Source organism: Ursus americanus, chromosome 29 (assembly GCF_024610735.1).
Source record: "Ursus americanus isolate L20-20 chromosome 29, mUrsAme1.1.p, whole genome shotgun sequence".
NCBI classification, from domain to species: Eukaryota; Metazoa; Chordata; class Mammalia; order Carnivora; family Ursidae; genus Ursus; species Ursus americanus.
In genome coordinates, this window is record NC_142155.1 from 26,796,025 (window position 1) to 26,933,285 (window position 137,261).

Genomic DNA, 137,261 nt, shown 5'->3' on the forward strand with positions numbered 1-137,261 from the left:
ACAGTTGGACAGAGCACAATAACGTATCTAAACTCTGATTTTCTTTAAAAAAAAAAAAGAAACTGATGAATGGAAAGAGAAAGTAACTTGTTCAGGTCCACTTGCCTGTTGACAGTCAAGCAGAGAGAAGAAACTAATCTCTTGTTCTTTCTTTTAGCCCATGGCACACAACAGTCTCCGTTTCCTTATGTGAACATGTGTAATATGGTCTGTGGAGTTTTGTATCTTCTCCAGAATGAAAATTCCATGCACCAATATTTCTTAACATTGTTCTCACATATTTGATTTTATGTGATTATATACATAGACCATTAGTTTCTTCTAGTTGCATCATTTATATTTTTTATGCTCTGTTTTACAGGGCTAATATTATTTCATTGGCTTTATCGTTAATTTGTTTCAAATATTAAGTATTGCCTATGTTACATGTTGGTCTTGGTATATAAAAAGAAATGCATCTTATAAATAGTGTGCTTTTCATAGAAAACATTGTGTTAAGGATACATCTTTTGAAATTAAAAAATAAGTAAATATTTTTGTCAGCAAATGTGGCAGATTAGGGAATTGGGAAATTCTCCTGTAGGCCACAAATAAACAAGTAGAAATGTGTTGTAAAATCTCTCTCCCACTTCACTTCTTCCCTATTGTCTTTGGCTCAAATTCCTTTTTGATTTTCTGTGCCTCCATGACTTGGCCTCAGCAATTCCCATTCCCGTTTGCATCCTAAACTGCACAGACTGACAGAAAGCCCCGGTGTCCCTGCTGTTGTGACTGACATCACCTTGAATCTCTGTCGATGTACCTGACAGTTTGGCGGCATGAGGGTCATTGGTGGGGGGTTTTTGTCTAAATCGAACAACCACATTTTAAGTTGCGTGGTGTGTGAGCTCCAATTAAATGTACGTATCGGATGGTTGTGCGTTGTAGCAGAAAAACAAGTGTGTTGTTGTATAAGCATCTGTTTCTCTTACTGTTTCCATGCTACAAAATACATTTGTTTCTCCAAAGTGGATTAGCTAGTCTAGACATCCTATAAAATGTCAATGCAAGTATGGCTCTTTCGCACAGTGGTCTCAGAAGATGAGAGCTTGTCTGCAGTGTTGGTCTTTCACAGCCAGATCAATACAGTCACACTTTTTTTTTTTTTTGCACTTTGCCAACAGAAAATATCAGAACACAGAATTTCTTTTTGTTTCCTAAGCAGGAAGTAACATATGAACAGAACTCGAGAGGGAAAAAGTTAGCTGATAAATAAATACCCAAGAACTTGGGAAGAAAGTTATTTTTTTTATTACCCACTAAGCCACGATAAGGGTTATTATCATGAGATAATCATTCCTCTGGAGCAATACAAGACAGGGGACACAGCTGACTGCTATCATGCCCATGGGATGTGATTAGCTCATGATAACAGCATCCCCTGGACTCATTGCTATTATGAAATGTCTATTTCCCCCCCATTTTCTATATATAAATAAATGATTTTGGCGGACAGATTCAATTCCCACAAACTGCAAGTTTGCATTAAAATGCTTCAGCTGTGAGATTCACAGATATTAATCTACCCTTTTGGAATGTTGAACAGTCAATCAGAATCCTTCTTCGTCTCAAGCTGTTTTATGATATTATTACAATGTATTTTGCGACGGAATGGCGGGTAAAGCAAGTTTCAGAGAAATAGGCTTGTTTGGGCTCGATTTAGTTGCTTGAGGGAAACCTCTACATAAAATGACTCTGCCTGCTCGCTAAGGCATCCTAACTTTCTCATTATTTTTTTTTCCTGCCTGACTCAATTTCTTTGCTGCGTTTTAGAAGTCTGAAGTTCATTCCTCTAACTAGATTAATAAAAGCAGATTTCTCATTTCATATTTCAGAATTGACAGGGGAAAATACTGCCCTGGTAGTCAGAGTGAAGTCAGAAAATACTAGTTCAGAATTTGGAATTTTAAAATTAATACGATATAGGATTGATTTTGGATTTAGGAATAAATAGGAAGCCTTTGATATAATAATAGACCGATGGGTATGTTTTGTCATGAATTTAAGTGAAGTTTGTAAAAATTATGTAGTATACTTATAAAAATTAAAAAGTCAGTGTCATTCCATTAAGCTAAAGAATTTTGGATAATAATATTACTGGGGTGGAACCATTTGCATGGTTCATTTGTCTGAAAAATAGAAACATAGGGCGCCTGGGTGGCTCAGTCAGCTAAGCGTCTGCCTTCGGCTCAGGTCATGATCCCAGGGGCCTGGGATTGAGCCCCATGTTCCTGTAGGGCTCTCTGCTCAGTGGGGAGTCTGCTTCTCCCTCTGCCTCTGTCCGCCTCTCTGCCTACTTGTGCTCTCTCTCTACCAAAAAAATAAATAAAATCTTGAGAAAAAAGGTAGAAACATAAATTATCATAGAATCCTAAAACAAAATATTCTCGCTATATTAAAAAAAAAGGTCTGCAACACATTTATCAACAATATTACACTGAATTATTTGGTATAGATGACATAAGTATATAACCTAAAAAAGAGAGAGAAAAAGTAACACCTTCCTTTTCTCTAAATGTATTTTATTCTTTGGGGCAGGCAGTGTCTTTTGCATTCAATGTCTTCGCTGTTCTGAATTGTGGAGACTGTGCAGGGAGTCATCATTTAATTAGTAGTATCTTTAATTAAGAAATGCAAAGTCTGCTGCTTATCCCCCTTTTCCTCCCTACCAATGTTGATTTTGCGGTGTTAATGGCCTGAGAAGCTTGCTTCACACATTTGTAGGCCAGAAGAAGGAGGAAGTCATGCACTAACTTATACAGGGTATCTGAGGATGAATAAAATCAGTGAAGGTATTTCTAAGAACACTTAAAAAAAAAAAGAGCATCTGATGAAAAGGCAAATTTTCTTAAAACTCTGGAATTATAAGGTAGCGTTATTAGTGTTATTCTGTGAATTTAAACTGTAAGTGTTATTGATGTTTAATGAGTTATTATACTTGGATTTCTCCTTTTTTTTTTTTAAGAAGTCCTAGGATGAAATTCTGGTACGGCATTCTGAAAAAGGGATTTCCCATTGCCACAGTCAGTTTTATGTGTGAGCTTGAGTCCGCTATAGTTTCCAGTTACTTAGTTAAATAGTGTTTCAGTAACGGTGTTCTGTAAATGTGATTAACATTTATAATCAGTTGACTTTATGAAGAGATTATCCTTGATAATCTGAGTGGCCTGACCCAATCAGTAGAAGGACTCTAAGACCAGAACTGAGATTTCCCTGAGGAAGAAGAAATTCTGCCTGTGGGCTGCAGTGTCAGCTCATACACAAGAGGTTCCAACCCACCCTGCTTGACAGCCTGCCCTATGAATTTTGGACTTGTGTAACTTGTCCTACAAGAATATAGGTCAATTCCTTGCAAAAAAGAAAAAAAGAGAGAGAGAGAGAAAGAAAGAAAGAAAGAAAGAAAGAAAGAAAGAAAGAAAGATCCCTGTACATATATGGATATATATAATATCAGTTCTGTTTGCCTGGTGGAACCCTGACTGATAGATACACCTATAAAAATAGAGCTGATGGATCTCATCTAGTCCAACATATTCTTTCTATTTTGACTGATGTCATAAAACAGCATAGGGAAAGAATGAACCTGATTTGAGGTTAGAAACAAAAGGTATAAGTTAACCCAAATTTCAGTAAAGTAAGCTGAAATTCTAAATAAGTACCATACAAAAATGACTTTATAGGGAATCCAATACTAGAATTCATTTTTACTAGAAGAAACAAGAAGGAGAAAAAATCCTCGACACATACAGATAGAACTATCTAGAACAAAACTTTTTTAACTAAACACATTTTATTTTCATACTCCATCTACATGGCATTGTGTTTCCTTTCTGTGTATTAGGTATTGAACTAGTCTCTGTGGACATATCTCTTATCAAGGAATTCAGAAAAAAACAGACATAAAATGTATCATTTTTAAATGATGTGATAACCACTATCATAAATGTATTAATGAAGCTTAGTTTTGCACAAGGGACAGATTAATTAACTTTCTGTGAGTAATAAGAGAGAGTACAAGATTGAAGATGTCACTGATGTTTTGGTAAAAAAGAGAAAATTAAGCTGGGACATGAAATATAAAAAATGACCGGGGGGTATTGAAGGTATTCTTTAACAAAAAGAAAATTATAATGTTTAATGAATGAATAGTACAGCATGTTGCAGAAATTATACAGAGTTGGCATTGCTGGAATATGGTGGCAAAGAAAATTTGTAGCTAGAGTTGGATCATCAAAAGCCTTGCTTGATGGGCTGGAGTTTGTTTTTATTTTGTAGTCAACAAGGATCCATGAAAAGCTTGGAGCTGGGGATCAGTTAAGAGTTCCAACATATGACTGAAACAACAGATTGTCCTGGAGGGAGTTGAGACAGAAGGTTGGGAAAATAATGTGAGTACCATTAAGAAATCCTAGAGGAAATCATGAGGGTCTGCAGTAGCAATAGAAGTGGGGAGGAGAGGCAGTAGTTTAGTGACGTGGAAGCTATGGGTTGGACCAGGCATGCTGACAGATTGTAATAGCTGATGAAGAAGAAAAAGAATCAAATCTTCGATCTCTGGGTAGAGTAATTGGTTACATCATGTAGGTATTTACCAGAATAAGGAACTTAAGGGAAGGAGCAGGTTCCAAGGGGAAAATGTATAAATTGAGCAGTAAGGGAATGTCATGCACAATCATCTGAATGCTTTCCATGAACATTCACATTTAATACTTCCAAGTAATCTATGAAACAAGGAGCATTGTCTCTCCCATTTTACAGATACAGAAACTGAGCTTTCAAGGGATAAGTTACTTTATAAGAGATCACACAGCAGGTAAGCAGGAGCTAGGATGTGAATTTGAGGTGACTGAGTTGGATATATGAGTCTAGAAGAAGAGTTCTTCAGTAGGGACATAATTATAGCCTCCTGTAGTTGAATCTATCCTAGTTAAGATGAAGGATCCAACTATTACCAGTGGCCAAGGTACTTCTTAGTTGGTGAGCCCTTTTAAAAACTGAAAACATTAGATCCCGAGATTGTTTAGGTCTTTGATGGTACCTCAAAGATACAATGCTATTATTTAAGGAGCACATTAAATCCCAGGTTTGCATAGTTTTATATATCAATTTTTTTACAATGCTATTTGGGTTCTGAGTACTCAATTTCACCTCGAGAGGGAGCTCTATCCCCCCGCACCAGCAAGCAGTGTTCAGGAATGTCCTACAATTCAACTCAATTCTGACACTGTCTACCCAGGGATAGCATCGGATTCCACAGGTAAATGCTCAGTTCCTCAAGACCACTCTCCACTTTGGGGGCCAAATGCAAGCTCAGACTGTGCTTCTGACAGTTGGTTATAAATCAGAGGTTCCAACAATCCCCTCCTTGGGTTTGATTAGGTTGCTAGAGTGGCTCACAGAACTCAGGAAACCTGTTTACTCACTGGATTACTGGTTTATTTAAAAGCATATAACTAAGGAATAGCCAGATGGAAGAGATGCACAGGGCAAGGGATGGGATGGGCGTGGAGCTTCTCCAGCTCCCCCAGCACTTCCACATGTTCCCCACCAAGAAACTTTCCAAAACCCATCCTTTTTGGGTTTTTGTGAGGGCTTCGTTACATAGGCATGATTGATTAAATCACTGGCTAGTGGCAACTGAATTCAATCTTCACCCTCCACCTTCTCCCCAGGGATCCAGTGGGGTTGAAAGCCCCAAACCTCCAATAACATACTGGCTCCACTGGCAACCAACTCCCATCATTAGGTGCTTTACAAATGTCACCTCATTGACCCAACAAAAGATACCTTATCTCTCTCGTCACTCAGGAAATTCCAGAGAGCTCTGTGCCAGAAATGGGGACAAACACCAAATATATATATCTTATTATAAATTACAATATCACAAGGGCCTTGCCTCAGTGTGGTTGTGTAGTGTCGAGTGGGGTGTTACAAAGGATGTCAGAACAATTTGGTTTCATTTTTCAATGATATATTTGTTAAATTGATAGATATACTCAAGGATAATTTTGGTTATTCAATTTTCTTTTCTACCTTTCATTCTCATCTTTGAAGCTCTTTTGGGAGTTGTGCAAAATAATTTTTGTGCCTTATGATCAAAGATCATAGAGACCACATCAAAACAGTGAGGTAGAAAAGGCTGGTTAAAATAGTTGGGCAATAGAAGAAATGTTAAATGCCATCTCCTTACCCTATAAAATAGGAACTGGCTGCTTTTTTTTTTTTTTTCTTTTGAAGACTTGGATTTGAGGACCTTTCAGAGCATGTGAGGGTTTGTGAAAGCAGAGGAATATATGGAAAGCTTGGTTAAATAATGTAAAGTATTTGATTATATACAACAGGTGCCAAAAGCAGCCTCTAATTATAGTTCCAGAATAAATTCTAGAGGTCCTCTAGTCCCACTGCCTGACTTGAAGAATGTGAAATACTAATAACTGAGGAGTTAATGGGCACAGAATCGGTTTTTAAAAATCTGTAAGGGAAATTATTGAACAATGTTTTCACGTTGTCCGGCATGGCTTTATCTGTAAGGTTTTACAGCTTGCCTAAAATATTCCGATGGTGTGTATGCCAAGGGTGGAACCAAATGTGAACATCAATATTTATGTCTAGATGGACAAATGTAACATGTGGTAATTAGAGCAAAACAGTCCGAGAGTAGGTGTAGGCTTTGAAGGTCAATAATGTGTAAACAAAGCTGATAAATAGAAAACATGCATCCACGATGTGGCCACATAGCAGACAGCTGAGAACTAGAAAAGGTAACACTTCATCCTCTACCTTCTCTTATTTGTAATTAAATTTTCTGTGTCGTTAAATTAGTCCATCCCCTCCCAGATCTGCTGGTGGATAATTGAACTAGATGGATCAAATGTTATATCTAACAGTATGTGGAAACTGACTTACAATGAAAAGAGCAAGCACTTACATTCATAATTCAACATAAAAATATTCCTACTTGCCATCCTTACTCTGCCCTCAAATTCTGATCATCAGTATTAGAAAGTGGAGATTAGAAAATGATCCTGGAATATCTGAATGAGTCTGAATTCCTGTGTAGGTACAGCTGTCATCTTGAAAACGTGTTAACCTCATTAGCCTGAAAAAAGAATAGGGTGAATATAATAAGAATTTATTACTATGCTGAAAATAAATTTATCATGCCCTCCCTTTACTTTTGATGTCTTTTCCTCCTTATTTCAAAGAATGTGCCTCAGCAAATTTTCACTAGACACCATCTCTATAAAACAAAACATCCACATCAGTAAGATTGAGCAACAATGCATTTTGTTGCATAGTGTTCTCACTTTGGGAGATTCAGAATGCATATTAGTATATTAAAAAAACTAAGACATGCTATAATAACACAAATGGGTTAATTTCATTTAATTTGGGGCTTCCTAAACTTAGTTGAATACAGAATGCCATACCCATCCTCATTTCCTTCCAACACCAACCTCATCATCACAATTAATACCAGCAAATTGGTATTTCTAAGAATCTCTTCGGAAAAATCTAGTGTTAGCCTAGATTGCTGATGCAATTAGAGTGCGGGGTCAGCTTTCTTTTTCTGTAAAAGGCCAGATAGTAAATATTTTAGGATTTGTTGACCACACATGGTCAGTGTGGCATATTCTTTATTTTTTTTTAGAACACTTTAAAAAAGTAAAAACTATTTTTGGCTTGAAGACTGTACAAAGGCAGGAAACCAGTCATGTTTGGCCCTTGAGCCATTGCTTGTTCATCCTTGAATTAGAGAATACAATTTTTAAAAAAAAAAAAAAAGATGACTAAGAAGAGGAATGTAGCATCCATTAGTAAAGAATCAAAACACATGTGGGCAGGTGACAAATGGAATCTTAACCTAATAGTCATAAATATTGACACACGGAATAGTAGACATAAGCAACAAATGCTTTTAGTTCATCATTATGAGATTAGGAACTAGGTGTAGATACATATTGAACTAAAAATTATGAAAAGTGTGTTGATTAGAGATATCCAAATATCAAACTTTTTTAAAGATTTTTTTTATTATTATTTGAGAGATAGTGAGAGAGAAAGAGAGAGAGAACAAGCAGAAGAAGGATAGAGGGAGAGCAGACTTCCTGCTGAGCAGGGAGACCGATGTGGAACTCAATTCCAAGACCCTGGGATCATGACCTAAGCCAAAGGCAGACGCCTAACTGACTGAGCCACTCAGGCGCCTTCAAACATCAATTTTTAAGAAGACTTAATTAGAGTGTCCTATGATTCTTAGATTTTTTTAAAAGATTTCCTCACCTCTTGGAGTGAAGTCAAGGGTGTATACCAGTTCTTCCCACTCTTACAGTTCATATATAAGAAAATTAGGGTTAGTATGCAATTTGGTCTAACTCCTTAGAGCAAATTAGGAGCAACGGAAGTTTTTCTTTCTAAGTCTAAAGTCATAATTTCTAATTTTGAGTGGGTTATCATTCAGGGAAAAATATACTAAGTATATCTGAAGGATAAAATGAGCACCGAGAAAAATGAGTGTGCGCTAATGGATGTCCATTTTTCATGCATTTGCTAATTCAGAAAGCAAATATTTAAATCCTCTGCATTTAAATTTGTTTCCAATAGGTTTACAATAGTAAGGTTTGTAGAAAAATCTAAACTTTCAATTATTGAGAATCTTTCACCACTAAAATGAAGTGGTAAATTAGAGGGAATGTATTTACGATAAAAGATAAGCAGAAAAAGGAAATTATAAAACAGGATATATATACCCTGTATTTGTAGATATGTATTCATACATGTATGTGTATGTGTGAAGATCCCTGTGTATACATATCTATATGTAAATATAGATATCTACATCTATATGTTGATATATTCCTATGCCAATCATGTGAAAAGATTTGGAAGCAAATATAAAAGTGGTTAACTGTAGCTTATGGCATCATTGTAAATTTTCTATTTTTCACATATTTTTTGCAACATATCTATTGATTTCTTTTATAAAAGCAATACCTGCTGGTGCTTTTAGATTGCTTGTTTTTAAGATCTATTCCCTCAAGGAGGTTACATTCATTATATTTTGGGGCTTTTATCTAGACGGTCCCCAAATAGACTGGATGTAAAGTAGAAATTGCAGTCCATTATTTGAAAAACGTACTGCAAAATATCCGGGTGAAAATGAAGCACTTCCAGCAACACCGAAGAGCGAGTTGCTCTTTCGTTCTTCAGATGATGGTGTGGCCCTGTGCCTTTCACGTGTGTCGAGATCATGAAGTTGGCGGAGTGAGGTGTTACACACGCCCTCGTTTTATGACTATGGTAATTCACACCTCCCTGGGCTTGGCCAGATGGGGATGCCTTTGTTAATTTAACCAAAGATCTCTATTACATTCATTTTTCCTCCTTTTGTGGCTCAAGCAGATAGCTTCACTGAGCTACCCGGGATGCTGCCTGGATCCCACTCCTCCAGCACACTGAGAGATGTCAGCCAGTTAGGCACAGATCAGCCTGTGGAAGATGCTCTACCATTCTTTCTGATGTCCTTGCTTTAGGACTGGCAGTGCCTAGCCTGAATTTCACCTGCCATCTGACTGCCTGATTACCTTCAGCTTCTTCCTTCTAGGTACAGCTTACTTGTCAATGAAGATGTGTCCACATTGCTGTTGAGGAGAAAAAGAGTTTAAAGAAAACACACACACACACACACACACACACACACACACACATACACACACACACAGAGTTTATTTGTCTTCTAAGGATTTAAAACTCAGCAATCCCATAGAGCAGAATGTGGCCCTCTGTGGATAGCTCGGGTTTTTGTGCCTGAAGGACTCCCCCTCCTTACACCTGTCTTGACAGATTGGGGCCCTGGAACAATAGCGCTTAGTCACACACTAACCAGCAGGGGGAAAGTCTGTGCCTTTTATTAGAGCCTACCTACTGGCTTAGTGTTTGGAATTCACTTCTACCTATAAATCAACATCAGAGCATACAACCCAGCGTGTTCAAGAGCTTTGTTTAAACATCAAAGGAAGAACACAGACAAGCACTATGATAGAAATATAACTAATCACTTGCAAATACATCTTTCCTGTCAGTAGGAGCTTAACCTTTCTGTTTAATGTGACTGGGGAAAAGTGCACTTATTTTCATTCTATCTGTTTTATTTAAAGAGATATAGAATTTTGCTACATATAAAAAGATGATATTTGTTCTTAGTGTAGCAGAGTGTAAGCATTCTAGAAGTGTTCGGTGGAAGGGAGCAAGAAACTAAATTCTGTGGAAACGTAAAAGCTTGTTTTTCACCTAATGAAGGACAAACGACTCCCATGAATCTATAGACCTGCTAAGAAACACTAACTTGTGATCAAGTAGCACTAAGGAAAAAAAAATAAAGGCTGATGAAAACAAGATTCGTTTTTAAAATGGGGAGGAACAGATCTTTGTTTGTTTGTTGCCTGGCCATGAATGCAATTTGATGCTTTGTGGTACATTGATTGGGATCAATTTAACTTCATCCTCTGCTCCTGGCTTTATCTGTTCATGAGGGGCCTAGGAAGGATTTATGTGAGGTGCTCAGAAAATCCTAGAATCTATAAACCATTCCTTTAATTTGAATGCTACAGATTACGGATGAAAGTTTGGTCACCTGCGTGGATCAGCAGGATTATAGACATCAAAGCAAGTAAAAATAAAAAAAGACAAGCAAAGAAACAACAAACAAAAGAACTCCATCGTTGAAACTGAAGCCAGTGTCCAGGGGGTTGGAAGGTTTGGCTGGCAATACAGCATTCCAGAATGGAGGAGTTTTGCTCGGGTGCTGTCCCTGTTTCTAAATCTGGGATAAATCAGGGAGGCACGAGGTCTCAGAGTCAGTGTCTCTGAAAAGGGAATCTTGTATTCCTTGGCATTTGATATATCTGTATGGTATTGGGAATCTTGATCTTCAAATGTTTCTGGGGAATACAAATGTTCTTAGGGAGGTCGAAGCAATGAGAGCCTTTTTGTCCGTAAAGTTCTTATATATGTCTGTAAATATGTGTGGCTCTGTTTGTGTAGCTGAGAGACTGCTTACTCTAGTGATGTTCGGACTGATGTTAGCCTTACAGTGCAGTGAAAGGAGCAGAAATGTTGAGTTTGGCACAAAGCGAAGCAAGAATCCGGGACTCGCAGCTATCCGTTGTAAAATCTTGGGCAACAATAACACTTTTAGGGTTGCTAGGAAAATGAAATGGACTTTCATATAGACAGTTCCACCTGCACATATAACAGTCCTATGAATCATAGCCCTTATTAGCAGCACTAGCATTATTCTTTTTGAAGATTTTATTTATTTATTTGAGAGAGAGAGATAGCGAGAGAGAGCACAAGTGGGGAGGAGAGGGAGAAGCGGGATCCTGCCGAGCAGGGGACCCTGAGATCGTGACTGGTGCCCGAAAGCAGACACTTAACCGACTGAGCCACCCCGGCGCCCCCAGCACTGGCATTATTATCATTATCGAAAAACAACATGAGATTAGTACTTCTATTGCCAAAAATCTGGATGACGAAAAAGAAAATTTCCAGAACAGGACCGTTTTCTTTTTTCTGATACCGAAGGGAGAGTTTTAAGAAGAGTAGTCCCTGGTCAAACAAGTTTGAGGTTCCACGTATGCCCGAGGTCCGGACCCACCTTGCACTGTCCTGTCATTCCAAACAGACCAACTGTTGTAAATAGAGCCTGGAGATGGCCTCTCCTCACGTACTCCCTCCACCCTCCTGTTTTTATACCTTAGAAAATGTACTCTGTGGAGACTTGGCCACTATATGTGGGTGTATTCACATACATCAACGTTAATAGCCACTTTCCACTGTCAAATGCTAATCCATAGCGCCAATGAATCTTCATTAGAAGAAAATGTAGCTGTTGTGCCCATTTAAGTAAGGCATTTCCAACAGCATCACAGAATTATCGCACTATTAAAATGCTAATGCACAGTGTTTTGAGAGATTGTAAGATCCTTGAGGGCAAGAATTTGTTCTGTCCTTAGGTTACGTACTGCACAGAGGAGACTGGAACACTTAATGATTTTGTTCTTAACAACAAGCTAATTCTTTTTGTTCTAAGAAAAATTTAAGGGTTGAAAATAACTTCCCGAGGCATCCTTCTCAGAAGGAGAAAATGGATTGGCAATTTTCAGAAATCAGGTCTGCAGGATCTTAAGACCATTACAAAGTTCGGTGACATTTAGTTCAGAGTTTCTCAAGAAAATGGAAAATGGACAAGTCTCAGAGAATGCCCTTTGTACCAGTGCTCTGGAGAGGAGGGGAGGCAAGCCCCTTGCTACATTCTTGTGCCCTGAGCAAACTTCCTCTCGCTTAGTCTCCTGAGAACTCCTTCTCTTTCCGGGTCTTCTTTCTTTATATTTGGGTCCACGGCTTTAGGATCCAGGCGGGTTTCACTTGTAGGTATAGCATAGATAGATGAAAGTCACCGCTCTGGAGCTCACAAACTGGTGACAAGAGTTAACGGGAGGGGTGTTACTTGGAATGGGCAGTGGTGGGTGGACGATAATCAAATGTCTGTTAATAATAGCTATTCTAACGTTCTAGGTATTGGAGACTGCAGGTAGGGGCCAGGGTAGGGGAGGTGAATGGAGGTTCAGAATAGAGTTTGAGAAGAACAGGTGAGGATTATCAATATACTAAAGCAATAATTACTAAAGATTCCTTTATTTCCACTCAACCTATAACAAGATGCAAAAAGCACCAAATGAGATATTCTGATTCAGACTCTAAGAAGAAACTGGACATTTCCCTGGGTATTTTTCTTCTGCTCAGATTCTGGTTGTTAAACGCTTGTATATTTTAAAATGTATGTTAAAGCATTTTGTAAAAAAGATGTCCTAGTAAATTTATTAATGGCCTTTGACTATGCACCAAAAATACCTTTAAAAAAATCAGTTTCCTCAATTGTATTTATTTCACCCCTGGTTTCGTGTGCAGTTATACTAAGCTCCTGTGGTTATTAAATTGCTTCATATAAAATAGAGACCACATGTTAACTACCAGAGCAACAGCTCCTATTGGGTATCTCTGTGTCCTAGGAAGAAGTTGAAGCAATGTGGGAGTGAACCAAAATGCTCAAATCACACTTAACACATAGAATCTAATCTTCTCCCTCTTGGAAACATTGTTACTTTTGAGTAATAGATGTTGGGAAACCTTTTTCTGCTGCCTCTTTCTTAAGTTCCATACAGGTGCTCATCCAGACATGTGCGAAGTTGCTGTTCCAGGCCTACGTTACCTTGGCAAAAGCCAAATGACTCAAAAGAAACAGGGGAAAGGCTGCCCTGAGGTCTGCTTTGCCCAGGCAGAAGAATCTACAAATAAATTCACTCATGTGTGATCATGGATCCTATAGCATATTCTTAAGCCAGTGTCCATTGCTGTCTTGGGAGGGAGAACAATTATGGGAAATTATCTTTACGAATCTTGCACTGGAGGGGTTTGCCTGGTTGTGGTCTCTTCACCGAGTGGTTCATCGTGAGGTTGTCCACACCTCCTCAGTCTGGCCATCAGGAAGGGGGAAGCTCTATGAGGTATTTCTCAACCTCTCAAAAACGCACACTGAGCTCAGTCGGAGGTTGTGGCAGTTCTTCTGTAAGTGGATGCTACCTGATTTCCACTTTTCTCCTTTTCTTCATTTTCCACATTCTAAGTCCTTTAGGCTGTCTTAAAGTTTCCAATGTCTGGTGCCTTCAATCCTCTCCCTTGTGGAACTCCAGACATCCCAATATGAGAAAGCAATCCTGACCTTTGGCCTGTCCTTCATGCCTTGGAAAACTAATGGTAGTTCTCCTTTTCTCATGGTTTACTGGCCTTGAAATGTGGGTAGGGGATTCTTGTCCTAACAGTGGCAGCAAGAATTAAACTTTATTCTAGTTCAACTCACCCAATGGTTATAGGCAGTTTCTTCTTAAGTTACCCATAAGCCAGCACAGCTCAACAGAGTGGATATTATTTTCTACTGGGACGATATAGTCCAATGCTATTTAAAGGACATTATTTTGTTTCTATATTTTACAAATAATTAATTCTGAATTTATTGTACTAAGGAGATCTGACTTGTTCTAAAGCCTATTTTTATAATGATATGCATCATGTTACCAACGACTAGCTCTGCCTGACTCATCTGAGGCAGATGATTCTGAGCCTAAGTATATTCTTTGTATTTTCCAAATCTGTCCTGTAGTGTAAGCAGGGAGGTGATGTGTTTCCTGAACATACAAACTCCTCTTCAAATTGGCTTATGAGAAAGTGCAGCAGAAGCCATTTGAGAGGGTGTCTGAGTGGTTCAGTCAGTTAAGCGTCTGCCTTTGGCTCAGGGATCCTGGGATTCCAGGGTCCTGGGATCGAGTCCCATGTCAGGCTCCCTGTTCAGTGGGGAGTCTGCTTCTCCCTCTGCCTGCCACACCCTCTTATGCTCTCAAATTAAGAAATAAAATCTTAAAAAAAAAAAGAAAGCATTTGAGAGGCATGAGAAAGACCCTCAGTAATCATGTCTACAATTCCTGCCATATAACCTCTTTCCTGTGCAATGCGGCTGGACTATGGGGAGATGTGTGACTTGAGTCACCATCAGCTAAAAGCACTCAGGAACTATGTCTCAGTCAGCTAGACCAACAGAGAGAGAAAAAAAAAAAAAAGGTTTGATAGTCACATATGGGGCCTTGAAACACCAGTGCAAACTTTTCCTCCCAACCTCATAATCTGGACCGAACTATCCAAAATTATTAAGACTTCCCTTTAGCATCTGTTCTTGCTCTGCTTCTTGAATTGAATATTTAAGACTGTTTTCTCTAAGACATTGTTGCCTTGCCTAGATTCCCCTTCTTAGGTCCCAGCAACTATAAGGTTCTTGGTCTCTTACTCTGGCAAGTTTATGTGTTACTCATGGGAATTCGAAGGAACTAGGGTACAGGCCAATTATTTCTATTGGACAGTAATAGATCAGATATGTGAGGTTATAAAATCAATGAACTAGTCACTACTTCAACTACTTTAAAATTTCATTGTTTCTGGGGCCCTGGGTGGCTCAGTCAGTTAAGTGTTGAACTCTTGGTTTCAGCTCAGGTCATGATCTCAGGGTTGTGAGATTGAGCCCCACCTTGGGCTGCATGCTTACGATTCTCTCTCCCTCTGTCCCTTCCACCTCCCTCTCTAAAAAATAGAAATAAAAAAATATATAAAATTTCATCATTTCTTACCTATTTCTTATAGTAATTGTCATTTGGGGGTCCCCACAAAATGTTGACATCCATAAAGAACTATTTGAATTTAGTCATCTGTTTATAGCTCACAGGGCTTCAGTCTACTAATGGTTTAAGCCAGGGTCAGCTACTCTGGATCTCATTGATACACAACTCACAGAAATCAGCAAGAATCTCTAATTTTTTCTCTTTAATGATTTAGGATTTTATCCCATTTTGTCAGGAGGACAAATTAATAAAATTAAAGAAAGGAAGCAGAAAAAAGGGGTCATATTGTGCAAATATAGGGTGCATCCCTTCTTTACCTACTAGGGTCATGAGCCAATGGAAAGTAAAGTTGTAATGTCAATGTATGTTCGTTGTAATTCTACCACTTACTTAGTTCTGTGCCTCTAGCGAAACCACCCTATATCATGGTGACTGTTTTTCTCCTTTGGAGTGAGGATAGCAAAAATCTACATTTTAGAGGCAAGCTGACAATTGTGAAGTTTTTTAAAAAGTGGCATATGCTTTCGAACTAGATCTCTGTTTCCTGAAGTTTGAGTTTCTCACCAAGATGAAAAAATAAATCCAACCTTTTGGAGAAGGAGAGTATCTGTTTTATAGAATATTAAACTTCAAAGGGGAAGTACATGAGCTATGATAGCAGCAGGTGGCACATGTCTATTTTCGTAGGTCTGAAAATGGCTCATTAGGCAGAGTACTTGGTGGAGGTGAGTATATTGAGGAGCTGAAGTTGAACACATGTGGGTAACAGACCTCCTCCAATCCTTCTTCATTCAGGTAACTTACATAAGTTTTTTAGGTTATTGCTTATATAACTAGTTCACCCCTTGCTTCCCCAACAGATATTTTGATGGATAAAGCTAATTTGGTAATATATTAATCTTTCATATATAAGAGCGTATTACTAAACAATATGTATTTGATACCAATATTTGACGATATAATCCTCACAATATTCAAATTGTTTCACGAGCCTCTGTCATGAGACCAAGTGGAAACCCTTTTTGTCACCACAGATGAGAATTTTCATCTTCTGGCATTTGACAGATCCATCCCGAAAAATACGTCTCTCAAGATGTTGTTTTATGTAGAAGATATAATAGGATCTGTGAATTTTTCAGGGGCTAATGAACGTATAAAGGACATAGCAAAATAGCTTACACAACTCCAAAATATAAACAGAAATTGCAAAATTATAATTAATTTATGTTTAGCTAAATGTTTTCTAAATGTACTATTATACCAACTAGTCAACTGTAACTTAACTCATACCATTATACACGCATGTACTTGGTTTCTCGAATGTGGAACGTAAGTACATTTTAATATCTGATGTGGGCCTGTATTAGTGAGAGGGTTTAGGGCAAAGGAAGATCTTAAAGTGGTCCTATCTATAAAATCCCATTTATTGAGGGGGGCAGTTTTTATTTAAGGAGAGAAAGTCACATCAGTTTAGCTTTCCTACCTTCTAAAGCTGTTTGATAAAGAACTATTTTAAGTTCTTAAGTTTTCTTTATTATTTTGACTTTACCTTTTCATCACCAGAGCAAGCCCGCCTGGCACAGAGTCCAATCCCATTAGCATTAGGTACCACTGCTGTCTAATTACACTACGGACTTTCAAGTTTGCAGACTGTCACTTCTCTAAGCATATTCCTTTTCTTCTTCCACTTCTGTTTTGGAAAGTATTAAACAAAATGCATCTCCTCCTAGTGGCAGCACAAGGGAAATCACACATTCATGGTATTATACTACTGTGACAGAATGTCATTTCAATTGCCTTATTAACCATATGAAAAAATATATCACAACAGTGAGAAAACTTCTCAGTTATCTATATCTTCCCCCTTAGGCTATTGTCATGAGCCACTGGCATACTAAGGAGAGTGTACTAATTCAGTTGTCAGCTGCCTCACCTATTAAAAAGGGGGAAAATATCAGCAACAAAATTGAAACCCATAATAAGGGTGCTGAAGAGGTCTGCATAGCTCTGTCCACTTGTAGTCCTGAATTAAACACTCTCTCAGAAATGTGCTATTTGAACTGTCAAAGAGCAACGCTGCTGTCACCCACATCTGGCTCCGTAATGAAGCATTAAACCGTGTTGTGAAAGCAGCTTCCCCTGGCTGCATTTGGGGAACATGAGACTGGACGCTCATGCTTGAAGTTTTCAAGTGGAGTGTAATATCATTTACCTCATGTTCTTTTTATAAGAACAGGGACCTCATAAGAAAAGTGTGAAAGTATACAGGTCTGGAAGTCAGATCAGGGGTCTTAGGGAAGCCAAAAAACCCCCACAAAAACAAAAACCCAACAGATTTGATGAGACCTGAATCAGATGACAAGTAGAAAATTCAAATTTGTTAGCTTTTGATCAGATTTCTGGAGATGTACTGAATTTGTGAGAACTTATTTCTGAAAGCCCTTGCTTTATCACTCTAGGAAAATTCTAAGAGTTTATTAAGTGATGTCCTAAGTATACATTGGCTTTATAAATCACCGAATATGGGAGGAAGAGGTGTGACAACTGATGTCCTAAATATGTGTCAGACCTACTTTCTTCACAAACTATTAAAGCCACACTCTGTATAGAATACATATGACTTTTAAGCCTTAGTGATATATATATAATATATAATATATATAACAATATCTTGTTATATATATAACAATATTTTATATGATAAAACATATAAGCCTTAGTGATATGTATATATACTTTATATATTGTATATAACATATATTATAAATATAACAATATTTTGTTATATATATATAACAATATAACAATATTTTATATGATAAAACATGAAGCTACTAAAAGAAGGACATTATACTATTCACAGTAATGCTTTAACTCACACAATGACAATGAGGTCAAGTATGAATTAATATAGCTTACCTTTTACAGAAGAGTAAAATAGGGCCCAGAGTGAATATTCCTCATCTGCAGTCATATACTTAATAAGTATCAGCAGACAATTTGGATCCAGGACTGACTTTGGAATCCTTGGGTTTTCCTCTGTACTACACTGGAGAGGAAATCAGTGTAAGGAGTTTTGCCCTTGAATCCATGTAAAGAATCAGAGATTGGCAAATCAAGTGCATTTGCACGTGTAACTTAAAATCTCTTAATAATATTAAATTACTCATATTTATTATGGGATATTGGAAACAAAAAGTCTTCCCTTTCCTTTCTTTTAAGAATTTTCAATCACTTAGCTGTAAATATTAACTCTATGTATTTGTTACCATTTTTTTTAATTTCACAGAGATTCTTTTTTTTTTTTTTTAAGATTTTATTTATTTATTTAACACAGATAGAGACAGCCAGCAAGAGAGGGAACACAAGCAGGGGGAGTGGGAGAGGAAGAAGCAGGCTCATAGCGGAGGAGCCTGATGTGGGGCTCGATCCCAGAAGGCCGGGATCATGCCCTGAGCCGAAGGCAGACGCTTAACCGCTGTGCCACCCAGGCGCCCCTAATTTCACAGAGATTCTTAAATGATGCTAGTTGAGAAAACATGCCAAAGCTGCTTAACAACTTCTATAGAGCCTTCAAAACTTATTTTCTTAATCAATATGGGGAAAATATCATTGAATGCTCTGAAAGTATGCAGTAGAGAACATAAAATGTGCAGTATTTCATACCTGCAACGTTTTTTCATGTATTTCCTGTGGGGAGTTTTACCCTAGAATGTATCTCGAGGGCCTTGGCATTCGCCACATGCCATGCCACTACTTCATAAGGCATTCTTTGTCTCCTGCTGTTTTACACCTTCCCTCTGTTCTTAAGTTTAAGGAAAAAAAAAAAAAGAAATGTGATTGGCTCAGCTTGTCAGAACCCACGGTAGGGGACCATGGGAAGCCTATGGATTGGCTGCCCTTGAGTCAGATACACATCCCTTATCCAATCAATTGTACCAAGGGGCGGGGCTTGTGGGTGGGCCTATTCGTTCAAAATGGGGTGTGAGTAAACTGGAGCGTGAGAAGCTGTGAATGGTTTGATAAGCCGTGAAAAGAATCTTCATATTAATTCTTTGGTGGCAATGAGACACTGAACCCTTTATTATGTCAGCATATCAAAATTATGTTTTAGGAGTACTCCCTACAGTGCAAATCCTGGCACATGGTCCTAATAGAGTAAATGATTTTTGCTGGATCCTTATCTCTAGGAATATCAATAGATAAAAAAACGTCTATGAGAAGTTGAAGAATGGAATAGAGAAAACCTTGGTCTCTGGAGTCCTGTAGGTCTAGATTTGGATACTTTGCCTGCCACTTACATGGATGAGTTTCCTAAGTGTTTAATGTCTCAGTTTCCTCACCCTTAAAATTATAAAACACAGCCCTTCATGAAGTTTCTGTGAAGATATATAAAAATATGCAAAGTAATGCTTGTGAAGTACTTATTACTATTGAGAAGGACATTAGAAAATAGAGTTTCTGGGGCATTCTGATTCTTCTACCTTCAGAAAAATACAAATTGCAGTAATTATAAATTTTAATTACATAATTGATTTCAACTTTAAATATTCGTGATAATTCTGTAAGGAAACAAGATTAGATACTGTTTAATTCCCGTTTTGCTATTATTTGCTGATCTAGAGCAAGTCTCCTCTGAGTCCTAGTTTCCTTGTCTAAAAAATAGTGATGAAAGAGATTATCTTTAACGAATATTGTGAAAGTAAAAATAAAGTATGAAAAACATCTAATATTCTAAGCTCAAAACACTTAAAAAGTCCCTTGCAGCACATAGGCTAACTAATCTAGGGTCTCCCTGAAAAGTTTCTTAATTCCATCTCCCAGATACATTACCAATCCTTTATTCTGCATTCTCTTCTTGCTTTCCCAGAAAGTTCATAATGACTCTCCTGGAGCCCTGAATAAAGGGAGACGGTGTGAGTGTGGGAGTGTGTGTATGCGTGCGTGTGTGTTTGTATGTGTGTGTAAGAGGTGGTCAGTCCTCACAGATCATTCAGTCTCCTGAGTGGATATCCTCAGTATCACTGCTTGCCACCTTGGAGAGCATAACAAGAATCATCCCCTGGCTTCCCTTTCAAGCAGAGTGGGTGACATGCCCTCGTCAAGAACTTGCACTCTCTTGTGTCTGATCTAGAGTTTAATGTGCTGAGGTTTGAACAGGTTAATAATTAAGGTATTCGGGAGGTGATTAAAAAAAAAAAACGTAGTAGAGTTCATATGTAAAGTACAAACTTGGAGCTTGATGGTGATGTAGGGGTTACTAGGTCAAGAAAGCAAGAAAGGAGATAGTGATTCTACATATGGGGCTTTAGACAAAGTGGCTTCTGTTGCAGTGGGATTTTGTGTCCCCACCCTGTGGGCATGTTGCCGTTTCACATTCTGTGGTTTAATAGCTCAGGTTATAGCATCGTGTCCCATTGGTACTTCTGTTTGCTGAGTTTTGTATGCTTTACCCAGTGCGGGAACAACTGTTTTGTTTTCCACTCCTTGGGTACATCTTCATTTCTGATCTGCTCTTCTCTGACATGATGCTTTGCTCCTGTATTCCATTCGATTTAGGAAATTTTATAGTTTCCACGGTCACCAGCCACCTTCCTACTATGGTAGTCTTAGTAGGAAGCATCCTGGTCCTACTTTCTCATATTGTGTCTGTGATACACAGTTGCCTAAGAGAGCAATGCTAATATTATCTAACCCATCACGTTATCATTTGAATTGGTGGCCAGTCTGAGTCAAAGTTTCTCAAAGTGTGACCCACTGGCTGACCAGAAGCCTTGGTGTCACCTGAAGATGTTGAATCAGAAACTTGGGGTGGGACACGGTGATCTATATTTTAATAGGCTCTCCAGGTGATTCTGATACACATTACAGTTGGACTTTAACTGGTTTAGGCTATGGATTAAGAGGCAGTCACTCTGTAGCATGAGTTGAAAGATCTATCCACTGGCTTTGATGCCTTCCTTTCCAGAACCCACTCGTTATAGTTCTCTTCTTTTTGCTAAAGGCTTCTGCCTGGAAAAATTAAGTTATCTTGGGAAAGAATAATAGATTAAGCTGACAGTAATTTATAATTCTGTATGAATTTGTTTATATTATCTTTTTCTCACAACAGCTTTGGTAGTAGCTAATTTGAAAAACATCAGTTGAAGGAGGAGATAATTTAAAACAGCCATGCTTTTCTTTCCCTCAACAGTTCTATACATTTCTCAGTGCTCATCAACGTAAGTGAACTCTTTCGCCACATGTCTTTTATGTCAATGAAATTTGTCATATCATTGACTTTTTAACTTCAATAGCTTAAAATTTAGAAACCTAACTCATAGAATCTTATATTACAGTAACTTTAAATTTATTTGAATTTACGTATATGGATTTTTATGTGAAGACACTATGTAATTGTACTTACTAAAGTCTCCAGTCCAGAGAAGCACTAGTTACAGTTTAGGAAAGCAGAAACCACTGGTATTATTTCTGAGAGATTTTATCAGATAGAAATAACCAATGGGTACAACTAACTATCACTAAAGTTTTATTATATTAGAGATCCTCAGTTTAGGTTGACTGACAGTCCATATTTTGGAAATGTTTTGGAGGAAATCATATAGGAAAATCAAGTATTAGGTAGGTTTTAACACAAATGTATTCAGAAATTGAACCAAGAGTTCTACTTCCTAAGGTAAGAGAAGACAGAGTGTTAGGGTTGAAAGCTCAGTGTAGGTGATCAGCTCTGCTGATAATGCTGTGATGACCTTGGTGACATCGGTTAGATCTCTGGACCTTAGACATATCGCCTGAAATGAAGAATTGGACTAAATGATCTCAAAATGCTCTTCTATGTCAATAATTCTATTAATGACTACCATTTAGTCTTAGAAGAGGTTGAAAACAACTTATATAGAGGAAAGCTAAGTAGAAAACCGCAGAACTGGGATTCAGTCTAGGTGTTTGATCACAAAGACAGCCCATTTAGCCCATCTGTGACTTAGGCTTGTGTTTTTCTTCTCATACTTGAATGAAAGTATTGTTGACTGTGCAAAATTGTGTAACACTTATACCTCTCAATACAGTCACATTTCATGGACCTAGCTTGAGAAGCTGAGGGGATTCTATAACCTATCAATTTATTTTAATATTTGCTTATCAAGGACACTTGAATAAATATTCAGGATGCATTTCAACTTAACAGAAATAATTTTCAGTTAATGTTCCTTGTATTTTACGTTGCTTATTAAAAAATTTTTAAAGTATATATATATTTTAAAGTATATGTATATATATTTTAAAGTATATATGGGTGTGTGTGTATATTATATGTATATATATACATATACATTTCTTTTAAAGTAATCTCTATACCCAACGTGAGACTTGAACTCACAACCCTGGGATCAAGAGTCACATGCTCTTCCATCTGAGCCAGCCAGGCACTCCTTATATTTTACTTTGCTTTTTACATGTATATATAATCAAGGATTTATTGTTTTAGTGGTTTGTTAAATATTTGAAATATATACATATTTCTATTGGTATCTTTAAAAATGGCTTGTTGACTAACTCTTCAGATAATTTGAACTCACTAATATTGGAGAATGATTCATTTAGCTAACTCTCTGCAAAACCAAATTGGGTTTTCCTTCCAAAGCTTAAAGGGATTATATATTGGCCATTGAATTTTGTGTTAGAAATCTGGATTTTAACTAAAGCAACCAGACTTTTAACTTAAGTCTACAGGTGGCTGTTTTTTGGGGGATAAATATTAGAAAATGATTTTTTTCTTATCTAATTACTCTTAATAGTTTCATTTCCTCATTTTTCCGTATGACTTTCTGACATGGGCTGTTTGAAAAATGACATCCCTTTTTTAGACCGTAAACTGGCCTCATTGACCCGATGGTTTTGCATGACTGGTAAATTTTTGCATAAGTAACCTGTGTCAGTTCCTTGGTCCCTACTGATGATCTAGAAGGAGAAGGAAGCTGCTTTGGGACACGCACATTTGTACACACACGTTTGCGCGCGCACACACACATCTCCATTTGCCTCCTTTTCTCTAGTAAAGTGGATTATGGCTTCTTACAGAACATTACAAAGCACTAAAACTTAAAGGCAACATTTCCTTTTGATTGAATCACTGCTTTAAGCCTAGCCTGCATGGAATGCAAGAACTCGTTTTTCTTATATGCATAAACAAGGCATAAGACTTCTTGCCACATTAATGAAAGTGGATTGAACTCAAGAAATGGATGGTAGCCTCCTAATTGGAAAATTTGGCCTAAGAATAAAAGTCATTTATATTTCCTATCTTCTAATGTCCCTGTTGTGTAGGTCCACTTTTAGAGGGAAGAACTTTCACTCTCTGTTTTGTTCCCAACACGCAACTTAAAATAATGAGGCAAGTCCATCAAAAACAATTAAAAACATCACTGTTACTCTTCAGAAACGAGAGTAAGCTTGAGGGTGACAGAAAGAAATTTCCCTGGTTTTCAACACTATGCTAAGTTTTACAAATTTATAAATATTATATACTTATCATTATATTAAAAGGAAATTATGTTGATATGTCTTGTGTATATCATAGTTGGTTTTGTCCCTGAGCTGGGCTGGGTGAAATTAAGACAGAGCTGACATTGGTGGCTAAGTATGATGTTGAGAAGAATAATATGACATGTACCAGTTCATCAATATCATTAGCCCTTTTTTTATTTCTGAGAGTGAGGAAATTTTAGGAGAAGAATCAGTTGCCTATTGTCTCCTGCAATACAAGTCTAGGGACATTTTCCATAACTCTTTATTCAGTGTGTCATGGCAGGGAGGCCCAGGTGAACAAGTGCTTCTTTATTAGAACCAGTTCCCTTTGCTCTGCTCTGTGTTACTGACTGTGCACTGCCTGGGGACTCTGCTCTGGGGACCTATGCTCACACAGCCAGTAAGTGCTACAGCCAAGTTTTAAATCTGGAATCAGAGCTCACATACTTTATCACTGGTTAATTCCTATCAGGGTTAAGCGATTCACTGAGATTAGACAGCTAAGGGCATAGAAATATAAAGATTACCAATAGGGTGACCATATCTTACAGTTTGGGGAAAAATTTTCAATTTAAATTATTATCCTTGAATAATTGTTAATACTATCCCTTTATAGTCTCAAAGTGGAGCCAGTTTCAACATAATTATACTGTCAATTTAGTGTTACAATTTAAATTACAAGTCTACTTTGCCCATACTTTTTTTTTAACCCAAATTTGTTTGATCCAAGCAAATTTATTTAGTTAGCTAGTTATGTTTTTTCTATACTCAGCCCATGTCCAAAAGATTTTGAGCTACAGATTAGTTAACCTCCTTCTATGGCACTGCACTCAACTCAAATAAAAAGCTATTTCCCATATGAAAAATAAGGAACAGGCTCTAGCATAGAAGATAGTAATGCACTCTTTGAAAGTGCATGGTCCAATTATAAAGAAAAATAGTTTGGGGCTAGATAAAACAGGGGAGAGGCAGACACATTTTTAGACATGTCACAACATTTACAGTGATTTTAGGTGAAAAGAGCAGTAAATTCCAATAGACTGAGAAAATTTGCAGCACAGCCTGCCTAGGGAGAAAAAAAAAAAATCTGTCTTCCACCGAGATCTTGAAAACTTCTGTTGTAAAAGGCATCTCGAAATGTGAAGATGCTGTATACTTTCTTCAGAATCCTGTATTTGGCCTGTTGTTACTTTAGGATTTTCAAGGAAGAATTGAATCCTCTGGTGGATCCGTAATAGTAGTGTAGTTTTTTAAAAATGCCTTCCGTTGCACCCTTGCACCCTTACCGATGAATACTGAAACTGACTTCTGCCCTGGATAAGTGTCCTGTTTGCTTAATGAAGGTCCAGGCAGTGGTGAGGGACACCGAAGGAAGGAGCCCCTCCACCCCTAACTACTGTCAGTGCTGTCTCTCTTCACGCCCTTCATTATAAGTTTCTACATCTAGAAACCTAGGAAGTCTTCTATTTCATTTAACTTTTCATAAAATGCTCTATGCTGTACTCCTCTGCTTCTTAACTCTGCTTGGATTCAGCCTCGGGTATGACTCTCATGTCTTCATATGATGCTGGAGAACCTTCAGTGTAGCCACGCTAAGGCAAGCACAGAAAACAGGACCGGCCAAAGACACAGAGAACCAAAGGATTCATTCACTGGGGTTCTTCTCCCCCATGTCATAGCTCCAGTGCACACATACACACAAACACATATACACACGCTCACACACACCTGAGATCTTCATAGATGTATACACCCATACCCACCAAACACATACATACAGAGACTTTTTAAGCTATCATATCCACTCGGGATGCCTGTACCAGCACCGTCTAAAGTGATTTTCATCTCTCATCAAGAGTTTTATGTTTTCCAGCTCACTCTTCTTTAATCTTAGGGCCTAATGTGGCAACAGAGCTCTGATGGTGGAAAGAAAGATTTTGTTCTCTATAGTCTGTATTTACTCTATTGGCTGACAGTAAGGTGTTCCTAGTGGGTTGCAAGTTGGATGAACACTTGTCTGTATCTTTGGAGGAGCCTGGAGTGGCCAGAGTTCCTGGAGCAGTTGTCAACACCTCGAGCTGCCTTGTTCTTAAAACCCTGTTCACAAAACAGTATTGTTTTCTCTGTGTATTATCACTGAAGGAAAGTTGGCAAGCCTTTCTTGGAATAAGCCCTTAGTCACCCTTATGATGGTGATTTCAAAGGCGCAGGGTTTGGTGAAGAAATCTGGACTCTTGGAATCTTAAACTCATTCAAAACTGGCTCTGTATAGCACTGGTCTTCTTTAGGCATCATGGAATATTCTTTCCACTTCCAGGTACTTGTGCACAGAGTTGATCCTCTACACTTAAAACAATACCCACAATTGGCAAACATTTTATAATTTTAGATTTTTACTTATTAATAAAATAATAGTGATTATTATTTCGTATTTTATTTACTTGTTGATCTATTTTACCACAGTTTATAATAAAAAATATTCATGTCTATTTACTCATTTAAGTACTTCCAAGGAGATTTTCCTAAAATCCTCTCAGCAAATTGGTCATGCACTGTATTTTCTAATAAAATAGGGACCTGCATGTAAAGCACAGCCAGGGAAGACAGCTTCGATGGCTTGGAAGAATGTGCTGTTTTCCAAGACTGTGGAATCAAATGACACCAATCACGTTTGGACCTTTTCCCAATGCAAAGCGATATGACCGATCAACCTATGCAGTCATGGAGTCGGTCCTCGAAAAATAAATATTAATTGAAAAAGTTCTTTTTGGGTGCTTTAATAAGAGAAGAAAGCCAAATCGCGACCTTTCTTCTCAGCACCTTTCTCATTCATGGAATAAAGACGATTTGCTCAGCAGACTTTGTGCAAGATGTTCTCTCCTGCCTGGTGCAAACTGGAGCAGAGAGAGAATTCAGGAGGAAAATAATAGGGTCTTGACTTGGATTTAATTTTCTTTCACCTCCTCCCAGAGAGAACATCATCCCAGGAGAAAAAAGGAATAATCAGACGGAGTGCTTTGAACATACCAACAGCTTAATGAATGTGCAACTAATAGATTCTCAGCTATGGGAGAGAGCATGAGAGGTCATCTGTTTTTATCCCTGCTTCCCTGCAGGACTGGACTAAAACCTACTCCTAAAAGCTGGGGTGTATGCTGAATTCTAAGCCAAAAATGTGGAATGAGCAGTACAGAATTGCTGAACCCATATTCCCATTAAACTCATTATTTTTGTTCTTTTGCTAAAACCCCAAATTAATAACAACGACAGAAAAAGATAAGTCCACTTGACTACATTTAAACATGGAGATTTTATTTTCTTCAACATGAACAAAATAGGAATATGCTTTCTAAAACAGGGCTGAGTTGTTCCAGTATTTATTTGTTTCAAGAAGAATTATCATCTTTGAGATAAAAGAATTTCATAGCCTCCGACAGTAATATTGACTAGGGTTTCATACGCACAATAAAAATTCTGTGCATTTAAACCCCTGATCCATTTTGAACACACTTTTAAAATTTTGTATGGAGTGATCATTTTCTGTCATTTATTCTTTTCCATGAGAGTATCTTATCCTCTTTTATGTTATAAAAATATTTCTTACAATTTATTTTTTTTCTGTCAAGTCACAGAATTATTGTAAATTGCATTTGTAATTGGTAACAATCAAAGTTTAAAATTAAAACTTTTTTTTTTTTTTTTGTATATGGAAGAAGAGTATCAGGTGGGTCTGTAATTCAAAATAGAGCTTCCTTTGATACTAGTGCCATAACCACAGGTCCCCCAATTAATCCTTGTCCTGTTGGAGATGAAGAAACTGAGGTTTATGGAGGTAAAGGTCATGCATGACATTAGCCACGGAGACAGAAACGGAAGATTTATTTCTGGACTTCCACCACTGTCTCATGAAGTAGGCTGCCTGTAAATTCTCCATGCATTGTTGTGCCTTTTGAATTTTAACAATGTGTTTTTATTATCTCATCAAAATTAAATTAAACAAAAGCTCAATATTTAGTTGTAAGATGCCAAAATCAAAACAAGTTTCAAAAGTCTAGAAAAAGCACACAACAATAAAACAACAGTGCACTTGGCTCTCTTCACGTTATAAGCATTGTCATTCTGAATATTTCTTTCCTCTCAGTCACATAGGACATTTATATAATTTCTGCAGCATTACAATAGAATTACTCCTCCGAGAAATCCCATACTGTGAGAATGTACTGGAGTAATTGAGCTGGCAGATGGCCTTAATATACGAAATATATTGATACAACAACCACTTACTTTCCTGACCGATGAAGCTGATAAAAGAAGGAGCAGAGCAGAGAATATATGAGGGGAAAACATTCAGCCTGCTTGGACACATGCTGTGAGAGTTGGTGTCAAAATAATATAACCTACTTCATTCACCTTGATTAATTTTTTCCTCTGGTGGCATTATTTTATTCTCATCGCATTGTTCAAGACTTTATTCCACTAGGTTTCATTATTTCCCGTTCTTGTTGATGTGAAAGTACCAAGACACACATGTTCATTCTCACCGTGAGCAAAGCATCTGCAAGCCTGGTTTTCACAAGTTTATAGGTGCATGGTTTCTCACCCATCTGCAAGCTCCATCCCGCTGGAATGGGTCTCACTTGGCTTGCTTCCTACAGGTCCCTCACGCAGTGCCTGATACATGTAGATGTTTAATGAACATATGCTAAGTGAACGAATGCCGCTTACTAGACTGGCTCCCATGTATGACCTTTGTCAATATTTGTCTCACTTAAGAAGGTCAGCTGAATATCTTATTTTCTTCCAGAAATTGTCCTTTATTTACTAAATTAGGTAGGCCTTCCGAAGTTTGCATTCTGTCTCTCTCTCTCTCTCTCTATATATATATATATATAAAACCTAGTTACTTTAATAAACTGATCTCTTATGGAGAAATTGTTACTTTCAGCAAATACTTCTAGTAGTAAGTGAAATGAGCACAAAGAATAGGTTTCAAAGTCATAACTATTTGAATTCAAATTCTGGCTCCCAGATTACTTAGCTGTGCGACCGCAGAGAAGTTATTTAACCTCTCGAAAACTCGGTTCTCTCATTTGTAGTAGGAACTGGCTTTCAGGATGTATTAAGCATTGCATAAGTATCAGGAGGCCAGCATTGTGCCTGAAGCATGGGAGGCTTCATTCAAAGGCAACTATTATTGTTTCTAAAATTCACATTGCACGCAGTACTGCAAACCTGCCTATCTGGGGGAAAGTATTAAAACTTTTATAATAACTATCATTTATTTACATTGAAAGTGTATGAAAATAAATCCCTGCTAGGCTGAAATACAGGATGAAACATTCAGTTTAAGTACATAAATCAGAACAGCAGAAGTTAACAGGAAGTGTTGCAATATAAATTACAGAGTTGAAGTCTCCTTAACGCTTCTTCTAATTCTTTTGGAGGCAATGTAGTATTCTTTAGCAAGTCCTGAAGGTCAGTAGATTAAGAAGTTTTGGAACTTTGGGGGAATGGGGTAAGCAGCCCACATAGATACGAATCTGTCTGGCCTCTCCTTGGCCCCTTCACACAGTCTTGGGGGACCAGCTGTTGAAGGTCACAAGGTAGACCAGAGCCAGACAAGACTTATAGAGATGTGATTTCTGTTGCAAATGCTGGAAAGAAATTTTAAAACAGTTGTTCCATTATGATTTGAGTGACAGATAGTTGGTTTTTGTTGTTTTTGTTTTTATCTCAATTATTTGCTCATCCTTAACGAAGATTACTTGGCGCATAACACATGAAGATGTTGAAATCAATGCTGGGAGTAAAAAACCGGTTTTACCACCATGAGGTTTACAGTATAATGAGGGGAGGGGAGATTTACCATCAGGAATGTTTGAATAAGATACAATAGGTGCATTAGGTTAACAGATACATGTTACATTCTCTTTACCTTGGCACACATGTTTTAAAAGGAGAGGATTTTTATGTGGTCAAAATATAGCCTTTGCTCTTTGCATAGGGGGGTCAGCCGATTAGAGGGACGTATTGTGACTTCGGTTTGCAGTTCACAAAATACCTACCTTTAAAAGTTCTACTGTTTTATGGTTTTGCTGAGATTGCTTTGATTTTTCTACATTCTGTGGATATTGATAAATTATTTTCTCCCAGGATCAGTGGAGAGAGGTCTACATAGAAGCTCATTTTTTGGAGACTAAATGATTTTCCAAATAGAAGAAATGAAAGGTGGAAAAGCTTTCACACACTGAAAAATCAGAAGTGGATCATCTTTTGGTGGTGGTGGTGGTAGTTGTAATAACTAGTATTTAACAAACTCTATTACACTGATCACAGCAATATGTGTATATGGATGTCCTCTTAATACCCTGATAAGGTCAGCCTTACTAATTTCATGTCTACTTAGCTAGTGGAGGGATTGAGGTTCCGAGAAATCAGGTAATTTTTTCACAGCCTTGCAGCTGGAGGGGGTGGCTGGCCATCAGACTATAGACGGAAAGCTCTGAACCCCTGGGTCAGCCTCATAGTGAGGAGACACAGGGCCTCTCCCTTGGCATGATGCAGCCCCTTATGTCCCCAGTGTGGACCAGACCATGGATGTCAGCAGGAAAGTGGGACCACCTCTGCAGCACCAGGACTGTATTAATAACAACAAGATCATAGGACCCCCACCAGTGCTGCTCCCCCAAGTACGATTTAAGAACGTGACAGGCTTTATGCATCACATGAATTTTCTAATTTGATTTTCAAATCAATTCAAAAGAATATCACTACCTCAGTTTACAGAAAAGAAAAATCTTGGTTTAGAGGTTTAATAATGTGCCCGTGTGCCAGGGTTCATATATCAGCACATTTGCTCAGGACCTGTATTCTTACGCACTGAACTCCATTGTAGCCTTCAGCAAATGGTTGAAAATTATTGTCTTCAAATCGCACCTCCGAAATCTAAACTCATTAAACAGAGAGGAGCTCATCTTCACTTTGATATTTGATAAACCTGCTGTAGTGCCCTGCTGGTCTGGAAGAACTATGTTCTGTCTCCGTTTCCCTTTTTTGTAACTTTACCTAAAAATTTTGAATCTTTAGAATTATTCCTTCCGCTGATAGCTTTTCTCCTTTTCCATCTATCTCCGTGTTCCTGGATACACACAAAGATCACAAACATATGAGCTGATGTTTTTGGTATCCAGTTTCTTAGTCCTTTTTATTTCCACTGCATATTAAAAAATATTCTCTAGAACGTTCTCTTCTATCATGAAAAACAAAATAAATTGATCTGTCATTTTAGGCATCCAGGAAAACTTTAGGCAATATTTTCTGGAAAGAAATTTTAAAACTATTTTGATATTTCTACATTAAAGCAATAGGGATTTTTGAACAAAGAAAATATAGTATTTGTTCATAATCGCTATTTCTTCTTTATGCAAATATCTTTTAAATTCTAGAATTCAGAGAACACTTCCTTAAAAAGTTATCATGGTTCACACCTCTTAGTGAACAGCAGATGTTGACAATGAATTTTAATCTTTTTTATGTTTATTATGGATATATTTTAATCACAGTGGAGAAGTGAAAATAATCCATGGTGGGGACTTAAATGAGAATTTTAAAAGAAGATTCTTCTCGATAGGGAAGTGAGTGGATGCAGTTTTTCATTGTGACAATAGTGCCACCTAATGTTTGATCTAGGGTTCTAAAATAAACTAAAAACCAAATTTAAGTTTTGGCCCTGATTCCTAAACCTCTATTTATGCACAGATAAAAATTTGACAATTTAAATGTCAGTAAAACTGAATAAATTAAATTTTTGTTTAAATATCAAAAGTATGTAATTCCAGCTCTTCTAATCATTGCAGTATAGAAAAATATTAATTTTCTACTTAACATAACAAAGAACAACAGGTTTATTTATTCCAAATAGAAGCTCAAAACTGCATCTCGGTTACCATTAGTTATTAAAGGTAAGACTCAGGTCAAATTATCTATTGTAGTAAAACCATATCATTAGTAATTGCAGCTTAAGGGGATGCTATCTCTGGGAAGTAGTGAAACATATGAGTGTAATTTTTCATTTTATTTTAAAACACTTTTTTGTATGGCTATCAAGATGCATTTTTCACAGAAGAGATCCAATAATGATAGGTAATTATTTACAGTAACTTTTCGGATGCCTGTCCAGGCATTTAAGGTGACTAAGAATTATATTTTCCTTACGTGGGTTAAACTCATCAAAGTTTTTATTCTTACTAATATGTCAAAGTGGCACAAAATATAACCATTAGTCTAGCCTTTATTCAAATTGTCAAAAGCCTAAAGTAACAGGATCGCAATAGATTCTGTTCTTTAATTTAGATAAACCCATGAATCTATCCTATGCTCTTTTGATATTTCTAGAATAATTTTAAAATAGATTGTTTTAAAGACAGATTTAACCAGTACTCATGCAAACACATGAAGTTTGTTAATACAGTTATTACATGGGCGTGGCCACTCCACTTTGGTAGGGATCTGTAACTCACATTCAAGTGATTTAGGATTTTGTTCTCTGACCACTTCTAAAGGTTCACTAATGTAACCAACTTCTCCCTTCCCCATTTTTTATGGAGCCAGCTCCATACCTTCCCATGAGCAAGAGCAGGGCGTTACTTGTCTGCTCTCCTTGGATAGTTCCCTATTTCCTTGAGCATGAATTTCCCTGATACGGAAGAAAAGAGGGTAGTGACAAATTCTAGGCTCCTTTTCCTTCTCTTTGCAAATAGTCTGTGCTCAACAATGTTTGCTTGCATCCCATTCCTTGCTTAACTAAATGAAACCTTCTGTTTCATTTAGCAGAGATTTCATTCCCCAGGTTTTCTTAGTAAGGTTGAATAGGAAGGATGTATTTTATCTTGACCCCAAACACTTCACAACCTCAATCTCTTTTGAGGTAATTTGTTGTCAGTTTTATGCCTGGCTTATGACCAGAGAAACTGAGGTATATAGAGCATATCCAGGAGGGAGTTTATGACAGATTCGGTTAATTAATTAACCCAATATATTAGCAACCTCATTGTCTTTACCACAATCTTCCAGGGGCCAATGGGAAGTGTGCAGAAACATGCCAGGTGTCAAAAGTGCCTCTTTAAAAGAGTGCCTCTTTAAAAAGGACTGAATTACTGACTTCACACTTCCCTTTTTGTCTTTCTTCTTCCCTTGAACACGAAGCTGATGCCCATAGCTTTAACAGCTATTTTATATCTGCTACAGAAAGACCATATTTTTTTAATGCTGGCCTTGTTATCATTGAGTTAGTGAATCAAATCCAGCATCTGCCATTTTCAGACTTCTTATATGAGGGAAAAATATTTAAATCATTATTCTCTGGGTTTTCCAATACTCGTAGCCAAAAGCCATCCTGAATGGTCTAGAAGTAGAAGTGCAGATTATAGTAATTGAGCCTATAAGCACGGACCCTGCATAAATGCTAGAAATAAAATCATCAGCTGGCCCATGTTACAAATAACTGATGTCAAGAAAGACAAAAGATCACCAAGAATTGGTCAGTTAATCAATAAAGTCTTGAGTGACTATTTCATAGTGGACCATGATCAATACTCTAGGCCACAACTGATATAGGATACAAACCTTGCATAAAAGAACCCAAAATCACATGAAAAAATAAATGGCTAACATAAAATATCTGCAATATGTCAAATAGATAGACAGACAATTACTTAAAGTCATGCTTTTGAATATGGACATTGGTAGTTGTGTAGAAACTAGATAGAATGAAAAATAGCATTCCAGTAGGGAAGAAAGTATGTGAGAAAATCCCGAAGCTGACCCTACAAGGTGTGGTTTGTACTGGTTGTCAAGGAGTTATTAAGGAACTAGGCTCATACAAGAGCCTCAGATTCTTTCTCAGTCTTACACTCACTTGGTTCTATAGGCAGGTGATTTGATTCTTTTTATCAAGGGATGTGATGAGCAATAGAAAGAGTGAAATGAATCATTAGAGGAAAAGATGACATTGGTAAATTGAACAAAGGTCATCTAAACTCATAGGGCAAAACACAAGAAATTCTTCAGGACTGAAGACTTCAGAAAATACAACCAAGCTCATAGATACGGAGAATAAAACAATGGTTGCCAGAGGCGGAGGGTGAGGGGAAGGAGAAATGGGTAAAGGGGGTCAAAAAGTACAAACTTCCAGTTATAAAATAAATAAGTCCCGGGGATGTAATATACAGCATGGTGACTAACAATACTGTATTATATATTTGAAAGCTGCCAAGAGAATTGACCTTGAAAGTTCTCCTCACAAGAAAAAAAGTTGTTCCTAGACATGGTGACTAGACTTATCATGGGGATCATTTCACAAAATATATACAGATATCAAATTGTTACATTGTATACCTGAAACAAATAGAATGTGCCATGTCATTTATACCTGCACAAAGGAGTTCAAAAAAATACAGTCGATACTATTTTGAAAGCAGATATGAAATTATGTAACTGATTCCATAAGCTGTGACGGAAATCCTGCCTATGACGCAAGAGCCGCCATTAGGCGTAGAGGACTAGGAGACTCAGGTGCTGGTGGGCAAAGCACTGACTGTGGAGGGCGGGATGTTGCCCAGGGCCATCTGTGAGTGCTTTCTTTGTCCTTCACGGAATAGAGTAACATGTTATTCAGAATCAGCAGCATGTGGATTAACCCTGATACTTGGAGATTTTTGTCTGAACTGCCAAATATTTGGATTTCTGTATTCATTCAACCTTTTATTTTTTTCAACTGATACTTATCGAGTGATTATTCTGTGCTGGGAACAGTGGAGGCCATGGGGATGCCAGAAGCTTCTCTTCCTCTTCACCTTTACTATTTGACCACCAACATACATAGAACAATTGGATGTAAATAAAACTTAGATACACTAATGTTTACAAGGCAATGCATAAGCAGAAGTGTATCAGTGTATTAGCTGAGGAGGTTATTTTAGTTCTTGAAAAAGGCAAAGAGAAAAACTTACTGGAATTTGTAGTCAATAACTTAAGTTCTGGGGGCACCTGGGTGGCTCAGTCGGTTAAGTGTCTGTATTCTGCTCAGGTCATGATCCCGAGGTCCTGGGACCGAGCCCTACATCAGGCTCCCACTCAGCGAGGAGCCTGCTTCTCCCTCTCCCTCTGCCTGCTGCTGCCCTACTTGTACTCTCTCTCTCTGACAAATAAATAAATCTTTTAAAAAAATAACTTAAGTTCCTTCATCTTCCCCAGAAAAAGGGTAAAAAAGAATCATTTTCCCTCATCTTTTCTTATGTACATAGATGTCCCATTAATTATAATTCTTATCCACATGCAATTTTATCTTAAAATGTTTCACTTGTGTAACCCTCAAATATCACTCATTTGTCTTTTTTCCACTTACTTTTCCCAGTTTCATTGCCTCTGTACCTCAACATCTTTTTTTTTCTATTCAATATTAATCTGATTCTTATTTTAAATTATATTTTCCTCTAGGTTTATTTAAAATTTTTCGTTATGATTTCCTGCATTCTAAAAACTTATATATGCATATATATGCACTGGGATAGACCTCGTTGTTTTCTATTCAGGAGGATGGAAGGAAAAAAGTAGGGTATCAGTTATGTGAGACATAAATAATGGTTAAGTGGGGTTGAGGAGTTTGGGGCTGTTACTGGACTATCTTAAATCCCATTCCCTTCCTTTTATATAAATCTGCTCTCATTTAGATAAATCTTTGAAAGCCTATGTCAAAGAAAAGAGGTGATATAATGAAGTAGAAGTATGGAAAAGAATTAAATTATGGAACATTTTTTATTGGGTTTAATTCTCCTGCCTTCATTATTAAGTAAGTATTTTTACAGTATCAGTGTGATTCAATGATGATTCCCATAACCATTATTTCATACCTTTTAAGTGATTATAAAACAAGGGGAGGTTGCAACATGTGTGTCTTTAATTCATTGATGAATATTTTGGGGCACCTTCTGTGCACCAGACATGGTTGGAACTACTGGGGATGTAAGAGCAAACAAAACGGACAAAACCTAGTGCCTTAATGGAGTTCATCTCTTTGGAGTAAGAGAGATGATGAACAAAATAAATGACTAAAATAGGTGGTATTTTATATAATGGTAAATGCTAGGGAGAAAAATAAATTCTGAAAGTGGATAGGGAGTGGATGAGGGTTTGCAGTTTTCGGGAGTAGTCAGGGTAAGCCTCGCTGTGCAGGTGTATTTGAGGAAGCACCTGGAAAACACATGGGAAGCAGACACCCAAGAACAGAGATCATTTGATGTCAAAATCATGTCAAGGGCAATGGAAGGGTTTGGGGCGGAGGAGAAATCTGAGAAAACTGATATTCTGGATGCTGATTTGAAAACAGAATGAAGAGAGGCAAGAGTAGAGGCAGGGAGACCAGTAAGAAGGTTCTTGCAATATTCATGGTGAAAGAGGATGGTGTCCTGGAGCATGGTCACAGGAGTAGAGGTGGTGATAAGTGGTAGGCTCTTAGATACATTGAGAACATAGAGCCAGTGGGATGTACTGATGGATTCGATGACGTAAGGTGTGAGAGAAATGATTCTAAGTATTTGTTCTAATGCCACTGCCATTAACTGGGATGTAGAAGACTTTGCCTAGAACAAGTTTAGGGACGGGGATCTGGAGTTCATGGTGGGCATATTAAGTTTAAGATGCCTGTTATCAATCTCAGTGGAGATGTCGATTAGCAGCTGTACATAGGAGTCAGAGTGCAGGGAGAGTTTAAAGGTGTTTATATGAATTTTAGAGTATATAAATAGTATCTAAAGTCACTGGACAGTAAGAAATCACCAAGGCTAGTAAGTGAGGATAGAGAAAAGGGCCAAGGACTGTGCTCTGCCACACCCCACAGTTAAGAGATGAGGGGGACAGGGAAGAACTCACAAAACATACGTGTCTCTGAGAGGCTAAGCCTGCTCCATACTACGAGTCTGGGTGGGGGAGAAGGACAACTATGTCACTTATTTGACAAAAAAAAAAAAATCACAATCACAATTTATGACAAATGAAATTGTGTCCCATAGTGTATTTCCAGCCTCATAATGTTTCTGTTTTGCTCAGTGAAAGAAACAGGAGAACATCTGTTGTAACTTGACCAAAAAATTAATTTTAAATTGTGATGACCTAAAATTCTTAAAAACTTCAATTGACAGGATATTGATTTTCAGATCATGGGAATTAAATCTGATATGCCTTGAAAGTGTTCTCTTGAAACATTTGGATTATATTAAGAGAGGCAAATCAATCAGGGTTTGACTATTACTAAGTTTGTTTTTTTCATAAGTATTTGGCAATATAACAACTATACATATAGCATCTTACTGATTAGGCATATGGAAAATGAACACAGCATACTATTGTATGACGATTTCCCCAGAACATGAGCTATATACTATAGCTTGCCCCCTTGCCATATAAACACTTCGAAAAATAGCTATTTTCACTCATGGGTTTTGTTGCTTATGAGCGAGTAAAATATTGTTTTGTGCTCTGGCTGTCATTAAATGGTTGACAGATTTGGGAATGGGATATAACAAGATGTCCATAGTTATCCAAGGCAAGTTCTTCCTGTCGTACAAAATACAAGCCGGTCACCTGTGGATACTTATCAAACCGTGTGCCTGGTAAAACAAACTGGTGAGTAAATGGCATGAGCCCCCTACTTGTATAATTGGACCAGATTTGCCACACACATTTTAAAAAGTCGAGTCACTTTATAAAACATGGCACCAATTTTTTTCCACACACAGGAGAAAAAGAAAAAAAAAATGCTCGAAAATGGTTTCTTCTAAGCTCTGGAAAGCTTACCCCGATGCAAGGAGGTAACCTACCAAAGTATTAAGACCAACTTATTACTTCCTCTGTCAGATGTCATTTTAAGTAGGAGCTGAAAATGACAAAATGAGATTCCATTTGGAGCCAAAGCAAACTTGCACATTTGGCATGTAGACAGTTGAGAAGAAGAATAAAATGCAGAAAGCGGTATTGTCAAAGAACTTTGTAACAGGACCGTGGACAGTTTATGAGATGACACTGCAGCCAGTTAGACATGTGATATTGAGTCTGAAAAGGCCAGGGTTATTGGAGATGCAGATATAGAGCCATCAGGCTGTGGAGCAGGAAGATGGTAGCTTCCCCCTCTAACGATGGAGAAATTCCTCTTTCAGAATCCCGTTTGCACAGAGACATCTCATTTTGAAAACAATGTAGACAAATTGGGAAGCAGTCCGAAGAAATGTGATACCGTGATTAAGAGACTGAGGAACAGGGATCCTGGAATCGTCAAGCAATTAAGCCTGAATGTAACAATCTGACTAAGCAACAGCACGGTGTGCATGTAACGACTGTTGGAGCATAAGAAGCTGAAGAATGTTATTGAAAATGGAACAATATTAGAAGATGAGTTTGTTTTTCTTCTAAGTGGCAATGCGATTATGCAATTGTCTTTCCAGAGAAGTGGCACAACATGTAGCATTTGATTCAACGGAAGATCGCCCTGACCAGGAAACCCACTCTTGCTCCAATGCCAGTAGGAAAGACCATTAATAGTTCTGAGATCTGTCAACATTTTTGGGAGATGGATGGTAGTGTTCAGCACGATCTGGCAACTGAGAGAATAAATAAATAAATAAATAAATAAATAAATAAATAAATAAATAAAATAATAAATAAATATAATAATAAAGCCCTATGTATGCCTCAAATACAGTTTTAAGCACTTTATATATATTAACTTATTTAATCCTTACAAAGTTTTATGTGCTACATATTAATATCATCCTTTTCTTGTAGATGAGGAAACTGAGGCACAGTGAACTATGGCTGTTGCACTTGGGATTTAGGCCCATGTGCTGCTTCTGCAGCCAGAGTAGTTCGCCTCTAAGCTATGAAACTGCTCCATAAACCCACATTCTTCTCATTTGAAGGACTTTATCCCCTCTTCCTTTGCTCCACATGAATAGTTGAGCTCTTGTCCTGAAATTCTTGGAGGATATTCCTTCTCCATAGTGTTAATCCCACATAAAACAGAACTGGCAGGTGCAACATCAGGACATGACTCGGATTCACAGGGAGTCTCCCCAGGGGGGCTGCAGCTAACGCAAGTCAGCAAGGTATGCATTGGTTTTAATTTTTTATTTTATTTTATTTTTTTAGATTTTAATTTGACAGAGAGACAGCCAGTGAGAGAGGGAACACAAGCAGGGGGAGTGGGAGAGGAAGAAGCAGGCTTCCCAGCGGAGCAGGGAGCCCGAGGCAGGGCTCAATCTCTGGACCCTGGGATCACGCCCTGAGCCGAAGGCAGACGCTTAACAACTGAGCCACCCAGGCGCCCCTATGCATTGGTTTTAAATCATTAAGAGTAAACCTTATAGCTCCAGTTGTATATAAACTGTGCAGAAAGTCAGGTTAATGTGGTTAAAACTTTAATGACGGAACTAATTGTGAATCTTTACTGTTCTGTATTTTCGGCAAATTACTCTTTTTCCTATAGCCCCAGCTTTCCTATCTATAATTTGAGGGTGGTGCTGTTTATCTGGCCAGATGACTGTAAAGGTTTCAGTATACATTAAAATAACTTATTATTGTGTCCTACACATAGTAGGTTCCACAGCAACATGATCTATTAGTATTCAATGGGGTAAGCTTAACTTATGCAAGCATAAGGGAACCAGAGCTCAACCAAAGAATCCTCAACATAGAAGTTAGGGAGCTGGATTTAGTAATCAGAGACGAGACCTGTAGAGAGGCCGGGGTGGGAAGAATGCTTAATAATAATAAAGCCTTATTCCCCCGATCCCTTAAATGTAAGTGAAATCAAGCCATTCTTTTTATTTTTTTATGATCTATTAGTCACCATACCGTACATCATTAAGTTTTGAGGTAGTGTTCCATGATTCGTTGTTTGTGTGTAACACCCAGTGCGCCATACAATACGTGCCCTCCTTAATACCCTTCACCGGGCTAGCCCATCCCCCTCCCCCGAAACCCTCAGTTTGTTTCCCAGAGTCCATAGTCTCTTGTGGTTCATTCTCCCTTCTGTTTCCCCCTCCTTCATTCTTCCCTTCCTTCTCCTAATGATCTCCCTGCTATTCCTTATGTTCCACAAATAAGTGAAACCATATGATAATTGTCTTTCTCTGCTTGACTTATTTCACTCAGCATAATCTCCTCCAGTCCCGTCCATGTTGATGCAAATGTTGGATAATCATTCTTTCTGATGGCTGAGTAATATTCCATTGTGTATATGGAATATTACTCAAGCCATTCTTCTATCAACATTCTCTACTGGCTCCCTGTTTCACTCTGTAAAAACAAAAGTTCACATTAGCCTTCAAAGCCCTATCTCTTATCATTTACTCTCCCTCTCTTTTTCTGTTCTATCTCCAATGATCTTCTTGAAATGCCAGCCATCCTTCCATCTCAGTGCTTTGGCTGATGCTGCTGTTCCCACTACCTGGAAAATTCTTCCTTCAGATAGCTACACTATACACTTTTTTAGGTCTTTTCAAAAGTGTTACCTTTCTATCCAGGCTTTACTAGAATACTCTTCTTAAAATTGTTCCTAAAACTCTTCTCTTCCTCCCTCCCTTCCTTCTTCCCTCCCTTCCTTCCTTCCTCCTTCCTTCCTTCCTTCCTTCCTTCCTTCCTTCCTTCCTTCCTTCCTTCCTCCCTCCCTTCCTCCCTCTCTTTTCCTTCCTTCCTTCCTTCCTTCCTTCCTTCCTTCCTTCCTTCCTTCCTTCCTTCCTTCCTTCCTTCCTTCCTCCCTTGTCTTAATATGGAAGTTATTCTATCATGTCTTATGTCAGTAGAAGGGTACTGTTGGTTGGCAAAATTGGACTGTGAGTGAATCTTGAAGAGGTTCACGGGCATAGGACCCAAAGCACAGGTAGTGAGCTGAGAGGTAGAGAGGACGGTTATCCATCACACAAGGAAAAACGGATAGGAGGCATAGGAGCAGGCATAGGAGACTAACAGCTTCTGTCTATCTCTGAAATGGTAGGATTTCTCCAGTTACCCTAATCTGTACAAAAACTTTCCTCATATTCAGAGTTGCTATTGCAATTTTTGAGGCTCAAACATGTTAAAGAGAAATATAGAGAAGGGCTGGAGAAGAAGTGGGGGTAGGGGTGGGTCTGGGGGTGGAGCTGGGGGAAGGTGGATAGAACTGTTCGGTTCAGAAATTGGACCATGGAATTTAAACTGTTAAATTGAAAATCAGATCGCCTCCTTCCTTCCTTATCATCGAGTTCTTCTATACACTGCTGATCATTTGACAAAGTTTCTATCATGCCTAGGCAGGGTATAAATATTTTAAATCCATAAAGAGGAAAAAGTACTCCATTGCAGTAGATATAAAACTCTTGAGACTAACCCAGGGTAGAAAGGGATGTTCTCTTAATGTAACTGTGTGTATGTTTGGGTTTCCCTGGGCTTTTCTTACCATGTGAAGCTTTGAAGTAATGCCCACAGCTTGCTTGGTGCTTTACAAATTGGTTTTCTCTCAGATCCATCTCACTGGTTCCCACAGGAATAATATTCCAGACCACATTCATCCACCATAGAACAAAACTAACAATCCTTCATATGCTGGCTACTCTGCCTTTATCTGATAATGCACAATGGATGATAATTGCAACAGTTATCCTTTGTATCTGTGTGTGTTCCATACTGTGCCAAGCATTCACAGATTTTAACTGTTTCTTAACCTTTGAACAACCTTGTGAGATGCCTGTTATGGTTCTCACTTTACAGAAAAATTAATTAAGGCGTAACAGATTATTGAAGAAAGAGGAAGAGGAGAAAGAGGAAGAAGAAGAGCAGAAGAGGAAGAAGACAGGAAGAAGTAACTTCCTGGAGACCATCCAACTGGGATTCCAACTCAGGTTTTGGCAGCTTTAACTCCGGAGCCTGTGCTCCTTGTCAGGGCACATGCATAATGAAAACAGAAAGAATCCGCCAGCCTGGGACTACTGGACAATGCTGTGACTTTCTCACTCACAGTAGGGAGCTAAAGGGAAGAAACTTCTGAAAAGGACATTGAAGGAGCAGTCTTGTATAGAAGAGGCTCTTTTACAGCGACTCACACTGGATCTCCTGCTTCCTATAAAGAAGTCACTGACATCAACATGGTTTTCAAAACAAGCTACTGACTTCATGTCATGTTGTCCAAAACCACCGCCTTGACTTCTGTCATCAGAGTCCACACAAAGGATATTTCTTAGTTCAAGCTTGGAATCAGAGCTCCTTTAAGATTGTTTAGATTTGAATCACTCAGTATCTGAAAGACTTGTCTCCCAAAGCCTTTCCTCAAACATAATATGGTCACAGACATCTGCTTTTGTTTTGTTGATATTCTCTCCCTCCATAAAAACTAAAGAAAGCATTTTTCATTAGATCCCAGGAGTAGCTGTCCTTTTAGAGAAAAAGACATAGAAATTTCATGCTTTGTGGGTTAAGGTTGGAAATACTGTAAAATAGCTTAAAAATAGCTCTCATTTTTCTCTGAGAAACACCTACATGTCAATAGAAATCTTCCTTTGGTTTTTGTGTGTGGTGAAGTTCTGAGCTACACCCATTCAAAAATACTGAAAATAATTTTAACAAAATTTCAAAGATCACTCACCAACTAGTGAATAAAAGATAACTCTAACCTCTGCCCAGACATACCCTCCTTCTATTTATTATATTAATTAATTCAACAAATATTTACTTAACACCTGCTAAGAGCCATACGTAGATGGCATATGTACACAGACACATGGACGTAGAAATAAGTAAGTACTACCTCAGTGTACAGAATTTCACAGTCTAGTGGAGAAGGCCAATAACTAACACAGTCATATCAGGCTGTGGGGTGGGGGCACAGAGGATTGACACCTATTCTTGTGAAGAATGTTGAGGTGATGAGGGTAAGAGAGGATTAAGAACAACCTCTTTAGGTAGTAAAGGTCAGAGCTATGGGGTTGGAATATGGAGGATTTAGCCAGGCATTAAAGGGTTAAAGGATCTTCCAAATTAAGAAACCATCAAATTTAAAAGCATAATTCAAGGTAAAGAGGATGGCCTCTGGAATTAGGCTTCCTAGTTTGAATTTGTTACTAATTAGTTGCATGACTTGGGGTAAGTTATATACCACCCTGTGCCCCATTTTTCTTACCCATAAAACAGAGGAAATAAGAGTATCTGTGGCAATTGGTTATGGTGAGAACAAAGTGCTATGTGTAAAGCCCTTAGAGCTGTCCTTGCATGTCCGAAGCACAATAGAATTATTTGCTTGCGTTATGTGAATGTAAGGGATCCATTAGGTGCATTCTGGTTATTGCGAAAAGCTGTGTGTGTGGCCTGGGGAACTGACCACTATGAGGTGCTCCGGAGTTAATCCAATCAAGAAAGAAAGTCAGAGATTCCCATTCGTTTACTCTTTTAGAGTTTTATCTCTTTTATTCTAATGTCTTTCTAAAACTGCTCAAATGGAAAAAGGTATCACAGGCTAAAATAGGCAACTGTTCCCCTTAGTGAGCTCCATGACTTCTTTCCTAAGAGAGACGCCATTATTTGGAGCGAACTCTGGTTCACTGACATCTTGTGTTGTCACACTGTATTTCAAGGGCTACACACACAATTTAGGAGATAAAGGGAAATCTCTCTAGTTGAAAATGGTTTCTACCCAGGAATGCAAGGCTCAGGTGGTGCATTTGCTGTTTCCATAGAGCATAGTAATTCTGCCTCAAGTGTTGCTTCCTGAAGTGAGCTGAGAACCTGGATAATCCATGAGAAACGTGTGTTTGAGGAATTATCGCTGTTTTTTCTTATTCCTTTCTAGCTCAATCTAAAATGACAGGCATGCTTTCCAACCCTCTCACATTAGACCAATTTTGTTAAAATTAGTGTTCCCAAATGGCATGTTGATTGTCATTGCTTCGTTCACTGTCCTGTCAGTCCATCCTGGTATTCCTTCCAGCCAAGTGCTTTTCTAAAGTAGAGGGTGCAACTGGGGCAGGCGAGGATTCTGCTATGCAGTAGAACTAGCAGCACTACGCTAGCATTTTTAATATGCCTTTTTCTCCCGTTATGACTGAGGACGCAAGTTCAAGTCTTGCCTTGGGAATGAAAACCAGGATAATGAATGGAAAATATTTTACTGAACTTAAAATTGAACACATCCCCAAATAGACTACTTAGGTTCCTATAATGTTAAGTAGACAAAAACTTCCCTTCTTACCATCAGAAAAACAAAACAAAAGGGGCGCCTGGGTGGCACAGCGGTTAAGCGTCTGCCTTCAGCTCAGGGCGTGATCCCGGCGTTATGGGATCGAGCCCCACATCAGGCTCCTCGGCTATGAGCCTGCTTCTTCCTCTCCCACTCCCCCTGCTTGTGTTCCCTCTCTCGCTGGCTGTCTCTATCTCTGTTGAATAAATAAATAAAATCTTTAAAAAAAAAAAAACCTTAAGATTTTATAACATTTCTAGGTAAAAATGTTTTCTGAGGCTCATTCATATCTTTGAGAGCCTAATATATGGCTCATTTATACTAGAATCCATATGTGGCATGATGTACATAGAATCCAGCAGGTTTGAATCCAAAATTTGGCTCCATACTTATTAGCTGTGATACTGGATAAATTATGTAATTCCTCTAAGAATTGCTTCTTTTTTCTGTGAAATTGAGCTAAAAGCACATGCCTTTTAAGGTTGTTAGAATTATGTGTAAAGCCATGTGAAAGCAACTAGCATATAATCTGATACCTATCACATATTCAAGTGCTGTTAGTCTGCAACTAAATATTATATCGATGACAATGAGGTACATAATAAAAACTACATTTAGTGCCCATCTTTCTCTCACTTAGGAATATCTCACTCTAATAAATGGATCGTCGGTATCTCAAAAAGTTAATTCGATATGCTGCTATTACTACTATTACTAATGTTATAATAAAATAATGATAGGTATTCACATAGTTCACCAGTTACAGTTCTTTCTCCTTCTAGATGTATAAAAAGTTTGCGTTTCTTGCAACCCTTGTCGTTTAACGGGACCAAGTGTCTTGTTTCTGGCCAATGAGCTGTGAACAAAGGTAATGTGAATTTTTCTGGGGTAGGGTTTATAACTGTTGACTCAAGACCCTCCAAAGTTCTCTTCCCTCTGGTGCATCAACCATCAATTTTCTAGATGGTTTCTGCTCCATTCAAAATGTTAGCCAGGGTCCATGAACAATTCTGAGGAGCAGGGCTTCTCTGCCGATGGAAGTATATAGTATGAGTGAGAAATAAACTTTTTGTATTTTAATGGTTAAAATTTGGGTGATGGTTGTTACGTAGTTCAATATAACCTATCCCAACTGATACAATGATAACAATAATAACATTTATGGAATGTTTCTTAGGCATCAGACACTTTTTATTGGTAATTCTAATCCCCTCAATAATCCTGTGATGCCTGCAGATAGATGAGGGAACAAATACAGACAGAAGCTAAGTAGCTTGATGAAAACTTATGAGTGGCAGAGCTAGGATTTGAACACCTCATCTTTGGTATCTGTGCTCTTAACCACTGAGCTTTATATCCTCTTGGGCAGCTTCCAGAGATGATTTACTTAGAATTATGGAGTGGTGTGGCAAAGAGTTTAATAAATGTCTCTATTCCCATCTCTGGTAAGAGTTGACTCCAAGGCCTGTGTACTTCGTACTTTAGTAATAGGAAAAGAGCCAAGAGCTTCCAAGGAAATTAGTTGCTTTTCAGAGTCAAGAATTAAAGATGTAAATTTTTAAGTTCTATAGTTTTGTAAATTCCGTAGGTAAAAAAATTCCCATTTTCTACTTGAAGATTTTACTGGTTCGGCTCTATGTGGGATTCTGCATCACTTTTGAAAATGTCGTTACCCTATTTGATACTATCTTTTCTCACCGATTGTGTAACTCCTGAGTTTCATTATAGTCACTTATAAACCAGTTTAGGCTGAAATGCTGCCCTGCTATTTTTACCCCCTCTCTGCATTTTGCTATTGGTGGTGGATTCCTCTTTGTTTGTTTTCTGTTGTTGAGGGAGGGGAGGGGCCTTTCCCCGGTGCCGGTGCCGACGTCCTTAGGAGGCCACCCTGAGCTTCCCTTCACCACAGCCTCAGGCTTGCTCTCGCATAATAATAGACGGTGCTGGTAGCCGCCACAGGATCTGGGGAAAAACATTCCAGTTCTCCTGTCAACTGTGTCTGAATTTCTTTTTTAAAACACAAATCTCTGACAGATCTCACCATGGACCTCTGATTAGCCAGATGACATGTAGATAAGATTTCAGGACCTACTACAGGGAATGAAATCCTGGGGTCTGTCACCAATCTTCTTTTCGTGCTGCAACTTCTTCATTTGGGTGTGTCAAGAGGGCAAATCTCTAACAAAGGAACTGCAGCGAGAGCAATTGCAGAGCCCACCACAAGGCAGAAGAGCCGGTCAGAAATAGATGTGATAATGACAACAGCAGAGGTAAAGCTGCAGCCCGAAAGCCCGCCAAGGCCCACCAAGACAGCACAGAAATCAGAGCTCCCGACGGGGGAAACCCCTCCTCCCAACCCCGCCCCCTTCCCCAACCGCACCCCCCCCATTCCCCCTCTCCGCCCGCTTCCCGCTCTTCTCTGGTCCAGATCCTCATTTCCAGATTGGCAAAAACATTTTCTGATTTTTTGCATATAGTCAGGGAAGGAAATCCACCTTCCCTTCCCACACACCTTTTAAATGTACCAGTCACGAATTCATTGCTTATATATGACTTAAATCTCTCTAGATGTCATTTAGACATTCATGCTTCTTATTACACCTGAGAGGTGAGAAAAATAAAGCTTCTTCTATTGCTTGCTGAGGTCGAGACTCACATTTAAATATTTCAGATGAGATGAAGCCTCAGTATGTCCAGGTTTCTTACTAGACATTCCTTTCAAGAGTTTCCTTCATCCCTCCCGGCCTGGTTTTGCTTCTGTCATCATAACAGAAAGTTATTGTGCAAGATTGTAACAAACTGGGCTGTTTTATACCTTTGCAAAGGACAGATGGAGAGGAGATGGATTTTAATTATTATCAAATTTAGATGAGGTGGAAAGAAATCGAGATGAATTTCCTGCTTATATGAAATAAGAATGAGCTAGCGAGGAAGATTACAAAGTTCGCTTGACTTGATTTCATTGAATTGAAGACTTTGGGGATTGCAAGTTCTTCTAGTCCAATATCATATTTATCCAGATAAGGAAACTGAGGCCAGACAGTTTAAATGGTTGGGTAATTAGTTATCAAAGAATGGAATAACACACGAACTTTGGAGTCAGGATGGCCTGGTTCAAATATGGACTTTGCTACTAATTTAAGCTAGCATGGAGAGGTGCTTTTTTCATGTAAAGAGTATTTACAGTAGTATTTACCTTCCAGGGCCTTCTGAGAATTGAAGAGCACTGGGCATGAAAGACCTCTAAAAATAGTGACTTCACTGGGTACTTAATAAAATTGGGTGCCTCTACCAACTTCCGATTATGTTTATATGGTGCAACATTGCCTCTTTTTCTTAGAGAACGGAAATTCCTGCCTGTCCTCTGGGCAATGGCCTCTTTTGACTCAAAGATGGCATTCTTTTAATCAAGGGATCAATTTTTCATTGCAAAAATTAGCCCAAACTGTCCTGAGTATGAAATACTCTTCATGTAGAATGCTGGTGAGATATAAGAAATCCATTCATATAGTTCATTCCAAATTAAGGCTTCTTTTTATCCTTTTAAGTTCAGCCTATTAACAATGGAGGAAGTAAAAACAAGAAATTAATACCTTCCATTTCTCCACGGATTTCTAGTGAGAAGAGGGGCAGATGCAAGTTTCGTAGGAGCTGAATCTTTAACAATTTTGAAGCCTGTTTTAAGAGGAAGAATATAAAATTAGGAATACAATTTTAAATATAAAAACAATCATTTATTTAGAATGAGAAAAGAAATTGCAACAAATTATAAATATCAATCACTCCTCATAATCAAAGTGCAGCTCTTTCTGCCCATGGGTCCTGTCTCCGTGCTTTAATAAAAACACCTTTTGCACCAGGGGAAAAAAAAAAAAAGCTGACTAATACAACAAATATAAATACAAAAATACTGACAAATTCAGTTTGTATGATTTTCATTGAAAAAGGAAAATTTGGGTTTATAATTGCATATTTTGCATTACTGAGAATATTCCTTTTGTTTTGACCGGACTCCAGTTAGAACCAAAGTCTGGAATATGTACCTCCTTCAATACCTTCTAGTACTCATTGCTATAAGACATCTTCACATAGTGATCTGACCTTGGGCCTTGCCCCTTCATATCACCATGATGAATCAGGACAGTGGACTATTTTTGGAGCCATTCCTCCACTAGGACAGCAAGCAATAACTTGTCTAGATACTGAAGAGAAACTAAGTAAATATCCCCTTTAGCTCAACCTACTATATTCTCAACTGAGTTTCACCGTAGCTGAATCCCAAAAATGACTATACTCAATGGCACCAGATATGAGAGGACATTTGATCAACAGGAAAGAGAGAGATGTGGATTGCTTGTGGTCAAAATCTCTTCATTTTGCAAACTTTACAAAAACATGCTCTTGTAGATACATAGGTAGGGACCCTAAGGGACTTATGCAAGTGGGTCCCCTGAAGCTTAAAACTGAGTTAGCTTCCAGATATTTAGCAGGAGGAGAAACGAAGAAGAGATGAGTGAGAGAAAAGTAAGAAGAAGGAAGTGAAGAAAGAGGAAGAAAAAAATATTTTTTTGAGATAATTTCCATACAGTTCTGACCTATAAAAAGGAGATAAGTGATAATTCATAATCCCCCTCCAGTTCCATATTCCCACGTGATATAAATAAATATATTTAGAATTTAAGTACAATGGTTTTTTAAATGTACTGGAAATTATTCATTTAAATAAGATGCTTTCCTATAAAAATAATTACGAAGGCATATTATATTTTTACTTGAACAATGATACCTAAACAATGGTATCATTCAAACATTTGCAAAACACTTTTGAAATTATTTCTAATTATATATTGAACTATACAAATAATCAGGGTCATTACTGTATTACACCTTATTTTTTAACCTCAAAATGTTTAACATATCTTTATTTAAACCCTCTTGAATATATAACACTTTTTAAGTCTTATTTATTTTTTTAAATTTTAAATTTTTAAAAAAGGTTTTATTTATTTATTTGACAGAAGGACAAAGAGAGAGAGAGAGCACAAGCAGGCAGAATGGCAGGCCGAGGGAGAGGAAGAAGCAGGAGGAGAGCTGAGAGCCTGATGTGGGGCTTGATCCCAGGACCCTGAGATCATGACCTGAGCCTGAGGCAGATGCTTAACCAACTGAGCCACCCAGGGACCCCTGAGTCCTTTTATATAAAATAAATATAGATACATAAAATCACAACAAATAAGTTTATAGCTAAGAATTATATATAATATAATATGTATTATATTATAAAAATAACATGTAATATATATATATATATATCGTCTGTTTAAGGATGAACACTCTTATAATCAGCACTGGGATTGAGAAATAATAGTTTTCTAGTCACCCCATAATAACCTCTTGCTCTGCCCCAATCATAATTGTAATCTATGACTTCCTCCCCAAATTCAACTACTTTTTGACTTTTATAAATTCATTCCTTTGTCTCCTTATATATTTATTATTCAAAATATGCATACTTTGATACTTTCTCTAGACACTATGATTTATTCATGCCCATTTTTGAAATGTGATATATCTTTTAGTCGTCTGGAAGCTAAAGGCTATCCTTCCATCCCTTTATTTTGTTTACAATCTATCTGTTGTAGAACCCAGGACATTTGATCTGTAGAGTTTCCCATAATTTGCATTTTGCCAGTTGCTTATGCTTAAGGGGCAAACAGCATATCCTTCTGTCCTCTGTATTTTCTGCAGATTAGATTCCAGAGTTTTTTTTTTTTTTTTAAAGATTTTATTTATTTATTAGACAGAGAGACAGACAGCCAGCGAGAGAGGGAACACAAGCAGGGGGAGTGGGAGAGGAAGAAGCAGGCTCATAGCGGAGGAGCCTGACGTGGGGCTTGATCCCAGAACGCCGGGATCACGCCCTGAGCCGAAGGCAGACGCTTAACCGCTGTGCCACCCAGGCGCCCCAAGATTCCAGAATTTTGATCAGATTCAAGCTCAATCTCTTTGGCAAGACCATTTATGTAGTGTGTTCTTTTGTCAGAAAGGATATATTATCTGACTTTATCTTTTTGTGATTTTTGCAGATATTGATTCATGGCCTCCATCATTAGTCACTGATATTTGATTGTGTCATTTCTTTTCTTTTTGTTTTCATTTATAGTTTAACCTCTTTAATAAAGAAATATTTACCTTGATTTATTACTTGGTTACTCAGTGGTATAATTCCTGTTGGAAAGACAGGATAAAAGCTTGATTCCTTAACTAGATTTACCAGTTCTCAAGAAAATGAATTTGTTTCCATATTAACTCCTGAAAACGACCATTTTTAAAAATAATGTCTTTATGTATTTATGAACTTAAACATATCATATGGGTTGCAATCCATTGCAATGATTTTTCTCACTGAAGTTCAAATTTTACCTATATTTGGCCAGTGGAGGCCTCTTCAAATTGGATCTTGAGTTCTTTTGATGTGACCTTATAGTCTTTGAAGATTCTTTGCTATCTAGTGTGACAGTTTTTCCAGGTGCATCTCATACATTTCTCATATCAAATCTGAAATCGGCCATTTTAACTATGGAACCCATGTTTCTTTTCGTGGGAAATGGTACTTTGATACTCAATGCCCCCTGCAATTGGGTTGACTATTATTTCTAGGTCTTTTCAATAGAAAGAATGAGGGTGTGTTTAAAGATAGGATATATCATATATTCGTATTAATACTTTCCATTCAAATTCAAAATCTAGGGGCGCCTGGGTGGCTGAGTCAGTTAAGTGTCTGCCTTCTGCTCAGGTCATGATCCCAGGACTCTGGGATCAAGCACGGCATCGCGCTCCCCAATCAGCTGGGAGCCTGCTTCTCCCTTTGCCGCCCCCCCCCCCCGCAGCTTGTGCTTTCTCTCTCAAATAGATAAATAAAATCTTTAAGAAAATTTTTTTAATCTGTGATAAATTTTCTTATTTCATACCAAGAATCCTGGTTGTCAGGGATACAGGATGATAAGAATATCCCATAATTATCCATTTCCTTTATTGCACATGATGCGTGCTACAACATAAGAATGACAATAGTAGGGGTGCCTGGGTGGCACAGCGGTTAAGCGTCTGCCTTCGGCTCAGGGCGTGATCCCGGCGTTCTGGGATCGAGCCCCACATCAGGCTCCTCTGCTATGAGCCTGCTTCTTCCTCTCCCACTCCCCCTGCTTGTGTTCCCTCTCTCGCTGGCTGTCTCTATCTCTGTCAAATAAATAAATAAAATCTTAAAAAAAAAAAAAAGAGAATGACAATAGTAATACTGCCATCCCAGTACAACTACTGAAATAATTATATGTGTGTGTTATTGCTTATGCCCTTCTCATTCTCCCATGTTTATGGTGGCACCGTTTTTTTTATTAGCAGAGAATATGGCCATTACATAATATTTTACCTCATTTTTAAATCCTCAGTGGGTCTCAGTTTTATAAGAGACATATTGAATGTTCACCCCTCGTTCTTATATCAATATCTATTTCTGTTGGTTGGCTAAAGCTTGTTCTCTAATACAGCCTTAGGAACATGGATACATTGTCTGAGTCTTTACATACTAATAGTTTGTGCCTTCTATGCTTCACAGTCAGATTGGTTGGATATAAAATTCTTTGTGCATTTTCTTTTCTTTAGTAGCTCACATGTATTACTCCATTTTCTTCTGACATAAAGTGCTGGTGTCCAAAAATCTGATAATCTAAGTTTTCTTTCTTTATTTGTTGTTTGTTTTGTTTTGTTTTGTCTTTTATCAAGATAGCCAAAGAATTTTGTCTCTTTCTTTAACATTCAGTAATTTATCAGAATAGGTATTGAAACTGATCATCCTGGAATGCCATTTTGGGGAATGTCGTGTTCTCTTTCAATATCTTCCTTCCTTCCTTCCTTCCTTCCTTCCTTCCTTCCTTCCTTCCTTCCTTCCTTCTTCCTTCCTTCCTTCCTTCCTTCCTTCCTTCCTTCCTTCCTTCCTTCTTCCTTCCTTCCTTCCTTCCTTCCTTCCTTCCTTCCTTCCTTCCTTCCTTCCATCTCTTTCGGTAAACATTTCCTTGATTGTATGTTCTAATATTGGCTCTGTTATGTTCTTTATTCAGTTTTCTTCTTAAGACATTCTCATTACCCATATGTTGGATGTTATTTGTCTATGTTCAATATAATCCCTTTTTTTTCAAAAACATTTTCTTTATTCATTTCTTTATGATTTAAGAAAATTTTCTCCTTTTTATCTTATATTCTTTTCAGGCATTATTTTTTTATATTTAGTCATTCCTGTTATTCTTCTAAGTTAGTCTTTTTAAATGATTTTTCTTTTATTTCTAGTTTTTCCTAAATTCAGTCATCTGATTATTGAAAGTTTCTAGCTCTGATTTATTTTGTCCTTCTGTGTGTTTATGGGCATGCACTTTCATGTGCTCTTATTGTTTACAGAAAGCTATCTTGCTCTTTATCATTATTTTTTATATCTTGAAACAGCTAAGTAAGAAATTTAATCACAATACTTTTTTGTTGCTCACCTTCCTCCCCCCCCCCTTTTTTTTAACTAGAAGAAGTTGGGTTTCAGGAAAACTTTTCTAACCTCACAGAGCTCTCTTTTCTGTTGTTTTAATGCAATGTTAAAAATATATATATATATATGGCCAAAGGCTTTTTGAGACTTCGTAGCACTGTCTTCCCCCCCGCCCCCCAGTCTGGACCTTCTCATTTCTTAAGCTCTATTGATCCAGTCAGTGTTGATGACACTCAGCATTTGCTCTTCCATGCAGGGCCTTGATGTGGATGTTTCGTTTCGAGAACTCACAGGGGCCACTCTGCTCCGGCCACCTGTAGATCTTCCTTCCATAGGCTCTATGCATTTGCCCACCATCGGAGAAGGCAAAACCTCTACCACTTTCAGATACTATTCTTATAGAATCCACCATACTATCCAGCAAAGATCTGTTGTCCATTTTAAGGTTCTCCTTGCTTAGCATTGTCAGGAACCTATTGCTTCCCTCTGCTTCTTTCAGTGCAGATAATGATTTAGACCCTGTGACTGTTGGTGCTTTCTCTCTATGTACTTGTAATTTGGGGTTTCTGAAGATAACATTGCCATTTTTGTTTCATTGTAAATATTGTCTTGTGTTTTTGAGTGTGCTAACTACTTTCTCTGTTTTGTTGTGATTGGTAGAGTTAAAAAAATTATATCCCTGCTACAAATTTTCGAATCTCCAACACTTAAAAGTTTTATTGTAAATAATTTTCACTGGTTATCAAACTTAAACTATTCTCTTTGAAGAACGTTGGCAGTCTGGGGGTCAGCAAAAGTAAATGGCACATCAGTAACATTTTTATTATAAATTGCTTAAATAAGACCTCTGAAGGAGATAAACATCATTTCAATCCACAAGTGTTGATAGATATATTTTAAATAATGAGGTAACTTATTTCATTTTTCATAGTCCTATATGTAGACCAACTTGGGAGTACCTATTGAACAAATCCTGAAATGGAGCCATTGTTTATATTGTGGTTTCTGTGAATGGAGCCCTTGGAGACAATTTGAAGAACAGTGACTTTTACTTAGATTATGATATGTGTGTTTCCCCCTGCACTCGTCAACAACTTCATCTCTGCTTAAATGAAGAATTAACGATAAAAAAACTGTAACAGTTTTTTAAGCAGAGAACTAATATTTTACCCATGTGATCAAACGTGGTTCTTAGTGACGCTATTTTGAGTATATATTTTATATACATAGATTCCATATCATCAAGAAGCTCTTGTGTGCATGTGTATATGTGTGCACTCTTCTAGGCTTTAAAAAAATTGCTTTATTCATATCTAGTACGTGAGAGAGTAAGTATAAACACCTATCCTTGGATTTCTATAAATGCATCTAACTATGAGAGACTGACTCTCGGGGGTTCTGTCCCTTCGCAGACACCCTGGGAATTTGAGAGGAAATAATCTCTTACTTTGAAGTATACCCTGAAACAATGCTGTGATCATCAGCCCTGTGGTAATTGTGTGAGTGAATTACTTTGGCCTCCTGAAAGATGACGCTTTTATTGGGTTATGCTTCTAAAAACAAGCCCCAATAACTACTACCACAAATACACAGACAAAATTATCGCTCTTTCTTCTGGCTCTGTCCATGAGTTCATATTTAACTTAAGATTTGCCTATGAAACTGTTTTCCTGACAAGGAGTCACTGCAGTGGCACCTTTTCACTTGATTATTAAGATTCCTTCTCGCCGTTCTCCCTCGAGCTTTAATTACAGCATTGCAGCATGCTCAAAACACGCTGCCAGATTTCTTCCTTGTACGGGAGACAGAACACATATTTCACATCCCCTGTACGTCCTTTATCCCTCTTATTGATTTCCTAGGCAATTCTGTATTGATTTTATCTTCATATTTCAATGCCTTCTTGGTCTTTTTCTTTTTTATTTTTCTGAGCTCTTAGAACTCTGGATTTCTCCTTGTTCAGTCAGGTCATCCAATTAGGATTTGTGTATGATCTTCTTTTGCCACTCTGAGGACTCTCTGTGATCCAGGCTGTAACCCAAATATTCTTATCAGGGTGACTTTTATCTCAAACCCAAACTGTCTAACTAAGCTCGGGTACCCTCACTACCGTTTGTCTCAAAGTGTGAAAAGAACTTGTAGCAAGAACCTTCCTGCCCAAGTATCACTCTCGGGACCCCTGCCTTCAAACCCTCTCCTGCCATCTGTGTTACTTCTTTGCTTGTTATTGGCGCCATGGCTTTGTCCTCAGAGCTTTGCGGCCTCAGAGCACCTGCAGCAGTGCTAGCAACAGGAGAGGCTACAGGGCCTCATCTCACTCTCGGTTCTCTTCTTATAACACGTTACTCTGGCTTGGGAGCTATGATGAGCCTGACTCCTCATGGTGGAACGAAGAACACAGGCTGTCCTTGGGGCAGTAGATACCATGACGGTTTTTACAAGGGAAGACCAGTGCCTAATTTGCATGCCTGAGTGGATAAAGCACTTTGAAACAAAGGAGAACAGCAAATGCCACCTGTTTGCAGGTGTAAGCCTGGGTATGACCTTCTTTGGAGTGAATTTTACAACAGGTCTTGCTCAAGAAAGTCGATCACCAAATGCTGTAATTCAAGGTTCATAGAAACTTGAAATTGGGAGAGAAAAATAAAATACGCCCTAGCCTTTCATGCCAAAATATATGGGGCCATACTCTGAAAAAAAAAATATTTCTTTCATCGTTGACAGTTTTTTTATTACACTCTGAAAACCAGAAAGGCAAATAAGTGAACCTTAGATTAATCCTTCCTTTAATTACGATTTTTTTTTCAGGCTTTGTTTAAATTTGCATGTTTGTGCTCTACCAGTCTGCCTACAGATCTTTAGTTCTGTGTGAGCCCTATTTGCAGAGATATCAAGTTCATTACTGTGACTGCAGAGCAATGAGATTGACAATAGCAAGTGATTTTAATCAATGAAATGCTGTGCTCCTCTATTTACTTGTTGCAGTTTACCAACATCAATAGAATGTTGTCTGTTTTTGTTTTCCCCTACTCCTAACTGCTAAAGATAGGAAGATCATTATGTAACTCCCCAATTTTATTCTAGGTAATGTTCTTTGGTTTTAAAGAATAGGAAACGAAGCCATTAGGTCTATTAGTCCAATTAAGTAGGAAGAGTTTCTACAACTGAAATGGTTATTGCATAAATGGAACTCATTGGATGCAATTAGAATACAGCTTTAGCTTTCCTCCTATTCAAATCCATTCTTGTGAGCTGAATTGTTCCGTTTCCCTCTCGCTGTGTAATATGTTCTATCAGTGCCCCAGCCTGATTTCCTAACCTGGCAGGCCACAGCCAGGAGTGAAGGTAAGACTAGCCCTGTGAGGCAGTTTCCAGAGCTTCCCTGTAGGACCAGATCTAATATTGAAATTAATCTCCAGCTGAGATCACTCTCTTGTTTAACTTTCTTCTTCTCCCCTCCCCTCCCCTGCTGCCCCCATCACTTTCTCCTGAGAGCTGTTAGCCCAAAATACCACTTACACAAGGATCCCATCTTAGGCTCTGCTGCTAGGGAACCCGACCAAAGACATCCCAGATAAAATCTTGCACAGAACCCATGGCTCATTTGTTTACTTGTAGAAAAAGAAATTCTCTTAGCTATTCTTCCTAGGAATAGTTTTATTTCAGTAACTAAAAAGTTTCGTCCTGACTAATAGCCAAAGCTTTGAACTTCTTTCATCCAACTTGGGCCTGGAGGTGAGGGGTGATGAGTTTTCTGCTTTCCCTCTTTTACTCTGTGCTTGTGCTTCCTGGCCCCTCCCTGGCAGCTGCTGGCCATAGTGAGGTCTTCTCATTCGTCCAAGCTTGAAGCCTAGTAGAGAGAAGAGAGAGGGGCAGGAAAAATCTTAGCTGGATAAGATTTCATTTCTCATTGTCTCTTTTTGACTATCGTGGATGTTTAGAGTTGATTTTAGTATTTATCTCTTGGATGCTTTTGTTAACTCTTCAGCAATACATCCATTAAGAACTTATTGACAACCAGTAAGGACTCTCTCAGCTACCTGCGTTGATCCGTGCTTTAGGCTCTGGGCATTAACTCCACTCAGCCTCTTGCTTTTGGGACTTCAGCACCATGTCAGGCAGATGCTTGGGCTGGGTCTCTCTTTAAATGACCCTACAGCTATACCTGAGTATTACACCTCAGCACAGTGTGCACAGGGCCCTGGCAGACCCATCTCTGAAACCAGCCTTGGGTAGGAGAACGACTGTCTGCCATTTGAGGCCTCTTGATTGACCAGCTAGAAGGCAGCTCTGCTTACTGCCTTTCATCTGTTGTAATTTTTAAATGTAACTCTGACAGCAGTTGGCTGTGTTCATCAGACTCCAGTAGAACACAGATGGAGCTTTTCCGGTAAGGTCCTTAAGAGCTCATTTCTCGGGTGCCTGGGTGGCTCAGTCAGTTAAGTGTCCGCCTTCGGCTCAAGTAATGATCTCAGTGTCCTAGGATCCAGGCTCTGTGTCAAGATCCCTGCTCAGCAGGGAGTCTGCTTTTTCCTCTCTGTCTCCTTCTGCCCCCCCCCCCCCGCCTTGCATGCTCTCTCTCTCTCTGCTCTCTCTCTCTCTCTCAAATCAATAAATAAAATCTTTTTTTTTTTTTTTAAAGCTCATTTCACTAGACTTGATGTAAGGAGGAGGCACATTCTATCCCTGCTCCATGGAGAGAGAAAACTTCCATTATACTGATAATTACCTCAAAATACGTTCTCTTCACCTTCAATACCTCCAAGATGTGTGAGGTGCTAAGGGCTAAAAAAATAGTTTTTGAATCCCTCTCTAAAAGTCCAGTGTCTCCCTTAGCTTTGGATTGTGGAACTGGTTTGCATGTACTGTGTTTAGGTCCCATAAAAACTGTGCCAGAAGAAATGCCATTTATATATAATTTGCAAAGAATAACTTATAGTCTAACTAATATCCACGATGAAAAAGTAAACTTCAGCTAGAACTAAAGAGACTGGATGTGAGAAATTGGAAATTGGAAACTGATATCTCTCTCTCCCTTTTTCTCTCTCTGTATTGTCTCAAATTTTTCTTGTCTCCTTATGACTACTTCCTGTTCCCATATTTGATTCTTAATTTATGCCCTCCATAATTTCAGCTTGTATGTGGCATTGGCTTACCATCACCTCTGCTCAAACCCTTCCATTGAATCACTTGTCACCTCTCTCCAGGTCTTGCAGTTTGAACCACTGAGAATGAGAATCTGATTGGTCAATGTGAATTCAATGGAATGGTTCCATAGTGTCATTTGTCCCCTGATTCAGTCACCTGTTTCTAGCTAATTCTGAGGAGATGAAGGCAGGATGGTTATTTAAAAATGACTCCTGAAGAATGCCTCTTCTGTAAGGGCTGTAGATTTGGACAGTCATCACAGATGGGGAACATATCCAGAAATGTATCTTAAAATTTATCTACAAGTGTCATTTCCCAACTTTTCCTACCCTCCAAGTTTGGACTTTACCACTCTATATGGTTTCCTCAGGCTGTGTCCCAAATCCATTTCATCATTTGTGATATTTACTCTGACTATAAACTCTAGCTTACTTTAGTCCTTTGTCTAAATCTGAGCCATTTTTTATGAGACCAAACATCATTTCTCTCAGAAAAGCCGTTCCAAACCTTCAATAAGGGCTCTGGCTCTGAGTTCTTGAAGTGCCTTAAAGATGCCCCTATCTTATCAACGGTCAGCACTGGCCTTATTCTGACTTTTCACATTTATGAAGCTGTTTTTCACAATAGAGTCTTAGTGGATGTCATCCTTGTAGCTTCAAACTCTTCTAGAGTGAACGAAGAGAACAGAAAATAGAGGTAGTGTTATTTTACACAGTGAGTTCAGGGAAGGCATGTCTGGGAGTGGGTAAGTAAAGAAAACAACACTGCAGGAGGTGAGCTAGTAGCATATTTGGAGGAAAAGCATTCCAGGCCAAAAGAAGAGCTAGTACAAAGACCTTGAAGCAAGAATAGCAAGGAGGCCTGTATGGTCATGCTGGAGACATGGTACACCCAGCAAAGCATCATGAGCTCACATTAGCCCTTTTATCAACTGCATCACAGCATTAATTCAAAGCAAGCTCCCCTTATGCTAAAGAGGGCTGTACTCTGGTGCTCATAGATGAACTCACATTTTTCATGTGAACTCATATTTCTTCTGGGCATTCTGAATGTTTGTATTTACCAATAAATGCCTCTTTTGTTATTGAGTGCAATGTCTGTCAGAGAGTGTAACAATTTAGTATATAAAATATTTTGCTTAATTATTCAGAGGTCCTTGACTTTTCATTAAAGCTAATTCCAGAGGCTTCTGGGTGGCTCAGTTAAACATCCGACTCTTGGTTTTGGCTCAGGGCATGATCTTGCAGTCGTGAGATTGAACCCCACGTCAGACTTCATGCTTAGTGGGGAGTCTGCTTGAAGGTTCTCTCCTTCTGCCCCTCCCCCACTCCCTCTCCCTCTCTCTCTCTCAAATAAATAAATAAATCTTTAAAGCTAATTTCAAAACAGAGTCCACACTGTCTGTAGCAGAATTACAAAGATCTAAGGAAAATCATGGGTTTTAGCATTAAGAATTTTGATTCCTAAGTTAAAATTTTGGTTAAGTTTCTGGTTTTGTATTTTATTATTTACCAACTTACTATCTTACCTTATAAGTGTTTTGAAGAAAAATATGAATATTAAAATGATTATATAACTACCGTCCTACTACCAGCCCACTCAATCTACTTCAATATTTCTCAAATAAGAGAAAACATCATAGCTCTGAGGTTCAATGGATGTGTCTTAGGATTTTAAGTAGTTTATATAAATTGGCATATTTTGTGGATTTCTCTGAATGATAATCTCAAAAATGTTTGTACAAGCATATTTTGGACATTTCAATGGCCCTTTCATAATTCGCTATTGTAATTTCAACATCTATGTGTGCATTTATGCTTATGATCATAAAAAAGAATACTTTTTCAATGACCTTGGGCTAATGAGAAAAGGACAGGGATGGAATGTGCTTAATAAGCAAACACTACATTTGCGACAAGTTGAAGGTAAGATGATGTCAAGGTACAAAATAAGGACCGTTCTTGGTAAGTAATTGAAATAGAAAAAGTGGTGACAGAATGGGACCATCACACGGAGTTCAGGGTATAATCTTGTGCCGAAGCGGTATTATATTCAGCAGCAGTTTATTTACAGGAAAATGACTTCTTCAGTCCTGTGAAATAAATTACCTTATTTATATTTTTTATTTCTAAATTCATTTGTATGTAACATATAAATTTGTTTGTCTTTTAGAGTCGTACCATAAAGAATGCATTCCACTTTTAGGTTTATAGCATATAATTAATAAAGCGGTTTGTATTAAAATTGGACAGCTCTGAGAATTTGCTATTTTTTAAAATGGGTGAAGATTTTATTCAAGTTTGATAAGTACTGCAATATTGTAATATACTCACTTTGTGGAAAATGAAGTGATTAGTAAGAGAAAAAAAGAGAAAGATATATAAGGGTATTTTAACCTTTCTGAACAAAAGCAACTCTGCACATATCATGAAAGTAAGTTCAAGGTCTCCTGTGTTACTATAGAAGTTAACATTGCAGAGTCACCTGAAAGTAATTTCAAACAACAGTAAAAAAGATGAGTGAATTAATCACTCGGAGATATACATTTGGGGCAAATGCTCATACTTTCAAATTAAAGCATTGTGGAAAGTAAGTGAACTATACTGTGCTCCTTTTGTAGTCTATGCTTTTTATATGAGGTTTACTCACGTAGAAAAGTTAATCATATTTAATAATTTCACGTTTTTTAAAGGTACAACATTGTATTTTGCTTCTTCGCAGTGAAAAAGAAAGATACAAAACATTTCGATAGACTTCGATCAATGTAAACATTCCTAAGGTTCCTGTCTTTAGACTCAAATGTGAAGGCAGATGACAAAAAGAGAGGGATAAAAAAGAAGAGAGCTGGGACAGAGCAGTGTCTTTGTGATGCTAATAGTACTCCCCAGCTTTCTCTTTTCCTGAAGTTGAGGTGTTTGTGTGATGGTGTAACTTGCCCTATAATCTCTGGAAAACGCTAGACTCTTATGAGAAGATCAGAGTGAGCCAATGGTTGTTAAGCCCAAACAATGGCTACCATGCTGTTCTGCATAAGGTGGTTTAGAGGTTCTGTCCAGAAGCACAGCAGCATTTCTCTGCTCTGACTCGGAGGGCTGGAAGTGAGAAGGAGCTAAAGCAATGTGTGAGGATGCATGTATCTGGGGAGGGAATGTCAAGGTCCTTTAAAAAGAATTCTCCAAGGTTAATTTGAATTTCCATGGTATGTTACCCTTTCCAGTAATTGCTGATAGTAAGTTACTGAACATTGAGGCCAGGTGTGGGTGACAGTTGAAATCTCAGTAGTGAAAAAAAACTATCCAGAAACTAACTAGATTTTGAGGGAAACCCCCCCGAAAAGTATACACAAACTATATGATAAAAATATGGAATAAAAACACAAGATAGGAAGCATACACAAAAGATTGAGGGGAATGAAGAAATATGAATTCATAGGCACAGCCTAAGAGAAATAAAGTAAAATGATTCAGATAACCAGGATGTAAGGGAATGCATATCACTAGTTGTTTTTTTTTTTTTAAAGATTTTATTTATTTATTCGACAGAGATAGAGACAGCCAGCGAGAGAGGGAACACAAGCAGGGGGAGTGGGAGAGGAAGAAGCAGGCTCATAGCGGAGGAGCCTGATGTGGGGCTTGATCCCATAACGCCGGGATCACGCCCTGAGCTGAAGGCAGACGCTTAACTGCTGTGCCACCCAGGCGCCCCAAATCACTAGTTTTTTGACGTGAACTGCAATGCCATCCAGAAGTCAGAGCAAACACGTATTTACAACTAAAACATCTTCAAATTAATAAATCATTATTAATTAGATGTCCTGTTTTTAAATACTAAAGAACTTTTTAGATGTTTAGGTAAATTACATTATCACGTCCCTTGTGAGCTCCAAAATTGCAATTTAAGTTTTGATGTTGGCAACTGGAATTTTGACCCATCATTTATTTTCTTCATCATCACCGTGTCTTTTATTGCCATTTCGAATTTATTTTTTGGCTCGTACATAGATTTTTAAAAAAATTCTGGTGCAATTTTCCATAAGAGGATTTAATGTATATACCCAGGTATTCTTAGTAGACATTCCCAGCATTTTAGAACTTCTATTTCAGCACATCTGCAAGAGCAGCACACCGATGGAGTATAAATCCCCCAAACCATTCCCTCCATTCAAAGCTTATTAGAAAATCTCTGGCATTTCAAGGGCAAGACACACTATTTCAAGTGATTCAGTAGGTAAATCTTTATTTATTTCTATTATCTTCCTCCTCTTCTTTCCTGGAATGTACCCTTTATTTTACATTCCAGTTTGACTAATAATCACGTTTTAATTCCTCGTCTCCCACTGAACAGCCCGAGTGCCCTAACCTCAGTTGTGCTGACTGGCTCTCGCCCTGCATTGATTAAGAGTTCCCAGAGATAACAGTGTGTGCGGGCGCGTGAATAATCTCCTTGCTTCTCAAGTCAATTCTTGTGCTGCTCCGCAGTCTGGCAGTAACACCCACAACTTGGGTAGCGAGGGGCTAGCTGTGAACTCTGAAGTAGCATATGGATGACCTTCTGTTGAAAAAATAAAAATAGAAAAATTAATATTAATATCATAATTTTTTTTCCCAACGAAAAGAAAATACTGAAACATTTCCCTCTTCTGCTGACTTTTCCTTGGTGACAAATTATATGCTTAACAATCAACCTGGTCAATTCCTCGCAAATTTAGAACCTAATCTGATAAAAGTAAAGACATTACCATTGTTAAAACAAAAAACAAAAAGCCCAACAACAAAGAACTAGAGGAACTTGTGAAAAAGGAAGGTGTTTTTGATCCTAACCACCCAGGGCTGGCCACCACGAAAACTTCACCTCTGTAATCTATGTCACAGTTTAGCTCAGTCATCAACCCTGTAACTGAACCAGTCCCCCCACTGGTCTCTCTTTTGCTAAGTTTTTCACTTCCCAACCCTGCTCCATGTTGCTGAGTTATCATCCTAATTCACGAAATCAGTCACATCATAGTGAGGTTCACAGATGACTCCCCATTACCTACAGAAGAAAGTGTATGCTTCTTAGCATGGCAAGAAAGTGTCTCCTTTCTTGTGTGCTAGTCTGATTGTCCAGGGTTATTTCCCAACAAACTCATCCCTCTACAAGCCTCCCACCCAATCTTGCTCTTGCAGCCTTCACTTTATGCTCTAGATACATGTGATAATTTGCCACATTCTTACCTATCTAGGCTCATGCTGTTCCTCTTTAAGTGATCTTTCTTATCTTGATGTATACCTGTAGTCACCTGACAAAGCCTAACACAGATGAAGCCTCCTTTTACTTTCTCAGGGCAATCAATGAACTTTGTTTCTCAGAATATTACACTGTGTATATCAAATATTCTATTAGGGTTATTTCTGGTTATTGTTTTTATCAATAGATTTTGAGGTCCCAAGAGGGCAAAGACTGTATTGTATTCCCTTATGATTTCTCTGCTATCTCCTTAATTTGGCTGGTAAACAGGACCCTTATCTAATTTTTTCCCCCATCCAGTAGCTTGAGCCTCTACAGATGATAAAAAAGATTCTGTCGTGTATTGACCGCACGAGGGTTAACACAAATAAAGTTGGTGTCCATACACAAAGGTATACAGCACTACTAATTCTTTAATCTTAGGTTTTCTCTAGAAATGCTCGCCTTAAAAGTAGAACCTATTGTTATGCTAATGACTGGATTAAATTATTATTTTTAATTTTAGGAAGTTAGGCACAGTAGAAAGAGTACAAGCTTTGCAATCAGAAAAGTCTCAGTTCAGAGGTGCCTGGGTGGCTCAGTCGGTTAAGCATCTGCCTTCGGCTCGGGTCATGATCCCAGGGTCCTGGGATTGGGCTCCCTGCTCAGTGGGGAGTCGGCTTCTCCCTCGCCCTCTGTTCCTCCCCCCTGCTCATGCCCTCTTTCTCTCTCAAATAAATAAATAAAATCTTAAAAAAATAAGAAAGGTATCAGTTCAAATTTTATTTTGCCACATACTAGCTACTACACCAAAGAAAGTTACTTCTTAGATGTACCGTATGCAAGTGAGAATTAAGGATGGATATATACTTTCAAGGATGTTTTGAATGTTTGGGTAGATAGAACTGGGTTGAATGATAAACAATTGCCAATATTCTATCGTCTTTACCTACAAACACAGAGTAGTTTTGCTGTGGAAGGCAGTATATGTGGTTCTCTATGGGATAGAAGATCAGTCAATGGTCAGTCTTCAGTAGATGATGCATTATGAGGTAGTTATTATAATATTCCTATCCTTATCATGTGATGATGATGCCTAGGACATGGATTGCTCTGCCCATCATTTCTCCTCCAGTCTTGTTATAATTAAGGCACATACTTTAACTTGGCTTAGTTATGCATGAGAAATACAGTAAAACTGCCTGGGCTGGTCACAACGTGAGCACATGGAAATAACCAATTGAGCAGTTAACCTGCTATAGTTATGAGAACTAATGGCTGCAAAGCATTAAATTCGATCACTGTTAACTGAGCCTCTACTATGAGTTGGTATTTTCGGTGCAGGAGTAAAAAGGCAAGTGAGATGCAGCCCCTGTTTTGAAATGCTTACGGTGAGCTGTTACGCAGACTAGACATAGTCTTGAAAAGAGATTTAAGAGAAAGACCATCAGAATGCAGGGAGAGAGGGGAAGTTTGGTTTTACTGTTGGGATCTCCATACCTGTCTAATCTTTGGGAAAGCTCTGGTGCTTCTATATATGTCTTAATATTGTGGACTTTGAAATTTAATTCAAGCCATTCATTTTAATGGGATTCTGAACAGTTTATGAGCATGGTATAACAAGGAATCATTGCTGATTTTTTTCCCCTAGTATCTCTATCCCTTCAGGGCTAATGTTGCTCTCCTTTCTCTCTGTCTCTGTGTTATATATATGTGTATTAAAATATATATGAATATATAGTCTGCATAGTATATGTGTATAAACTGCCAGACTCCATTCCAAATCAGGGAAGATGGGCAGAGCTTCAGTAATATGTTGGCTTCTGGAAAGTGCTCCAAAACCAATAAGGAAAGCAAGCAACTATTTCACCTCTGTGTTGTGACTGGTGGTTTGCAAGGTCCTTTGGGTGTTTAGGGAATTAGAAAAGTATATGAGGTACTGAAGAGCAGTTCCACATAAATAACATTATTCCTTATTGGCATGGTTTTTAATGCTTACTGTTTAACCCTAAACAACATTATTTCTTGGTGACGTAGTTTAGGAATTGTTCAAGGGCAATTGTTATTTGACTTACAGAAATTGCCCATAAATATTGAATGAAAGTAATCCAGTTTTGTATAGGATTACACAGATTTATTCTGCAGGACCAGAGACTCTATTTCTATACACCATCTAAAAAAGGCAGGAAAGTAACTTTAACTTTCACATCAGTTATTTTTACCTAAGTTTTTCCTCCCTTTACTTTTTACTTAGTACAGAAAGCACTGAAGAGAAAATTGGTTATTTTCAAAATGTGTTTCGGATCATTATTTGCATATATCTACCTGAGAGGTGGGCAGACCTAGAGGAGTTACGTGCTTTCAGAATATTCTATTTTAAATCTGACAAAGCACATCTATAATCAAATATTCAATTATAAATACAGATACACTGAAGGAAAACAGTTTTTAAGAAACATGTCTGTATTCTTCCCTTTGCTCTTTATGTTCCAATTTCAGCCACTCAAATTGCAAATGAGTTTCATACGAACAGGATGTTAACAATGAGCTCCACGGAGTTTTGTTACATTTCCCAGGTACAGCCCCTCACGTCTTATGGTGAGGTGTCTTTTTGTTTTGATGACAACACACTTTATCTTTTATTTACAAATATTTCTCTTTCCCCTACAGTGATGCAATGGGTCTCCTTTAAAACTAGCATTTTCAGAACTAACTTCACTTTAACAAATATTTTTCTTCCAATTTCCCCTTAAACAGAAATTCTCTCATTACAGAGTTTAGAAGCAAAAGAAGTTTTGCATAGTAAGGGGAGTTGTTATTTCGAAATCTGTTTATAATACACTGTTCCTCAAATTTCAATGCTAATTATCTTTCAAAAGAGACATGACTTCTCTAGAGGAAATAGGGTGCACTAATATTGTGTCATAAGGAAGAGAATCCAAAAGGGAAATAAATTTCCACAGAAAGTATGAGTGGCTGGTGTAAGCTGAGGACATCGGAAAAAAGACCCAGCCAAACTCTGAGCATGAATATCCAGCCAAATTAGCAAATATTTCAATGCCTTTTACTTCTCTTATTTGAACAATTGCTTAATTGGGGCATTTTATATTTCTGCATTTCCCTCTTTAAAATAGCCAATCAAGAGGGAATGCAAATGTTGAATCATGAAAGTGTATTTTGATTTTGTAAGGGCATCCACTGTTGAGAGGAAATGTTTCTTTAAAAAAGAAACTCTAAAATCCCTTCAAGAGGATTCCTATTTCTTTTGGTATCGCACTATGTCTACAGGAAAAATCTCAATGCTTCTAGTGAAAGACGACATGCACGTATTCCTCTCTAATTTGGGATGGAGGTTATGGAACTGTGATTACTCCCCCGAACATCTGCTTAAATTCTCTAAATATGTACAGGTAGAATATTTTTTAGTATGGATGTAAGTATAATAAGCTTATCTTATTCCGACAACATGATACAAAGCAAAAGCAAAAAGATTAATGCCAGTACAGTCAAAAAAGAAAAAAGGAAGGATTAATGCATACGATAAGACGTTCTTAATCATGCTTCCTGTGTGGATTTTGACATCAAATGGAAAGTGAGTGGTAAACATGGAAGTTTAAAATGCACCTTACTTGGTTTCGAGTGACTAAAAGCATTCAGACCCACTATTGGTTTCATATCTACAAACCTTCAGTTTGTAGAAGATGCATTACCCAGAGTCAGAAAACACACTCTGCAGTTTTGCTTTGGGTTAATGCTCCTTACTAAAAATTCAGTTTATAGTGAAATAATCGCCTTCCCTTACTATTTCAAAATGCCAAACAAATCTGAGGTATCATTACAATTTGAAAGAAAAATTCTCCTGTTTTAAACTGCAGAATGAGACGTGTCGTTCTAATAGCAAATGGTTTGCTTCTAGAAAAGCGTAACCGTGTGTATGAGTGTGTGTGTCTGTGTGTGTGTGTATACAACATACACATCACAGCATGCAACACACAGGAAACATCGGCGAAGGATCCAAATTGGGCAATATTATGAAGAGTTAATTCCCATTGGATACAAGCTATAGACTATCACGGCCAAACTGGAAGCTTGCGTCTAACAGTTTATTTCTCTTATTTCAAAATTAGCTGAAGGAGCAGACACACAAGCATATATTAGACCTTGAACAAGAATAATAGCCAAATATATGTGTGTAGAATCTAAAGATGGAGAGGAAGTTTAGGGTTTATGCTTTCAGTTGCTTCAAACCAAACAATGTACATTTCAAAGTTCCAAAGGCATATTTGCACAGACATTCTAATTATTAGTGCACTTTATCTCTGCTGGCTCAACGTGGTTCTCAGCTTTTTAATCACTTCTCTACTGGCACAGCTAATGTGCCTACAAGTTGTCTAGAATTTTAATATTGCTAAATTTAGTGACACAAGTTGTGATTAAATTGTGAAAACTTGTTTAATGCAAACCCTGATTGAAAAGAATACATGCTTATTTAAGGAAAATGTACAACTTTGCAAAAATTATATAGCGCTATATATAGTTCCACATTTAACAGCTTTACCAACCTGCAAAAAAGTTGGTTCTTGTAGAAAACTGCCAGGCTATGTAGTCTGAAATCTGGAGTCGTAATACCAGAGAGCTGTCAGTCAGCCATCCATCCATCTAATTGGCTTCTTACCATCTTTCCATCATGTTTTTTTTATAACTGGTCGCCTCTGGCTAAAATGCAAATCATGAGGAAGAGCCGTCTAGAAAAAGCTGCTGCTTTCTTAATTATCTGTCAGAGTATGGACCAGTGGACCCAGGGCCGCACTGTAGAGTTATGCTAAGCAGCAAGGCATCATGGGAATTGGAGTGACAGCTCATTTTCCTCCTGTGTTTTCTGTGTTCGAATGACAATGCAGAAATATGGGTTTTCCCACACTTTCTCTGAACACCTGGGCTATTGCTCAGGGGAGCACAAAGCCAAAACTGTCACATTTCCAGACATGGTCTTATTGCTGTCACTATGACAGGATTGTTGACAAATGCCAGCAGTCATCTCGGCATCTTGGGAAATGTCTGCCATGATTGTGTCAACAGCCTGACAGAAATTGTTAATGTTTAAACTTCTTCCACTGACAGAATCCTGTCTTGCTGACAATATTTGTCATATGAAACTCAATCTTTGTCAAACTTGCTTAAAAATTAACACTTTCTCAATTTCTTTTTTTCTAGTTTACTGCCTAGCAGTGCAAAATTTTAGCAATAAGATTTCAACAAGGTAACGTAACACAGTAATTTAGGTCCACATTCCATCCGAATCCTCCAACCCATTACTAACTTATGACCACCTTGTCCTTTTGACCTTTGTTACCAGCATAATTAGGCTATTCTATATATGTGTGGGGGTGGGTGGGTGGATGTAGGCGTGTGGGGGTGGGTATGTGGGTTTATATATGTCCATGTATATACCTTGGGAATCAAACTTGGGAATTATTCAGCATGTACGGTATACTATTTCTCAGTATAAAATGTGGAAAATCAATTAAACCTTACAGAATTTTAACATATGAACATCAGTTGCAAATTTGTAGATATTCATTAAGTAATTTCTTAACTTTAAGTTCTAAAAGTTTTATTTTGTTATTTTAAACTTTGATTTAAAAAATAAATCTGACAGGTATCTTTTGCAGTAACTCAGTGAGAAGTTGTTGCTGTTTTTTTTTTTTTGAACATGTGATTTTTGTCAAATCTGGATGATAGGAATAGTTTGAATTTCTTAATTCTAATAAATTTGTCAGGAAATATTTATGTGAGTAGTATAAAAGAGATTAGCTCCTAAAAAGACATCCTTTTTAATATCCACAGGTGGCGTATTTTTTAAAATATTTTTGATGAGACACAATGCTCAGATTACTAGAAGGCAGTTAAATCATATGTGGCTGTACTAGAAATACCCAGGCATCCACAGGATGCTACATTTCTTAGACACAGTGCAGAAAAGAGCAATTGGTTAGCTGAATATAGTGTCCATCTGTCCCTGACAGAGCAATCCTTGTCAACTGAGAGTCACAACTTGTTAATAGTGACATAACTATTATTAGTTGTATTATTATTAGATTGTGTGTCATAACACACAAATATGGTATACACTTACACCAATAGGGACATATTAAAATAATTTATTATGAGAATAGCAAACTCCTAGAAAAATAGAATGTGTCTAGAAGCACTATTTACCTGAATTGCTGCCAAATATGATTTCTAGTTACTCTGTAGACAGAGACTGGACCAGGTACTGAAATAAGTAGACTTCTTAATTTGCTTTTTGGTTTCAATTTTTTTGTTGTTGTCAGAGCTTTGTATACACATCTTTAACATCGAAGCCTTATTTTTTAAGAAGTTTTGGGTTCATAACAATTGAACAGAAAGTACAGAGTGTTCTTATGTACCCTCTGTCCCCACCCAAGTACAACCTCTCCTGCCATCAATATCCCTCACCAGAGTGGCACATTTGTTACAACTGATGAACCTACACTGATACAACATTATTATATTATTTTTCTGTATCTTTCTAATTCAAATATTATCATAAGTATCTCCAATAGTATAATGAGATTTCTTAGACCAGGAGTTGGCAAACTTGTGATGCAATAAAACAAATAGTAAATGTTTCAAGCTTTTGTCTGTATCATAATTATTCAACTCTCCTATTGTAAAAGTGGTAAGTGATACATTCTAAAATATGGGCGTAGTACTGTTCCAATGAAACTTTATGTATAAAAGCAAGCAGTTGGCTGGATTTGATCTGAAGGTTGTAGTTTGCTGACCATGGGCTAAGTTTCAGAATATGGGCTAAGTAATTAAATAAACACTGATTTCAAATTTCACTTCGACTGCATACCAGGGGTATGGTGCTGAGCATTTTTTCAGTGTGTCACTTTGTTATCTCATTAACTCCTCAAAATAACTCTTTAAGAATGTATTCATCTCCTGATACTACACGTAAGGGTTGGTAGCTCATAGAGGTCAAGCCATGCCCCCAGGTTCCCAGGTAATGAGAAGCAGATCTGGAATTCTGATATGGGTCTATCTGAATTCTTAGCTCTCTGCTTTTCTGAACTATGATATATTGTCTATCATTCTCAGTTACTTCTGAAATAAAATTCTAGGTCAAGTTTGGAAACTGAGAGGTCAATGAAAGAAAAAAAGGTATGGATGGGATGGAAGTATCAACAGTTTGAAGGAAAATGCACTTCTCTACCATCAGAATTGTTTCCCATGTTGACAACACAGGGTTCTCTGCCTTCACTTCCACCAACATTGATCACCTTTTATGACTGGCCTGGGAAATCAGGGACAGGATACAAAAAAGGAAGAGGAAATATGCCTCCTAAATAACTAGCAAATATGTAAGAGCGGTTGGTTCCCTCGAAAACTCAACAACAGCATGTATGGAAGTTAATTTTATATGTCAGTGTCACTGGACCACAAGGTGTCCAGATATTAGGTTATACATTATTTCTGGGTGCATCTGTGAGACTGTGTCTGGACGAGATTAACATTCAAATCAGTAGACTAAGTAAAGCAGAATGTCCTCACCAATATGGGTGGGCATCATCTAATCTGTTAAGGACCTGAATGGGACAAAAAAAGAGGAAGGGCAAATCTGCTTTCTTTCTTCCTGATTGTGCTTGAGCTGGGACATAGGTCTTCTGAATTTGGACTAGAATTTACACCATCGCTTTTCTTGGTGCTCAGGCCTTTGAATTTGAACTGGAACTACACCAACAGCTCTCTTTAGTCTCTGGCTTGCAGATGACACATTGTGGTACTTACTTCTCAGCTTCCATAATCACATGAGCCAATTCCTTATAATAAATCTCTTTGTGTATATATATATATATATATATATATATATACATATACATATATATGCATATATATATATGCATATATAAAATCTGCTATTGTCTCTGTTCCTCTGGAGAAATCTGACGAATACAACGTATCATAACTTCCTTTCTTCAGACATATGACTAAAGATTCCTCCAGGCTGGCCCCAGTGGACTGACTTAATCTCATGGTACTGTATAGCCAACGTCCTTCTCTGGCTCAGCTGGAAGGGGCAGCATCATTCCCTTCTGAACACAGACTCAGCCAGACTCTATAAGAACTATTGCATCAAGAACCTACAACCAAGGGATATATCTGCAGAAGTAAAGGGGACATCCCCAGATTGATGCCCTGCTGTTCTACCTTCTTCCTCTTTGACAATTCAATATAATGAGAAGCAATTCAAATTCATAAATATGAGCAGAGCTTCTATTGTGTTTTAGATTAAGTGGCATAGAGGATTCAAAGAAACATAAATCCTGATTGCTGACTGCTGGGAGACCATGACAACACTTGAAATAACACAGGAATAATATGATACAGTGTTTAAAAGTTAAGTAAGTAAACATTTTGTTTAGCATTAAGTAGGCAAGTTTTTAATATTTATGAAATACCATGAATTCTCCAGATATAGTTATGAGCTAGGTGACGTGGAGTGAAATATCTCTCTGTCTCTTTCTCTCAAACTCAAAGTTCCCTGGGGCCAAAAAGTGCTTTTAACAGACTCAAGGTTGGTTTTGAAGACATTGCATTAGTACGTTGGAGGAGTTATGGGTTGAGTTGTGTCCTCCAAAAAGATATGTTCAAGTCCTAACCCCTAGTACCTCGGGAATGTGACCTATTTGGACATAGTGTCATTGCCGTTATAATTAGTTAAGCTGAAGTCATCTTGGAGTACAATGGACCTTTAATCCAATATGATGGGTGTCCTAATAAGAAAAGACATAGGGGGAAATAACCATGTAACAAGGGAAGCAGAGACTGGAAGTGATACGTCTGAAAACCAAGGAAGTCCAAGGATTGCTGACAAAAACCAGAAGCTAGAAGAAGCAAGGAAAGATTCTTCCCTATGGCTTTCAGAAGAAACATGACCCAGCCAACACCTTGATTCCAGCCTTTTAGCTTGGAAAACGGTAAGACAATAACTTCTTGTTGTGTCAAGCTACAATTATTTTTAGCACTTTGTTTTCCTAGGCAGCCCTAGGAAATTAATAAAGAGGCATTAAAGTATAGGCATAATAGGTCTAACTTTAGAGCCCCGTAAATCTGGATTAAAACGTCAACTCCATTGTGTACTCTTAGAAGGTTTATTTCCTCATCTGTGTAATCAGAATTCCTTCCAAAGAGAACCTTCCTCATACTTACATTGGAGTATACTACCTACTAATACCCGATGCTAATATGCTTACCATCTGTTCTACTGTCTTGACTATCCTAGGTTGGCAGCCAAGGCTACTGTGAGAATTTAACCAAATTCCAGCATCCTTCAGAGTGTGCCCCTGAGTACCATAAAAGCACAATGGCCAAGGAGAAGATGATGAACATTTTTTTCAATTTGCCCATGATTTCCCCAAACAATGGGATATGAATTTTTTTCTGTCTAGAAAACTTTCCTTTGAGGACTGGAAGTTTGGAATCACTTATACTGTGACTAAATTGTTTTCCAAATCCAAACCAAGCACATGTTTATGGACTATAAGTGAACCTATGGAGGCAATGGGGCTGGATATCTACAATCAGGACTGCTAAGTACTTTGGGAGTGCATGGCACTGCAAAAATGAACCTGTGACATGGTCATCAATGGATCACCCAGACACTCAGCAAAAACAACTGTTCTCTGTATAGACTGTAAATGTTGGAACACTGAAAGAGCCCACTTTGTACAGGCTAGGAAGGCTTTTATTCCAAGGAGGTCAATGAGGTTATATTTCCATAGACTAACTAGCTGCAGAAAAGGGAGAATAATTGTAATGTTCACATCTTCTTTGGTCAATGAGTTTTAGCTCTCTTCCACTTTTCGGTTATTATATAATGCACTAACTAGCAAACCACTTACTTTCAAAATGTGCCTCAACTAGTCATTATTTTAATATGTCTACCTGAGGCACAGAGCTGTAATAGGTCTGTAGGGAGAATTAAGCACCTTTTTTTTTTTTTTTTTTAACAGCCTCCGAAAGGAAGATGTTCTGTAAACACAGAATACAGTTTTAGGTAGACAAAGCCAAATTGTGAGACAAATGGTAGAAATGAGGCCAGGAGGGCTCCATGCAAAGTTGACCTGAACTTTTTCCCAAACCTCATAGAAAAGTCACTTGAATCTCTACAGTAATCTGATATTAGTGCAAAGCAAAGAGGAGAAAAAAAACACTACTCCCTCTAAGAGGCCAAAAAGAGGACAGAAAAAAAAAATTATGTTTAAAGGCTATGCAGAAGTCAAAGTCAGATTTAGGTTCCACCTAAAGTAATGGACATTGATAGATGCTTTTACAGACTGTAATTATGTATAATCAAAAGTATTACTCAATGCAAGATAACTGTATGATGCAGGGTTTAGAAAAGAGAATGGAAGGACTGAGTTAATAAGGTGACAGGTGAAGGTTAATAAATTATTATCCTGGGTTTTAGATAATTGGCATCATCTGGGAGTAGGAAAAAGAAGAATGAACCTGGAGAGAGATGAACTAGAGTAGAACGCTTTAACAAATGATCCATTTAATACCAATTATCATGCTATTTTGCCATTTCTCCTAGTTTTTGTTAAATATCTTGATATCCTTTGGGAAAATGTGTCATAAAATGACAAAATGAAATTAATTATAATAAATTCAAAACAAAACACTTTTGAAGCCAAGCCCCGTATACTAGGGCTCATTTTAAATAAAACTAGCAATCTGTGGTTTATGGTTAGACAAACTTTGGCAAAGCATCACATTTCTGTAAAAGTCCTACTTCTCTTTTGCTCTTCTAATGTATACTTGATTGACAATTTAGATGCTTCATTATTTTTAGTATGCCACCTTCCTTATTCCATAAAGGATTTGATTTGCCTTTTTAGAATGCTGCTGTAGGTAATCCCTGTAACCAAGAGTAGTGATAATATGAACTGTGTTCTAATATCTTGCTAATAGCTACGTATATATTTAAGTGCATTACGAAAATCCCAAGTCTTGAGTAATCTCCTTTCCACCGCCAACAGGAGAATTTAAACATTTTAAAAATACAGGACATCATTTGAATCTTTCCTTATTTTTCCTCTTACTTTCAGCTAAAAGAAGCTAAATTTTCCAGTGAATTGAACCTTAGCTTTCCATCCTGGTAGAGAAGGCCAACTAAGAAGTTTGAGACATGATTTTATGCACATTAAGGTTATGGGGATTAGGCATAGGCCAATGATCTATTTCTCTATCTCATTTCAAGGAAGAATGAAGGAAGCAAATCAGCATTATTGTTTTGGCATAACACTGGAAGTTATGAGTAGTTGGTTTAGCCCTTGACCACAACGCCTGCTTGTAAAACTTGGGAGTTTTTGAGGAGATGTCAAAAAAGAAAACCAGAAATCCCATCAACTGAAGAGGTTCATAAAAATGTATTGCATTCAATCTCTACACCTGCTATATTCTAAAATCTTATAGAATGGGGGTATCTGCTGAGATTAATGAAGAAGTTATTATTCCAGGTAACTGTTCTTGGGACTCTGGGCTTCATGGAAAAAGAGAACCCTTGTCAGTGCCTATGGACTACTTCTCCACCCCGCTCATTGTATAAATATCCTGGAGCAGCCTTTTCATTAGAATGTGAAGTTATGTTAATTTTCACTTCATTAGATGAGCTCAGCCTCCTCAAGGCTCTGAGTGCCTTGCAAGAAAGTGTATTGTCAGAAGGTGGGAAGGGCTGGAACTCTGCTCAGAGTTTGACATATAATAGACATTTAATAAATATATCGGAATTATGGAGAAAATGAAAGACGCAAAAAAAAGAAAATCTTCAAAGTCCATTACAATGGATTGCTAGTGAAGTTTCTCTTTTCCATACAGATGTTTTCTGTATCAGTGTTCATTAGGCAGCTTTCGTTGCTGTTGGCATTGATTGGTTTGAACTGACCTCCTCCTTTCAGTTAGGATTAGGAATTCTTTAAGAGCATAAGTTATTATACATATTTCTGTGCGATCCCCCAGATTTACAACAGTGGTCATATATAGAAGTATTGAAATAAAACTTAGAGGAGGAGAACGGCTATGGTCTGAATGTTTGTGTTTGCCAAAATTAATATGCTGAAATCCTAATGCCCAGATGCTATTATGAAGTGGGGCCTTTGGGAGAAGCTGAAGTCATGAGGATGAAGCACTCATGAATGGGATTCGTGTTCAGAGGCGGGGACAAATTGCATAAATAACTGTGATAATAATTCATTATTATACCATAGATGTACTAGCCATTCAAGCTGTGAGAAGCATTATCTCTAAGATGAGAATGATCTGAATGGAAGATGAATGTCCACCACCCCGCCTAGTACAATGTCAGTTAACTACTAACTGAATGATAGTGGATTTTGTTTCCTTTTTAGGAAGAGGTAGAAAGTCTCACTATGTTCTTCAAACATTTCGATTTCCTCCCTTTCAAGCTCTCTGTGTTGCTATGTCTCAACAACTTCCCAGTGGGAACAGAAAATCATTTATTTTATCAATGTAGGTCTCTTGCTACCTAGCAATTTTATACAGAAAACATGGTTGATTAAAGAGTTCCAGAAGAAATAAACACTAATAAAAAGAACAAAGAGAAAAACGAATTAAAATGATGCATATATGTAGCCAAGGGTAATGTCCCTTTAAAAGAATGCCTTTCAATTAAGTTTATCAAAACTAGCTTCTCCACTTTGACATGAAGGTTTTGGTATAACACATGTCAGTCTGGCCACTCCATTCCAGGAATGGCTTTCAAATGTGCAGCAGATGGTAATCACAATTGACTGGAGGCTTTTGAAGATATATGTTGTGATTAACCAGACATGGACTGCACAACTCAGAAATCAAGGGATGTCGGGGCCTCTTGAAGAGGAATCTGATGATAATCTGGAGTGTTAAGATCAGGTGGCAACATAAGCCAGTTCCAGAACAGCATGGAATGTGACAAGACGTGTGGTGGGGTGATGGAAGTTGTTACCAAAGTCACGTATGAATGGCACTTCCTGACTTCTCGCGTTAACCCTGTGACATATTAACATAAATCTAAAATATTGTAACATCTGATATGTACTTGTGACAGCTCCCAAGCATTCACGTACAAGAAGGGCATTTGCAGCTTCTGAGTGAGTGTGCTTGTTCGGTGGAAAAGGAGCATACATGAACTGCACCCGCCCTCCATATGGCTACCAAAATGTCCTCATTGTGATCAGGATATGAATCAATGACAGGCGTCAATCACTCAATTCTTACAGACCTTTGACAACAATGGTTTGTTGGTAGTTTTGTATATAATTATTATTCCTACAATGAATGTCCTGCAGCATTTGGAAGAGTAAACAGGGTAAGACACTAGGAAAATGAAAATAAATGAAGCGTCTTCATTAGCTTAAGGCTTGCTTCTAACTCCTGAAATTTCAGTTAGGAACTTACGAAACAAAAGCACAATTGGTATTATTATTATTATACTCACTGTCCCTGAAAATGAAGGAGAAAATTTTGGGCAATATGCTCCCATGATATTATTTGAAATGTCAGAACTTTCTCAGTTCCAATCCCTCCATTAGGGACTCATTCATTTCTTTTCTCCCAGTTAGATTGCTATGAAAAGATATCTGGGGCCTCATGAATAAACATTAGAATGATAATCGCTGATGTTGGAGATGTACTAAGGGTCGTGCACTGTTTAAGTGCTTTGCAGTTACTAAGTCGTTTGATCCTCACACTAATCCTATGAATTAAGTATTAGTGTTTTTACTCCCATTGTACAGAAAAGGAAACCAAGGCCCAAAGAGGCCTGAGACCAGGTAGCTGCTGGATTCAGCTGGATCTCATTCATTTAACTGCAGAGCTGGATTTAACCAGGTAAGAATATCTGCTAGACTTTTAACCGCTATGCTTTCCTGCAGCTCCCTCACCATATTGTATCAGGCTGCACTTGTCCCAAGAGGAGTACAGGCGGCAAAATCCCTGAAATCAATATTCTTTACTGTTGTGCCAGGATTTACTGAACTCACAAATGGGTATCAAGGACATTTGCAGAATTGCATTTGAGCATAAAGGGGAAGAGGGCACAAAATTCACATACAGACAGTAAAGATACACGCTGAACTAGGCCTGCCCCCCAGTCATCCGCCTGCTACTGTGGAGATGTGAACAATCTATTCCTCTTGTCTGGACTCCAATTATTTTTCAGTTGTAAAGTAAAGGAGTTGAGTTAATCATTTCTGTGGTCACCTATAACTCTAATATTCATAAAACTATAGTATTTTTAAAGCAGCGTAATTATAATATCCTTAATAATTATCTAGACCTCGGCTACCATGGGATTTTCTCAGAGATGCCATCTGGAACATTTTACATAAAGGTATCATCCCCTTCCTTTCAATTTCTACACCAGAACCCTCTTGTTTTCATTATACCGGTCTTTGCTGATGTCAGGTGCTTATTTCTTTGTTTTATCATCTATCTCACCCAGTAGACTGCATGGTCCAAGAGGATGGAGACTTGGACTGTTTAATTTACCATTTCAGACTTGATATTAAACACAGAACTTTGCATATGCTTGACATGAAAAAATTATTTACCTCATTTATTTGGTAATGCCATGGAAGGAATTGTATTACATTACTGGGTTTTTTAAGATATTAACGTTACCAGCCTGTTGTTAGCGAAAACTGTATCACTTATAAAGAATTGTTGCACTCATAAACTTCATACTAGCTATAGCAACAGCTAAGGTATTCTTCAGACCTCAAAATTATCTGCTCTTTTTTGGGAATATGTATGAATAGCTTCATATACAAATTTTTCTTCTGTGTTTTTTTTTTTTTCAGTCTGATACCATTTGGGATTTCTATGATTTTACTATTCTTTATGTGCTATATTGAAAACGATGGCCTCCACAATACTTGGAAGCTCTTCCAAAAGACATAGAATCTGTTCCTTCACTCCTTCAATCTAAGGAGGCTTCAATATTTGTTTTCATCAACAGAAACTAGCAGTAGTGAGATTGTGCCAGTCAAAACCCAAATTGTAAGAGGCTTTGCAGCTTCTTTTTTTGCTGCTATTAGAAAAAAATGCCCCCATTTGAGTAACTATGCTCACTTACGAGATGATGAAAGACATGTGGCCCAGTCCTGCTTGTTGCCCCCGCGAACGGCCAGCCAACCACCGCATATGTGAGTGAGGCCTCCGGGGACGAGCCAGCCCTGGAGCGCGGACCAGCTGCCTCCAGACACAGGCGCTAATCCAGTCAAGATCAGAGAAGGTTGACCAGACCTGTGGGACTGCCCAGCAGAATTGTGAGCTAGGAAAGTGGTGGTTATTTTAAGCCACTAGATTTTGGAGTGTTTTGTTATTCAGCAAAAGCTAACAGATAAATTCTAGTATAATGATTCTATCATTTATCTCAATTGAAAAGGAGCAAGAACCCTACACTGTTTTTAATTTTTGAAACTATGTTCTGTAGATTTTCTTTTCTTTGTCAGTGGCAGAGTTGATGTGAGGTTAGTGGGCCCTCTCCGGAAGCCAAATCTTCCCCACACTTCTAAATTACATTTTTAATGTGTAACAGAATCCAGCTTTTTATAATTATGTACGATAGTACATAACTTATAATATGTATGTAAGTATATAATTATGTATTATGTACACATATATTTTATATAAAAAAGGAAAATATCTTTTAAGAGTTTTTGAAAAAAATCCCTTATAATTAAGTTTGATTTTTAAATAGCTCTTGGGGCGCCTGGGTGGCTCAGTCGTTAAGCGTCTGCCCTCGGCTCAGGGTGTGATCCCGGCGTTCTGGGATCGAGCCCCACATCAGGCTCCTTCGCTGGGAGCCTGCTTCTTCCTCTCGCACTCCCCCTGCTTGTGTTCCCTTTCTCACTGGCTGTCTCTCTCTCTGTCAAATAAATAAATAAAATCTTTTAAAAAAAATCGTTCGTTAAATAGTTCTTGTGACATCCTTTTTGTATGATTGCAATTGTTTGTGTGCTTGTATCTGCTGTCTTCCAGGCTCTTTTCTATTTAGTATACTTGAGGTTACATGAAAAATGACATTTAGATATCTGAGTTATTACCTTAATTGGTCTCAGATTCTCTGTACCCAGATTTCATCAGATGGTTCCCATCTATATCATTCATTTCAGTTTTTTGTGGATTAATGTAGGGCACAAACTGAATGCTGCTCACCCTTTGGACAAAAAGCCTTCATAAATTATTTTGTTCTAGCTTGGATAGAATACTTGACAAAGCATTAGCTCTAAGACTTTAGTAAGTAAGAGAGGGAGATGAACAGGCCTAGAGAAACAATAACCAAAATAAAGAAAAAATGAATGAATGAATGAATGGTTCTTCAAGGATCGTTAATATTAACTCTGATGTCTTTCTTCTCCAGTGCCTGACACTTCTTCTAAAGTGGGCATTCGGTCCACATTACAGCCTGACTCAGGGCTACGATGTACCAGTAATGCAAACCGCATTACATCACATTTTAAATGCAGGTCTCAGCAGACTCGTAGCTTTTCAGGTTCTCTGACAGATACTTAGGTTGACATTAAACTGCCTGATGAACCCAAGAAAGTGACAGGAACTCTATTAATACCTGGATACAGAATTCATATGGGAACACAGTAGGTCAGGAAGAGATTCCTAAAGGAAGAAATTTTGTCCAAGAATAGACTCAATCGGTTTGATTTGGTCAGAACTGAAGAAAGAGTTTGAAAGAAGAAGTGAAAGCGTTGGAGAGGGAAGACTAGCACAGGCATTTTTGAGAAGTTATAAATGACAATAAATAGAGATTCTACTGGTAAGTCTTAAGAACGTCATTAAGGCAGTAGAGCGGGGGGGATGGTTGAAGCCCAGAGGAAATGAGATCATGGCTGATCTGCCGCACACAGAGAAGTGAATAATTGTTGGCTGAATATGATTTGGCCAGAACTGTGTTTAGAACCTGAACATTTTCACTTCCTGCTAATGATATACAATATTTATTTATTTTTCCTCTCAATTTGCACGTGTTTGTTTGCAATCATCGTAGTGGATAACTCCCTTATATCATAAGGCTGTCATGGCATAAGGTAATAAATATAATTGAATATGGAAAATATAAACTGCTAAAGGAATTTTGTAATAGTTATGGCAAAAGTAAGTGTGTATATGGGTACTCTGACTCTGAAAAATCAAGAGCCAGTGCAGATAGCTTCCACATAATTGAGGGGGAAGCAAGCAAATAATGCGGTGAGACACCCCCACAGTGCCCACTCTGTCCAAGGGACCCATTGCCATATCCCTGAGCAGTATTCTGTGTGCTCAGTGAGGAAGACCCTGCCAGTGTGATGGGTGACACGTTTGCTTACCGGATGCTACATTTTTATGTTGCTGGATTCTGAGGTCTTCTCTCAAACCGTCCATCACAGACAGACACTAGAGAGATGGATGCTTTTTAAAAAAAGAATTAAAATCTGTTTATTGCTCTAGGCATCTTTTACTTTGTTGTTTTGCCTCTCTCATTTTGGTGGTTCATATTTACGGTTTCGCAGTCAAGGCTGTGACTAAAAATAATGATGAACCTGGAAAAAGAAAACACTCTCTTGCTATGCCTGCAGTTCATGTTTTTGATGCTTTACTGATAACAACTTTTTATTCTAAACTCTTGGGAATGGAGATGGCACTCGGTGGGGCTTGGTGATAACTCTTGTGTTCATCAGTGTCTTTGACATTGCTTTGAAGTTTATTGTATTATTTCAGTTTTAAAGAACAGCATATCGGCCATAGACAGACCTAGTAAAGGCCACGCAATAGGTTAGTGGAGATGCATGATTCCCTCTAATTTCAACAGAGTGTCTAGGCTCTAGGTCATTAGATGGGAAGTCTACATTCTCTTGGAGTTCATTAGTATGCAGTCAATAAGGGGTGACATGGCAGATTTTAGGTTGGGGCGCCGCTACTTTCTTAAGGGTTTCTCCCCAGCTCCAGAGATTCCCCACATTGAAAATTAATTCATTGTTGGCCCTGAAGTTTAATGGCGAGCTTTATGGAAGAGCCAATAATAACCTAAAAATTGAATACAGGTATAATCATATCTGGATGCACAAGCAATTTACATATACATATATGGGATGTCATTTATATAAAGTAGAAAAACTGTCATCGTGTTCTTTATACAGTACAGAACCAGGTATACATACCACTTTTGGTAACCTTCATGTCTTTGAATATTACTGGGTCTGTTTTTCTGCAAGTTTTATATATGCTTTAATTCTCTTATCCTTTCCAACACTCTCCACTACTCTTATATCATGTGTTTCCAATCAATCTGTACCATCATAGGTATTTTTTTTCCTTCAAAATGTATACAGACTATTTTAGATTCCACATATAAGTAAGATCAAGCAGTATTTGCCTTTCTGCATATGGCTTCATAGAACCAGAGAATAGAACAGTAGTTGCCAGGGCCTGAGGGGTGGGGAAAAGGGGAGATATGGGTCAAAGGGTACAAACTTTTAGTTATAAGGTGAATAACTTTTGGGGATCTAAAACACAGCATGCCGATCATTGCTAATAAAACTGTATTGTATATTTAAAAATCTGCTAAGAGAGTAATTCTTAAGTGTTTTCAGCACATGCACACAATGATAATTCTGTAAGGTGTATTAATTAGCTTGATTGTAGAAATCTATACATATATTAAATCATAACATACACTTTCAAAAAAATTGGATTGTACAACCTAAATATATACACATTTTGTCAATCATTCTTCAATAAAGCAGGAGAAAAATTTTAAGAAACCCAAAATAGATCCAGAATTGCATTTCTTAAAGGAAAACGTCAACATTTTCCACCTCTCTGTAGTCTTATTATATATCCCCCTTGTACTCTGTACATCTGTGGTTTCTACAACCCCTTCATCTATTTACATGTGTTATACTTGTGTCATGCATGACAGACTAGCAAACTCGCACAGTAAGTGTTCTATGCCTTTTCTACGTTCCTTTCCAATACCTCCCTTCCCTCTCTACTCCCTCTCATTTCTTCTAGATTTCTCAACATAGTATAGAAACTATTCAGCTCAGCAAATCTTATTAAAGGTCATGTATTCAAATAAATCACAAATACTTCTAGACCAATTAATCTAATTCATTGCTTTCTGCAGGATGGGAACTTAAAAAGACAGTGAAATGACTCTGTGATCCAGAATTTCACATTAAAAAAACAAAAATCAAACAAAAAAACAAACCCAGCCACTTCTGTTCGGATGCTCTTCTTAACTTCACAAGACTATTTATCATTCTTAAACATCTCCTGTGCCATTCCCAGAGCTTCCTCTGTTTTCTCACGCTAGGTTCTCTTCCCAGATGCTCTTACCTCTCATTCTTGTCAAAAGCCCAATAAAACTTCACTTACCAAAGCAGGTGACCAGCCCATGGGCTACAGTTTGCCAAGTTTTTTTTTTTAATATTTCATTAAAACATTTTTATCTAGATTACTAAATTATTTAGTACTGCCTTAAATTTTGTTTTCCAGGATAATGCCTCAATCATTCCCCCCAGGCCTGGACCTCCTATTTATTCTTCAAAACCACCTATATTAAAACTTACCTAACATCTCAGAATTCATTTTGCTTTCTCCTAAAATTTCGGACATTTGGTCATACTTTTTAAAACTGTTTATCACGTTACAGAATGATAATATGAGTACTTTCTATATTCCTCGCTATACACAAAGAAAAACAATTCTTATATACTTCTGTAGCCCCAAATATAACACAATCTTTAGACCATAGTTCGGACTTACTGTATTTGCTGAATGAATGACCAGATCAAAGTAGAAGAAACAGTACGTTTTTCCTGGTGCCCTTAACGTAGACTTATAGTAACTCCTTAATTTACTTTTTGGTAAGTTATTCGGAGAGATTTTCATCCACAAATTAAGGTATTTTAAGCAATTTTAGGGTAAGAATCATTTATTTTATTACTTGTTTTTGTTTCTGTTTTCCCACAACATACACCAAAGAAACTGTGGGGTTTGGACTAGGCATAAAGTTGTGAGACAGTGACACCTAATGGGGCCCAAATTGGCCATTTTGAATCCCAATTATTTCAGGAAATTTAGTGATGAGAGTAAGGGGTTCTTAGATTACATCTTTACCTCTCTAGCACCTAAAATGGTATATGCACAGCCATGTTTTGATAAATAAATAAATGTATGATAGATATGTGCATGAACTACAAATGAGAAATTAAACTTTGTGAATAATAGGAGTTCTTACAGATATTGCTTATCCAGAAGTTATCTTTTCCTTGTTTTTGTTGTTGTTTCTTTCACACATAAATATAAAGATGGTCTAAAACCTCTTGCTATTATATATGTAAAATAGGCATTTTAGTAAAGATAATTTTTCATTTTAAATCCAGGGGAATTTAAATACTCCTGTTGCTATACTTTAAAAATAGTCAAAAGACAGTACGTAGGTATCTTACTGAGTATTTTTGAAGGGACTTGAAAAGGAAAGCATAGAATACTATATTCCAGCATCTCATTTCCTCAAATGATGTGTGCAGATTCCACAAGAATCAACAGAGCCGGCACAACGCATGAATCCATATCACAAAGATGTTCGGAGGATAGCACACAGTCCTTTCCCATCAGGGTGTTTTTGAAACCTCAGGAAACACGAGACTCCAAAGTGTTGGTGTGAAACCTAGCACCTTACTGGGGTTGTTAACTATCGTACATCACTTCAAACACAGTTTTAAGAATGTATTTGTATATGTTAATGCTTAATATCAGATGCCTTACCTAGAAAGCATTGTTGAAAATGGATTTATCATCATTTGCAATTGCAAATCTCACAAATGTCTTAAAGTCCTAAATTAAAAGACTACGTTTTAGGTATGAGTATAAAGTGTCTGAAACTAGGGAATCCAAGCTTTATTCTTATAGTGTCGTTGTCAAATTGGGCAGACCAGTCCAATAGCAACCTTCATGAAAGTTAGCCCTCGTTTAATGTCGCTTCACTTTTCATGATTTCATTTGCAGACTCTCAATAGGTGTGGGATGAACTGATGGGAGGTGCATATCCACTATGAATTGATCCTGCACATGGGAGCTAATATTTACTTGGTAGTTCTGAGGATTTGAGAGTGAGATAATGAGGTTGCAGAATCTGTTAGGGATGGAAAGAGTGACGGAAAATAGAAACGTGGTGGAGTAAGAGTGATAGAAAGGATCCTACATATAAACTTTATCTAATTCACGGTGTTTCCTAGGCCAGAGAGTATCATTAATTGGCTGTCGTGAAGCAGAAGCTTTTTGGTAATTTCTGGAGCCGTTCAGCATGTATGCATTGTAGTGTCTGTATCAGCTGTAACCTGATCGTGTGTCGAAGGTACACTACGTTACATTTTACCTTGGAGCACATTTTAACTGTTATGTTGGTAGGAGTTGTACCACAGAGAATACAAAATTTTCTTCTGATACTGACCTCACAATATGGGTTAGAGGTATTTTCAGTTCTTGAGTGGTTTGATTAAACTAAGGTAAAGTTTATTTCCCCTCAAGGCTTTTATGACTTACTGTATACCCTCAAATTTGTCTTTTATTATCTTTCTTTCACAATCTGGCCTAACCAGTCATTTCTACTTTAATACAAAATTCCTTTATCTCTTTTTTAATCTTAAAAGTCAATTTTCCTTCCTTTTTGCTTCTCGGACAATTTTAAATTTTTTCTCTGAAGGAGCTGGTGTTCTATAGTAGTGGGGTATATATATATATATATATATATATATATATATATATATATATAGTGATATCTATAAACATTTATATATAGTGATATCTATAAACATTTATATATAGTGATATCTATAAACATTTATATATAGTGATATCTATAAACATTTATATATAGTGATATCTATAAACATTTATATATAGTGATATCTATAAACATTTATATATAGTGATATCTATAAACATTTATATATAGTGATATCTATAAACATTTATATATATAGTGATATCTATAAACATTTATATATAGTGATATCTATAAACATTTATATATAGTGATATCTATAAACATATATATAGTGATATCTATAAACATTTATATATATAGTGATATCTATAAACATTTATATATAGTGATATCTATAAACATTTATATATAGTGATATCTATAAACATTTATATATAGTGATATCTATAAACATTTATATATAGTGATATCTATAAACATATATATAGTGATATCTATAAACATTTATATATAGTGATATCTATAAACATATATATAGTGATATCTATAAACATTTATATATAGTGATATCTATAAACATATATATAGTGATATCTATAAACATTTATATATAGTGATATCTATAAACATTTATATATATAGTGATATCTATAAACATATATAGTGATATCTATAAACATTTATATATATGGTGATATCTATAAACATATATATAATGATATCTATAAACATATATATATATATAGTGATATCTATAAACATTTATAAACATAAAAAAGCTGTATTATTATCCATCCTCAATTACATAAAATTTTTCTAGGGAGATGAGAGGAAGGACAGGGAATTCTTGGGTGCTAATGTCTCCCTTGGAGCAAAACAATTAGATAGATTCTTCGTAGTTATCTTTTCAAATTTTGCCAATATGGGATATTGATTCTCTTAATGGTCCTTTTACTTGTGATATCTATACATTTTCTTATCTCTGGACTCCTAAATTGTAGAGATCAGATGCCATTTTGGTTGTTTTATTTAAAGAGCCATAAATTGTATTAATTTCTAGCCTATTTATGTTCTAAGACTATTTGGAAATGTCCAATCACACACTGAGTATTTTCTAAATTGTCAATTTCACATTTAAATTTTTTGCTAGTTAAATGAGCTTGAACTCATTTACAAAAATAAAGAATGACATGTTCCTTTTTTTTTTAGCTGTTGAGTCTATCCCAGAATCCTATCTGAATGTTTCCTGTAGTGTATGTTTCATGTTAATTTAATTTACAATTTGAAACTGTATTTAATATTCTCTTAAAGAAAGGCTTTTGAAGTTGCCTTATGTAGTGTACTTTCTATTTTCTATTTAAAAATTTTTTTTCGTGGATGTGCTATCTAAATTTTCTTTTTTCTACTTTGTTGCTTTAAAATATTTTCCCCCATCAATAGGCTAATGATGAGTTGAGCTATGTGGTATAGCTCTATGATCCAGGACAATAGATACTTCACAAAATCCTGACTACGATAGCATTTTGGGGTTTCTATCTTCCTAAAGTTTAGCCCCTTAATTATAGACCTTAACTTGCTTCTAAACAAGTGTTTTAATTTAATTTCTCCAAGTTTGACTTTTTTCTAATGGTTTCACAATGTAACTTTTTTTGAGAAAGCCTTGAAGAAAGAGCAGCTCATTTAGAAGGTCAGGTCGAACGCTGAATGGAAAGCCCCGAAATGAACAACCTATTGCCGTACACACGTATGTGGCAGAATCTCGCAAACGTGGTGTTGGCAGAAAGATACTGAACTCCCAAGTTTATAAATTGTCAGATTTTTCTGACATAAAATTCAAAATCCACAGAATGAATCTATAGGAAGTCAACTAATGGTTACTCTTTTAAAAGGAGGGATGGGTAATGGCTGGGATGCTGGCAATTTTCTATTTTTGATCTGGGTGCTAATTCCATGCGTGCATTCATCATGGTGTACACTTAGGATTTTTGAGCTTGTCTATATTTAATACTTCAAAAAAGACTAATGACGACAACAACAAAACCTACATATTTAATTCTAGTGAATCGACTGTAAAATAAAATAGCTCTTTCAAATACCCCGTACATGCATATCTTCCTTTGAGCCCTCTACCTTTTATATATTACTTTACTTAGACAAGGACAAGCTCATCTCCTATTTCTCACATTAGACAATTCTTTCTTACAGCAAATTTGTGCTAATACTATTACAAATATATGGGTCTGAATGCCTTCCTTCCAATAATTCTCTCTCACTTCTCTCTCTCTCTGTCTCACTCTTTCTATCCTTGCCCCCCTGACAGACACACAAACTGAATTGTAACATCCTTATTCAAATTTTAAAAGAGGAAAAGAAAAAATGATTTTCTTAATGCCCCTCATTAATTTTTAGACATTACATACATATCATGAAATACTTGATACATAATTTCTGAAGAATTAAAATTCGTAACCAATTTCAGGATAATATTTTTACAGATATAATAAAATAATTTTCATGTCAAGCCAAGATATCCTTTCTTAACTCTCAGTAAAGCCCAGAGGGACAAAGGTGAGCATTATGTTAAAAATATGGTAGCAGGAAGGGAAGCAGGAAAAGGGTAGGAGGCGGGTTGAGAATTAACAGAACATTTTGTGCCTCCAAAATTATTCTAATGCCATTCAATTTTAATTCAGGGTGAAGATTCGGGTCAGTTGCTCAGTAATCCAATCTGGCTCTCCCTTCTAGGCTACTATTATTAACTCCTTTATTCAGATGTTATTCAAATGAGTTTCTCTATTAAAAAAAGCAAACTGATGCAGGCAAAACATATTGTTAGTAAATCTTCCCCAGTTTGGCAACACATTAATGATAGATTTGGCATTCTCAGTGTCAAAAACTCTATCGGCATCTGTTACAACAGAATCAAGATAAAATGAGCTAAATGAAAACAAATGGAGACAGGGAGGGGAAAGTGCTATAAAATATTTGAAATGCTCTGCACATTCTTTGTTTCTTAAGACTATCTCACTTTTCATCAAATTGATGAGAATTTGGGACCACATCACCTAGGTAACTTTCCCACTGAGATACAAATGGGTAAACATGTAGTGGTTTGGAAAAATTGGCTGCAGCCAGGTGCTGTCAATATGAAGTGTCAGAAAAGTTTATTTGATGGAATCTTATTTCTTTTGCGACTATCTTGCCTCCCTTTACATCCCTTTCACTAAGCATGTGTTGTCCTCTTCTGAACCTAGATATCCAAGAGGTCAAGTGCTGTGCCTGACCCAGGCATTAAACAGAACTGTACTTTTACTTCTCCCTATAAAAGTTCATCTTCCCTGAATCCCATTCTGGAAAAGTCTCATTCTATACACTATTGCACTTGTCAGACAATCTGGCCTGACTAAAGTAATTCTTCATTAACAACTGATCTCATTAAAGTAATTAATAGTCATGTAGATTAGTGGTAATGGACATAGACTCTGGAGCTAGGTTTCAAATATAGCCACTAGCTGTGGGACCTCAAGCAAGTTCTTGACCTCTCTTTCCCCAGTTTTCTCATTTGTAGAGTGAGTGATAAAAATAGTCCCCATCTAAGGGGCTTGTAAGGGACTGAATGAATCAAAATATGCAAATTGTTTGTGATGGTCTCTGGCACATAGTAAGCACTGTTGGATCATTACCTGATTATTATTTATTAACATCCCAGGGGAATTTTCAATAGAAATTCTTTGAGATGCCAACAATCTAAATGAAAAGAAAGACTTTCTAATTGGGAAAATACCAGACAGCTTATGAGGCATTTAGAAAAAAACTGAACAACTATTTTAAGAACTCTCAGAATATGACCTCCCGCTAAAGTTATGACAACTGCAAGGGTCCAGATAATCGAGGCTCAGTGAGATTAAATGGCCTAAGGACAGAGAGTTAGTGAAGAGTGGTGCTAGAGTTTATGGTGGTGGAGACTCGAGGTGCAGCATGAGGGATCTGGAACACAGAACTTCTAATGAGAGGACGCAGTCCAAAGAGCGTCAACTAGCCAAACATGTCTATTCTCAGATTCTCAAATCTGCATATCTTTCTGTGTCTGACTTCAGCTTCTGGGTATATTCAGGTGCCTCCAAGACATCTCTGTTTCTATATCCCATGGAAAATCACAAACCTCCGACAAAAATGATCCTCTCTCTTGAATGTCCTGCCCTGGCCCCCATCCAGTTATCCAAGCCAACATACTGGCAGCACCAGAATTCCTTTCTCTTCACCTCTATTTTTCTCTAACCCCAGATCCACTACCTTAATTCAGAGTACCATTTTCTCTTACTGAAATGACAGCCTTCACATAACTGATCTTCTGCTCAATATCATCCCCACGACCCATTCTTACAAGGTAGTCAGAATTATCTCTGGAATTCTGGCTCCCTGTTGCCCACGAGTTCAAATTTCAAAACATAACTCCTAGGTTTCTGCATGATTTTGCCTAGGGCCTAGCTCTTGTGTATCCACTCCTTTGCATTTCCCGATGCAGCCACCTGAGGTACCTACCGCTCTCCAGAGAACACACTGCCATCTCTCAGCTCTATGGAGTCACGTATGCTGTTCCTTCTGCCTAGGATAGTTCTTCCCTCAGGTGATGTTCCTGTATATTTGAGGCCTAGATCAGGTAGTTCAGGAAAATATTCCACCTTTTATATATAAGTTGATCATACATATGTATGCATTCATATATAGTAACCTTCACACTTTGTACTCTTTCACTATTTTCCATATTCAGTTCAAACTAAAACTTCAAATGGGCGTATAGAATTACAGAATTACGGTAACTCAAGCTCTGTTTCTTCATCTTTGCAATTATGGTACTAACATTGTTTATCTGAAATCTGTTGTTTGTGCAGAGGAATATTTTGCGCACTCGGGTTGGAGACAGTGACTATGTTTGAAATGAGCACAGATGATTCCGAACTGTTATTAACTTAGTCTAGAAATGAAAACATGTAGCTGAGTTGGAATGTGCTGAGGGCTGGGTGTATAACTGGGATTTCTCCCAATTAATTTTCATGTAGAATAAAGTGTTTACGAAAGGAAAATTCAGTAATTAGATCTTTTAACGGAGTGAAATCCGCAGTCATCGTTGAGAAAGTAGACCAACAAAAGATTTTTTGGGTAGGGGTATTTTATCACTGGTTAGAATCATTGTTTAGAATCATTAGTGCCTTGGCGATAATAACAAGCACATTGATGTTTGTCTGTTGTTGTTTTTAAACAATCTACGGCTGATGTAGCCCTTTATCATCTGCACCTATTTCAGACCATTCTTACTGCCATGCACTTGACACTCTACTGCTTTCTGTTTCCATTTAATATCTGTCTCTCTTCCTGCTTTATCTCTCTTCCTAACTAACTTTTAGCTTATTTCTACTACAGTTAACTCCTACTAATCCTTCATATCGCTACCACTTCTTATGAGATTTTTGTCAGTAGGCTAGACTCCTTGAATTATACTAAATTAAATGCCTGATGATATGAACTCCCAGTCTCCCAACATATGTTATATTTATGTTACAGATCATCTTGCTCTTTGTTATTTTTTTTTAAAGTAAATTCTACCCTCAAAACATGGGGCTCGAACTCACAACCCCAAGGTCAAGAGTCCCAGGCTCTACCAACGGAGCCGGCCAAGATAGGGATCCTGCTCCTTTTTTAATGATCAGTTTGCTAGTGTAGATTTTTCATTGCAGTCCAAGCTCTAGGAGGGCAAGGACTACACATTGTTTCAGGCATAATCAATTACTAAATAGATGTTAAGTAAATGAATTTCCTCTCTACTCCTCTGTGAAAAAGTAGCCCAAATGCTAACAAGTGTACCCTGGTTTGCTAGTTTTATTCCAAATAGTATCAAGATCTATCTTTTAAATTCTGTGTTTCAGAACAGCCCACCGAAGTCCTATTACGTCCACCTTTGTGCCTGGGACATGAGGGTCATCCTGAGGAAACACTAATCACGATCCATGTGTCTGTGCCTGAGGCCCAGCCCAGTACACTGCAGAGAGAACATGGGGTTGGAGGTAGGGGACCTGTGCTAACAAAAACCCTTTGATTGTGTTTTCTGTTCAGTCAGTAACATGTTCCCTCCTTTTATCATTTGTTGAAAAATGGTTCATACTAAAAGCTTCAGATAAACTCTCTTCTCCTTCAGAAAATATTTCCAGACGTCCTCTCAACACTTCTTGTCCTTCCTGAGTATCCTCAAAATATTATTTCCCCCTTTCTATGAAAGCACTTACCGTATTTTATTGAATCTTTAGATTTTTCTCAGTTTCTTCCACCATATCATAATCTCTTTAAGAAAATGGATTTATTTTTGATTTATGCTTGAATTCCAGTCATCAAATTTAGCACCTATCCATAACATATATTGAATATATGCCTGTTGAATTTTACATAGCAGAATTGAGGACCGTCCACTTACAGTGTCCACTGAAGTGAACCACAGAGGTGAACCCAGGTGGGCAGTTCTTCATCACCATCAGACTTCTCTCTCTCTTCCTCATCAAGGCACACCCCTGAATAGTTTTCTTAAGGCAACACCTCTCTCAATATTTCTTCCTTCATTTGCATAATTATCTTCCTCCATGCATCCCTATCTCATAGCAGGTAACTACGTAGAACTTGGTCTCTGAGGACTGGAGTCCTAGGGAGATAATCCTTGCCAAGTGAGAGACAAAAAACTTCCCCGAAGGAATTTACTATTTTCTAGATAATATCCCAATTTACTGTGCCCCCTTCCTGCATCTATGATCCATGTTCTTGACTCAGAGAAGACAATATATTTCCAGTTCTCTAGCATATTGTATAGAATGACAACCTCCCTAAATTACAGCCTCTCTTACTTTCTTTCTAACGGAACAGTCTCACATAGAGTTCACTTTGAAGTTTGTAGTTTTCAGAATGTACTCCATGATAAATAGATCACTAAAAAATAGTTCACATTCCTTCAAAAATTTACGGAAAATTATTCTCCCCCCTCTTAAGCCAATACTCCTTTCAGAAAATTTAACATACCTTGGAGCCCAATTTCATATGAGATCCTTTCTGCTCTCTGAGTGTGAGAAGGCATAGAAAGTTGAGATACCATTGAGGAGTAGACAAATTGCTGGTTTTCCATACATTTTGGAGGTTATAAGTTATCTGGGTGTACGTTTTCCATCCCCCAGCAAAGAAGGCGTATACTTTCTCACTGACTGGCTGTTATGGATAGGATTCTATGTCTGCTAAGGGCACATCCTAATGGGGTGAGCTTCTTAGATGTTTCATTATCCAATATGCAAACTCTAGGAAACCTCAGGTAGACAGCAATTATCATCTTACTTGAGCATGAGAATCCAAGATGTGTGAAAAACAGTGGTTATAACCATAATGCTTAACATCTGTTGCACATTCCAATTACTACACTACTGGACATACTTTATGGGAATTCCTCCGATGATGTAAATAAGGAAGTGGAGGCAGAGAAGTGCTGAGAAGCTTTCCAAAGTTCATACGCAAGTGAATGACGGAAACCTGATTGAAACCCACATACCTGTACTCCAGAGCTCAGTTTTAATGCCTCCACCTCTAAAGTGCCCAACATTTCTACAAGTTGAATGTAAATTTCTAAATAGGAAAGACCATATCCTTGCTTCTGCGTCCCCACGCAGTGGTCAGGCCAGGACCTCACGATTCTTAATTACATCTTTATATCATGAGTGAAAGAATTAATTACAAGTGTGTTGAAGGTAAGAGTTGCCACATATTTTATACCATACAGGGTGCAAGTAACACTCAACTTTTTTTCCCCCAATTTTAGATTGATTTAAGCTTATTAAAACAAAATATGTAAAGAAAAATGCTTTTAAAAAAGATACTCTTCATTAATGACAATTTTGGAAAGAATATTGTGCTCAGAATGGGACAGCAGAAAGAGCAACATAATGATAGCTAACATTTTTCTGATACTTAATATGAGCCAAGGTTGTCATGGATTATCCCATGTAGTCATTATAACAACCCTCAGATTGCAGTTGCTACAGTTATCCCTAATTTCATAGGTGGGAAATTGGGTCTCAGAGTTATCAGGTATTTTGCTAGTTTACAAACCTGGGAAGTAGTAGAGCCAGGATGGAACCCAAGGAGTCTGTTGTCCTAGCTTGTTTTTTTTCTTTAATTTCCATAATACAACTCTGAGAAATGCTGTCCCTCTTTTATATTGAATCATCTGGATTTAGAAAGACCTCAGATTCATCTTATATACTCTAGAAACCGCTCAAAGTAAATTCCCAAGTGTCTGTCTCGAGACAGGATTCTGGCCTTTCTTTGGCACTCCGTGTGCGTATTCTCTGCTGATCACTAGAGGGCAACCGTCATGTTTTTAGGGTGGATTCATGCCAACTAGAAATGCTGACTCTGCGAAAGAGGCAACCACTTGCAGTTTTGAAGGGCAAATATAAAACCAACTTAATTAGCCATGAGTTCAACACATATTTTTATGTGCCCCTTTGGAGACAAAGACCGAGGTACTGTACCCCAAGAGTTTACGACATATTTGGAGAGATCTATACAGGTCTAATGAATCTAAGTAAGTTGTGTGGACAGTAAACTGTATAAGAAGAAACTATTATGAGCCAAAGAAATAACATTGCATGACTATAGAGTGCTTTTAAAATTTCACAGTCTTTGCTTTTACTTACTTGATTCTCACACTTTTCCACAGGAAGTGTAATCATCTCCACCTTGCAGATGAGAGACCTGATACTTGGAGGTGAAGTGACTTGTCTCAGCCACTGGTGTGCTGCTAGTATGGTGAGATTTTCACTTGCTTCTTCAAACCTCCTTCCAAACCATTGTTCCTCTGACCGTCACAGGGACTTCATTACAACTGATCGAAATTGACCATTTTCATCACCTTGGTGTTTGTACGTGATTGATCTTTCCTCTACTCTTTCCACCTGTCTAGATATTCTTGGTGCATTTTTACTGTTATTTGCAGAGTTAAAACCTAAGTGGATCCAACATGTGTGTGTGTGTGTGTGTGTGTGTGTGTGTGTGTGTGTGTGTGATTTTAAATTTCATTAAAAAACCCCAACAACTCAGTTCTATGCCTCAGACCTTGTTTGCCAAGTTTCAACAAGGAGAGAATTTTTATGGTCAAATTATAAAACCCTGAAAATAGGACTTTATAATGGAAATGCTGATACAACCGTAACTATAGTATTGCAATTGCATCACTATAAGAAAATTGGTTTAGATAATATACCCTTCTGGAATGAATGCCATTCTAAATGATTGTGCATCTCCATAAATCTAAGCTAACTCAGTAATTCAAAATTACTAAGATTTAAGTTTAGTACCAATAAGCAATAAACTTATGGCTACTGCTATAATAACTGTTGGTCGCTACACCCTTATTTCACAGCAGGTGGTCTGCTCCATGCTGGTTGCAGGCTGAATGAAAGCAGGCAACATTTTGAAACTAATTCCTGAAGTTGATGGAAGACTCCAGAGCCATTTCAACTGGTGAAATAGTGTTGTGTTTCATGCATTTTTTTTTCTTTTTAAATTAAATGCTCTGAGACACTTGACCTTTCTGACAAATGAAGGGCAAACACAGCTTTACTTTCATTTCATGTCACAATTATAGTCTCTAGATATTTAAAATTGTCTTGAGCAGATTGTTCTTAGCTCATAAGCCATTATTTCCCTACTAAAAAGGAAAAATAACTTGTCATTGAATGGATTTCTTGGAGTCAAAAAAACTGAAAAGAGGCTTCATTTAATCCACCCATGTTCGACTCTGGACAAGCAATCCAAGATATCTTGCTCCCCTATTCTTGATTTCTTCATTAAAATGTCACATACATTGTTTAAAATATATGTTCGGGTCTAACTTAAAATGTCCACTTTTAAATGGTGAGGTAGACATCTGAAAGCTTCCTTTCTGGTTTTATAAACATAGGAAATAAGAAATAGTTCCATGTAATCATTGATGGGATTTGGTCCTCCTGGTTTTAGAATCTAAGGCTTTTTCTTTTTTTGAATTTTGATGAACTTTTGTTGTGAATTATTATACAGTTTATTAAGAAATCTTTGTTAACAGGGGCACCTGGGTGGTTCAGTCATTTAAGGGTCTGATTCTTGGTTTCAGCTCAGGTCATGATCTCAGGGTCATCAGATCATGCCTGGCATTGGGCTCCACGCTCAGTGGGAAGTCTGCTTGAAATTCTTTCCCTCTGTCCTCCCCCTGCTAGCATGTGCTCTCTCTCTCTCTCTCTCTCTCACACACACACACACACACAAATAAATAAATCCTTTAAAAAGAGAGAAATATTTGTTAACAGCAATTTAGGCGACTTAGAGTTTGGCCTAGCTTTGTATAATTTGAAGCTCAAAGTTCTACCATTTTCTTTCCTTTTTTTTTTTTTAATACTTCTTTGCATAGAACAGAACCTTATGCAGAACAGTCAATAAATTCTTTTCTTTTTTCCTTACTTTGAAGAAAGTGGGGGTACAGTTAAAGGAGAAAGTGGCATTAGAGATAAAAAAGAGAGAAGTGATTGATGTAGTCAAAATCTGATGGAAATTATTGAAAATAGTAAAGAATGTAGGTTAAAACCCTAACTGAACAATAGTATTAAATATGAAATAACAAGAAATGATTTAGGCATCATGGGTACCATGACATAACTACAGTGTGAAATAGTTTTATGGAAACCTCAGTTGAAAATGATGTTCTCTTTTCACTTCAAATACAAACTATTAAATGTTTTAATCACTTAATATTTGAATATAAAGTGTGAAATAAATTACGTAATGCCTATATTCTTAGAGAGGAAAGCATCTTTTTATGTTTTGAAATTTGTTATCAGTGCTTTGATTACAATAATCATCGTGGGTTCTAACATGTGGAACCTATAGGCTTTTAGATGGCATGTGATTACAAAACACTTTTCAGAAAGTTTCCACACCGCTGAGCTTGGACAGTTCATTGACTTGCTTATTATTGTCTTATGAAGTCTTAGGCACCCCATTCCCTATTCATCCATTTGGGGAACTCAGCCCCAGACGATAATTTAGAATGCACCTCTAAGGAAATGTTTAGACTTTCAAGTGGCCCCTGAATCCCCTCTTCGACTCTAAGACTGCATCTGAATATACAGAGGAAGGGGTTTCATATGACCATAGGATAGCAAAACCATGGTGTTGGAATGTCCTATGCCCACCTGGTCTGTTTGCCCCAGATTTTGTGTCATAATTTTAGTACTATTGAATTTGTGATTTGTTCTTTTTTGACTCAGTTGGGGCCCAGCGGTCCTCCCCAATTACTAGGACCAAACTTGGTTCTCACTGGCATTGTAGACCCTCTGATATACAACTTTTAATTTTAGGCTCTGGCAGTCCTTGAATCCAAGGTCAGTTTGCTCCTATAAGTGCCATCTTTTCTGGCAACATCACAGTCAGAATCCTAGCTAACTTGTGTGGGTCCCTCTCCACATATCCAAGTACATGTGGAAAATTCTGAATCTCACCCCAGCTGAGATTGGCATGGCAGCTGAGATGTTTGGAGAAAGTTGTATCACGTTCCTCCTTTGCCTAACCAGCTATGTGGATAGTTTCCTTGTTTTTGTTTCGCTCTGATTATGGTTGCCCCCAAGTTGGTACAAAAATAGCCTTAGTGGAATGTCTTCCTTAAGCATTGAAGTGGGGTAAGCATCTCATCAACCCATCTCGTCCATGTTTTCTCTGTCCATGTGGGAAGCTCTGAAGGGAAATTGGTCCTATAAGCATCTCTCTCTTAACTGCCCTTCTTTGGCTTAACTGCTTCTCACATGAGGGAATTAGCTTGTTTCTTTTTCTTCTTGCCTGGATGGGATACATCTGCATATTATATTCTCCTCCTTCCTTAGGTGAAAAACCTTGACTGTGCCCATTCCGTGGTGTTATAATGATAAATTGATTGCAAGGAAGGAGAATATGACTTACTGTTAAGGGAAGAGAATGAACGGAATTTCTTTTCCCTGTTTATTTTCAGGCTCTCACCTGTAACTTCCACTGGTACACACAGATATGATCACAGTAGTTGTTAAAATACTGAAATTCTTTTATACTTGTTGGTAAATGGCCACTGTTCCAGGTCTTCACTGTCACCCAGGCTAGTATCCTGGGACACCTAGACTTTCTCAAGAATTAGTAGTAAAGGAATAATACCTAGCATATCAGGGAAACTTTAGAACTCTGCTCCAACATCATGGTTGACATCCTTTCTGATTGATCATTGCCTTTGCCATTCATGTTGTAAAATATGGTGAATATCAGCCTTGAAAGTTCTTACATGCAGTTGTTCCACTGCTTAAGATCTACTGTGAGCTTAAGTGGCAACTAATCAGTTGAACCTAGAAGTTCACTAGAATCCCCTTGTCCCACAGTGATCTGGTTAAATTCGGTCTGAACTCTACTTTCACGGTCTGGTGAGAGTGAGAACTCTTCTCATGATATATGAGGTTTTCCACGGTTGACATCTCATTCTTCCCTTTGTCTTTCTACTCCCTCATCAGCACCTCTGCATTTAATTGAGCTTTAAAATGAACTTGCTTCTCTGGTTACTCGGAAATCTCCACTTGCATTTACATGGTATTGCAAGTGTAATGAAAATGTAGGAGTCTTGGGGAAGGTTCACACTGTGGCATGAAAAGCCTGCTGCCCAGTATTCTGGTTCTTTATAACTCAGCTCCCTGGAGCAACAAATTCTTTCTGCTTGTGCAGATACCTCTGTTCTTATTCCTACTTAAGAGAATCAGTTTCTACCCAAAGTAAACAATTCAAAGGAGACGCTCCATGAAGCAGGGTGTTTTTTCTAGGGAGTTCGTATACTGACTATTAATATAATATAATGTAGCCATATTGTTATGCAAATGTGTTAGAATGATATACAAGTCCTGTATATTAGATTTCTGTAATTTATCTGTAGTTTTGGATGTAGGTGGAATTAATTCATTTTCATTATTAATTTACCATTTTGAATGTGTCACAATTTCTTCATTCTCACTCATGAAATTATTTTCCAATGATTTGTTACTACAAACGATACAATTATGATTATTCTTATGCCTCTCTCCTGTAAGATAACTTCTATTTTCATATGTCACATCCAGACCTGAGAGAAAAGACTGCATAGGACTAGAAGCTCCTGCTCTCGATGGAGGTTTTCGAGCTGTCTCCTTTGGAGAGGGAGGGAATTTGTTCTACGTGACAAGGACTTACAGGTGACCAGAAAAGTCAGTTGTGCCTGAGATTGCCTAGCTGTTCTAAAATTCATTTTCTCTTCCTTCTGAGACCATAACAACTCCATTTCTCTTAGAGCTGAGTGGACACTTGATTGGATTCTGGCAAAAAGAAGTCATAGATACCATTTTTAAGACTTGTCCACAAAATACTCCCATGTGAGATTCACTTTCTCTCCTTTCCTCAGTCACCTTAAAACCCACATGTTGAAGATGCCAGAATCCTAAAATGGAACAAGACCTGGATCCCTGAATAAATGTTTGGAAGAGGCATTCCTTCAGATCAGTGTTACCCATTTTGACATTACATGGGTAAGAAATAAGTTTCTGTTATGTTTAAGACATTATACAAGTTTGAGTTGCTTTGCTATCACATTTAACATTTCTTCTTTCAATCTGAGGTTCCCACTCTTTATTTTACGTGTTATTTTAATTCCTGTTAGTTAACATACAGCGTTACAGTAGTTTCAGGTGTACAATGTAGTGATTCAACACTTGCATGCAACACCTGGTGCTCATCAGGACAAGTGCACTCCTTGATCCCCGTCACCTATTTCACCCAACCCCATCCCCTTCCCCCCTGGTAGCCATCAGTTTGTTCTCTAGAGTTAAGAGTCTGTTTCTTAATTTCTCTCTCTCTCCTTTTTTCCTTTTGCTTGTTTGTTTTGTTTTTTTAAATTCCACATATGAGTGCAATCATATGGTATTTGTCTCTCTCTGAGTGACAGATTTTGCTTAGTGTTGCACTCCCTAGCTCCATTCATTCATTTCAAATGGCAAGATTTCATTCTTTTTTTTATGGCTGAAAAATAATTCAATTGTGTATATATATCACCTCTTCTTTATCTATTCATCAATTGATGGACACTTAGACTGCTTGCATACCTTGGCTATTGTAAATAATGCTACAGTAAACATAGGAGTGCATGTATCCCTTCGAATTAGTATTTTTGTATTCTTTGGGTAAATTACCAGTAGTACAATTGCTGGATTATAAGATAGTTCTATTTTTAACTTTCTGAGGGATAAGGTTCCCACTCTTTAAAATAGGGATAGATAAAACCATTCATCAAGGTTATTATGAGAAACAGGCAAATGAAATTGTCTAGTATAATACTCAGCATAGTGATGTTCAATAAATGCTTGTCCTTTTTATTTTAAGGAGTTTTTGAGCATGGAAGAGGCAGTAGACTTCTCCCAAGCTAATTCCTCCACTTTCAAGGAGAACATTGAGATGTATATAGGACTATATATATATATATATATATATATATATATATATATATATATATATATATATTTAACACTTTTGTATTCTGAGGACCATAGCTTTTCAATTGGATTGTGAACATAATATTGTGGTATAATTAAAAGGAAAATAGAATTTTCACCAAGTTTTTTTCATTATCTTCCTGCAAGCAGTCTATATTAAGTGAATAAATAAAAAGCTTTTAGAAGCCCTTCAACAGACAAATGGATAAAGAAGATGTGGTCCATATATACAATGGAATATTACTCAGCCATCAGAAAGAACGATTACCCAACATTCGCAGCAACATGGACGGGTCTGGAGGAGATAATGCTTAGTGAAATAAGTCAAGCAGAGAAAGACAACTATCATATGGTTTCACTCATTTGTGGAACATAAGGAATAGCAGGGAGATCAGTAGGAGAAGGAAGGGAAGAATGAAGGGGGGGTAAACAGAAGGGGGAATGAACCACGAGAGACTATGGACTCTGGGAAACAAACTGAGGGTTTCAGAGGGTAGGGGGGTGGGGGATGGGCTAGCCCAGTGATGGGTATTAAGGAGGGCACATATTGCATGGAGCACTGGGTGTTATTCGCAAACAATGAATCATGGAACACTACATCAAAAACTAATGATGTGCTGTATGGTAACTAACATAACATAATAAGCATCTTCCTTTTACAAGTATGGAGAAGCCACTTCTTAACCTGGAGCAGAGTTAAGGGAGAGAGAAAAGAAGGTGCCCGTGTTATGACTCTTCTGCTTCTTCCTGAACATTCTGGGGCCCTTACACTGGTGTAAATTAGCTCCATTCCTATAGGTTTTGTGACCATGGGTGAAGAAGAGTTGCAACAATGGCCACAGGGGATTCCTATGTAAATATTAGCTACTTACCAAAAAGTTCCAACCTTTCTCTGTAGCTTATTTGCAGCCAAATACCTTTCACTTCTAGCATACATAATGGAATCTTTAAGTCAGGAAGTGTTTAATGACCAAAAATTTCAAGTCAGTTCTCAAATTTTGGTTTCTCTTTGCCTTTGTTCCATGATTGCTTTGATTTCTTATCTTTTTTTTTGTCTCACACAAAGATAACTTCCATTATTTCTACCATGTGATAAAATCTGTCACTAATGTAATGACTACCACTGCCTAGAATATCAGTGGAGCATAGCTTTGGATCAAAGGGAATGCGGAGTTTTAATGGACAATTTATTCGGAAATAGCCATGTGGTTGGGTTGAAATGTTACAGGCTGTTCAGTAAGAACTTTGCATCTTTAATTAATTTTGTTATCTGTGCTTGATATTACAGAGTGTTCTCAGCCTTAGAGATTTCACCTTATACTCCGCATGAGCATATTTCCATTTCAGAGATCACAGGAAAGAATTATCCCTTCAAGATCACCTAAATTATACCTCGTTCTACTACACCAATTCTGGGCAACGTTTCTTTCACCTTGAACTTATTTCTCATTTGATTACTTTTTCAATAACTTACCTTGCTATTGAAAACCTCCCTTTCTTTTCTTCAAATGATCACTGTAATATCTGCCCTGGTCTTTATCCAAGCAGAGTTCTTTCTGCCGCATGTGCAGATTCTGTAATGTTATATAGAAGTCACAAGTATCTTCTTATCATTTGAAATTTGTCCTTGTAGTTACTCAGTACACAAATCATATTCTTTACAATCTCCTTCCTTGAAAACACTCTCATCTGCATCAAAATCTCAGAATTGGGGTCGTATTTATTTTTCTACTTTTTTCTACCATTGACATAAGAGGCTACCAAAACCTGGCTACCATCTATTCCTTGAGAAGATCACTGAAAAAGACATTCCTGGGTTGTAAATCTTATGAGACTGGGAGATTATTAACATCTCACAGGAGCAGAGAAAGAATTTCTAATTGCAAATTTTCCAAAGTAAATGCTTTAGGAAAATGGGGGTCAGGGGCTTATTGTCAAAGAAACCTGTCTAAATTTAGCCAACGTGAGGGGGACAATAAGGCCATATTGACCAAGAATCCGTGCAGATAGAACATTGCCTCTCTGTTTGCTGGGTCAAAGGTCAATCTGATATATGCTTTTTTGTCTCTTGGGTAGTCTAAATAATGTCCTCAGAGAAGAACTGTTTATCATCTTTGAAATGTTTGATGACTTACCAGAATAGAAAGGACCCTTGAACCACAGTTTCTTCTCAACAACCCAATGATTTATTAAATGTTCACTATGAAGTCCTTTGCCAGATTCAAAAATTTCTTTGGTAAAAATAGAGTTTGAAAAGAAAATGTAAAGTATATTTGTGAAAAGGATTTGGATGGGCCCCCAAGGGCCTATAGTCTAGTAGTTTTCAAAATGGGTTTCCTATAGGAGCCAAGATTGTTGTGAAATTATTTCAGACCACCATGAGGATGGGAAGATGTACAGACCTATTTCTTCTGTTGCAGCTCGATTTTTTATAAATCAAGGTGATACACACAATTTCATTTAAAAATCTATAATTTACAAAGTTTGAAAATTGTCTAATAAAAGTTTCAATTCTGTATCTTACAGATGAGGAAAAAGATGCAAAGAAATGATGACTTGACCAAAGTTTGGTGGTTATGACTATGTATTTTGGATAATACATACCAGTGTAAGGATTCTAGTCCTTTGACTTACTTTTTGACTTTGGGAAAGTTATTTACCTTCTCTTACTCTAGAAAATGTAGAGAATAATACCTACCCTATGAGGTTCCTGTGGATACTGGATAACATCTTCTAAGGCACAACACTGACTCATAAGCTTTCAAGAAATGGTAATGATTATGAGGATTTTGACGATAATCACCTTTTATGTGACAAAACCTAAATTAGACATTGTGCTTGCCATCTTGATGGGAAAAAAGACTAAGTACTGCAGAGTTAGAAATCATAAACTCAAATATATTCCCAGGGCCAGCCTTACACACACAATAAGATTAGAAAACAATTTCCATGTTTTTTGAGGATTTAAGACTAGCTCATAAAAACGTCCTGGTGAATCCGTATTAACATTTTCTTCTTACATTTTTCCCCCCAATTTGGAAAACATAGGTTCAAAAATAAATATTCTAGTGGGCTGCAACCCTTGAGTAAAGGAATAATCTCAAATTTGTTATCTCTTTGGAAAGGAATAGGAGAAAAAAATCAATGAAATGTTCCTTATTCTTCTTGTCAATGGTCCAGGAGTTCTGGTAGCAAAAGGATGTTTTAATTGATTTGTTCATGGGTTTGGTGACACATTAATAATCATTCTTATTCATAACAAAGTTAAATTCTCTATGTTGCTTACTGTAGGCTTTGAGCTGGACCAAATTCTTGAATTTTACCTAGAAGCCAGCTAAAATGTCACCTGCATGTCAATTGAGGGAAAATTCTCAATCCTTTATTTCTCTGCAAGAACATGTGTCATAATCAAGTTTTAAGTACAAATTTGAGTAGTTGGAATGTTTATTCTTATATTGTATGGGGAAAGATTGATTGAGGAGGGGATCAATCTCTGGGTAAACCATTTCATCTCAGTGAATCTGTCCAGAATGTTTAGGCATCCTGAAATTATTTACTGAATTATTCCTGAATTATTATTCTATGACACTGTGATTAATAATCGTGTTGCTTCTGGAAGACAGCTATGCTCACCACTATACCACCAATACAATAATTGTCTTGGTCTGAATAACAAACATGAGTAAAGATTATTGACGTTCCTGTGATTGATCCTATTCATTCCCACATTCCAGGCACTCTTGGAGTGTTGTGGAAAGAAGTAATTGATCTCTGCCTCAGTATCAGTGTCTGAGGACTAGAGATGAATCTTTATATAATAGCCTGCAGAAATTTTACAGAGTAGATTAGATAATTCTGATTTATTTAGGAAAAAGTTAGAGTCATATAATTTGCTTTCAAAAAAATGAAATGTTTATTATTTGTCATAAGATCTACTTTAAAAATGTTTATCAAAATAATCTAAGGTTGGCTAGAGAGACTTACAAAACCATTGGTGAATCTCTACTTTTAATAGGCTATAAAGAATATATGTTATAATACATCATTTCACCTCTTTGGTTTTTACTGTCTCTAACTATAATATTTAGTGTTTTTTTTATAATACCTCAAACTGAAATTCTTATGATTCAGACGTCTCTGCACATTAAGATTCAACATTCTGATATTAAGAGTATAAAATACATATTCAGGGACCAATTAAATTGTTGCAGTATAATTTTAAAACTTTATGTCTTAAGAATTTGAACATACATACTTCGTAATTGTAAAGTTAGTACCCAAAATGGTCTCCTTGAGGTTATAGTAAACAGATGGGTATATTTTCTGTGACAATGCAAGTTTTCTTATCTGACCATCTTTCCTTGAATGTGGCATTATTCAACTAAGCATAATGAAAACTTCTTAGGAGATTCCATGAATGAAGAGTTTTCTATTTCTATTTAAGCAGGATCTGAACTGAGAAATCATATCAATGGATTCTTTACATTCAAGAAATCATCTGTAGTGAAAATTCTCTTTTTCTTTATTTCTCTGTTCTTTATTTGTCTATAATTATACAAGGCAGTATGGAATTTTTTAGTGGATTTACTTAGAATACTGGAGTAAGGACCATGAATTTTATATCTAAAATATAATAGAATCACTAATATTAAGGGACTGAGTCATTAAGATATTCATTATCATCAGGCAACATTTATTCAGAATTCACTATCATAGGTCTCTGCACCTTGACAGAGTAAACATTTGGATATTTTCTTTCACCCTCTGCACTGACCATATGTTTGACTTAATACTGACCTCCTCCTTCTCCTTCATGTTGTTGTCAATAAACTACTTGAGATTTGTAAGACACTTGAGCCAACTCTACTATATGGGAATTGAAGACAGAACATTTCTACTAAGGGTCTGTAAATTTTACTTGTCATTACTGTTCTCAAAACATGAGATTGTTTTTGATTGCAAATACATTATCCCAAAATTTATTTTTAGTTTGAGTTTTCTTTCCTAAGGAAATATCAAATCCTATGTCTCAAAAAGTCCTAAAATTAGATATGTTATTCCTTAAGGACAGTATTTATAAGTAAATGCCTTTGCAGTGACAAGGGCTGTGTATACTCATTACTATAACATCAAATTAGAAAATGGGGTGACAGAATTGCAGTCACTCAATGAAATACAAATCTACATAGCAATCAATTTATATGTAATATGTATTTGAAGATTAATAGTCTGGATATAGAAAAATGTATTTAATACATATGTAAGAATTAATATTCTGAATATAGCAAAGTGCATTTATTTAATATGTAGATGAAAATTAATAGCCTGAATATAGAGAAAAGTGTATTTAATATTTAGGCAAGAATTAATAATGTGTATGTAGAAAAACATGTTTGAGGCTGGATAGAACTTGCAAATCTTGTATGTCGGTCTCTTCATCTTTTACGTGAGATAGAAAAGACAAGTTAGGTAAAGTGACATCCTTAAAACCACATAATTTATTATGTTAGATCTGAAACTACATCCTCAACTGACATTTTCTTTACTGCTTTGACTGGGAACACACACACACACGCACACACACAGACGCACACACATGCCTACTGAAATCATAAAACTTTAGAATAAAGTAAATCAAAAGTTGACTATTCTTACTTTGACTAATAGGTGAATCATATATTCTGCAGCCAATTCAAATACCAATCACTTTTTAGCTGATAATTTATCACTAAATTACTTCTGAATGTGTAAATCAAGCTATAGCATCTATGTTAAACAGGAGAATAATTTTCTCTTTATTTTCTTCAGAAATCTCAATACTTAATAGTTAGTTATTAAGATTCTTTCTAGCTATATGGGGGCACCTGGGTGGCTCAGTCGGTTAAGCATCTGCCTTTGGCTCAGGTCATGATCCCAGGTTCCTGGGATTGAGCCCCGTGTCTGGCACCCTGCTCAGCAGGGAATCTGCTTCTCCCTCCCCCCTGCTCATGGTCTCTCTCTCTCTTAAATGAATAAATAAGAAATCTCAAAAGAAGGTTCTTTCTAGCTATAAAAATATCCAAAAAAGATATTGTTGATAATCAGATCTATAATAATGATAAAGTAACTAACATGTATTGAGTACTCTGCTAAAGATTTTCTATAAACTAGTTTATTTCTTCACTAGCCATTTGTCTATTTGTAAACAAATTATTCATGCATTTGTTTATTCATTTAAGATACTTTCAGTTTTTTAAAGATTTTATTTATTCATTTGAGAGACAGAGAGAGACAGAGGGCGCACAAGCAGGAGGGGAAGCAGAGGGAGAGGGAGAATCAGACTCCCTGCTGAGCCGGGAGTCTGACATTGGGGCTGGATCCCAGGACCTGGAGATATGACCTGAGCTAAAGGCAGATGTTTAACTATCTGAGACACCTAGGTGCCCCTCAACATATTTTCAAAGAAATGTGTACTGTAGGCTTTTTATATTTAAGTGAGGGACATAAAGATATTAACTAAAGGTGAAGACATAGTGTTATTACTTCTGCAAGCACTTTTTCTTGTACTTTCAAATAAATTCATTTCCTTACAGTGGACTCACACCCAACTTTGCCGTTGAAGTAGAATAAGTAAAATTAAGAGATATATATTTCTTCTTAAATGTTTCTTCATGTGTAATATAACAAAAATATACAAAGATTGAAATGTGTCTTGCACATTGCAGTGTATCAATAGTTCGTTGTTCAACTGAATCAAAGATAAATATATTAAGTGTGCATTTTATGCTTTCTTTCTGTCTCCTTACTTCTCTGATTATATAGTATGAAATCTCCTATGGAATGTGTAATCATGAATCTCTTTCCAAAGTCAAATGATAAGTTTGTGATGAAATCATGTCTAGTTTTCTAACCATAATTTTTTTTTTCCCAGGAGAACAATTTCCTGGCCATTATTTTTATGATTTTTTCTCTCAGTACATTCAGTGCCACTATGCTTAGGGGTGAGGTGCAGTTTTACCCTACCCCTTCATGTTTGGGATGGCAAAATACCTTGTTACCAGTTAACATGTTTATAACCCTGGTATATCTTTTGGATAGTCTAAAGAATACGGATGTGTTGAAAGCATTGTCAGGGTGTTTTTGCTAATTCTGAGGATGGGGTAAGAATGATAGCTTGAAGGAATAAAATACAGGTGAGTGACAAAAATCTAGATTCCTGGAAGACTTTGGGAAAAATTTTTCCTTGTTCTGGCCCTCATCTGAATCAGGATTAGAATATCATTTAGGGGGCGCCTGGGTGGCGCAGTCGTTAAGCGTCTGCCTTCGGCTCAGGGCGTGATCCCAGAGTCCTGGGATCGAGCCCCACATCAGGCTCCTCTGCTGGGAGCCTGCTTCTTCCTCTCCCACTTCCCCTGCTTGTGTTCCCTCTCTCGCTGGCTGTCTCTCCTGTCAAATAAATAAATAAAATCTTTAAAAAAATATCATTTAGGAGAATTCCCGCTCAAGCTGTAGTGCTATAAATTATGTATGAATGGTGCAGAGTAAATAACATGAGACGACAATGAAGGTGACCATCACTTTCATGAGAACTCTCAGACAAGGTTATCAGAAGATTTGACTGAGTAAGTTCCATGATGGCAGGATCTGTACTCTGGCCACTATGGTTCCACAAAGCCTGATCAATGTTTGGCATATAGCAGAATACATACAGTAAAAAATAAAGATTTCCAAAAGGGTAGGATAGGTTTTTCCCATTGGTATATTGCTTTCTGGTGGTTCTTGGCTGCTTTTATTTTGGAGCTGTACTTGCCATAGCAGGATTTTAATTCTAGCGATTCTTTCCTTATTTTACCCATTACTGTGGCTTGGACTTGTGGAAGGCATGCAAGAAAAAAGTTATGGACAATATAATAATCCCTGGGGCAAATAATAAATTAGAATTGTTTACTGCTTAAAACTTACATCTCGGGCTGTATATTAGCTGATCTGAAGTTAAGAAATTAAGATGATGAAGAACTAAGAATGATAGAAAAAAAATAGAGACCCATGCACCCAGAACTCAGTATCTTTCTTGAAGCTTTCCTAAAACTTCCATTAAGGACTACTATTCTGTTCATGAATTTCTATAATGAACAAAGGATGAGAAAATGGAATGTATATGCTCGAGACATTCAGGAGTAGGAGTCATTCATACATAAACATGAAATGTCTGTAGTTCAGTTCTCCTTTTCAAGGCAGAATAAATAAGAATGGCAGAATCAATTACATGGAAGGTATTGCAGAAACACAACTTTCTATTTGCTATGAAATTAGCTGTAGAAATAATATTGCCCCATAGGTGGACCAAAGTATGGGAGAAAATCTAATTCTGAAAGGCAAGTCTTACTAGTTTCTCTTATTTTGTTTTAAGAAGGTGACTTAATGAGACAATTTAGATCCAACAGACTTGGGGCACTAGATGTGGATATTCAGATATTTCTCATGAATAGGGCAGAGCTGATTAGGAGAATGATTGATATACGGATAATTGAAAAGAGAAGAAAAACCACTACTTGTTTGGAGTTTTATTTTACTTACAATTTGTCAAACCCAAATGTGAGACAGGGAGCAAAAAAAGGGAGTAAGAAGTGAGGAAACAAAATGGGAAAGAGGACACTTGATATATCTATGCTTTCCCTAAGAGTCAGGAACTTTGAACAACTTCCTCACAGTACTTTCTTAGGATAAATTGAATGAGATGAGTTTAAGAAGGAGTGAGGAATGACCTTTTGCCCTGTACCTCACTCTTCCCCAGTTGCCCTCACCACCACTTTGAGGTCCATAGTATTCTTCCTGAAACTCTCTCACCAAGTTTTCTGTTCCTTACAATTCCCAATCAAAAGTGCCAATTTGATACTTCTTACATTTTTAGAAGTTAATTTGAACCATGTTTTATTCAAAATGCATAGAAATAACAGCAAAATAATAAAATTAAGGCAAAACAAGTGAACTCCCCAGTATTCTCGAGTAAGGATGAGGGTGTTAAAAATGTTTATGTGGTAGATGATGTTGAGCAATTGAACAATATTTATTTTAGGTAACTTGTATTTTTTTTCAAAATTCAAGTCTTGCAAATAAAAAAGCAAAAGTGCAACTCTTAGAAGTCAATTAGAATTATGCTTGCTAACTATCTATTAAATAGTAGGACTGAGCTAGACCCACTTAGATATGAAGATGAATGTAATTTCTACAAGAACTTGAATAACTCAATATCTAATCAGGAGAGAGAAGGAGAGAAGAAGAGATAATTTAAAGGTGAGTTGAACCTAATCCAGTGTAGTCATGATGATTGCTGATAAAAACATGGCACCTGTGTTGAGAAGAAAGACATAATTGGAATTAGCCAATGGAATAAGAGTTGGAAGGACATTCATACTGAAGAAACTATGTGGAAAAATTAATTAACCCATGAATAAAAGTCTGAAACAAATCTTATCTTCAGATAAGATATCTTGTTTTAATTGTAGTGACTATTTTTTGTGAGCTTCCCAATGGGACATTTACACTTAGATTAATAGACATGTGAGAATAATAATAATAATAATAATAACCCAACTGCTACTGACTAGAAAATTAAGCATTTATAGTTTCAAGTAACTCTTAAGTTTAGGGGGTTACCTCCCTAGGATTAAGAGCTAGAAAAAGATATCGGAAGGAGGGGATCAGAAGGAAGGGAGAAGCTCTAAGCTCAAACATAGAAGCAGGGAGGAAAAGATTTGCTGATTTCCATTTTAGAGAGAATTGAGAGAAAATCGCTAGGGTAGGTCTGGTGAATAGATTGCATATATATGCCTATGTGAGTAATGCTTATTTCAATTTTAAGAGATATCAAATGACAGTGTAGCAAGATTTTGGTATAGGACAAAGAGCACATTTCTAACAATGAATTAAAGTAATTAAATGTTTGGGATTATTAGAATTTTTATAGACTAAGTGATAAGGTTACTTTTGATGTACAGAAAAGTTTTCCATTCTTGCTTTTCTTTCCTTCTCATCTATTCGTTTCTCCGTGGAGGAGTTTCTCACTGCTTACCCCCTCAGGATTACACTCCCTAAAAGACCTGTAAAACCGTTTGCTTTAAATACTAGAATTTACACTGCTTTTCTTCTTTTTTTTTTTTTAATGATTTTTTTATTATATTATGTTAGTCACCATACAGTACATCCCCGGTTTCCGATGTGAAGTTCGATGATTCATTAGTTGCGTATAACACCCAGTGCACCATGCAATACGTGCCCTCCTTACTACCCATCACCAGCCTGTCCATTCCCCCACCCCCCCTCCCCTCTGAGGCCCTCAGTTCTTTTAGACGTTTTACCAATAATCACAGACAAACAAAGAAAATAACATATGTAAAAGTTACAAAGGTTTTACGATCTTATATATTTCATATCATTTGTTTGGAGACAATAAATGTGTGATATTTCTTTAGCAGCTCTCCTTGCCTGGAATGTTTGGTATACATCACCATTTAGTTACAAAACTCTTTCCCACTGAACATAGAATTGGCCTTAGAATCCTTTTTAGCTCAGCAGTCTAGGTAGCCATTGCCAATTGATTGGATTGACAAAATATGCACCTTTTGTACATTTTTACTATCCAAGATGGTGTGGTTTTTGATAAACGTGAATGCTGCAGACCCTGGGCCACTAATTGGAGTAATAAATTGTTCTCTATAATTTAATAAGGAAATTAGGAAATGAAGAGAAAATGAAACTGTCTTAAATGCTGTCTTCCGTGGACTCAGTGCACTCGTTTTTGCTTTAAAATTTTTTTTTAGGTTTTTCTGATTAGATCCACAAAATGCCTAATCCAGAAACATTGTAATATGCAATCTTCCATGTTGAACTTTGTGATATTGGAGAGAAAAAACTACACTCAGAACACACATAAAAATTGTTTTCATACAACTTTTATTACATTTACCCTATTGATTTGTCATATATTTCTTTGCATAAATTTTCAAAAATAATTTGAGTTCCTCAAGGCAGTGACAACATCTTTTTTTAGATTTCTTAAATATCTGGAATGACTACAAAGTGACCACAGAATGGCAATCAATGAATCCAAGCGTTCCTAAATTATTCAGTTGTCTACAGTTTAAAATTCTTTGTACCTGTAAAACAAAAACTATTTAAATGATATGTACTCTCATGTTCAAATAATTGTTGAAAAGAATAGTCTAGTTCTGCTTCATGAGGTAAATTCTGAGTTTAATGTGTTGGGCATCCAGAGTGAAAGGCTGAGATGGTGCTTACTTGCTTAAGAAAAGGGAGTGGTTTCCATGTTCTCCATGGGATTAGAGTCACAAATTACCCTAAATGAGTCGGCAGTAATATCTTCATTTTGCTATTTTTTTTCCTTAAGATTCACTAAATGAAATATCCAAAATAAATTTCTAATTGGCTACAGTCCCTGGAGGTAACAATATTGCACCTTTGTCCTACCTTTGGAAAGGAATAGAATAGAAAATCAAAGAGAGACCTTTCTTTGCTCTTTTCTTCGGGTTTATTCACAGGAGTTTTGATAACAGAGAAGGTACCCCATAATTTATTTTTAATAGAATTTGAAATTTAGTTGTAATGACTCAATACTTATTCTCATCCACAACAGTCAAATACACTGTCTTCTTCACAGTTATACTACAGTAACCAGAGCATTAATAGGCACATTAATAGGTATTTGATTAATTTCTGTTGAATTCATCTTATGCAGAGACAGTCTTAAATGGCCTTCCTCTATGTCAGTTGATGACAGAATTCTCAATCTTGGACTCCCCACCAAGTTCTTAACTTTCAATAGAAATCCATCATTTTAATTTCAGATTTTACAGAGTGAAGAAATTGGCTATAGAAGGAAACAATCCTTGGACATATCTCTATTACTTTGTTCAGAAAGTTTTGCTAAGATTCTAAGTATGCATGCTTTGATAGCAAACACCTCTATTGATGTAGAATAAGGATGGCTAATGTTCACTGGGACCCTTTATCCCCAGATCCTTAGTGCCTTCTTTGGTGTAGTAAGAGAGAATCAATGGACTGTTGCTCTTAATGTCTACTTATGGGATCTCAGGAACAATTTCAGCTGCTCTTCTCCAGTATCTGTAATAATAAATCATGGAAAACTTATGGATGATCTCAGAAATGCTACATAAAAAAAAATAGAAATGCACTTTGACTTTTTAACATAGGATACTTATGCATTGAAATTCATAAAACTTACTTGAGGGGATAGAACTTTCTTTAGGGTGCAAGTAAGCTTGATAAGATAATTTTCAAACAAGTCAGTATGGGGTTATTGTTTATGTTAATATATATTTTAAATAAAAATGTTTATAGATTATGAAATCACCTGACCACTCTAGATCTCAGTACTTTCATGTGTAAAATTAAATATCCTTAGTAATATCAGTCTAAAATTCTGTTTTGGATTTCTCATTACACTGAGATTCTTATATTGGGGACATTAAAATGATAAATGTGGTTATATAAAACACATACTTCTGCAATGTCACGTGAATTATTGCAGGGTTATCTTCAACCTTGGTCACTTACCAATTTATACCCATAATCTTGTAACCGTTAAAGTTTCTTAGAGAAACTAGCCTCAAGAGAAATCAGTAGATGGCATTTTTCTGTGGCAATACACCAACTTTGTCTAGCCAATATCTCTTTGAACATTCAACCAAGCATGGAAATGCTCTTCTTAATAAGCCTCAGTAATCAAGACTGTGCAGACGAGTTCTATAAGTGAAAGGATTTTTTTTTCTTTCTTATTCCAACAATACCTACATTAAGACAGAGATCTGTGAGCTGTTTTCCTGTAAGACATCATTTACAATGAAGAACCTTCTTTCTTTCTCTGTTTTGTCCTTTGGTGTCTTCATTTCACCAGGTAACATGAATGTTATTGCCACAGGGGTCAGCACTAAGTGGGGTGGTGGTCAGGATTTTTTAAAATAAATATCATTCACATTATATAATCATTATATTAATACTATTGGCAAGACTGTATTATATTTATTTATAGCCCCTAGATGGAGAAAATATTTGAATAATTTTTCAGGGACAATTCACTAGTAAAGTCTGCAATTCACGTTGATTTCATGAGATTTTACATATATCATATATATATATGTGTATATATATATATACACACACACACACGTTATTGAAAAAAATAGTGCTACCATAATTTAATCAATCACTGAAGTGTGTCTTTATTTAATATTCAAATTCTACTAAATTTAATGTACTAGTAGATTTGAAAAAAATTGAGAATGGAATGAATTTATGCCTGGAAATTATTCATCTCACATTTATAGTATTGATAATGGAAGTTAAATGAGGTTAAGTGGCTTGCGAAAAGTCCAAAGACTAGCTGTACGTCTATGTACTTCCATTTAAATTCTTCTTTATTTTGTTACTTTCTCTGGGTCACCAAGATATCTGTCATTATTGAGATCAGAGGGGATCACCATAAAATAAATCTATAGTTACCCATTCTCTTACTGATACTCTGCTCTGACACTCAACATAAATAACTTTTAGCTGACAATTTCTCACCAAAAGAGAACTGAACTTCAACTGATAATGTAACTCAAGGATTTGGAGTTAATTTAAATAAGAATAATTGTTTTCCTTCATCATCTTCATAAAAGTTTATTAAAACGTGTTCATTAAAATTCTCTATTTCTAGAAATTTTCTGGGATACTATTAGAATTACATAGTTTTAAATATGCACTGATGCTTTTTTTCTTAATAGTAATAATGTTAATAGTTAGCATCTGTTCTGCCTTTTGTCCTTATTAGTTTATTACTCCTTGCAATAGTCATGTGAGGTAATCTTATTAATAGCCAAGTCATTCCTTTACTTATTCAACCTGATTTTGGAAAGATGTATTTTTAAGAGTTTATCATTTTTTAAAACCTCTTAAATAAAGGCAAATACACTATTGTCTTTATTTTGGAAAACACCCATTTCTTATGCTTTTGAAGTAATCTTTTTTTCTTTTGCAGTGAGCTGTGACCAACTTGTTACCAGTTCTGTGCCACTATTGATGACCATATGTAGAAAAAGGTTTGAGAAACTATACTCAGAGAAGCATAATTTTTCCACAATATTTGAAAAAGCAAAATATGGTACAAAGAAAAACAATCCAGGTAAAATAAAACAAGCAGAATTCTACCTTGCAGTTTTCATCACTATCTATCAAATGAAATGGAGGAAATATCCTATGTTCTCTATCCCACTGCCATTTACTTAACTCTTCTTGTCTTTCAACTTCTAGTTTTATGAAGGTTGAATTTCGTGTTCAGAATGAGAAAGAAGTCTCATTTTAAAGTCGTAGGGTCTTATTTTTTATGAAACTCTATCTAGACAGATGTTCTTACTATTTCCAAAAGGGAACATTCTCCAATCATTGCTTCCAGCATTCTTAATATTTTAAAAGATGTTGTTGGTGCCACTGTGCTTACGAGTCAGACTGGGCCTTCTAGGTTGTCTTAGTTTCCCTCTTATGTGACAGCTGGCAAAATTTCTTTTTGTCAATCATCACTGTCCATTGTCCATAAGCCTGATATCTTTGGATACACAAAATATTATTGTTACACAGAAAGAGTAATTAAGGTGATCTGATTAATTCCAAGGATGCTGTAATTAAGATAACTTGAAAAGGCAATTGAGCAAGAAGAGTCTAGACTAGGCATTGGGGAATTATTTCAAAAGGAATTATTTTCTGTTTTAGTCTTTATCTCAATTATGATTTAGAATATCATTTAGCAAAGTGTCTTCTCAAGTTAGAATGTTACAAACACCACGTGAGTGGTACAAATAAATTTTTGTGGGAAGGTAAAGAAAGAGAGTTGTCTTTGTGACAGTGTTAAAAAAAATTAGTTATGAGGACATTGGTCAAGTTAATTTATACAGGGGCCAAGTTTTTTGTGGGCTTTTTTTTTTGTCATGTTTTGTTTTGTTTTTGGCCACTGTATCATTGCTGAAGCCTACCACAGTGCATGATATATACAGTAGATGCTTAATTAAGATATATTTAATGAGGGGCGCCTGAGTGGCACAGCGGTTAAGCGTCTGCCTTCGGCTCAGGGCGTGATCCCGGCGTTCTGGGATCGAGCCCTACATCAGGCTCTTCCACTATGAGCCTGCTTCTTCCTCTCCCATTCCCCCTGCTTGTGTTCCCTCTCTCGCTGGCTGTCTCTATCTCTGTCAAATAAATAAATAAAATCTTACAAAAAAGATATATTTAATGAATCAATGAATGAATGGATAGATTCATGGATAAAGGGAGAGAGGAAAACCAAGAAATAGTCTTCAGGAATGCACATATGTAGAGGGCAGAAAGGGAAAAAAAGGAAGAAGACAAGGATACTTTTAAAACAAGAAAAAAGGACAGAGGCATGTAAGAAAATGCTGATATATTGGATCATAATGCCAAATTTGAGGATTATTCTTTGAAGACGAGGTAACATTAGCCAAGTCAGACTGTACTTAGATTTATGATATAATACTTAAACAATATAGAAAAATAATTTGTTCTTTGGTTATTCTATTTGTTTAAGTTTTGTTGTATGCCACATCACTTCAATTACGGTAGGAAGAAAGTAAGTTTAAAGAAGAGACATCCTTTATTGCAATTATGTATATTCAGTAGCAGCTGAATTGTTGTTTTGAGACGTTAACAAAAGAAATACCACTCTTTTGGCTATCAGATATTGTTGGCAATGTGTATACGTGGAAAAGCCTACCTTTATGACATAAAAAAGAAAAAAAATTTGTATTTACTCACTATGACTGGATATGCTCTAAGGTTGAATCTTCCTTTGGTCTATAATCTGCAATGCTGGCATTTTTACTCCTCAAAGTCAAAATTACCTTGGTTGTAATATACATTGATTTATCTTTGTATCTCTATCTCTAAATGTCTATTTTTATTTCTCTCTTTATATACCAATATTTCTCTACCTTTATCTGCATTTATATGAACTTAGAGAATTACGTTATTCTTTTTTTTATTTCAAAATCATGTAGTTTATATTAATTACAGAAGTACATTACTATACAGAGAAAATGTACATTATCTCTGGTCACCTTCCTCTCAAACCTAGGCTTTAGTACTCACAGCCTTCTAAGATTCTTCCCTCTTGGCCATAGCACCACTTGATCAACACCTCACATGAAAAATTCCCTCAGTTCTTATATGGCAGCTGGGCTAAGCCATTGAATGGAATATCAGAATTACAAAATATATAACTGGCAAAATGCTTGTATCTAAAATAGATACAACAGATACAATAGAATTTTAATAAGCCAAAAGAAACAGAAAATTCAATAGAAATATGGGGAAAAGACAGGTAATTTATAAAGGTGGATATGCAAACCTTTTTAAAAGGTTCATCCTCAGGGTGCCTGGGTGGCTCTGTTGGTTAAGGTACTGCCTTTGGCTCAGGTCATGAGGCCAGTGTCCTGGGATTGAGTCCCGCATCAGGCTCCTTGCTCAGCAGGGAGCCTGCTTCTCCCTCTCCCTCTTCCTGCTACTCCACTTGCTTGTGCTCTCTCTTTCTGTCAAATAAATAAATAAAACCTTTAAAAATAAATAAAGTGTTCATCCTCATTAGCAATCAGGAAAATGCAAATTTAAACCACGATAAGATACCACCACACTTTCAAAAGCATGTTTAAAATTTTTATCGTTTGATAATGCAGAGTATGATAATGCAAATGAAATAGTAAGAATTTTCATGCACTGCTGAAGAGAGTGAAACTGTTTGGAAAACAGTTTGTCACCATCTATTATAGCTGAGGACATGTATAGTGTATGATCTAAGATTTTCATTGTGAATATGTCTACCCAACAGAAGACTGTTACCTATGGTCCAGGAAAGAGCACAGGACTATTAATAGCAACATTATTTGCCATATAGCGAATAGCCTATATGGTCCTCAAAATTACAATAGATTAATAAAGAGAATATCATGCGAGTAGTATTTCTGCTTTATTTAAAATACGTATATAAAAAACCTCTGTAAAGTATTTTACTGGGAAAAGATGGACAAGGGATTGGTTAATTATAGAATTAAAAGGTCTCTGGGATGAAAGCTTGTCTACAGACATCAGTGACATGGCTCACCCATTCTGGCTGACCTTCTAAAGTATGTCCAGTAGGCCTGATTATATTTATCCAAGATGATGGATATGTATTTCCTAAGACAAGATACTTCATGATCTTTATAAAAGCTATAAATGTTAAAAAAGGCATTTATTTATTATATTGAGCTAAAACCTGGTTCTCTGTTAATCTGCACCGTTTATTTATTGTTTTGTTTTTGAGGATACAGGGAATAAGTGAAAACCTTCCCCTGCATTTCAGAACTTCCGTTAGAAACAGCAGATCCTTACCTCATTCCTCACGATTGTTGAAGTTACAAAGGAATTACAGTGCAAAGTGAAAGAGTGAAAAATTTTTAAGTTTCTATAGCTCCAGAAACCTTAGTGTAAGAGAAAAGGGAAAGTAGTACTGAACAATTAGCAGTCTTGCTGAAACGTTTGCTGTGTTCGTCTCTTCCGTTTATTTCCTATTCATTATGTTAACCTCCCAAAGTATCTGTTTTTAAGTGAATATTTCCTGGAGGTGAAAGTGGAGTTGAGATATTTAATAAAATTTCTTAAAAAAGTACTTTTTAGTATTTTAGAACACTATAGTCAGGTTTCAATGAACAATGAAATCTTGTGGAGGAGGAAAGGATTCACAATAGAACAGAACTAACCATAAATAATAAATGAGAAGGAAGATGGAGATTGGTTCACTCATACTCATTAGGGATGAGCAAGAGAAGTAGAAGAAGCTATTAGGATGTTGCAAGCTCTCCAGATATCCCTTATTGAGTCATGTCTTGATCAGTTGAAATGTGTAGGGGTGGGACATCTCGTTTAGGAGTAGGATGCTTGCTGATTTCCTTGGCTGGCTCTGATATGCATAGGAACAGGATTCCAATGAAAAAACCGGTGAATCCCTTTCCTTTTTCTTCTCTCTGTGGTCTGTGCTTCTTTGTGTGTCTTCTTTTAAATCTTGGCATTTCTTACCTGAATTTTTAATTCCATTCATTCTTGCCTTCTTTCAGCTAGAAGTAAAGAGCAGTATGCTGTCTTTAATTGGTGGGAAGCATGCATAAAGCTTAGTGGTCAATGTAAAAATCGATGTGGTGAAAAAGAATTTAAGATGTCATACTGTGCAAGACCTACAACTCTCTGCTGCATCAGACACTGTGACCGCATTGAGTAATTGAAGAGACCCATTCACAAAAAGAGGACAAACATGAACTAATCTTCTCTTTAGTTCATTACCTCTATTACTTCATTCATGACCTAGTATTTCTGTCCATACATGTCTGTTATGAGTAAAGAACTAAATAAATATATTTCAGCCTGAATCATTCATGAACATTGTGTCTGCTTGGAAAAAAGAGTAGAATACAGAATGGGACTTTGAACTTAAGAATAGAAATAGTAGAGAAGAAAAGTCCACGATGGGACTACTGTGTTAAATGTGATTAAGGGGCCAATTCTATGTTGAGTGTGAAAAGCATGTTGTAAATGATTGGTGATGTATATCAAGCATTCTTTGAGGAGAGATAGGAGTGGGGAGAGAGCTGAAGAAAGATGGAGGGTATGCGTTATGCCTGAATTATTATGGAGTCCTCATAACTTTCTCATATTAGCTATCCTTTCCCGTTTATTGATAGAATTCTTATAATAAAAATAACTCAAGTGATTAGCCAGTCCTTTGAGAAGAATATCCCAAAGGGTAGGCTAGAGGGGAACTACTTTAAGGAGAAAGGAGATGTAAGATAAGTCCTTGTACCCTGTAGCAGTAATAATCAGAATCAGAATCATAATCGTAACTGCAGTTATTATGTTGTGGTGTTATGGCTACAATTAACTTCTTTTTGTTTTGTCTTGTGCTTTTAAGATATTCCTTATATCATCAGATGATTTTTATCCTATTTTTATCCTGATAGTTATTGGAGTCTTAGCGTGTTTGCTTGTATGTACTAAATTCTGGGGAAAATGCTATAATAGAATCGTATATATTATATATATTATCAATCATATATACATACACACATGCACATACATACACACTCATATTCCATATATAGAAATTTTACATATATGTATGTGTATGTGTGTATATATGTATATATATAAATATATACTTATATATACTTTTATGTACTTGTATGTACTAAATTCTGGGGAAAATGCTGTAATAGAATCATATACATCATGCATATGATCAATCATATATATACACACACATGCACATATATATACACACACTCATTCCATATATAGAATTTTTCATATATATGCACATGCATGTGATGTGTATATATACGTGCGTGTACTTATATATACATATATACACATATGCATATATGTACATATATGTGTGTATACATGCATATATAGTTGCACACACAAGCACACACACACACACACACACACACACACCTTGGCTGGCAGGCTTGTTTATTATGTAACTTGTAATGTGTAGACTAATGCCACATTCAGAAAAAGGAGCTACTCACTCAAATGTATAGAGGTTAACAGCGTGTTGAAGCTACAGCACCATATACCTGGTGGCCCTTTTATGCTGCTGTGATACGCACACATATCAGCTTTGAGCTAAATTTAAAACAAAACATATCCTATGTATAGTGGCTGGGGACATTGAAAAATGCATCTGGGTGTTAATCAGTTATACATGACATTGCTAGTAAGTTTATTGCTATGTTCTCTGGTCTGTGTCAAACTGGAGTTAAATAAGCCTTACTGGAGCTTCTGAGTTTGAGGTACGATTCAAATCTTGAAGCACACTTCATCGATCCCACAGTATACCAAAATACAGCTTATGTATCTATTCTAACATAGATGGGCATTATGAATAAAGAGCTAAAAATTGTATTTACATATGCATTCATTATTCAGGGGCATATACCTACCTAAGGGTTAGAATTGTTTCAATTTAAGTTATTCTTATGTTTATCTTTTACTGATAATTGACAATTTTACAAGGTATTTACTTATGCCAGATTATATTCCCAGAAGCAGTGCATGAGAATTCTAGTTGGTCCCCATTATTCCAATTTTAGCTATCCTTCTGAGTGTGTAAATGTATATCATCTTGGTTTTTCATTTACTTCTTTCTTTCAAATGATGTTGATAAACTTTTTCACATGCTCATTAGCCATTAGATATACTATTTTGTGAATTTCTGTTTGGATCTTGGGCCCGTGTTTTTATTAATTGTGCCTCCTTTCCTATTGCTTGGTAGGAGTTACTCAACATTAATTTATGATAAAATGTCATATAGTTGGAATCATACAGTATGTAGCCTTTTCAAATTGGCTTCTTTCATTTGATAATATGCATTTAAGATTTCTCCATGTCTTTTTATAGCTTGACAGTTTATTTCTTTTTATCTCTGAATAATATTTCATTGTCTGAATGTACCACAGTTTATTCATTTACTTTCTTAAAGACATTTTGATTGCTTCCAAGTTTTTGCAATTATGAATAAACCTGCATTTGCAAGTTTTGCTGTAAATGTGTTTTCAATTCCTCTGGATAAATACCACAGAGCACAATTGCTGGATTGTATAAGAGTATGTTAACTTTTGTAAGAAACTGCCAAGCTGACTTAGAAGTGGCTGCAATAGCCAATTTATGGAGAGTGCAAGTATACATTGACCAATGAATGTATAAAGAAGATATAGTGTATGTATATACAATGGCCATTAAAGGAATAAAATCTTGCCATCTGCAACGACATGGATGAAACTAGAGTGTATTATGGTAAGTGAAATGAGTCAGTCCGAGAAAGACAAGTACCATATGATTTCACTCGTATGTGGAAACTCATCTTAGGAAACAAAACCAATGAGCAAAAGGAAAAAAAGAGAGCCATACCAAGAAATAGACTCTTAACTATAGAGAAAAAACTGATGGTAACCAGAGGGGAGGTGGTGGGGAGATGGGTGAAGTAGATGATAGGAATGAAGGGGTGCGCTTGTGATGAGCACTGGGTGGTGTATGGAAGTGTCGTATCACTATATTGTACACCTGAAATTACTATTACACTGTATGTTAACTAACTGGGATTTAAATAAAAGCTTTAAAAGAAGTGGCTATGCTAGTTTGCATTCCCACCAGCCATGAATGAGAGTTCCTGCTGATCCACATCCTCACCAACATTTGGTGTTGTCAATGTTCAGATTTTGGTCATTTTAATAAGTGTGGAGTGGCATCTCGTTTTAATGGGCATTTCCTTGAAGAGATACAACGTAGGACATCTCTATATGCTCATTTACCATCTTTATATCTTCTTTGGTAAAGTGTCTGTTAAGATTTTTGACCAATTATTTAATCAAGTTGTTTGCTTATTGTTGAGTTTCAGGAGTTCTTTGTATATTTTAAATATTAAATTCAACTTAAATTCATTTATTAAATGTGCCTTTTGCAAATATGTTTTCCCAGTCTCTAGTTTGTCTTCTTATTCTCCTAACATTATCTTTCACAGTGTAGATTTTTTAAAAATTTTAATGAAGTCTAGCTTATTATTTCTTTCATGGATCATGCGTTTGGTGTTGTATATCTAGTCATCACTATCCTCAAGATCATCTAGGTTTTTTCTTATGTTATCTTCTAGGATTTTTTATCGTTCTGTGCTTTACATTTGGGCCTGTGATTCATTTTGAGTTATTTTTGTGAAAGGTGTCTAGACTCATTTTTAGGGTTTTTTGTGGGGGGGGGTTGTTTTGTTTTGTTTTGTTTTGTTGTTTTTAGCATGTGGATGTCCAGTTGTTCCAGCAGAATTTGTTGAAAAGACCATCTTTGTTCTATTTTATTGCTTTTGCTCTTGTGTCAAAAATCAGTTACCTGTGTGTGTCTATTAATAGGTTATCTATTCTGTCCCATTGATTTATTTGTCTATTTTTTCACCAACACCCCAATGTCTTGGTTACTCTAGTTTTATAGTAAGTATTGAATTCAGGTTGTGTCATTTCTCCAACTGTGTTCTTCAATACTGTTCTGGCTATTCTGGGTCTTTTTCTCTCCATATAAACTTTAGAATCAGGTTGTGGATATCCACAAAATAACTTCCTGGGATTTTTATGGGGATGGAATTGAATCTATAGAGCAAATTGGGAAGAACTGACATCTAGATGATATTGTCTTCCTATCCACAAACATGGGATTTCTACTTATTTAGTACTTTGATTTCTTTCATCAGAGTTTTATAGTTTCCTAATACAGATCTTTCACATATTTTGTTAGATTTGTACATAAGTATTTCATGTTTGGAGTGCTAATGTAAATGATATTCTGTTTTATTTCAAATTCCACTTGTTAATTGTGGGTATATGGGAAAGCGATTGACATTTGTATATTAGTCTTGTATTCTGCAACCTTGATGTAATTGCTTATGAATTTCAGGAGGTTTTTTTTTTTTTTCTTTCTTTCTTTCTTTCAGATTTACTTCATAGATGATTGTGTCACTTGCAAAGAAAGTTTTAGGGGTGGCTGGGTGGCTCAGTTAACCAACTGCCTTTATCTCAATTCATGATCCCAAGGTTCTGCGATCAAGCCCTGAGTCAGGCCTCCTGCTCAGGGAGGGAGTCTGCTTCTCCCTCTGCCCACCCACTGCCCCGCTCGTGGCTTGTGCTCTCTCTCACACGTTATCTCTCTCTCTCTAAAATAAATAAATAAAACCTTTAAAAAAAAGCGTTATTTCTTCCTTCCCAATCTGTATACCTTTGATTTCCTTTTCTTGTTCTTTGCGTTAGCTACAGTTTCTAGTATGGTGTTGAAAAAGAGTAGTAAAGGGACATCCTTGCCTTGTACTCTATCTTAGTAGGAAAACTTTGAGTTTCTTACTATTAAGTATGATGTTATCTGTAGCATTTTGTGGGTAATCTTTATCAAGTTGAGAAATTTCCCCTCTATTCATAGTTTGAGAGTTTTTATCATGAATGGATGCTGGATTTTGTCAAATGCTTTTTTTGCCTGTACTGATGTCATCAAATGATATTTTTTTAGTTTGTTGATGTGATATATCATATTAATTGATTCTTGAATGATGAGCCAGGCTCGCATATATGGGAAAAATCCCACTTGGTCATACTGTATAATTTTTTCTCTTTTTAAAAATTTATTTAAATTCTTTTTTTCCTTTTATTATTATTATGTTCAATTAACCAGCATAGAGTACATCATTAGTTTTTGATGTAGTGTTCAATGATTCATCAGTTGTGTATAACACCCAGTGCTCATCACATCACGTGCACTCCTTATTGCCCATCACTGAGTTATCCCATCCCCACACCCACCTCCCTTTCCGCAATGCTCAGTTTCCCAGAATCCAGTCTCATATGGTTTGTCTCCCTCTCTTATTCCTTCCCCTTCAGTTTTCCCTCCCTTCTCCTATTGTCCTCTGCGCTATTGTGTATAATATTTTATACAGTGTTGGATTTGATTTGCAGATATGTTGTTGAGGATTTTTGCATCTATGTTCATGGGAGATATTGGTGTGTAGTTTTCCTTTCTTTCAGTATCTTTGTCTGTTTTGGTATTGAGGGAATATTTTTAAACTGATAATGTTTTGCTATATTAAAACCTACATCAAACATCATATTTTATAGTGGAATACTGAACACCTTCACCCAAGTTCAGAAACAAATTAAGAATGTCAGTTTAGTAAGACTTTCGTACAACACTACACTGGAGCACTTCGCCAGTGCTATAAGCTAAGAAGAAGGACAAATAGTATAAAGAGTGAAAAGAAAGAAAGAAGGTTGTCATTGTTCACACACAGCATGATTATATGTCTAGAAAATTTAAAAAAAATCTATAGGCCACTAGAATTAATATGTCAATTTAGCAGGATCACTAAACAAAGTCAATACAAAAACAAAGTAAATTATATTTCTGTATACCAGAAATAAACTAAAAACAAAATTAAAAAAATATAACATTTAGAGAGGCATTAAACAACTAGGAATACCTCTAATGAAAAATGCATCTCATACATAATAAAACCTTATTTTCGAAATGATATAGAAATCTAAAAAATATACGCATAGAAATTTTAAAAATAATTGAAAGTATATAACCCGTTCATGTAATGGCAGAATTGAATTGTAAATATTTTTATTTTCTCCAAATTCATCTATGGACTCAAAGAAATTACCACTGAAACTCCAGAAAACTTCTGCCCACTCCATAGGTTGACAATTCAATTCAAAATGTGTATGGAAATGCAAAAAGCCAAGAAAAGACAAAGTAATCTTGAAAAAAAAACAAAGTTAGAGACTATTCTATTAAACACTAAGGCCTAATACATAACAATAGTAATTAAGTGTGTATGGTATAGGTGCAAGGATTTACTACCAGAGCAAAATAGAAGTCTAGAAGTAGACTTAGAGTCACTTGATTTTTAACATAGGTAAGACTGCAGAGAAGTAGGGAAAATTATTTTTTCAAAGAATGATACTTGAATACCACATGGGAAAACATTTTATCTTGATCTCTAATTCACAACATAGATTCAAGAATGTACCTGCAGGGGGATTACTTATATAAAGTGAATGATAAAACAATAAGCACATAGCATCTTCATGGCCTGGAGTAAGAAGTATATTATAAGTAACACTCAAAATTTGTTAATTAAAATTAATAAATTGCCCTCTATTCAATTTAAGAAATTCTGTTCATTGAAATATATTTAGGAAGGGAAAATGCAACCCACGAAGCAGGAAAAGATTTTAAACATCCATTTGTCCAAAAGGAATCATCTGAAATATGTAGAAAAAACTCATATCAATAAATTTTTATGACATAAAATCTGATTTTCAATGGATAAAGAGTTGTGAGGATATATACATATTCAGTTGTTCATTGCATATATAAAAATATGCTCAACTTCATTAGTGAAATGCACATTAACTCCACAACACAATATTATCGCTCATGCACTCAAAAGGCTAAATTAGAAAAGATGAGATACAATCAAGTTCATCCCATAGAGTGGTGAGGATAGTGGTGAGGATGAGTAGCTATTGGAAACCCTTAAACATTGCTGGGTGACTTATAAATGTTAACCCATTTCTTCTTCATCATCATCAAAAGGCATAAACTAAAATCTCATAACGATATTTTTCATTAAAGCTTCTAACTAGAACAATGCAAATTGCCAGTGGGATGGAAAACTACAATGTGCTATTCACATAATGGACGACCATATGAAAATGAGAATGAATGGTAAACACCTACACACACAATACAGAGGAATCCACAAACATAATCTTGGGCAAAAATGAAACAACAACAAAAATACATGCAAGAACATAACTCCATTCAAAAGTAAAGTTATCATATCATCATTATCATCATCATCATCATCAAACTCATCTATGTTGTTAGATGTTAAGATTTTGGTTAACAAGATTTTGGATCTTGGAGTGAGGGTGTAGTGATTGGAAGACATATTGAAGAAGACTCCAAGGTACCTGGTAATGTTTTGCTTTTTGATCTGGGAGCCAGTTACATACTGGAGCTAATTTGTGGATATTTAATGAGCTGTATACTTACACATGCACTGTTCTGTATGTATATTGTACGTCAATAAAGAGTTTAGAGATAATAAAACTACTATGTAGTAATTACCTGTTTTCTTTCTAATCGGTTGTCCTCCTTCTTTGGATAAGCAATATTTTCTGAGACCCCTTTGCTACCTCTCTTCTGCGTGAGTTTAGACAATTGAAAGCACCCAAAGAAGAATGCCTGGTGGATAGGTAAAGCCCAATTATTTTTCCCTTCTCTGTTTCAAGGCATTATTTCCTGGTACTGGCTAATTCTCCTTTTGGTTACAGAATTACTGGCTAATTCTCTGTTTCAAGGCATTATTTCCTGTTACTGGCTAATTCTCACTGGACATGGTTCCACTTCCCTTCAGGTAACACCCAACATAGTTCTAGATCCTACTGAATAGCCATAGCTTTTAGATTCTGGACATAAAACTTCTCTCGCTATGCCCTAACTCTAGATACAGTACCAGTCATTTGCTGTGCTAATCTTTGGATTATGTGACTGTTCTGTTTGGCTTCTCAACTTCTCTATTATCAGTATAAAAAATTATGTATTTTAAATTCCCAGATGGATTGTTTAGAATAGCTTTGTTTTCCTGATCGGAAATAGATTAGTTAAGCTAAAAATAACTTTAAATAAAGTAAAATTTAAAAAAGTAAATTAAATGAAGTTACATAAATGCAGAGGAAAGCATCAGTCTCTAATTTGGGAAGCTCATATTTCAGTGTAGACAGCCAACATGAAAATTATAAATATGATGTAGAGCGTTATTGTATACAGTAATAAAAAACTAGACTCACCCACTAGTTTGAGGACTTTACCTGTTTTTGCCAAATTTATTTTGAAAAATGTAGAACTTAAGGAAAAGTTACAGACTGGCTTACTAATGAATACCTGTATACCTTTTTGCCTAGATTCATCTAACCAATTGTTAACATGTTGTTATTTTGGTACAGGTTGTGTGTGTGTGTGTGTGTGTGTGTGTGTGTGTGTGTGTGTGTGTGGTGTTCTTTTCCACTCTCTTAAAAGTATTTGAAAGTAAAATTTAGCTATCATTATAATTTATGAAATACCTTAACATGTATCCCCTATATACCATGATATCTTCCTTTATAACCACAGTGTCATTACTACACACAAGAGAGTGACATTGATAACACATTATCTAAAATAATCTATATTCAAAGTACACTAATTTTTCAATAATGTCTTTTATATCTATGAGGCTAATACTCTGAAAAATGGGAAAAAATACAAAGAGAAATATAATAGTTAGCCCTTTCCTTTGCTGTCTGTAAACACTTCCCCAAACTCTGAGCGCAGTTTTCCGAACTTCAGAAACATGAATCTAATTTCGGAAGTGAGCACTAGAACTTTGGAACTGTGGAGGGACAGTCCACAGCTGGTAGCTTCAAGGCAAAGGAAATGATAGAGAACTTTGGTGATACCCTGTTCTCATCCCTGAACTCCGGTAAATCCATGTGGGAGGACAGAATGATGTCCTAGGCTCTGCTTGATCTAGCTAGAGGTAGTAGGTGATAAATTAGCTTTCTCTTCTGTCACAAACCAGCTGGGTCCTGTAAAGGAAAAAAAAAAGTTATCTCTGAAGGTTTATCTCTTTTTTAAATCTATACTTTTTTCGGGTGATCTTACTTCTATGAGTTTGCTAGATTTATCTTACTATTTTCTTCTGGTAAATCCACAAAATATTTTTATTGACATAAGAGGTAATGACGACTTTTAGTGGGGAAAGGACAAAAATAATTTGTATTATAAATAAACAGATCTCATTTGTTGGCCTGAAGATTTTTTCCTCCATTTAACCAGCAAATACAATATACTTTTTTTCTTATCATTTTTATTATCCAAGATGGTGAGATTTTTTATGATAATTCCAAAAGGATTGGATGCCATACTACTAATGGAATAGATCATTTGCTTTATCCTGTAACTGGTGTAGACTATTGAGTCTATATGGTACCAAATACAAAGAGGAAAAAAACACTAGGATGAGGATAAAATGTGTGAGAAAACAGTCTTTCAACCTACTTATATTTGACATGATAAGATATTTTTTGAATCTATTATAGTTCTAACTTAAATAACTTTATGCTGCTAAATTTGAATAAGATTTTTTTGCATTGCTTTTTCTTAAAATGTAGGTAGTATGGGATTTTACTGAGAAGAACATTTCAGTTAAGAGGTCTGGTTCTGATGTAGACAAATAGGGACCGATATCTGAATGCTGACACTCATTCCCCCAAATCTTTATAAGTCACTTAATCTTCAAGAATTTTATTTTCATAATTTCTAAAAAAAAAATTCTCAGTGAGCTATGACGAGTCATTAAAATAATATAAAAACTTAATATTTTTTTGCTTGATAGACTTTTAACACTCCTTAAAACTGTAGATAATTTGCTTCTGAATATTATTGGCTGGAACCTTAACAGATACAGATCTACTACATATGTGCACACAAACATGTAAATATTGAATTTAATCTTAAGCACACCTATAAGAAAAGTATAGTTAAGAAAGTTCTTCTTTTATAGATAAAGCCCTTAAATTAAAAGAAGTTAAAAAAAAGAAGTTAACTTTTCCAAGGCTGTTCATTTCTTAAGTGACACCATCCAAATGTGAAAAGATATGACAGATTCTGAATTCTCTTTCTTTTACCTCTTGGAAGCATAACATATCATAACATATCAAAATTTGTGGTGTAAGAAATTTTATACCCATAAATGATTATGTTTTGAAAGAGAAGATTTCAAAATAATGAGCTAAGTATCCAACTTAAGAAGTCAGAAAGGATCATAGAATAAATCAAGAAAATAAAATGAAAGAAATAATGAAGATATGAAGAAAAATCAATTAAATAAATAGACAAGATACAATAGAGTGAGGATCACCAAAGGCAAGTAGTGTTTTTTCATTAACTACATTAATCAAAATGTATAAACTCCTGGTAATCCTAATCAAGAGAAAAAGTATATTTAAATTATCCAATATTCTTTGACTCTGTGATTTTCCCATTACACTTAGCACGGAGGGTAACATTCACTGAGACATTTAGCTACGGTTGATCTTTAACCCCAACTTCTGGGTTCTGTGTAGGGTGTTAAAAGAAGAAATTAATGAGAAAAATAACTAATGAGGATTGGCTTCGGATTATTCAAGAAGAATTTTTATTCTGGGGCACCTGGCTTGCTCAGTTGGTAGAGCCTGCAACTCTAGATCTCCAAGTTGTGAGTTCGAGTCCCATGTAGGATATAGAGATTACTTAAAAATAAAATCTTAAAAATGGAGAATTTTTGTTTTACACATGAAATTTGGGCTGGGGTGATGGATACCAAATTCATGTATTGAAAGGAATGATACAAGGAAATACAAGAGGATGATTTGGGAAAACTTACAGAAAAAGAAAAGGTAAGGCAAACATGCATGTGCTTCATTAAGATACCCCACTGGCTATGGGCCAGCCAGCTAAGACTGAGCTCTTGTCTTCACTATCTCCCTGTGTGCGCCCATCAGAGATTGTCATGCCAGATTCTGTGGCCCCATCTTGTGCAATTTGATTACATGGCCACCCAATTCTTTGATGGATTTCACCTGTTCTTTCACCTAATAAGTCTCAAGGAAGTCACATAAGTGGTATCACTTTTTTCAGTGGTTTGTTTTAACAGTTCCATTAGCAACTAATTCACATGTTTTTCCAAGTATCTTGCACACTTGCATTCAGCTCATTCTATCTTCATGTTTTGGTTTCTTGAAATCCTGATGGGAGACTCTGCCATCTCATTGTCCTGGATCTTTATCCATTTCTTAGTATGTTCTCTTTCTTCATAACATTGGTAAAGCCACATTATTAGAGTCAAAGTAGTAAGACATGAACAGGTAGCTAGGAGGTGTAGAACTCCAGGTTGATCTAACAGTCGATGGTGTCCTCCATGTGCTGGGTTTTTTTGTGTGTGTGTCAAATATGGAACATGGTTTACATGCGGACTGGATCAGAAATACCTCTGAGAAAACACAGCAAAAATCAGAGCATAGTATTGGGCTTCATGAATAAGATTTTTGTGCCATTATATGTATAATTCTGCTTAGAAGGTATATGTAAGCGGGTTAGGATGTCTTTTGAATTGTTAGCAAATTCCCATTCTTATTATCATATACATTTAAAATCAATATACATAAAAAGAACTGTGATAATTCACTCATCTTCTCTGGACCTTACTGTGTACATCTATGCAACAAAAAATCTCTGTGGTAAATTCTACTTCTAGGTTTCTAGGTGTCATAATATTGAGCATTTTGAACGTTTTGATGATAGAATGGGAAGTGTCTTTGAAATGTGCATAAATGATTGATGGGATCACTGAGGTATCATTTTTACCTTGATGTTTTAGTAAGTTAAATCTACTACTAGTTGAATTATAATGCCCCTTAGGGTCTTCTGCAAAAAAAAAGGGACATTTTAAGATTAGTACAGATGATATTTTATATAAAAACAAAATAGACTTGTCCTCACTATAAGCTCTTTGCACACGACACTATTCAAAAAAGAATGCAAATGGTCTCAAAAGTGATAAGCCTCAGTGGTCAGAACTACTTGCTAAGGAATGCCTACAAATTAAAATGTTGTTTTCTTATTTCATGAATACCTCTCTCTCTCTTTCTCTGTATGTTTTATTCTATGTAATAACCATAGTCATTCATTTCCACCATACAATTTGGGGGATCATTATATGGGAGAAAAAAGAAAAAGTGAAAATACAGCAATGAAAATGATGTATGGCTTATCGTTAACCAATACATGATGGTTAGGTTGACATTAACATCATTCTTTTTCTTTTTCTTTTTTCTTTTCTTTTCTTTTCTTTTCTTTTCTTTTCTTTTCTTTTCTTTCTTTTCTTTTCTTTCTTTTTTTTTTTTTTTTTACAGAATCTTAACTGTTGTATTTTTTCTTGTAGCTTTTTGGGGGTTTAAACTTTCTGTTCAAAAGTGAAGTAGGAAATTTCATAAGGATAGTTTTATGATATAACTGGCTAGACAAATGTCTTTACTTTTTCTCTGTAAAGAAATTTCCTAGCAGGTATTCTCACTGTCTTTCTTCTTTTTCTGAGGTTTGTAGGGTTGTGTATGAGGGGAATTCCATATCAAATTAAAATATAATAAATGCCACATGAGTGATTCAAATAAAATACTATGATGGGTAAAAAGGGTCAAAAGATACAAAATTGTGATTGGAAAATAAACGTCGTGGGTATATAACATACAACACAATAACTATAGCTAATACTGCTGTATTGCCTATTTGCACGTTGCTGAGAGAGTAGATCTTAAAAGTTGTCATCACAAGGAAAAACTTCTGTAACTAAGTATGGTGACAGATGTTAACTAGACTTACTACAGTGATCATTTCATAATGTATATAAATATCAAATAATTATGTTGTAGACCTAAAACTGATATCATTCTATATGTCATTACACCTTAACAACAACAACAACAACAACAACAACCACAAAAGAGAGCGAGAGGCAGAAGGACATCGGGATCTACTATAGCTATCCTGAGACGTCTCGGTGAGGAGTCTTCCAGGAAAGGAGATAATGTATATTGAATAACATCTAAAGATGTTACTAGAAATTTTTCCAACATTTAAAGTACTCCCATGGAAATAAGAAGGAGGGTGATTGTTTTATCTCAGCAATAGTGAGTATCTGAACCAAATCTAACTTGACATCCTGTGGTTAATGTCACCTGGAGGTGACTCTGCATGCAAATTAAGAATGGCGGGATGAGGCTATATTCGCCGTGGACACCGACACCTTCTACCGTCCTGGTTCTTGCCATGGACAGACGGTTCGCGTTCCACCAAAATTTACATATTGAAACCTAATGCCCAATGTGATGGTGTTTGGAGGTAGGGCCTTTGGGAGGTAATTAGGTCAAGAAGGGGAAACCCTCATGAATGGGATTAGTGCCCTTACAAAAGGGGCCCCACAGAGCTCCTTCTGTGCTTCTGCCGTGGGAAGATACTGCAAGAAGACAGCCATGTATGACACTGGAAGGACATCCTCACCATATGCCAAATTTACCACCATCTTGATCTTGTACTTCTCAGCTTCCAAAACTGTAAGAAATAAATTTCTATGGCTTATACGCAATACTTACATACATAAAATAAAATAAAAGAAAACAAAATAAAATAAAACAAAATAAATAATACTGCTATCAAAGGAGGAAATAATCACTTTTTAAAAAAGTATTCAAGGAAGACTTGACATAGGATGAATGAGATTTGGTATTGAACAAGTTCCATGAAGGCAGAAGCATCTGTTTTGTTTCTCGGTCTTCCTAGAGGACAGCCGAGTATGTGACATACAGTAAAAGCCCAATAAATATTAATGGAATGACTGGGTGGACATGTGGATAGAAGAAAAAAGCAAAACTGAAGACACAATCTTTAGGAAACCCCAATTTATAGAGCAGAAAAAAAGGAAAGGTACAAAGTAAGGAACTTTTAGGAAAGTGAAGCAGAAACAAACATGGACCCATACAAAGGATACAATTGTTTCCAGGAGGACTTGCGGGTAAACAGTATCAAACATTAAGAATTGCCAGGAGGGGCGCCTGGGTGTCTCAGTCCTTGAGGGGCAGACTCTTGATTTTGGCTCAGGTCATGGTCTCAGGGTCCTGAGGTGGCGCACAGTGTGGGGCTCTGTGCTGGGTGTGGAACCTGCTTAGGATTCTCTCTCTCCCTCTGACCCTCCCCCCCCCAAAACAAAACAGCACCACCACCAACAACAAAAGAATTGCCAAAAGATGGGCCCCTGTTTGATAAAGTGAGGATAACTTAAGTTTCTAGTTTTGTGAAGATTCCAAGCATGCTTCATTGTTTGATCCTCTGGAAACTAAATTACAGGATAAATAATAATACGAGTTTAAATAAGAGTACTCAGGGCAAATGCTTTTCTATGCTTCTACTTCTCGAAGTCTTGTGTCTGCATCACTTTAGTTTAATGAACCAAAAGCCAGTACTACCAGTCTCGTCTCTGTGCCCAATGACTGCTTGAGCTTTCACAGTCACTAATAGGGGTTTTCATTAAGAATAGCACAATAGGTGGTATTTCCATTCACATGTATTGACTCCTTTGCTAAATGTTTTACTTGAATGGACTCTATTCATCTTTATAAGAGCTCTACGAGGTTGTCCATTACTTGGTTAAAAAAAAAATGTATACCGCAGGCTTATGCCTCCTTAAAGTCCCTTTAAGGACAGGGGAAAAATAAAATATTCTTCTCATTTATTTTTTCACTACTCTCTTTTCATCTCAAAACATGCACATTTTTTAAAAGATGTCTTTCCAGTCATTTAGCAAACTTGTACTTTCACTATAATCAAACCCAGTCTTTGGTAGTATAAGTAATATGTAGAGGCACATATTTCTCCCACAAAATTTGGAGAGGCAATATAGAAGCTAGAGGAAAGCCATGCTTCCAAATATAATAAAGTAACGTCTTTCACATTATGATTCATAAAAGCATATAGATAGAACAAAACTAAATAAAATCAATACCATAAATATTTATCTTGTGCCCGTATGTGTAGAAGTGAAGTTTTAATTTCTTTTTTGAAAAAAGATTTTATTTATTTATTTGACAGAGAGAGAGAGAGAGAGAGAGCATAAGTGGGGGGGGGGGGGAAGCAGGAGAGGGAGAAGCAGGCTTCCTGCCCAGCAGGGAGCCCAATGCCAGTCTCAATCCCAGGATCCTGGGATGACCTGAGCCCAAGGCAGGTGCTTAACCAACAGAGCCACCCAGGCGCCTGTGAAGTTTTTATTTCAACCTCCCTGTCCTCTTGTAAAATTTCCAAATGCCTATCACAATTTTGTATAACTTTGATATGTATTTCTTATCATGACAAGATAGTGTTATGTCGAAGATTTTCACAATTTTCTGATCCATTTCAAGGAAGATATAATTATTAAGCCTGAAGGAGAAAATACAGAGGAGTGACAAAATCAAAATTAGATATTGTGATAATTTCACCCATTACAGATCCTCTTTTTATTCAAGACTTAGAATACTGTTTTCAAGAACCCCTAACCCAGATAGAATGGTATAAAAGCAGAAGGAGTGAAACAAATAAAGAGCTAAGGGAAGACAAAGGAAGACGTAGCCATGTTTCCAGGAAAGTTTCCAGGCAAACTTTCACAGAAGGGATAATACTGAAGTGAAGGGCACAGACCCCATTGATTTTGTCTTCCACAGCTCCTCAAGGCAAACTTAACATTTGGTAGATTCTTAATAAGTAGTTGCTGAATTCGTAATAATAGAGGAGGATGAAAGAGGAATTCAGGATGGAGAGAGGAAGAGATAAGAATCAAAGTTGTAATCTTGGGGTGTGTGTCCTTTTCTCTCCTGAAAATACTCTGTAGTATTAATGTAAAAGCCTAAATCAGGGGTTGCGGAACTTTTTCTGTAAAGGGAAATTTCAGATAGTAAATATTTTGGGCTTTATGGGCACCAGTTCGCTCCGCTGCATTCCACTCTGCCATGAGATGCAGCCTAGACAACATATAAACAAGGGGAGAGGGGCAGCTGTGTTCCCAAAACACTTTCTTTATAAAAACAGTCAATGGGCCAGTTTGGCCTGAGAGCCATTTCCTGACCCCTACTCTAAATCCACAGGGCTCAGGACACTTCATGTTCCATGGATAGATTACAGATTTCATTTATTCCTATTCTCTAGTAGTCAGAACTTGAAAAAACCCACCATAGCAACATGGCTGTGGGTGTGAATTGCAAAAGGCTTAATGGGCAGGGTAAAATGATCTGTAATGAACAGGAAAATATTTCCTTCTGCCCTGAATCTGTGACATTTTCTATGTCATCATATAAAAGTATTATAAACAATGGATGACAGAATGTAACAAACAGATGCATGAAGCTAGAAGGAGGTCATTCCCTAGCATCATTCAGAGCTGAGAACATCTGCTCTTATATCTTTGTAATGAATAAAGAAATGCAATTTAATATTAAAGCTTGAACAATGCCAAAATAACTGTTTGTCATGAAGGTGCATGGTAAATTTACATTCCAGTCCTCTTTGGGTGGCTTCATATACACACTCAGAGAGCTGGTTCTATGGCAGTGCAGGTCCAAAAACCAGTTTCCTCTGCCATGGAGTTAGTGGCTACAAGCAGATCATGGTGAACCCTACACAGTCAAAAAATTTTGAGGAGGCATAACTTTTAAAAACAATCTTTCAATAGACCCACCCCGTCGTGGTCTCTTCAGAAACAACTTTGAAGTTAACAAATGAAAGATTCTAGAGTCAAGTGACCTCAGACCCTTTACATGGCAAAAGCAGATGTCCCCATGGGTGATCTGGAACAAATGCCAGAAAATTGAAGAGTACAGACGTGTGGAACACTTGTGGTATTTCCTTGCTCCATTGTAATTGTTTATAAATATGTGCAGGAAAAATCAATTGAAAAAAGGTATTATTATCAAGGGTTCAAACTTATAAGGAGTGAGGCTTAGATCACATCTCCAGAAAAGCCACCAAACCTCCTGGTGTGCTAGCTAGGTGAAGAGTATTTAGGGATGGACAGTAGAGGAGGGAGAGGATAAGTACGGTGGAGACCCAGCAATCAGTAGTGATAGAGACTGAGATTTATCCTAGTAATATCCTCTAAATTTGCCTTCAAGAAGGACCCAAAGGATCCTGAAACCTAGCGGGACAAATGAATTTACATGACATACAGGGCAAATTTAACCATGAAATGTGGCCGTCATTGATCACGGGTCCCAGCTGACAGACTTTGGGGTAAATCTCTGCGTCTGTGCTGAGGCCACACTCTTCACAGACGGCTCCCAGCTAATGACTGGTTGTAGCAAGTTTACTAAAGCAGACACTTTCCTGAGAGACACAGGATTCCTTGGATTGTTGATTTTGTGGGGAGTAGCCCTTTATGGTTTTGCTGAACCTTTGTCGTTTGCCCAGGAGCCTAGGGATGCATTCACCCAAATGTTTTTTGTCTCCTTCACTCGGGATCAGCTTTGCATCCCAGTCTGATGCTCTCCTGACCTTTCCTGACTCCCTTCTTTTCCTACTACAAGTATTTCCCCTAATAAAATCCTACCGCATTTAATTCTGTACCAGCACATATTTCTTTCTTTTTTTTTTTTTTAAAGATTTTATTTATTTATTCGACAGAGAGAGAGACAGCCAGCGAGAGAGGGAATACAAGCAGGGGGAGTGGGAGAGGAAGAAGCAGGCTCATAGCAGAAGAGCCTGATGTGGGGCTCGATCCCAGAACTCCGGGATCACGCCCTGAGCCGAAGGCAGAGGCCCAACCGCTGTGCCACCCAGGCGCCCCCGGCACATATTTCTTGCTCACATGGACTATATACAGTTCACCACTACTTCGGGTGGATCCTTTAAAAGTTTTACATCGTCCTATGCAATATTATAAAATACTTAAACAGTTATAATAAATATTATCACATGCAAACAAATAAGATGTGTGCATAACTGGCAATACTTTCTGACCGGCCACACTTTATTGTGTTCTCATAACAGTAAATGCAAATTAATTGCATATATTAAAGATCTTACTTGGAGTGGAATAGTAATACTTATCATTTCATTGCAAAGGGATTGTGGCATTGAAAAAAATACCAAACTACCTACTTTTGGATGAAAATGCGTAATCCCATATGAAATAAATCCACCCAAGAAAAAACATAAACATGAGCTTATCATCCTAACAAACAACAGAAAAAAAATATTGCCACAATACACGAAAACAATGATCAATATTTCAATATGGAATTAAAATATTTTAATAAAATAAAAATTAATTTAAAAAGAATAAAGTGATTGAGCCATTTTTCTTGAATTAGGACTCTGAGTTGTACCAAGCCTTTTGTTAATTTTCAGAGTTCTGAAAGAGTTAATTCTTTTCAACAATTTTTTTCATTGCTTTTACTGAGGGGCAGATTCTCAGAGGTCCTTGCTCCACCACCTTGATTGATATCATCCTCCAACATTAATATTCAAACTCTTTTTTTTCCTCATATGCCATCAGCTTATAGCAGATTCCACCTTGGCAAATTTTACTCCTCAATAACTATTTGTTGAATAAATATTGCATACTGACACAATGAAGTGGTCTTCCTCCTATCAGCTGAGGCTGAATTTTTAGGGGTTTTTTCTTTTCCAGAAAGAAAGCATAGCTAAGGCAAGTTCCTCAGATTTGATTTAAATCCAGTTTCCATTTGCACTTTATCATTTGAAACATTTTTTGGCAAAGGATAATGAATGTTAGGCAGTTAAATTAATCTCTTTGGATTTCACTTCTCTCACCTGTAACATGAGAGGGTCTGATTATCCCTAAGCAGCCTCACAGTCTTTACTCATCTATAATATAGATTCTATACCCTGGGATTCATTTTCTGATGTTTAATAGAATGAATGAATCAGGTTTGCTGGAGTAATATGTGGCCTCTTCCAGCAGTCTTAGCATTCCAGGATCTTGTTAGAAATGCAATTTTCAGGCTCCATTCAACACCTACTAAATCAGAAGTGCTGGGGGTGGGGGGGCTTGCAATTTGTTCTAACAAGCCCTCTCGGGGGTTGGGATGTAGCTAAAGTTTAAGAACCATTGTCCTAGAAAATCTCTTGACTCTCTGGTAGGAGAGGATCAATTAGTTGTTTTCTGTTTACAGCATCAGTTTCTGGGTATAGTGTAAAACTTCCAGCTTTCCCTCCTGTGTCTGAAATAATAGATGTGGGCAACATGCAAATTGGATCAGAATATACTTTCAGTTCCATCAACAGAATTAAAAACATTAGAATTGTGAAATCAGATGATTTACTATAAGGAATTCATAAGTCATACTTAAAAATCTATTGCGTACAGTATTTCCCATATTCATTAGTGAATCCAGAATTTCTTGATCACATTACATTTAAATAATTACACAGTATATGAATCAAAATAAATCATTCAACCTCCCTGGTTCTCATCTGTAAACAAAAGCACTCTAAATGGAAATGTATAGCTATAAAATCCTACGTTTCTGACATACAGTAAGTTAATGCTAAAAATAGTATATTTAGCATCGTATGTAACATATAATAGAAGGATGTATTGCCATAACATTTCCGCCTTGATGCTTTCACAGTCCAAACACATTTCTCCTACAAGTCTCTTAAACGTTGTGTTTTC

At 36.8% G+C, this 137,261-nt stretch overlaps 1 protein-coding gene across 1 annotated transcript; it reads left to right on the forward strand.

Moving 5' to 3' along the window:
- The first annotated feature begins 1,650 nt into the window (after positions 1-1,650).
- Positions 1,651-117,647, forward strand: LOC123797371 (beta-defensin 112-like). The gene is made up of 5 exons (XM_087856933.1): positions 1,651-1,657; positions 11,083-11,205; positions 113,370-113,497; positions 113,642-113,651; positions 117,487-117,647. The coding sequence occupies exons 1-5, from the start codon at positions 1,651-1,653 to the stop codon at positions 117,645-117,647; spliced, it is 429 nt and encodes a 142-aa protein (XP_087713059.1).
- Positions 117,648-137,261: the final 19,614 nt, after the last annotated feature.

Coding starts and splice junctions, on each gene's coding strand:
- LOC123797371 (XM_087856933.1), top strand. Junction 11,206..113,369: donor GGGACTCGCAGCTATCCGTT/GTAAAATCTTGG, acceptor TTTCTTTTGCAG/TGAGCTGTGACCAACTTGTT.